At 37.9% G+C, this 144,179-nt stretch overlaps 2 protein-coding genes and 2 long non-coding RNA genes across 13 annotated transcripts; 2 read left to right on the top strand and 2 right to left on the bottom strand.

Annotated features, from left to right (window-relative positions):
- Positions 1 to 3,019: 3,019 nt before the first annotated feature.
- ZBED4 (zinc finger BED-type containing 4) lies at positions 3,020 to 23,511 on the bottom strand. Of its 2 annotated transcripts, XM_064142432.1 has the most exons (3): positions 23,041 to 23,511; positions 21,883 to 21,987; positions 3,020 to 8,832 (listed from the first exon to the last, which is right to left on the bottom strand). In XM_064142432.1, the coding sequence occupies exon 3, from the start codon at positions 8,310 to 8,312 to the stop codon at positions 4,860 to 4,862; it is 3,453 nt and encodes a 1,150-aa protein (XP_063998502.1). In that variant the 5' UTR covers positions 8,313 to 8,832; positions 21,883 to 21,987; positions 23,041 to 23,511; the 3' UTR covers positions 3,020 to 4,859. The 2 variants fall into 2 exon arrangements, with proteins under 2 accessions (XP_063998502.1, XP_063998501.1); XM_064142431.1 differs by lacking the exon at positions 21,883 to 21,987.
- An 829-nt stretch (positions 23,512 to 24,340) lies between these two features.
- Positions 24,341 to 28,806, bottom strand: LOC135174840 (uncharacterized). The gene is made up of 3 exons (XR_010302116.1): positions 28,722 to 28,806; positions 27,606 to 27,748; positions 24,341 to 24,466 (listed from the first exon to the last, which is right to left on the bottom strand). It is a non-coding gene; the product is annotated as an uncharacterized LOC135174840 (long non-coding RNA).
- A 30-nt stretch (positions 28,807 to 28,836) lies between these two features.
- On the top strand, positions 28,837 to 36,986 carry LOC135174839 (uncharacterized). Of its 6 annotated transcripts, none has more exons than XR_010302111.1 (5): positions 28,970 to 29,133; positions 31,785 to 31,888; positions 32,428 to 32,543; positions 33,566 to 33,737; positions 36,066 to 36,986. It is a non-coding gene; the product is annotated as an uncharacterized LOC135174839 (long non-coding RNA). The 6 variants fall into 6 exon arrangements; XR_010302113.1 differs by lacking the exon at positions 36,066 to 36,986 and adding an exon at positions 35,606 to 36,054; XR_010302115.1 differs by lacking the exons at positions 28,970 to 29,133; positions 36,066 to 36,986 and adding an exon at positions 28,837 to 28,958 and having other exon boundaries at positions 33,566 to 34,021.
- A 3,185-nt stretch (positions 36,987 to 40,171) lies between these two features.
- BRD1 (bromodomain containing 1) lies at positions 40,172 to 97,216 on the top strand. Of its 4 annotated transcripts, XM_064142441.1 has the most exons (14): positions 40,172 to 40,517; positions 43,208 to 43,246; positions 44,212 to 45,592; positions 55,854 to 56,010; positions 61,371 to 61,502; positions 64,515 to 64,643; positions 65,801 to 66,113; positions 67,247 to 67,507; positions 70,593 to 71,081; positions 85,614 to 85,749; positions 86,539 to 86,666; positions 89,989 to 90,098; positions 92,327 to 92,481; positions 95,732 to 97,216. In XM_064142441.1, the coding sequence occupies exons 3-14, from the start codon at positions 44,226 to 44,228 to the stop codon at positions 95,913 to 95,915; spliced, it is 3,561 nt and encodes a 1,186-aa protein (XP_063998511.1). In that variant the 5' UTR covers positions 40,172 to 40,517; positions 43,208 to 43,246; positions 44,212 to 44,225; the 3' UTR covers positions 95,916 to 97,216. The 4 variants fall into 4 exon arrangements, with proteins under 4 accessions (XP_063998511.1, XP_063998510.1, XP_063998512.1 ...); XM_064142440.1 differs by lacking the exon at positions 43,208 to 43,246; XM_064142442.1 differs by lacking the exon at positions 43,208 to 43,246 and having other exon boundaries at positions 70,977 to 71,081.
- The last annotated feature ends 46,963 nt before the right edge of the window (positions 97,217 to 144,179 follow it).

A 144,179-nucleotide genomic window follows, 5' to 3' on the forward strand; every position in this document is an offset into this window, starting at 1 on the left:
GACCCATGACTGAGGAAAAACTTTCATTTCTAAGTAACAGAGCATTGAAAGCTGGGAAAATACACCAGACCATATATTTACCTTGTACCTGCACTAAGTTCTTTTTACTGGTCTTTTCTCTCAAGAGCAAACTGGGGGTGAGGGCACCTGCAGAATGATTGTATCTGATTGGACAACATATGAAAAAAGCCATTTGACAACAACTGAGAAAAGCCAGACCATGCCTTGGTCTCATCTCTTTGCCATTCCTTTCACTTCAGCTCTCAGACCACAACCTCAACACAAGGCAACTTCACAACATGTTATGCACTGATCACACTCCCTTTTTCTTGCTTCTTGGTGAGACAAGTTGCACCATCAGGCAAAGACGACTGAGACTGTGATGCCTATCCTACTGCAGTTAAAACTGTTCTAGGACTGTTCCTGTCTTTCTGAATACTTCTAGTTATTTCCATAACACTTTGAAGGTGATAAATATTTAAATATGTTTATCTCCATTTTCACGTAGGTATGCATTTCCCTTGCATTCAAGAGCACTTTTTCATATGTAACAGAACTTTCACAGAAGCATTGCTTTCCTCACTTTACTACCCATGTTCATTACTCTTGCCCTCAAGAGCTTTCTTTGTAACTTCTTAATCAAAGAGTTTCTTGTACAAACTTCTTGTAAATAGAAAGCAAAGAACAAAACCACAAGCTGAATTTATCACCAATGTAAGCAAGACTTTAGCCGCAGCCTTCTCTGTTAGTTGGTTACATAATTAACCTCATCTATGTCTTAAAGGAAATGTGTTGCTATCTGCTTAATGTAGGACACAGAATATCGTTTGCAAAGATCACTTAAGTTAAACGATGAATACTTCCATGAAAGGGTTTTTTTCTATTATTTAAATGTGTCATTTATAAATCCCCTTTGTATGCAACTAGTTATCTTAGATCTGCTCTTTGGATAAACATAAGCAACTACATCCAGTTGTTCATTTCACATCTTTAGGATAGCAAAGACAGACTGTGTTTTTTTTTCCTGAAATTCTACACCTTACTGTCATAAGTAAGGTGTAGAATTCCGCTTCATTTCAGCTGCAATTGCCTCTGGTTCTGCACCAAAGCTTGATTTGTCTCCAGTTAAATGCAACGTTCAAAACGCTGTCCAAAAGACAATCCATCTGCTCCTTTAAAGCAGACAGTTTAAAGCAAGAAACTGGAAGATGTAATGGATCCATACTGGGGGAGAAGTCAGGGATTGCTTGTCATTAATCTAGGTCTTGGAACCCAAGTTGATACGTGAGCTGGAGACACACCACTGTGGCTATTTCTGCTTGACATACTCATTTTATGAAATTAAGCACTTCTGGGTTAGTTCAGCAACAAAATCAAAGAATCACTCTTCCTTCTCACTAAGAATATAAAGCAAAGGATGAATGTATTTGTGGAAAATTAAAATGCTTCATTTCTAAATTCTAAATGAAATGTAATTAAAAAGTCTTATCTGCTATTTATAGGTTTATTTTTCCTGTCTTTGACAACACCGAAATCCAAGTTTGTTAGGGTCAGCTCTATATAATGGCAGAAAAACAAATGATATTTTTAAAAGACAGATCTCTCAAGAAGTGTAAACATTATGTACACTGAGATTTTTCCTCTACATCTGCATTTAATCAATCAAATCCTTAAACTGCTCTGTATTGAGATGTACCTTCCTTGTAAGCTTAGAAGCCAGTGTTGGGGAGCAAGGAGAAACTGAGTATTCTTAGTACTCACGGGCCAAATTCTGCAAATCATTTTCCTTCATTTTTATTCTGTGGGTGAAGAAAAGGCCAAATGGAGAGGGGTAATACAGGGGGGAGCATGATCACAGGCTTCCAGAGTATAATACAGATCTGAATAGATACTCTCCATTATACACCTTTCACAAGACTTAATTTCTTCCTTTTGCTACTTGTAGTACTACAAATTGTTTCTTGCTTTGGTGTGTAGTTAGTTACACCTGCCTATTCTTAAAAGCAAAAGCCATAACATTCTTACAAAAAGACAAGGCACTTTTGTAAAATCTAGGGTTTTTTTAAAGCTAAAAGGGAAAACACAGTTTTTCCAAATTTGTTTCTGAAGTTGCCAATGTACTAAAATTAACTGTTAAATAACTATCACTGCTGGAGGTTCACCATGTCATTATGGATTAGGGAGCTGTCTGCTGCAGCAAGGAATTGATGCAACTCTGCTTGATGAAAACGCCTATTGTTAGCAGCTTGTGTTTTACTCAGTCTGAGGGAACGTAATGTAAAAACAGGAGTTTCCTATACGTTACAAATAAGGGTTGGAAAACCAGAAGTTTTAGCAATTACTAACAATTTACATTTGAAATAACAAAGCAAACACGAACCGCACCTGCTCAAAAACTTACCTCAATACTTCAAGGAAAGGCTCCTGTAACTCCTCTAGGATTAACAGTTTACAACCAAATATAGCAACTTTGTGCTTCAAGTCTCTCCTAACTTTAACTGATAAAATTTTACCTTTAAAAAGTGAGTAGTTCTCATGCTTTCAGGAGTTCTGACAAAACACATGACTTTAAAATTGTCTAGACAAATAAGGGGCAAATTGGGGGATATAAAATGCCATCATTCAGCTTTCCACGAGTTGCATAGGAGTAACAGTAAAGACTGCCTTCAGAGAAGCCATCATGTTTTTTTTTCAGAGAACTGGGATTTTTAGGTAATCATCCACTGCCAGCATTCCGACAGGTATCAGGTGGCTCTACACCTCTCTAAGCCAAAGGCTGTTTATATTCAAGCCTTGAGTGACAATTCTTGTCACTTGTTGTTTCTTCATCCTCTACCTTTCTCTCTGCTGGCTGGACAGATTAAGCATCTCCTTTACAAAGGTGAAGGTTATATTCACCGTTAAAAGGTAAGGGGAAAAAAATTTGGGATAATAATTAACCAGTAACCATTTAAATGTTTCTCAATAAGCTGCTTCAAACTCACCTACTTGCAACTATACATAAAAGTAGAACAAACTGTTTCATTACTACAGAAAATTCATCTGCTGTTCTCATTTAACCCTAGAGCAACAAAGAAATGCTGACTTGATAGAACAAAAAACTATCTTTAAAATACTGACAAAATGCAGTATTACTTTTTTCCTATGTAAACTATATAATAATTTCTGTAAATAATCCAGGTGTAAACATAACTGATGGAATAAAACAATTTAAATACTTGAAACAATAAAATGTTTAGAGGAACATCACATGAAAACCAAAGCCACCTGGGAAAGAAATCAACAAGTTTTCCTGAGGTCAAGTAGCTTGCGCAAAATGAACCAGAATCCAGGTTTAAGTCCAAAAAGCTAAGCGGAAAACCAGTCTTTGCACATAGCATGTTCTGTGGTATGTTCATTACAACTGTATCAATTTAATTTTTATTCAACAGCTGTCTTATATCCATCTGAAAATAAAAGGCAGTGTTGACTACCACTAGAAAATTGCAAATAAAATGTTTAATTTCAGAAACTGAATTCACCATTTATAAATACACTAAAACATAGTAAATGCAAAATTAGATTAGGCATAGGTACAGTATTTTTAACAAAGCTACAACTTTTCTAAAAGGTCATAGGCAAATGATGACTTGTTTCCCAAAAAGTATTCAATGAAAACTGAAATGACAAGATTAATCTTTCCAGAGTTAAAAAAAAAAAAAATCCACAAACAAACATAGAAAATGTTCCTTTCAAATTAAAATGCTATTTTTTTCCTCACTGAAGTTTTAAGGGCTCTATATCCCATTTGCCTGATGGACACCAACAGTTAAGAATCAACCTACTACATAAAATTCTAAGTAGTGCTCCATATCCATAAGGCTATTATTGAAAATCAGAAGATCATTTATTTCTGTACTAGGAGCTTTAAGACAGGCTGTTCTATACAATTGAAACCATGTTCAGAGCAAGGGCTCAATTTTTACAATAAGGAACCTTACAGTTTCGACGCACTGAAGATCAGAAAAGGCTCTAGAATGACTTAATTAAAAGTCTTCATGTTAAATTTCTTGCCTTTTTTGTACCCAGCATTAAATAACAAGCATTAATTCACATACTTTGATAAGACTTCTGAAGAGCTTTTATAAATACCCAGAATATTTCTGTAGTTCAGTTAAAAGTAAAACCTGATCAGAAAAACCCAGAATGGGAAGTTTTACTATTGATTGCTGTAAAACTGACATTCCATATAATCTCAAATTTAAGATTTTCAGAAACTAAATCAATAGCCTCCTGTAAACACATCTTCCTCAATAACTCTTAATCCTTTAAGTACTTCTAGGGCTTGCAGTTAAAAACATCACATGATAAAAAGATGGACTGAACCCCATCTTTCATGTACACCTTGCTTTTGACAACTACAAAAGCTGTTACAATTAAAGCAATGTTCAACTAAAATACAGTACCTGGTTTATGGTTTTTTTTACCTAATAATTGAATAAAAAACTACAGAATAGAACTGTTTACATCTTTTTTTCTTTTTTTTTTCTTTTTTCCATTCTATGAAAACAAATGACTGAGCTTTTTTAAAGTTCATTTACAATTATGGATTAAAATCTAATTTTGTATCATTTGTCAAGACAGACTAGCTCTAGTATGAACTTTTAAAAAACATATATACAATATCTGGCCTGAAGTACTATGAATAAGGCACATGTAGACATATTGAAAGCTGGAAATAAACAATAAGGAAATTAAAATTTGGAATTATAGTCACTGATTAGATGTCATACATGGCCCCCATTGGAGCAATTTAGAAATCTGATAGTTAATATCCAGTGAGCAACAACAGGTTTAGTCTAGCAGTTTGTTCATTAGTTTCAATACTGGAAGTATATTAAAGGAAGATTCACTTTCAAAAAGATAAGCTTTTCAAAGTGTTCAATCATAACCCTTGACTGACTAAAGTTGTTGCTTTCATTGGATGTATTGAACAATCTCTCTGAAGGAACAATGCTTGGTGGACAACCCAAGAACCTGACAGCCAATTTTGACAGTACTGGCCAAGATGACTTCTTAAAGTTCCAGTAAGTTAGAGGATCACAGTTATGCTCAAGCACTTCTTCCTCCAAGTAGGAAAGCACCATTTCCTCTGGTAACTTTACTCTGTCTTTCAGGTCTTTTGTTTTCTTCATGTCACCCATGAGTGACCAAAGATTATCTTCCCCACATGAATTTGTTGATGGTGAACCTATATCACATCCATTGGAAACAGGTTTATCATCATCTGAGGTAGAACTCATGATTTCCAGCTCCCTGATTAAGTCTTGTTTATATTGTTCAGCTTCCTCTTCTGTAAATAAGGATGTCTTATACCGGGGATCCAGAAGTGTAGCAAAAATGTACCTTGGATCGTGAAGCGTAGATGACAATCTACTCACCATGGCTTCTTTCAAAGATTTCAGCATTGTATCTATGCCCATTGTCTCCTCAAATAGCATCTCTATTTTCCTGTTAAGTATATGAATCATTGGAATCACTTGGCTTAGAGTAGACATGTGTGTACTCATTTCCCTGCTTGCAGCTTCAAAAGGTTTGAGAGCATGGCACACTGACTGCATTACTTCCCACTGATCACAACTTATTAACTCCCGGAAGCTGCACTCTATTGACATTTCATCAATTGCTCTTTTCTGTTCAATAAGGCGTTCAAGCATATGAAATGATGTATTCCACTTGGATGGAACATCTTGTATTAGTTGATGTTGAGGCAACTCATACTCTTTTTGCAACTCAGCTAACTTCTCTTTTGCCTTTGATGACCGATGGACACGTTCACAGATCTTTCTTGCAATACTAAGTAAATTTTGGACCATCCTCTGGCTTTTAATAGCCTCATTTACAATGACGTTGACAGTGTGACTAAAGCATTGTACACTTGAATGATCACCTTCATTTAAAGTTTTCTCGATACTCTGATTATCAGTAACAGTAATCCCAATCTGAAGGCCAATGGAAGTAATCCACGTTTCCCACCAGTACTCTAACTGCTTTTGAATGCTGACTCCATTGTAGTCACAATCAATCTGTGATACGTTTAATAGTGCTGAACAATGGTAATCCTCACACTGAGGTCGAAACGAAGATTCAAATGTTACCCAATGAGCTGTCAGAGTTAGATACTCTCGTGTTTGGTTGCTCATCCATATACCTGATGTAAAATGGATGACTCCACTTTCAGCTTCTTTAAGATGTGAAATAATTATTTGTTTTACATTATTGTACATATCTGGAATTGCTGTCCTAGAAAAGTAAGATGGAGAAGGTAAAGAATATTGAGGTTGCAAATATTCAAGAAGCCTGTTAAAGCCAATGTTGTCTACAAAAGAATATGGCTGAAGGTCAAGTGCAATCATTTCAGCTACAAGACTTGTGATTTTTTTGGCAACTGGGTGAGAGTCACAAAACTTATCATTGGTTTCATCAAAATTTGAAGATCCTAGTAATTCTGTGCTCAGGGGCACGTGATTATCCGTAGATGAGGATAATACTGTCTCTGAGACATCAGTCTTCAATACATTGTTATGAAACCGCTGCAAATGTCTTAGAAGGCAACTTGTGCCTAGATTTGTTGGCTTTTTCCCTCTACTTATTGTACGACCACAGTGCATACATATTACTTTTGTTGAATCTGCAGAACAAATTGAAAAGTGATTCCACAGTTTTGAGGTCTTCTTACTATTAACAGGAAATATAATTGGATTATCATGTGTAACCATTGTAGGCAAGTCAGTCAACTTGGAGGATGAACACTCTGCAGAAGCCAAAGTGGCATAAGGAGAATTTGCCAAACTCATATCAAGAAAACTTTTTTGGTTTCCAATTACATCGGGATGGCGTCTATATAGATGTCTCATCAAGCAGCTTGTGCCCACATCACCTTTCTTACCACGACTTATCGTACAACTACAGTATCTACATACTGCTTTCAGACTGTCTGCAGGCGACAGTGAAAAGTGGTGCCAAACTTCTGATTTAAGCCTTTTCATAATCCTTTTATTTTGCTGAAATACAGCAGTAGGTTCAAATATTAGTGGACCTAATCCCTCACACTGTTTCTCTGGAGACGAAACAAAAGAGACTTCACCTATATCATCAGACGATGACAGCACTGAGTCATCTACTAGAGCATCTCCAGAAGAGAGATTAGTATGGATCTCCTCAGAGATTCTCTCTGGAGAAGAAGAAACAGAAGTTGATTCTTTCATTAGTTTTTCAGGAGAGGATGACATGGAATTCAGATCACTATCTGAAGGCAGTAAAGAAGGCAACAGAGTTGGAGGTGCAGTGTAGAGAGGTGGTATGCTAGTACCACCCCCATTCTCTTGTAAGACTATGGAACGATGGGCTCTCCACATGTGTCTTATCAAACAACTCGTTCCCAGATCTTTTCCATTTTTTCCTCTACTGAATTCATTCATGCAGTGGATGCAAACAGCTTTAGAATTATCTAGAGGTGACAAGTAAAAGTGTTTCCAGACAGCAGATCTCCTTCTGGAACCTGATGTGCTCTTTGGAGTTGCAGCAGTTTTTTCTGCTACATTCTCCACAGCATCATCATACTGGTTGTTGGGTAGCTGTGGAGATGACTCAACCATGACTTCTTCTTTGATGCACTTCTCAGAAACTGAAAGATCTGATATTTCTTCAGAAGAAGCAATAGAAACAGATTCCTCAATTATTCGATCTGGAGATGGTATTTTAGAAGCCACTTTCTTGACCAGTTTTATGGGGGATAACATAGAACTCAGATCTCCAACATCTGCTGACTGAGGTGGCAGTAGCAATGTAGGTGAAGAAAAGGAGGATATACCTGGCATACTTAGATTGCTTTGCACTAGTACAGTGGGATGGGATATACCTGGCATACTTCGATTTCTTTGAACTAATACAGTGGGATGGGCTCTCCTCACATGTCTCATTAGACAACTGGTACTCAGGTCCTTTTCATTTTTACCCCTGCTAAATTCTTTCATACAGTACATGCATATTGCTTTAGTGCTATCTCTAGGAGATATAGAGAAATGGTTCCAAGCAGGTGACTTTTTTCTGGAGCTTATGTTTCTGCTAGAAAGGAGGCTTTGTGTCACAGCCTCCATTGCTACATCATACAGAGTACTACTATACTGAGAAAAAAGAGATCCATAATTATCTTCATTTTCAGTAGATAAATATTTGCTAGAGTTGTTGGTAATGAAGTTTTTTTCTTTGTCTTCCTGTTCATCACTGCTCTCTTCATGTTTAAAATCATCTTGTTCTGTTTTTATATCCATTCTTTCTAGAGCACAGTTAATGCAGTCTTCCTTTTGCTCCACTTTTAAATTACTGATTTTACCCAACACAAAATTACCATCCACTCTGGGGAAATCTGTTCTACTCTTGTCCACGGATGGCAAATTCTTCTTGCCAAGTCTTCACTTATTAATAAATATAGATAATTTAAAAGAGCAATTAAAATTTGATTTAAATGATGTATCTTGTATACTGAATGCACAAACTCCAATGTGCGCATGTGTTAAAGTAAGATCTAGTTTATCATTTCTGTATCCATTTGTGCATAACTAATAAGGATTAGTCATAAAAATGCATTTAAAATTATGGACTTAATTAATGGAATCTCATTTTTTCCCCAGGATCAGGACATTTCAGGTCATAGATGAATGTTCTCAAAGACAGCTACTGCTAAATGCTTCATGTTGTAGACATAATCCTAAAAAATGAATGTTCTGTTTTCTTGTTGAAGGAAGCCATTCTGTTCATCTCGCTTGGATGACTGTGGTTCATCTGCACCATCTACAAATAAAAAACAAGTAAGTAAATAAATGAGAAAACAAAGCTGACTAACACACTTTGATCAACTATAGTAAAGGCAAAATTTTTAAAATGCACTCAATGTTTACTATTGGGGGGAAAAAACCCAAACCAATATTTTCCTCAATACATGTCATGTTGTGGTGGAGGGGCAGCAGCCCCAAAACTGAGGCTTTCCTATGCCTCTACATGCCCAGACATGTTCTTCTGCCAGGACCCATGAGGCAGCAAACAAGTTGTGTATCACACACACACCTAGCCCGTGTGCCCCTGGCGTCCGCCCAGGTAATCCCCATTGGGAGGGTCCAGGCATGTCTCTACTGCCTATTGGGGCAAGGTTTGGCTTATGGCCAACCTGATTGGTCATTTTAAATGTCCAACGAGCCACGAATCTCGGCCCCAGAGCCTATAAACGGGGGTGCATAGCAGCACCACGTGTTCAGTCTGTTCAGACAGTCCAGACTGTTTACCAGTTCAGACGCTTAGAGCATTTAGACTCAGCTCTGATCCACAGCAGCACCTTGCTGCACTGACCTGCTTGCATTGGCCTAGACAAAGGATCAGGCCTCACTCACCTGCAAGCATTACCGAGGCCCAGACCTCATGCATTGATCTCAAGGTGCAGTCACGCTACCTGCAAGACCTTTGAGAAGCAGAGCACATTCATGCCTGCACCATACATGTATGGGGAGCCGAGACCCCCTGCCTAAAGCCTAGAGCTATCTTGATTCATCTACGGAGTTAAATCTCCATGCAGCACGGCATAGACCCTGCTTGCCCGGCATAAATACTACTTGCCAGCTATCCTGTAGGTCTGGAAAGACCAAGGCCCAGCAGACCCTCAGACTGTCTGCAAACCTGCAAACGCAGCCTGGTAACTGCGTGACCGTGTCAGAAGCTCTACACGGACCAATCCTTCTCCTGCATTGGGAAATTCCTGCCAGCTGATCATCCCTGGACATTCACAGCATCCAGAAGTCGCAGCTCCAAGGCAGAGATCACCCCAGGAGAGAAGGTTAGAGAAATACTGTTACCCCAGAGACTGGGAGAACCCTTATCAATTCCCCTTGCAAGCCGGGACAGATCTCCAGCTTCAAGACCCCAATACTGGGCACACGCTGAGACAGATTCCTGGGAGGGTGATTAATGATTAATACTCAAGAGCATCACACCTAAGTAAGCTTTAATACTTTTGTAATATAAGTTATCTCTATCTGAAGAGCACACACAGCTTCAGCCTTTGCTGGGCAAACACTAGAGTGGTTAAGAGGCATTAAGCCTAAGAAAATATTTCTCTCTGTCAATAATTGTTAGTAATTTGATATTTCCACTTAATAATCAATCCCTGTAAATATATATATCCCAAGCTATTTTCATAAACTTGCAACAAACCAGATTTCATAGTGGTTAGGGGTGGTGTAAATTTGTAAATATTAATTTTAATAAATAATTTTATAAAAAAATCAAAACCGCCTCAAATTAATTTCTCACCTCCCCCTAACAAGGGAGGAACAGAGAAATCCCCTCTACGACACATGTGAGTGAATGCACATCTACATGTGTAGCTTTGTCGGAATCTGGAGTCCAAGCATCACTTTTGTATCTTCAAGCACTGCATAATGATACATACACACACACATATAAACAAACATATAATACATAGGTGTCTCTATCCAGAGATATATAGGAGTACAAGCCAGCAGTTAATCATGTTAGCACGAGAAACAGATACTCAAAAGCAAATGTTAAGTATCCTCCTATAGATGCAAGCCCTTCATTACTGACAGCAGTGTTTAAAAATTATTTCTTTTTAGTAAGAAAATTCTGTAAGGGTGTCCAGTGTTGTCATACAAATCTCTCTTCCTCTGACCATGTTTTCACCTGGTTCTATTCATGCCATAACACTCTCAGAAAACACCACACCATAGAAATAAATTGGGGTTTTTTTGAGTTCCACAATTAAAACATGAAATGCTTAATTTGGGATAACTGGGTTGTGCAAATGCCACATACACACTTAGGTCTCTCAAAAACATAACATCACTCAGAAATAAAGATATATACAGTTGCATGTGTGGGTGCCTAGTGCAGCACTGCCAGATCAAGCTCCTCATGAACACAAGAGTTATACTAGAAAGCCTGTTTACAAAAGAGATCAGAAACAGGTCTTTTCTGTGCATTTCAGATTTCTGGGAAGCCTATCAAGGTGAGAACTTTCTTTTCCAGTGCAGGGGAAGTGGCAAGGAGGGGCAATCAGCTTATTGCAGCTATTTTAAGAAAATGGAGATGGTGCAGTCAGAGCTGCAAAAAGGGAAGGCAATAACTGTTTTTCTTTCTGTAAGAGTTCTATTATTTCTGTTCTGTTTAATAAGAGACAAAGAAGAAGAGAAAAAAAGTTTCAGACACCAAAAGATAAAAAGGTTGAGAATGAAGAACATCAGTTCTAGAGAATGGGCAGAGAGGAAAAAAAATCTTAAGTTTCTAGAATAAATTTGACACATAGTATTTTCCACAGGTTTGTGAAATCTCACCCAAGAACAGCTCTGACATCAGAGCCTAAGCTTACATCACAGTATAAAAGTCAATGAAATACAAATTAGTGGTCACAAAAATACTGATATGAAAGCATATGCAGATGGGAGAGGAGATTTTAAGAGAGTCAACATTTTTAATAGACACCAATCCAAGCATTTTTTCCCCTCAATCTTTATTTTCATCTGTATTTGTGATTTCAGAGCTTGTACTACAAACAGAAGCAAAAACACTTAATAAGCTGCGGTGACTTAAGATCACAGAATAGAAAGGCTCAGAAGCACTCTATGCTGAGCTTATAAAACATAAATTATGCATGTAAGTGCCAAGTTACAGTAAGCACATTACAGATTCCAACCAAAATACATGCATGCATAATTTATGTTTTTGATGAACCTTTGTCATCGGGTTCTGATCAAGTTGTATGCAATTTTTTTGCCTCAAAACAGGTAATCACACCTCTAGCCTGAAACGCCCATCATTTCTTAATTATGCCAGAACAGTTCCAGATTTCTGGAAGAAGAAAAAAACCCCAAACGAACAAGGAAAACAGACAAACAAACAAACCAGACACACATTCCCATGTAGATGTTTCACTTGTCTCTGTCCAGATAAGCAGTTAGCTTAACTCAGCTAAGTGTAAGGTAGCAGTGAGAGGAAGATTTGGAAACTTGTAAATGAGACCAGTTGCAAACTTCCTAACAATACTCAGCTAAATTGACATTCGTTCACATTGCCAATGGTTAAATTCCTAATCATTACCAGTCATTAGCACTACCTATTCAAACAGTTAGGCCCTAATCGTCTTATCCTAAATTAGCTTTGAGTGCACAATACCACTGAGTTGACCCTACATAGTTAAATACTGATGGCTATAGTCCTTGAAGGTGAGGTAATAGGAAAGAATGCCATTTGGACTCTAAAGGGAATACAGGTGGGAGACTTCTCTTGCCTCTTTCTTCTTTTTGTCGCTGGGTGTTTTAAATGCTTACAATCTCCTCCACCAAAAAGCAGTATGGAAAGCTATCTTACCTGCTTCTGACACTGTTTATCTTCTTTTCTTTAGGACCAGAAACTGTTCTTGTTCCAACAGAAACATTTCCTGCTTATTCTGTAATCTTAGGGTCTTTTTGCTTACAGATTTTACTACTCAAATTGTTGATTCAAGTGTTTTTCTATCTCCTATTTGTGACATTAAATATAGGTCTCCCTTTGAAACTACATATTATTTCTATACTTATGCTTAGCTGATATAAAAAATACTTTCTGTTAGGAGGGACAGGCTACTAGCAGTGTGGCAAAACACTTCACATACTGTGCCCAGTTACAATATTTGATTATATTTATGACTAAGTTTAAGACAAGAAAATACAAATTATAGGTCTCTGAGTACATAGTCCGTATTTTTCTAGGCATTGTTACTGCCTGCTAGGAACGCAGAATAGCGTGGAGGAGACTAGCTAGGGCTGCTAGATCACTTCCTGGGAAATCCCCGAGGTTTAATGTCCCTTAGATTTTCCTCTGCCTTCCTCCACCCCCTCCCATTTTCTTTCAAGCACATAGGAATCATCTTTGTTGTTTAAGTGTTACAGCACACAGTAACATGAAGTCAAAGTTTCTTTAGAACACAATCTCCAAAAGGCTCAAGATTAGAAAGATAGGTATGTTTTTCATCACACTTTCCCACGCCATCAATATGAAAAAAAAAACCATTACAATTTAAAAATTCTACAGCAACCTAGAACAAAGTATGAATTTGGTTATGACCACCTTTACATACTTATTTACCCTTGGACACAAGCTACTTGAAGTTAAGGACTACTGCTAAACAAACAGGATGTTCAAGAAGTAAAACATTTTCATTCTTGAAAAAGACAAGGTACAAAAGGCTACAGGCAGTCATCTCGAGATTAAAATGACATATGCCTTTGAAATCTCCTCAACTAGATGCAGAAGAGCAGCAAAACAAAGCGAATTAAGAGTCACCTTGCAACAAAAATTTTCAAAGAAAATAAATGGAAGTAGAGAACAATTACCTACTGAAATGGACTACCCTAGACTACTAGCTTCTGAGTAGCTGTAGACAGCCGGTGGTTTGCTGCGGTAATAAGCCTGCAGTAACATTTTATAGGATTTTTCCATTCAAAATGAGATTATGAAGCACAGACTAGTTGACAAGAAATGTCAGGAGAATGTCACTGATCCAAAGAGAGCCACAAGAAACTGTCATGACCAGAAGAAATCACAGCTGAAGGAAAGGGATGAAACAAGAGAAACACTGGTGTCTTGGGACTACAGGGCCATAGATTAACATACAGCAAGGTATGACAAGTATGCAAGACCATGTCACTAAAGCATGAGCAAAATGTTTGGAAACATTAAACCGTTTTCAATTTTAAGTTAAGCAGCCAGGTAATAATAATGAACTTGATTATACTACAGATTTTCAGGACTAATAGTTGTATAAACTTGTTTAAAATGAAAAACCTTTAAGCTATTATGTAAGTGCACGATAGGTCAAGCACAAGCAAAGCTGCTCTCACCTACCCTGCAAAATACAGGAGTAGTTGCTGCAACAAAGATGCAAAATGCAGAGACAAAATTAAAGAAAATTATTTACTAGGTATAAAATATTTTCAAAAGTAACAACAGATATTGAGCACGGGAGGTATATAAAAGCACAGTTTAAACAATTTGCACAAACAGATCTTAGTTTTAAAATAAACAGTGGTAATCTTGTGTATTTTTGGACATTTACAGGCATCTGTAAGAACATCAAGTAAAAAGAACATCCTTAAAAAAAAGCAACACTAGCAGTAAGAAGTAGACATTTTAAGAAACTATTACAAAAGTTCCACTTCAATGGCAGGTGCTGTGTTAATTAAGGAATATCTACAGTAGAACAACCAACCAACCTAAAAAACACCCAACGACAACCAAAAATGGAAAAACAAAACAAAAAACACAACACAAACCCCAAACAAATAACAAAACCAAAAAAAGTGACATTTTTTCTGTACTAGTTTCCTATGGCAAAATATTAGTACTAGCTGACCCGTAAAGTACTGCAGTTTGCAAGACACTTAACGATTAAAACGTGGTATTTAGAGGAGATGGCAAGATAAGCATGTTAGTCACACTCTGAAACAAGGCGGGATCCCCCAAAGGTACAAGCACAAGGTAGTGGATCCCAGTGTAACTGGGATCAAAGTCAAGCTTGGGAAAACTAGGCTGAAAAAAGAAATAACCTGTTTTGAACCTCATGGGAGGTATGATTTGCAGTGAGCTTTTACAATAGAACAATAGAGAAAGGTAAAGTCACTCTTACTATTCCATTACTTCACCAGACAGCTTAAAAGTCAGATTTTATGCTGTTCTGGTCTTACAAAAGTAATCTTTCTGACTTGTAAAATCACCTCTCAGGTCCACCAGCTCAAACACTCCATCTGGACACAAAAGAATAAAGCGTGGAAACAGCACCACTAATACTGTACATTGCTCCTTGCTGACAGGAATAATCTTCAGCCTCACCAAATACTGGAACAGGGTATAACATATAAAACAAGTAACATTAGATACTTTTATTAATCTTGTATGAAAGAGCTGAAGTATGTAAGAACTAACTAACTGAAAATGTTTTTGTTTTTTTAATTTTAAAAACACAAAATACATCACAGAAGCATATGTTAGTGGAAGGAAAAAAGTCATAACCAAAATTGCGTTTAAGTCAATTGGAAAAACATAAAACACCCCTCCACCCCCAAAAAATCCCAAACTAACAAAAAAAACAACCCAAAAGGACATAAAAGGAGAATTAAAAAAAGACAGAAAACATTACATTATAAGTTCTTTGTTTTAATGCAGAGAAAATCTCTGATGTTAGAAAGTGGAAGTATTTAAAATTACAACTATTTAATGTACTTTTGTCCTTACTTCCACTTTTTTTTTAAAAAAGATACATGGAAGTAACAAAAATGCAACACTTTTTAATATTGATATAAAACTTGTATATCTTGTTCCACCACAAACTACTGGTCTTGCAGGAGCCTAATTTTCTCCATCCATGATCCCCTGCAAATCAAGAGGGATGTAATCTTTTATCTTTCATCTTCTGCTTTTACACCATCTATTCCATCATGAGTTTACTGGGTCATCTTACTATGTGACTTATCCAAGGTCTCACTCAGGTTCCCTCGCTGCTCCTGAAAACACTTAGAATGGACAGAAAAACTTTACAGTTATTTCTACAGTTTCATTTTGGAGTGAGACAAACATTTACAAAATCTTAGTTTACACATAAGGAACATCAATGAATGGTTTTATATGTTTGTGCCAACAAGAAGAGACTAATTCAGCTCCCAGACTAGGGGTGCTGGTAAGAAGGAAAAACAAACAAAAACTACAATGAGAAGATCACATATCCATAAGAAAGGAAGCAATAAAGTGCTTTGGAAAGTGATGGGACAAAGGCACACGTTCAGAGGTCTGGAAGGTAAGACAGTAAGAACAAGAGCTCTCCAATGAAGGTAAGTTAGCTCCCTAGTGTGGTTGTGTTACTTACTGGGACATGATACAGAGACTCCAATTTATCCAAGTATAAAGATCATACACACCTCTTCATATTGCTGAAAAGCTTTCTCTTCTAAACTGAGGCCTAAATCGGTCATTCCAGACACAAAATCCAAGGTATGGAGACCTGAGTATTATAGCTCATAACTGTCATCATTGGACTCTGGGTACTCAACCACAGTTACAAATGCAAGAATTTAGCTACAGACTGAAAAGTTAAAACCTACCAACTAAATGTAAATATTCTGACATTTCTTGACTCCTGTCCTTCAAAATCATAAAATAATTTTACTGTGAACACAAGCTATTTTACATAAAGCTGGAAAGCAGCCTTGCTACTGCCAGACTACACTTCTTTGGTTTAGTGGTCTCTGGAGTCTTCTGTTTTCCTTTCTCTACCACCACTAAATTAACAATAACACAGGAAGCTCAGAAGTGGTAATTTTAGTCTTGGACTCTTGCTAAAAGACCAGTGTCAAGTTAAAATCCTACCAGTATACAGGAAACATCTAACACTGCACACTCAAAGTGAGCCCCTCAGTGTTTTAAAATCTAGTTTATTTTGTTTATTGGTCTTCTACTGTTGCAAACATTAAAAAAAACAAAACCACAAAACTATGGGACTTCACTTACTGATAATTTTCAGGTGTTCCTTGAAACTCCAGTAAACATTCAAAAACTAAACGCCCTGGCTTTGCAAAAATATCTTCACCTCAAACCCAAAACACCTGCATCATGGTGTATGGAAGAAAGTGTGTGTACTAGCTCCCCCTACACAAGACTACATTGATTGCCTCCTATAGTGATGTGTAAAAGAATTGAAAATTATGACGATGGCAAAACCAAGTGAAATGCTATGGTTTCCAGATGAGCATAATTATAAAAGACCCCCATACCTTAAATAAACATAAAGAAGAAATAAAGAATTATTTCACTTTAACAATTGTGGTATTTAAACTTGTTTCTTTTGTGTGAGTGGTTTTGGTTTGTTGGTTTCTGGTGGGGTTTTTTTCCAGTTCTTGCTTGGTTTTGGTTTGGGGAGTTTATTAGGAGTTTTTTGTTTGTTTGCTTTTTAGATTTGGTTCTTAATTCAGTTCTCACACCAGTATACCCTCAACAATAAAACTTCTTTAAAACTTTGAGATAATGCTTATTAACTATTACATATTCCATATTCATTAATTTTGAAATCTGATATAATGACGTTTGTGTTAGCATGTGTGTTACTCACATCTGGCTAATGTTTAGTTCTGGCATCCCCGTTTAGTGCCCAACCAGATTTGCTAAATGTGCTCAGTACCAAAACATTTCATCAGACCTCAGTGAAAACACGTGGCTCCTACAGGGTAGGGAATCAGAACTGAAACTTATTTCTGCAAAAAGCAGCTGTACTAATTTATTTGACAAATTATTAGGCATGTATCTATTTTAAACATCATACTCCACCACCTAAGCTTAAATCAGCATTGCTGAACATTACAAAGCCCAAAGCAGAGAAATCTCCATTCCACACAACTTCAAGCAGCATTTATCCCAGCAGGAAAACAAAAATGCAAGGGAAAAAACCAACCAAAAAAATCACCTCAGACAAAACAATGTCACTTTGAGTTTTATACAAAATTATTCAGTATCACTGTGTTGCATGTGCCACCATACATAATATTACATATCACCACAAATAGTAACACTACTCATACCTACAACCACCAGATAAACCTTTAATTGTTGCTATTTCTCCCCCCCTTAGTGCACTAAAAATGCCATCAGATCTCCAATGGAGCTATCTTCCTTCACATGTCCTTTGCTAAGTTCCCACAGCAGCACATTAAGAAAGGAGGGGAAAAAAAAAAGGCAGAGTAATCATTCTGCCCCAGCTTTTAGAAAGTGATTGCTCATAAAAAAATGGAACTGTCACAATAAGCAGGTTATCTCAACATCTGTCTAAGGATCCAAACTGTCTCTTAAGTGTTGAAGTGTTTCTTCTCATTATCTGTTATGATATTACTGAAGCAATGCTTCTAGAATGCTATTGTTTACACCTACCAAGTGTCAGATCTGCCTGTCATTTGTTAGCAGGCGAACATTTTAAGTAACAATCTTATTAAAATTTCTAGGCTTTTTCTATGTCTTACACATTAGTTCCAATGTTGCTCCAAATGAAAGCTACAGGAGTTTATACTCTTTTTTTGTATTTGTATCATTCACAATTTTGAACAAATATTGTATGCTAATAAGATGGAGCAAGAGATAAGGAAGTTTTCTTCAGAAAAAAAAAATCCATTTCCTTTTACACAGTTGAAGCATACATTCTTTGACTTAAGTATTTTTGGGGCAGGATATCAAAACTGCTTTTAGTATCTCATGCTGTACAATCTGGGACTGAGGAGAGATGAATGAAGGTTGCAGTAACACAATGCAGAAGATAAAAATAAGAACAGAACAGGGAAGATGCATCAGTACTATCACAGAACAGGAAACAACACACAACAGGTTAAGTTCCAAAATAACCAAAGATAAAACATTAGTTCCATATTGCTAGAGAACAGCAGCATGCTTTCTGATAAGTATCAAAAAACTCAAAGCACGACTCCTCTGACAGTTCTTTTCCCCAAGTAATCAATTCCCAACCCATTACACTTCTCTAAGTGCAGTACCACATCTGCAAAAATAAATGGGATAGGATTAGGGCAGGAGATTCCTTCCCTGAGTAGTCCACCTTCCTAGTTTACAGTGTACTAGAAAACATACAATTTTATTTTTTTACTAAATCACAGAATCAAACAGGTTGTTAACTAAACCGTGGCACTAAGTGCTTCACTCAGCCTCCTCCTAAACACCTCCAAGGATGGCAACTCCACCACCTCCCCAGGCAGCCCATTCCAATGGGCAATCACTCTTTCCGCATAGAACTTCTTCCTAGTGTCCATCTTAAACTTGCCCTGGCGCAGTTTGCGACTGTGTCCTCTTGTTCTGTCACTAGGTGCCTGGCTACAACCCTGACATCTCTGCCTGGCTACAACCTCCTTTCAGGTAGCTGTAGAGAGCAATAAGGTCCCCCCTGAGCCTCCTCCAGGCTAAACAATGCCAGTCCTCTCAGCGGCTCCTCGTACGGCTTGTGCTCCAGGCCCCTCACCAGACTTGTTGCCCTTCTCTGGAACACGTTTAAGCACCTCAACATCTCTCTTAAATTGAGGGGCCCAGAAGTGGACACAGTACTCAACGTGCAGTCTAACCAATGCTGAGTACAGGGGCAGAATATCTTAAAACTCCGCAAGAGTGAAACTTTAAAGGATAGTTTCAAACAGTTAAAAACGAGAAACTTTAAAGAGAAGGCTGTTACTGAATAGCTCAGATAATGAAGAAAGAAGAACTGCAACAAAACCAACCAGGTAACTTCAAAGCCAAGCTTCCATGCCACATGCTGGCATAATCCATTTTGCCCATGACAGGGGTGAACTTCATATGCCCCTTTCAAGTTTTTTTTTTTGTCATTCAGTATTTCCTAAGGAACTTGTACGTTCATCAGTAACATCTGACATTTTTACCTGATGTCTCAGTTTAAAAAACAAGTACTTCATCTCTGCTCCTCTCAGAACAAACATTCCTATTCACAAAAAATAAGGGAAGGAGAAATATGTGTGCAGTTCTCCCTATGTACTTATCAGCCAGCCTGTCCCTAGCTACCATAATGAGGGGTCCTTCCCCTCTCAATCTCTTCTAGGAATATATTTTCTTTGCCTTCAAGGCAAGGTGAGACTTTGCAGCTGAGATCTAGCTATGATGGACAACCAGGCCAGGAAAACCAGCAGTTTCCACTAGCACTATATTGAGCAGTAGCAGGAAATCCAAAGAGACACTCCTGTCCCTGGCAAACAAAAAGGTAAGTCGTCTTCTCCCAGAAGAAATGGTTTATAGGAGAACCATCCTACTGCCAGAGATGCTGACTTTAATTTGAACAAATAAGGTTTTGCTCAAGGATCTAACCAAAAATACAAGAATTTTAATTAGGAATAAAGCTTTCTGAAGTACTTTTTAGAATCAGTGCAGTTCATGAGATGTAACTCATCTAATGAAACCTTTAATTAAATACATTTACAGAATAAGGTTATACAGGTGCTTTATTCAGAGCAAGATGCATGACAGGTAAAGAAAACAATAACCCTTACTGATCTCATTTGCTCGGTTTTCTATTACTTTACAGGAGCCATAATAATTATTTTAATACACCTAATAATTTGTGAAGCATAGTAAGAGAAAATAAAAACATTTACAGAAAGAAGGAGGATCAGGAATCTTCCTATTCCTTATTTCCCATCATAAATAGATTACGGTCTGTTCACAGTGCAGTTGCCAGAGGAGGCAACTTCAAATCACTAGGAAAGAACACGAACCTCAATTCCTTCTACTTCCCAGTGTCAAAAGTGAAGGTGCTGCTGACAGAATGATCTGCACACTGTCTGGCTCCTTGAAAGCTGACCCACACTTTCTACTATTTCAGTGGCTACTAATGCAAGTTGCAACAAGTCAAAACCTCTCATGTAATGATTACTACCCTGTTGTCTTAGTATTTGTTTTTTTCTTTTTACCTCTTCTGTGGACATGCTCCCACAGTTATTAGAATATCATATTCCCACAGTTAATTCAGAAAAAAGGAAAAGCACAGATTAAACCCAGAAAATATTATGTGACTGGTACTATCTAGGCCACATTTTACCAAGGATTTGTAATCCCAAATATTAGATAAGTTCTTGAGCTGGGAGCCTGTAGTTGGGTGGGAGTTATAAACAGGGAGCAGTTTCCACACTGCTCTTTCCCACTTCCTCATGGCATGTATAACACTGTTTTTCCCTTTAATCAGAAACCAGATTTTCTTCCATTATCTAAACTGCACATAAAAGCTACTGCATAGCATATGCACTAGAAGATTTCAGTGGATGTAAGGATGTAGACCTACAACATTTTTGACTTGCTGAGACTTTAGATTTTAACAGAAAAGATATATGGACAGAAGAATATTTGGATATTTGCTCACAGAAGATTTCAGTTCTATATAAGCACACATTTTCAACAAAAATATGTCTTATTAATCATAAATGAAGAAAGCATCATCAACAGAAGGAACATATGCAATATGCTAATTCTCTGGGCCACACTACTCAATTCCATGAGCCAGTATGAAATAATTTGATCATAACAAACTGTACAGTGCCATTTGTACTGGTGAATACATCACATATTGCATACCGATATACTGAAACAGAGAAAAACAAAGTCAGTCTTCAACTACCATGCCATGAAAAAATAATATCCCAGCAGGAAGAAGTAGCATGAGATTACTTAAAAGATTATGTATTTGATACATTCTTCACATATATTGAAATAAATTACCTGAGCTCTATTCCAGAATCTTAATTGCAACAAGGTACATTAACATGAGAAAGAAAACAGGTGATAAAATGTATGCACTTTTCCGATGAAGCTCATATTGACATTTAATTTTCTTATGACTAACCACTTACATTATTATCCATCATAACCAAATTTGCTGCAAGTTATTTATTCTAGGATTATAATTCAAGAAATAGCTTTTGAAGATAGTAAGACCAGATACTCATTTTCACTGAATTTTTAACCACGAGAGTCACATTAGAAATGCACCTTAGACAATTATAAAATGCAACTAGTATACCAGAACTTAAACACATGACAGTGAAATTATTGATCTTATGGCAAAAGCAGTGTTGTCCACCTTACTAGATTTCTTTACAAGTCTAGAACTTACTTAAAAGGCTACTGCACATGACTGCTCTTTGACTGTGCTATGGATTTAGAAAGCACTAGCAGCTTATTGTCACTTAGATTTTGATGAAGAATGACCCAAAAGCTGCTTTAGTATGTAACAAAATCCACTACATCTTCTGTATGTCTCACCTTGGAAAACTTTCCTTCAAGAAATCAATCTGAACCACGTTTTCCTTTCTTTTCCTACAGAGGCCAGAGCCTTACGAGGAAAGGGTGAGAGAGCTGGAGTTAAGCCTAGAGAAAAGAAGGCTCTGATCAGAGTCCAATGTGACCTTTCAATACTTAAAGGGGATTTATAACAAAGACTGGGGCAGACTTTGTAGTAGGGATTGTAGCCTAGAGAGATAGTAGAAGTCCCAACCCTGGAAACATGCAAGATCAGGTTGGACATGACTCTCAGCAACTTCATCTAGTTGGAAGGTGTCCCTGCTCACTGTGGGGAGGTTGGACTTGATAACTTTTAAAAGGTCCCCTCCAACCCAAACTATTCTATGATCACACCACGACTTCCTTGTTTAAAACCCTACCTAAACATTGTGTCCATCTGTTGCTAACATGAATATTAACCAACAATACAAACATCTTAAAAGTTGAACGACACGATTTGGGGCAGGGAAAGTCAGGAAATAAAAACATAAGCAGAAAGCTCTGAAACACTATCCAAGAATGGCATTTTTTTATTATCTACATACACATGCTGGACCACATATGAAGAATTTTTTTTCTACTGCATCTTAGTTAAAAATCTCAGGCTTCTAAAAAAAAATCTGTACTCAACAGCTCAAACTGAATATATATGGAAAGAAACTTTTAGACAAAAACTCTACAAGATATTAAAATTTATCAGTGAGGACATGAAATTCTAAGTTGGATTAGTGCAATCTGAGTATGAGATGAATGTAGTATGTAAATTAGCTTTCCTATTTCAAGAGGTAAACTGCAGGATATAGATCTATATATGCCGGCTGTTACCACAGAGTAAGAGGTGCTTCACAAATCATATACTAATACTGTAACACTGTGAAGATACTCAGGTTTCCAAACTTAGTTCTTAAATCTGATACACTTATACAAACCTCCTGCTAAATGATAAAGCTCCACACAAGTCACCGCACAGGCATACAACTATTCGTTATCTTTATCCATTGGCTCACTCTAAATTAATAATGGTTCAAGAATGATTCAAGACCCAAAATAAACAAGCTGCCCACTACTTTGAGAAAAGCAAACAAAAAACCCCAAACAAAAAGCCCACAAACCAACCAAACCAATCAAAAAACAACTTACACATCTGTTCCAGTGCATGCAGGTGGCTTCATTTGAAGTTAAATATGTGCTATTCAAACTTAACGATGATAACTGTATCTAAGGAAAAGAAGAAAGTAATTCACTTCAATAATTTATACATTTTTAGTCATGAAAACTGTCAGAGTGGTAAGTCATGGGATGTTTCAAGTCTCTCTTTGGGCAATGGCTCCAGGAGTTGTACTTCCTTGACTAGCTCTCGCCTCTTTTCAAGATCCCTATCCTTCATAACTGTGAAGAAAAATTAAGACATTTTCAAGTCTAGAATTTCAATGCACTGAATATTAACAAGATTTAAAACTGAAATTTTTGTACTTGTCTAGATGCTCTTCCATTTTTTTTCATGCTTAGGGGTTGACTGCATGACAAAAGAAATCAAGTCTACACACTACATGCAAGATAGCAAAGGAGCTTGCTGACACCTTTCAGTGCACTACAGAATTCATCTGGCAGTTTGTCACACCTCTTTGCGAGCTAAGCATACTACTGCACCTAGCATACGCATTAATCAACATGTAATAGCATAGGATCAACACAAGATTATCATTCCCTATGTATGAGAAAGGAATGATGACAAGCAGAGCATATTACGTTGGATATTTTGATTTAGCAACAAAACAGACTGAAATAGTGTATCACAGGACATACTCCTGGAGTTTTGCAACTTCAGTTCCACTGACCATTACACAGGCTTAAGTGTCAGTGCGCAGAGACCCCCAGCTGCTTCACTGCCACAGTACACTAAAAAACCCCAACCAAGAAATCTTCTTTTGCTGACACAGAACATCTGGAAAGTAAACACTGACTCAAAATCTAAACGCACAAAACACTGAACTCCACAACTCTTAGTGGCCAGGATGGTGTTCTGTTCTATGATCTAAACTTCTTATAGATTAAGCATCAGCAAGGGGTTAAATCAACAAAGCATTCTCCCTACCACTCAATGCTTACTGCTCTTATTCAGATTGTGAGATGAAAATTGATACATATATATATTTTTTTTTTAATACCTTTTTTTGTTTCTTGAGGAGAACACCACTTTGAGGGTGGAAGTCCTGACTGCTGGCTTACCATGCATTATGGAATTTTATGTAACTTTTACTGACATATCCACTTAAAAATACTTCCATACTCCTTCTTAAGTGAAAACAACTCCAGAGCTGCGCGGCTGATTAATTTGATTGTGAAGATGAGACACCTCATCTGTCCCTACTACCATGAACATTTAAATAATGAATACAGATAGAGGGTGTCAGCCAAGGAGACAGGGACTCACTCAACATAGAGTGCTCCAGCGGCAGCAGCAGCAGTCAGAGAGTTCTCCTGAGACGTGGATTAAGCTCCTCAGGCAAAACAGGGAAGCAAACCTGACTCTTCCACATTCCTTCCAAGTGCCAGAGCCATTCAACTACAGGCAAAAGAGAGTACAAATAACGCATCTTTATCCTCACTGACACCTTTAAAAAAAACACCCAAATCCCACAACCTTTCCATTCCTTTTCCCCAGTCTTTCATGTTAGAGATTATCATTAAATAGTTTCAAATATGTAATTCAATTCAAATTAATGTTTGAGTTTGCTTGATTGTTTGTTTTATTGGTAAAAAAGCAATCTTATCTGAATCTGAGCTTATTTTCTGTTGAGGTAAACACTGATTCAGAAAAATAGCATACAGAATTACAGCAACAGGTAAGCAGTATTATTATTGAAGCACTAATTAAATGAACCAATCTGGGGGAAAATAGTACATACTCTTTGATCATTGTCACATGAGATAAATACATTACTGATTTTAAACACCTTTTTTTCCACATTTTTAAAAAATGAGAGTATTGCTGAAATGTCCTATCTGTTAAACCACACCTATTTTCATCTGTAATTTTCAAGATGGCTTTTGTATCAAATGTACAGAACATTTGAGCACTCTGTGCAAAAATTCACACACCAAGGGCAAATACATATCTATGTGATTCTAGTGCATACAAACTAGCAAATATAATTTTAAAAAAACCCTGAATCCAACAAGCTTTCAGAAAGCTGTAACAGTGAAGTAGTAATCCTCCGAACTATCAGAGATCTTTCAACCTACATAGCACCATGAAGCAAAGAGGGAAAAGAAAGAGTTAAGAGGTGGAAGGAAGGCCAGTGTGCAGTAATAGCTAAACAGACAAGTTGCAAGTTTAAATAAAGACTGTTAATATCGTAATATTTCTTGTGTCAACATCCACTGAAAACCAGACTTAGCTTATGGGAAAGACTGATACTTCACTTTCCAATATGTTGTTCAACATCAAAAATTCACAGTTTGTTCTGAGTTAACATAATTAAAATAAAGGCCTTAAAAATTAAGCTATTTCCTCGATGTTGCTTTCACAGACGATCCTGTCTCATCACAACAAAGCACCCCAAACCCACCAAAACAAAAACAGTACCACCATGGTTAAGCTATGTACCACACTAGATAATCTAGGATAAAAGTTCCTCCACTTTCAGGGAGTGGAAATTCATGAAAAAATGGCAAAAGCTGTAGCTGTTCTCATTTCTTGTTGTGTATGCTTTAAACTCTAGACTTCACCTGAAAACTACCTTTAGGCCAAGAAACTACTTTTTTCCTCACTAACTGGTTGTCAATTGACAGACATTAATGCCAACAGTACACTGAAAATAAACAGCCAAAGTTGTACAGAAAACAATGTACATTTGACACACACCAGAGAACATCTTTAGAAAAGCCTTTTTTGTGCACTACAACAGGTAAAATTACATTAATTTCTGTCAGTACTAGTCAAACACTTAAGACTGTCTCTACTTAAGAAAAAAAGATCAGTTATGATGATGGGTTGCAAGGTATAGTCTACATTGTGTAAAATCCTCAACTAAACTATCGATAGCACCTTTTTCTAACTAAACATAAGCTAATTTACCTGTCTAATCACACCTGTGTGCATAAAGCTGATTAAATTGTACATTACAGTAGTGACTCTACAGTAGTGACATATTCCTTCTGAAGATGAAAACTCTTATAAATTAAGTAAACTTTAAAAGACAGGATTTAAAGAAAATCTCTTTTACTGCCATTCACAGTAAAGGCTCTGTATAATGGAACAAGGTGTTTTGCAATATGACCCCAAATATCTTCATTCTTTAATTCATACTTTCTCAGTTCCACAAGAAAACCTTTAAGAAGCTATTGTATTCAGGGTTATGGAAAATTAGAAGAAAACAAATTCCAAGAAAACGGTGAAGAAAAAGATACAACAGGCTCAAAGGTCAGATCATTTAGCAAGTATTACCCACAAGCTTGCTAGCAACTCCTTTTGTAACACCTAGTTCCTAAGAATCTTTGATAGCACAAACAGGTAATTTTAAATAAATGTGCAAAATTCATTCATTATTCTGTCTTGCCAAAGGACCTGTTATAAACCTTAGTGATGTATTACATGTACTGAAGTAGACCCCCTCCACACTAACCACCCGTGACTGCATGACACTAATTGTTCTGTAAACACAATTCTTGCTCAGGGTGTTTGCAGTCTAGGTTTAAAATGTGCCCGGATAGGAGGAAACACCAGCAAGAGGCCATAGTAAACAAGGTAACAGAAATACAGTAAGCATCACTCTTAACACACCACCTCTCTAGTCTGACATGACTATATACTTTGCTTCTCATGTTATCATTGAGGATATCGTACACAATTTTGCTCTATAGGGAGTACCAGTTACAGCTATTCAAATACACAAATGTTTGGAAAACTTTTCTCTGAGATGCTTAGTGCAGGTATTTCATTTTACTTATTCTCAATTAATTCTTCTATTTGGCTGCTATGAAAAACCTCTATTGCATGAATAAAAACCTGTTGAAGATGAAAGATACTAACAACACTGTAACTACCAAAGTAGGCAGACATCTAGATGTACAAAACCTTTCAGCACCTTGTCTGTCTGTCTTCAACCTAGCAGACGGCAGTCAAATGTCTAAGAGTTCACAAAGGATTTTTTCCTGCTTTTAATGTATAATTAAGAGATGTAAGATAGCTTTTTCCATAATAAATAATAACTATAGTGTCTAACATTTGTACGAATACAGGTTTTCTAGTAGCAGTGTGGTATCCTGGGGATATCTGGTCAAGTCCTCTAGACTTCACTACCTCCCCTGGTATGTACTCCATGAACATTCTCACAAGGGTGCACACTTGTGCTTTAAATGAAATATTTCATTCCTGAAGATAATATTTAGAAGAACTGTGCTTACTTTCTTGAAAAAGCAAGATACTTGAACATAAAGTGAGCCATACAGACAATACATAAGGAAAGTCTTAAAAGTATGTTTATGTTGTGGCACCTTGAAAGACTTTGTTTGGCATGCTAGGAATAGGATGACAGCTCAAATCAAATTAGTAAAATTTCAAAGATACCCTCCAGAAACAAGACTGCTTCTAACATAACCGTAAGTGAGAAGAACTGGGAAAGAAGACTTTTTTTCTACATTGCAAAGCCAACCGCTAGTAGATAATCAGAATCAACGTTAACGCAAAAGAGGCCTTTTACCTTTCTTTGCATTAATGTATGTTTTTACGCTTTCAGTAGACTGCACGTGCAGCAGGCACCTCTATCAGATAGACACCCTGTGAAATCCGGCAAACATAAGAACACCGACAGTTTCTATCATCGGCAGCCGTTTCAGTGCAGACCTAGAAGTTACAGAAGACATTTTTAACCAAAATTGTTGTGTCCCAAGCAGAAAACAAGAAAAGCAGTACATGACAGTTAAATTTTGCAGTTTATCCATATGCATATCTCTTCAGCGACAGGACTGGGAACTTCATCTCACACAGGAAGAGTTGCGTTTACGCCAAAGCCGCTGGCGGGCGCCTGACCCTCTCGTGTCCCGCGTTCCCAGTGGAAAACGCTTGTGAGGATTTCCTAGGCTTTTCGGCCCCAGCACTCCACTATGAAGCTTGTACCCAAGGGAGGTCGCTCGCCTGCCGGTCCCCACGCAGCCTCGGCCCACAGCGTGCGCCCTTCGCGGGTCACAGGTCTCAGTTGCCCGTTACTGGGGGCAGCAAGCTCTCCACCCCCGGAGCTACTAAGGCCATCTTAGCTCAGGATGGCAGCGGCCACGTGGTCACCCACTCCCTCCACAGGCCCGGCTCCCGAAGCCTCCCGGCAGCGCGGCCCCACCAGGTGGGAGCAGGCATGGAGTCCTGACGGGTCCCACCGGCTCGGCCCGGCCCGGCCCGCACACAATGCCAAAGGAGCTCGGGGCGCGGTCAGGCAAGCACCCCTCTCCTGGTGAGGAGCAACAGCCTGCAGGGCGAATCGAGCCAGCGTCGAGCTCCCCTGGAGACCAAAGACCTTCGCTCGCCGGGCTGGCTGGCCCCCCTCCCAGGGCCTCGCAGACAATGGAGCCAGTACCGCGGGCCTAGTCCCCGGCTTCCTGCGCCGCTCCGCCGCCACACGCCCCCTCCCCGGCCTGGCGGCGCTGTCCTGCGGACGCTCCCAAGCGGGACGGGGAGCCGCCGGGCCCAGGACGCGGAGACGCGGCCGAGCAGGTACCGACACTGCTGAGGCAAAAGCTGGCAGGGGAGGGCCGCTAAGTCCCGGGGACTGCGAGCGTGACCGCCTTAACCGACCCCGTCTTGGTGCCCGAACGGTGCCACTCACCTCCTGGAGCGACCGCCGTCGGGAAAGACAGAGGTCGTCGCCGCCGCTCGGCCGAGCCCGAAGGAGTTAAAAGGAAAGGCCGGGCGGGACCGTCCCATTCATTAGCCGGGCGCTTTGTCTTCGGCCGCTGCCGCCGCCGCGGCACTGAGCAAGCTGCCCCGGCTTGGCCGCCACGGGGCGCGGTGCGCAGGCGCCGAGCGCGGGGGGCGGCACTACCGCCGAGCGGTGGCACGCACGGTGCGCATCATGTCATCCAGGCTGCGGCCGCAAAATGGCCGCCACCTGACCTGTGACGCTCAGGGGGTGGTGAGGTAGCTCCGCGCTTGGAACCTGGGCGGCTATAGTCGTGGGTTATTCCGCAGCGTCGTCCCCGAGGTGGGGCTGGGATGAGATGTAAGCGGATTCTGTAAAGGTGCGGCCTCTTGTCTGACCTCTCTCCGTTTCTGAGATGGCAGAACGAGGCAGTGGCCAGGCTCTAAGGGCAGTGGTGCCAGGACGACACCGGCCTGGGGTTTTCAGCAGCGCGGCAGGCTTCGGGGGACTGCTAGGGTCTCTGCCTAGCTGGCACCGCTTTTCACGTAAGGCCAGGAGTGGGAAGCGCGAACTCCCTGTGGGCCGACTCTGTCGGAGTGGCCGTTCCTGTCCTCGCAGCCTGGGGCTGGCGATCGAGCAGCACAGGGCAGCTGGTGCCTGAATGTACGGCACCCTCTCATCGGGCTGACGGACGGAGCAGCGCGCCTGCTTAAAGAAGAGGTCTCTGAGGAGAGGTCTTCGTGGGTATCGCTTCGCTGGAGTGCGGGTACACCGCTACTCTAAACACAGCCCTCGCCTTTTCAGGAGTTCAATCACAAATCTGTTTGTTTGTTTGTTTTTTATTCTTTATAAAGAGCACCTTGATACACATACGTGGTCTCCCACGCGTTAGATTTGATTCCGGGCTGTACCTGCAGCCGCTGTTTGCTTCGGAAGGGCACTTAAACACGTTAGCCTGATCTACGTATGTCATGGGAAAGGCTGTTCAGAGATGAAGGATATGCATTGCGTAGTTTCAAGAAAGCAGTGGCCCACTATATGCTTGAGATCCTGGACTTTTTCTGGATAAAACTTTCCACTTTGGTGTTCTGCTGTGGGTCAGTGGTTGAATTCTTTGAGAAAGATTAGCCAAGACCATCAAATGGCCGAACTGATCTAATTCGTTGGGAGTTTTTTGTTTAGTTGTTTTTAAATGTGTGTCGTTACTACAGAGCCAGCAATATGATCTGGTGCAACTTTGACTTTTCTTGTCAAATTCCCAGTAGCAGTCGTGAATCCCTGCTTCTTTGACTTTAGTGTCACTATTTATAATAACTTGCATTTTGCCTTTGGGAGTGGAAACAGGAAAAAATTACATCGCTGGTTTGGGTTCAATAGTAAGTTTTAGCTTAAGATGCTTTAGAGAGAGAAAGAGTGCTTATGCAAATAGTGGGGTTTTATCTGAGTTATTTTCATCAGTGATTTCTTTTAATTGAGCAAAGTTAGAGAAAGTAACATTTTGGTGGATATATGGCACTATATGAAGAAATCAGTTGATTACTTTTCAATTTGAAATAGTCGAGCTCTTGAACATTCTTGTATAGTATTTGTGTGTTTATACTACTATAATTCTAAATGGGTGGCGCCAGTCAACATAAAGTAAGTAATCCGTTGTAATTAATGCTTCCTTTGGAAGTCTGATATTGAGGTGTTTTTCAGTTCACACACTATTCAGAATCCCAACAAAGTAGCTATTATGCCTGGCAGCTCTTCTTTGTTCCATATTGTAACTTTTTAACTTGCAGTATGTTTTTACTGATACAGTTAAAATGCTGCTATGGATAATTGAGACCAGTAACTGAAGCCAAAGTGATTTTTAAGGTGAAGATACTTGGATTTGCCCAATTCTCACTGTTATGAGTATATTTATATGAATATGACAGCTTAAAAATTAAGTCTAATCTTGGTTAGGTCTGCCAGCTAGAGTTTGAGTTGTGAGAGCTTAGTTAAGAAGCCTTTATCACCAGCTTGTTGACAAGAAAATGTGGTGATTAAATAATGTGCAATAAAAATAATAATAAATGGAAACATATAATCTTCTGAAGCATCTCTTATAGAGCTATAAAATTGTAGCAGTTACATTGAATTTTATTTGGAATTGCGTAGTTACGCTTACCACACCACAGAAAGGCTGCTAGTATTAGAATTGTTGCCTCTAACAACTTATTTTCTTCATCTTTGACAGTTACAACTTTTAAGAGCTTCCCAATTTATAGTTAAAAATTTTACAGTAAATTTCAAAACAACTTACTTTGTACTTCCCACTGCTTGCATATTGCACTTTCTGTATGCAGCTCTATGTACCTCTTCATTTTTTTCGTGCATTCTATTCTGAAAATTTCTTTAAGAGTTAGTGAGCGTTTCAATTAATGAAAGTTGATTGTTTCTTTCAATTATCTTCTAAGTGACTTGAGAAGCAATCCGGATTTGTTATCTAATTTATAGATGCATATCACACATCAGGTGTTATAGCTGAACTTTTTTTCTGGTTTTCAAAATGCAACAGAAACTTAAGAAAGTAGATATTACAAATCCAAGCAAAGCTGAGGTGGGAAAGTCCTCTCACAAGCAATCAAAGAATATGAAGAATAAAACGAAGAAATTGCAGTGGTGTGGTGACAAGCAAAGGAAAGAGTAACTAACCACGGTTCCCAGAGAATGCTCCAGACTGCCAGCTTGTGGCGAATGCAGCAGCACTAGTGTAGCAATAGTCTAAAAATAACAGATTCTCCATGAAGAAATCAAGACCTTCCTTATTTAACTTTGCAAGATTTTTTTTCTTTGCTTTCTCTTGTTTGTCTTTATAAACCTGTTATCTGTTTCAGATATTGAGAATAATCATCTTTTTTTTTTTTTTTTTTTTTTTTTGTGTTTCACTGAACATGGCACGAATTAAAAGTGATCTGATAGTAAATGAATATTAAAAAAAAATTTCTCGCTCCAGTTCCTGGAGCAGACAGCAAGTACCTGGCTCCCTGTTGTGTTTTGTAGAAAATCGGAAACCGCAGAGAGCATGCTTCCAAAGACAGTGTTTAGGTTGTCTGGAGAGTAAATGTTGCAGGTTCAGAGAAGAAGGAAGTAGCCCTGTAGTAACCGTAAGTAACCAGCTCTATGTTATTCTCAATACAGGAGTGCACACTGAACTCAGAAAGCTACCAAGGGGGATATAATAAAGCCTAAAACCATTTGGAAATTAGGTGAAATCTTTATATCCCTTCCTACTGTAACAGAACTTAAAATATGCCTTAAATGTATCTGTTTCTCTGTCAATATTGTGCTGTTAGACAATCCTCGGTGCCAAGTTGCTGCAGACAAAACTTTTGGTTCTATGGCCAGTCTTTCCAGTCACTGAGGAGTTACTTTTAATCTGCTTTTTACCTCCTTCCATCCAGTTCTTTCTCAGTAGTAAAAACAACATTTATACTGCAATGATAAATTGTAGTTCTGTCTTTCTGAATTTGTATACCTATGAAAACATTAAATATTATAGTGGTATATTGGTAATACCAGTGTTGGGAATATTAACCACTTTGCTGCTGCTACCTTCTTTAGCAGAATTTGGCAGATAAATATATTTGTTCTGTTAAGATTATTTTCTTTACTGAATCACTCAAACCTTTGGCTTCACCTCTAGCAACTGCTCCATCAATGGTGCATTTTACATATGAAATAATGAAGATTAAAACTATGTCAAGAAACAGTAGTTCTTAAGTCAAGCACAAAGAATTGCTGCCTTTTGCATCCACTGAGGTAATACATTTAATAAAACAATCTCTTTTCCTATTTATATAGACTCTAGCCTCTTTTGAGAACCCTGTCTTACACAGTGTCAACTTGGTGATCAAAACCTTAAAATAGAGATCAGAAGTACTTCTGTCCAATTGGATGTCCAATTTAGTTTAATAAGGGTACAGTTTCTAAGAACACTTAATATAGGAGAGGACTTGCATATTTAGCATACACAACCCATAAATTTCAGTGGGCACTTGGCTCTGTTCATCAGATCCAAGATGTCAGGTTGGATGCTCAGAAACTGAAAAATGAGCAATTGTGTGGTGATTGTGATTTAAGGACCATTCACTGCCAAAACCATGATAGCTTTGTGTTTTCATATTAGTTACCTTATTTTTTACCAACACAACTGTCTAATCCCTTTATCATACTGAATTTATAGCACATAGGAAGCGTACATCTCGGTGATTTTTGACTTGTACTTGGCGATCTTAAAGACCTTTTCCAACCTACAGGGTCATATATGACAGCATGTTCTCAGGATTTAGTCATACTTGCCTTTGATACAGCATAAGAGAGGAACAGGCATACATCTTTCAGGAGTACTCCATTCGAAGTTCCTGTCCTAGGCATCCTTTTTTGAGTCTACTGGGTTTCTGTCTGTATTATAAAGCTATGTTATTTATCAAAGCTGATTTATATATCTGTAAATCTGGAAGATCTCTTCCTTAGCCAGCATCAGGCACTGGCTGAGGTCATAGACGTACCTAAGACAAAGCAAAGCAAACTTCTGTAGGACTCATTACTTATTTGTTAAATGATACATAACAGTCAGGTTTCTCTCAAGAGAAGAAGCTATGAGCCATGTCTGATTGTCCTATTTGTGTGGTTTTTTTTGTTTGTTTGGGTTTTTTTTGTTAGTTGATTGTTGAGGATTTTTTTGTTTTGTGGTGTTGTTTTGGGTTTTTTTTTGTGTGTGGATATTGTGTATTCGGTCTTGCTTCTGAGTTACATTTTTCACTTCTATTTTTCCTCTTCAGATTTTGATGTCACCATGCTTTGCTTTGTACTCCTTCCATGTGTAAATGAGGAGAAAAGTTTTTAATTATAAATGAGCCCGTTTGTTTTGGGATTTCTTCTGCAGTATAATGGTAGAGATTCTAACAACAAAGCTTCCTCCATTGCATACCATCTAAATCATCTGCAGACCAGGTTTGTCCTCTAGAATAAATGAAGAAGAGGTAGTAAAGTAATTAAAACTGATTCATGTCTCATTGGTGATTGAATTTTAGTTGCACTGAAGCTGAAGTATTAAGTCACTGAAAACGTTGGAGATTGTTTCTCTGAGATCCACATTTGTGGGTGGCCTGATTAAGAAAATAACTTCACTTGGAGTTTATACTTTATTTCATTACACCTGCAAGTTTTGATACTGCCAAAAGGAATTGAGAATAAAGAGGTTCCTCTAAGGAATTTAATAAATCTACATTATGAAACTTTATGGAAGGCAGTGAGTAACTTCGCTTGGATGAAGGCTGTGTAGAGCATCCTTTCCAGTGCAGTGGAAAGAACTGGGGAGTTATCAGAGAAAGTAATCATGTATTTGTGGAGAAATTAGAAATATGGAAACTGATGTTTGAATTGATGTTGTGTCAGAGATTTCTGTGGAGGACACTTCCTTCTTCCTTCACTGTGGCTGCCTTTGACAAAATTCAGTTCAAATGGGTGCTTTTTTTGTTGTTGTTGCATTAGCTTTTCTAGACTCTGTCTTTATCTACTACTGAGGTTTCCTCAGCATGTGTTGGGAAAAAAAAAGGTTAAAATCCAATGTAAATTGTTTAGCCCACAGTGTTTTATATTTTCTTGCTATGCAAGTATGATATTTTTAGAACTTTACACGTAGCTGTTATTGTTTTGCTTTTAGATTCCTACAATTTACCACTGACATTTCATCTTTGCTTAGTTAGTTAAATGAATTGACAATCCAATTCTAAACATGCAGATTCTCTTGTCAGCTAAGGTAATAATGCCACATAACCAGGGCCACTCCCAAACCCTGGATTTACTTTTCTGCTGCCTCTCTTGCACTAGCAGTCATTTTTATCTGGTTGCAGGGAGAAATTCTGGGAGTTGACCAGAAAATTAGTGGCTTGTTCATGAAGGGTTATTCTGATGGCAGTTGTCATATGGCAAGAAGAACTTTGCATAAAGACATTTGTGAGTGGAGTTACTATGAAGAACATAATAAAGGTGCCAAACTAAACACTAGGAGATTAATAATGTCAAAGAGGCAATGATGGGCAGGTTATGATTCTATCTGCTTTTTTTCAGGCATTATATCATTATACATAGCAGTGCAAATAGCTCTGCTTCCAGAGGTTTGTACTTGATAAAATAGTGTTTAGTAGATAGTTTTGCTATTTAGGAGACCTACAGGTGAGTAGATAGGCAAGCTTTGTGGGTTTGCTGCAGCATTTTGTAATTTGGGGATTTTTTTCCCTGTTATTCTTTTGAAGTGTAATTTACATATACTTTCATTCTTACTCTAACAACAAAGATTTTCTTTTAATTTGTTTAAAATCTTTGTAGTGTCCTCAAACCCCACCTTCCATCATGAAATTGTTATGAGCACGTATGGTAGAAAGCATCTTATGACTGCAAAATCCCAAGAGCTCACAATATTAAAGGATTCAAGCTAGACAGAGGATCAGTAACTAAGGCAGGAAGTAGGCATTGCTGCCAATTGCATGTCTCAGTAAGGTGCTTAACATATATCTTTCTGTATGCAAGTGACAGTCTTCTTGCAGTAGCTGGCTTCAAGCAGTAGTTCCCACAAATGGTAATGGGGTGAGGGCCTTTGCATAGCAGCTGTACAGCTTAAAGACACCACTGTCAAATGGTCTTTAAGTATTACCCATAAATAACGTTCTGTAGGATTGCTTAGCAAATGCAACTCACAGGTATCTCTTAGCAAGCACAGTGATTTAGCTTGAGTTCTGCAGGATAAATGACTTTGTGTTTATCAGTACTATAAAAGGCATTGACATAGCTCCCTGTCTGTTTTAAAACTTTTCTTTTAGTGAACACTCATTTGGATGAACATGAACTACTTGAGACCTAAAGGCTTTTCTTGCTGGTTTTATAAATAGATATTCTGATCCTGAGGATGAAAAAGATGGTACGTGCAAAAAGCAAGAGCTAGTGAGGCCATAAGCAAAAGTCTTTGATTGCCTATCAGTTGGTGAATATGGATGAACACCAATATTATTACATCTTTACTCACCCTTTTGTCATAATACAGCTAAAACTTCAGGATCAGAGGAATGAAAATGAAGACAATTCTTCATAACCAGAGAAAAAGGAATATACTCAGTAAACATGTAGGGGTAAAAAGAGACAGTGCTTTCATATTTGAAGCTACAAGGTTGATCCTCCTTCTAGAACTGTTGTCTAGGACTTTGAACCATATATCCCATTCAGTCTAGTGTGCAAACCAAGTTCTTTCTGCCAAAGTGAGTATAAATTTGTCTTTAAATACAGTAGTTTGTGAAGACTGACCAGAAGAGGTAGATGGATACTACATCACTTCACAAAATGAAGATAAACAGTTGTGGTTTTGTTTCTCAGCATACCACCAAACCATGTGTTTTGGTAAGTTTGCAGCATCTTTTCTGTTTCTGGCTTCTTTGAGGTTGTGGAGATACCTTTCTTTTGAGAACAACTGGTGGCACTGCACAGTCAAGCCCACAAGTAGTTTACCAGTGCCGTATACCATGAATGATGAGGTGAGATTAAAAAGCATTAGCCTCAAACTAGCACACCCTTACAGGATGAGAGGACCATGGTAAACAATTAGTTGTGCACAGATGAATCTGAAGTTGTAAATGGTATACTGCAAAAACCAGACTTAAAAACTTTATAGGAATAGGTTTGCTTAGGCATCATATAGAGGCATCATGTGACTTAGCACAGTTAGGCAGATTTGTCATTGCGATAGAAGACCCACGTATGCATGTTATGGTGCTACAAAACCTATTGTGAAATGGAAAGATCATTGCAGTTTCTAAGGAACGTATAGCATGCGTTATGACTCTTGTTCCTTCACCAGCCTGCTGTTCAAGAGAAGGATACTGAATTCTCTCCAGAGAAGTTCAGCTCTGATGTTGACACTTAAATGCTGCAGCAATCCTGAGTTGATCTTATTAATCTTTAAAAACAAATATGATACTATGTAGATGATACACCTTAGCAGGGAAGAAATGTGTCTCCATCCTTCAATGAAAAGGAGATGGATGCCAAAGCAGATAAATAGCTTTTGGGCTTGTTTACATGATCCTTACTTATTGAAGATGATCAGAGGGCTGGAGTGCCTCTCCTATGAGGACAGGCTACAAGATTTGGGGCTCTTAAGCCTGGAAAAGAGAAGGCTTTGAGAAGACCTTGTAGTAACCTTTCAGTATCTGAAGGGGCCCTACAGGAAGGCTGGGTAGAGACTATTTACAAGGTCTCATAATGACAGGCTGAGAGCTTATGGATTTAAACTGTAAGACAAAAGATTTAAACTAGATGTTAGGAAGAAGTTCTTTACAGTGAGGGTGGTGAAACATTGGAACAGGTTGCCCAGGGAGGTTACGCATGCTCCCTCCCTGGAGGTGTTCAAGGTTCGGTTGGATGAGACCTTGAGTGACCTGTTCTAGTGGGAGGTGTTCCTGCCTAGGGATGGGGGTTGGAACTAGATGATCTTTGAGGTTCCTTCCAACCTAAACCATTCTAAGTGTTTACCTTGAGAGTTTGATAACGAGTGCAGGTAAAAGCTGGTTGACAGCTAAGAAGGCATTTCTTCTGTGGAAATCTCCCAAGCAGAATGGATCAGCAATGGCAATTTGAGTAAATACTTGATGCTGCCATGTGGAGATGTGAAGATTTTGACGGACTAAGACTGAAGCACCACATGCATGTTGAACTAGTGACTAAAAAGGTGACAGAGGTCCTGTTTGCTGTCAAACTTGCTTGAAATTGTACAGCATCACAGTAGAATTGTTTCTTCCTTCCAAAACAAGAATACTGATTTGAGGTACCAAATCTCACTTTTGAGATGGAAAAGGCAAAGGAAACAGATCTGTGAGATGACAGAAGTGTATGCTGAAGATTGGTCAAGTGCCCCAGACGATACTACATACCGTTGCATTTTGAAGCAATATGGGCTAACATACTAATATTTAACATGGAAGGGTGGAAGTTCCTGATCTGGTAGCCTGTCACAAGGTCAAAAAGAAATTATTCATAAGTGTAAGGCTCCCAATACTAAACTATGTGTTGAGCCTGCTCTCATCTATGTGCTGTTACTCTGAAGTACCATATTGAGCAATGACATGCATTCTGTGCCACAGCCTGGACAGTCAGTAGTGAAAATTCCTCCTACCTTCTTAATGAGAATTATTGAGAGGATCTAGAGCACTGATGAGCATTGCCTGTATGTTGGTAATTTGAGGTGGAGATACTGTTTTGAGTATGAGAACTAGGACCTGAAACTCAGTGGCTCTCTGAAATCCTGCAGAGAATACAAGGAGTAGGGAAGCCATTCTACATTAGGCAAATGTGGATCAGACACTTTTAATTTCAAATCTGTTAGGAGATCAGGTTCCAGCAACCGTCACACACTGTTGTGATTGATCCAGACTGTGCTGAGTCCTTGGTCAGTAGGTTGTGAGAATCAATGATGTGACCATTGTCTTTTTAATTAAATAGTTTTGGAACTGCCACTCCCTGGTTTTATCAGCATGAAGTTTAGGACCATACTTGTTATGGATGGAGTGTTTTAATAAACATGTCCTATGCACAAGACAGACCTAGAAAATGAATCTCAAAAGTCATGTAAGTAGAGCTTCCTAGAGAAAATAAAGCATGAGTTTGAACTATAAAAGGATGGTTAAAATGATGCAAATGCCAATAAGGTTCACTGCATTATTGGTGTCCAGCTATGGAGTACTGTAGTCCACTCAACAGAATAAAAGAAAACTGGAAAAGTGACAGACTTATGTATCAGATATGTGAGAGTATGGACGCTGGCAAGTTCTCTGGAAATCTTGTGTCCAATTCTAAAGCATTTGCACAGCTGCAGGACAGGTACACATGTGGATTATCACTTAGATAAAACAACATGCTTTTCTGTTACAAGTTGCATTTTGTCATTATTAGCTTCTTGGCATTTATAATTTTTTTTTTAATAGTTTGCACACTGACACATGTAATTTAGTATGCTGTTCCCTCCTTAACATCTCCATCATAATGCAGAATTCCATCAGAGCAATGTTAATTTAAATCAGCATGTTCTGAGACTGACACTGATGGTAGGATCACTTAAGAAATACAGCCAGAAAGTAACTTGTCATAGACAAGTACACCAATGACCAAATGGCCTCTACATTTCATACAATATTTTCTTTTTTTTCCTCCTTTATTATTTTTTTTATTATCAAAATTAAGTTACTGGGCATATCTAAGCCAGGAGATCTATTTCTAGCACTGCATGTGCTGTACAAATGCTACCTGGTTGAATGGCTTCTGTCTTAAGAGATCAGGATGCTGGGTGGTCCCTGGTGGGTGTAAAAGTTGGAAAGTACTTTACCTGTTCTACAGGGTTTCCTTAACAAAGTTCCTTAAGCTCCCTGATAATTTGCTTTCTACAAGTGATGACACATGTATCTATTTATGATTTCTTAGTCATAAATTTATTGCTGTTTGAGGCAAACATAGTTGTACTATAGAAAAAAGGTAAAAGACTAATTGGTAAGTCATTTTGAAGAAAGCTTTACTTAGTAGATGGTTGTTTTAGATGGGTGAAGGGAGTCATACTTCCTCTTGAACATTTACTTTTTACCACACACAAGACTTATTCTGTGTGATAAGCAAAGGCAACTGTGTTCGTGGTCTGGGACAGTTAAAAGTTGATTTTTAAGCCCGAGTGCAGCTGCCTCCTATTCCAGCAAAATCCTCTAGCTCTCCAAAAAGGCTGTAATGGCTGGCTAAAAAAAATGTAACAAAAGGTGTCCTTCGTTGGGAGAGCCAGAAATAACTTTTATTTTGACAAAGCAAACCCAAGGTTATTTCCAGTTAATTTACAAGCAGCAGCCTGACCCGGAAACCAGCAAGAGCTAACTTTCAAGCAAATTTTCTGCGTGTGAAGCTTAAGTTTGGACTTCCCCCAGAGAAATAATAAATACCACTCGCTTGTAGTTCCAAGCCTTGGTTTTGCAACAAGCCGCGGCCCGCCCTGGTTCCCCCTCCTCCCTCGTTTCGTTCACACTGAGCTGGGGCTTTTAAATGTCCTCAAAGGGGGCGCCCCGAAGAGGCTCCGACTTCTGTCTGCTTCTGGGCCGGGCCCGAACGGCCTGGGCTGGAATGCAGCGTCCTGGGCGACTGTTTCCGCGGTGACCCCCGAGGCGCGGCTCGTCCCGGCCCTCTGCGCCTCTGCGTGCCGGGACATCCGATGCCAGGCCGCCTGGGCCCGCGCAGTTGCCTGCCGTCCGGAGGCGGGTAAAGAAGCGGAGAGTAAGCCCCGCCCCGCCGTGGCGGCAGCGGCGGGGCTGGGCGGTGCCTGGCGCCCTCACGTCCCTTCCCTGCCTCTCCTCCCCCCCCACCCCCCCAACCCCCCCGTCGGCGCAGCGCTGTGGTGAAGCCGCATTGTTTGTGCCGAGGGGGGAGGGGAGTTTCTCAGCCCCGGGAGCCGAGCGCCCAGCCCGCAGCCGGACGGAGACCTGCTACGCGCCTCACGAATGCGCCGCGCCCGGCTGCAGCAGCAGCCCCGCACCCAGCGCCGGGTCGCCGACGCAAGCAGCGCGGCCCTCTCAGCGACTGCTAGCCCGCCCGCGACTGTTGGTCGCGGGGCCCGGCGGCAGCACCGGCGGGACCTCCGCCATTAAACCGGCCGCAGCGTCGGCCGCAGAGGCGAAACGGGAGGTCTGTCAGCCGCGCTTCGGCGGCTCCCACAGTGTAAGTGAAGCCGGGCGGGTGGTGTGGGGCGGCGGGTGTGGGCTGCTGGGCCGGGGGCCGGTGGGTTCTGCCGCGCCGAGTTCCGCCGCAGCGAGACGGGAGATCGGTAGGGAGAAGGGCAGGACGGGCTGGACATGGCAACAGCGGAGGGCGCGGGCGAGAGAGGCAGCCGGGGGCGAGGCTGGGCGGGCGGGAATGCTGTGCGGGGGGGAAGCCGAGCGCAGCGGTCTGGGGGAGGGCGCCGCTCGAGCTGTTTTGTCAGCCGCCATATTTGTGGGCCGAGTATTTTCGCGGAGGGGAGGGAGGTGACTGTTGGGAAGGGCTGGAGATGATGGGCCTGGGCAGGAACCATCCTCCCGGGGGCCGGGAGGGGGAATGCTGTGGCCAGGCAGGAACCATCGGCGCGAAGGGGTGTGCAGGCGCTGGAGGCTCCCTGGGCGTGGGCAGGAAGTGTTCGCGCAGAACCGACGAGGGCGGGCCCGTGGGCGTGGGCGGGACCCGCGTGCGGGGCCACGGTGCCGGCGAGGGGGCGGCGGGAAGCACGCCGGTAACCGGGACGACCGCGCAATTCCGGGGGCGTGGGGGAGGGAACGCGCTGCCGACGACGTCGGAGGTTTTCCGCCGTCTCGGAGGGAGCAGCTCTGGCGATCCGATGTAGTGAACCCTGTTTCTTTGCATTCGGCACAGGGGATAGCTCCTGCTCCGTAGCTGAAGTTGTGGGTGGTGTCTGCCCCGTGTCCTTGTAAGCACTGTTGCTTACCGTCCCTCATTGTCCAGGACTAAAAAGCATTCCTGTGCTTCTCTCCCTTTAATGGTCTGCATGAAAATGTCCATTGGGAGTGGAATTCCCTTTTCCATTGAACAGGGGATCCAGGGACTACAGGCAGTTTATTTGGAGAGAAGGAAGGTAACTAGGACAGAAATTGTAAAAGAAATTTATAATAAAAAAATACACGTTCATGAACTTTTCCTGTTGGTTTTAGCTACTTTCCCCCTTGATAAAACGTTTTGCTTCATACCGTGCATTCCACCCAAGCAGTTGCCTTCACGAACTTTTGTTGTGACTTCCCAAGCAGCTTGGTGTAATTCCAAAAGATAAAAGCTGTGGATAGCTGTCCTGTTTTATCTCCTGCAGTCTTTGAGTTGTTGTAGGAGGCAGAAAAGTGCTAGCGGGGTTATATTAAAATAATTCAACTTTGCTGTTGATAGTGAATAGAAACTGTCTTAGTTTATTTTTTTTCAAACTCACATCCACGGTCTTCACACCTGTCGATCTACAGAATGCTGAGGGGTAGGAGGGGAGAGAAAAAAAGATACCTGATAAGTAACTAGAAGAAACAAGCTAATTGTTAGTAATTAATTTGATATGCAGAAATCTGGTCTTCAGATGGAATATTTGTAGGATATTTTCAAAGAAGAGAAAGCTGGAGAAACCAAACAAAATGCTACTTTGTCTTCCAGAGCACTTACATTATTCACATAAAAAAGTTTCTGTGAAATTTGGCTAGAGTACTTCTAGTTCAGCTGGGTGTTTGTTGCATCCTATTAATGTATTTTTCTGTGCTGCTGCATTAAATTACATACTAAAGTGTGGACAAGTAACACTTGTTTGTTTTGTTGTTGTTTTTTTTTTAATTTCTGAAGACCACTTCTGTTTTGTTCAAAACTCTCACTATCCTCACAAACCACTATAAATAGATACACAACCAGCTAAGATACAAGAAGTGACATTAAAAAAAAAAAGTTCAGACTTCCACGTCTAGATGGAAGTAAGTGCAATTATATGAGGTAAGCGTAGTGTAAATGGTCTGTTTTTCTTTGCTGATGACTTAATTAGTGACATATAAAAAGAAAAGTTAAAATTACCACCCTGATCTGTAGTAGGTTGCTGTACAGTGACACATCAGTGCGTTTTACCAGAGGAATCCTACATTATTCATTCACAATAATAAACTGAAGTCAGGGCCATTGTGTTATCTTTGGCCTCTGGATTATAAAAATCTATCAGGAAACTAGGAACTAACTTCTACTTTCAGTTAATTATCAATATGCCTTTGTTTCTGGTTATGGACCTTCTGTAGCAGTGTTAGTGATTTAAACTTTAAATAGTTAAGAAATTGATATGGTTAAATCCTCTTTTTTTTTTGTTTTCAGAATTAAGTTACTACATATTTCTTCCAAGCTTATTTGAAGAGATGACACCTTTTGTATTTATTTGTTATTTATAAAGAGCAGATCAGAGGTCTGTCGCAATTATACACTGACTGTTACCTGATTTTGTGTTTGTGCTATAAAAAGTAAAAACATGTAAGGATTATTTGTGTAAAAGTCAGATCTATGGACAGCACAGTTCTCGCATGAATAATAAAACCAGCTTAGATTGGAAAAACAAGGTCAGTTTGTGAAAGCAGATAGATCAGACCTTCTCATGAACAAGTTTTAACACTAGCTGCATAAATTATTTAGTCTTCCTGTAAAAGGAGTTCCTTTAGTACTTTGAAGGTGCACCTTTAGAAATAGGCATCCTAGACTAAACAAAAGGCATGCTTATGGAGGAGTTTGAGTGATTGTTCCAATCCTTGCTGTTTTCTTCCTGAAATGCATCTATTAAGTCTTTATCATTGTGTTTTGATCTTTGTATTTCTCTGCTGTTCTGGCAGGGCATTCTAACACTAGTTGCATTATTTTAGCTGTTGCACGACACTGACTTGAAGTGCAGAATTGGAGTGGTGAGTCTCTAATAATACTTTAAGGCAGTGATATAAGGAGTTTATTCTGTTGCTGAGGTTAAATTTTGCTGTTTATTAATAACTTGTTAGGAAGAAGGAAGGAGGAGAGCTTTTCAAACTGACCTTAGCGGTTGCTTTTATATTTTTCAACTGTCGTGGGAAAACCAAAACAAGAAAAGAACCCCACAACACTAACATAATTGAAATATTCAAAAACATAAGTATAGAAGCTTTTAGCCAGAAATTTTGTAATCTAAACGCATACCTGTCCTAGATGTGGTTCTTTGGTGTGTGAAAAGAAGGCTTGTTTCTTGTGGAATGATCTTTTCACATTTTTTGTAGTAAAGAGCTTGAAATCAGATTTGAAAATGGGAAGACTTTTGTCTAACCCTGTTGTTCTAAGAAAGACTCTTGAAGGATCAGTTGAGGGAGAAGGGTGTGTGTACATGCACAGAGCATGTTTTTGCTTGAAGTCAAAGGTTTTTTACAAGTGGAATATTTCCTAACTGCAGTTCATACTGTATTGGGAACTTCAGCTGTGTTTTTGTCATTATGTAGAAAATAATAGACTCATTAACAATTGAGAAGGGAAAAGCAGAAAAACAAATAAAGGTCTGTCAAACCACCTATTTGCCAAGTTTGTAAGTAAGTGTGCTTTTCCAGCTTTTAAGTATAGCTGTAGTAATTGAGTTGTTAACATGGCTATTTCAAATTGTACTGGAAGAAGTTGCTGGGAAAACTTGTTTTTCTTTCACATTTATTTAATCAATTCAAGGGGAGATCTGGAGAAAGTGGACCATAGTTGAAATAGTATTGAACTGTGCACAGCCTTAAGATACTAGAAAATGTTGTGTGTCTTGATGGCTATAGAACTGAAGGTTTGGGTTTTTTTCTTGCTATGATAAAATTAATTTTTAAAAATACTTTTTTGGGGTTCATAATATTAACTGTTGCTCTAATTTTAGGTAAACATTACCAAATGAGGAGAAAAGGAAGATGTCATCGAGTATCGGCAACAAGGCATTCTTCTTCCCCATGCAGTATTAAACACTCTCCAACACGAGAAACATTGACGTATGCTCAGGCTCAAAGAATGGTTGAAATAGAAATTGAAGGTCGTCTGCATAGGATCAGTATCTTTGATCCTTTAGAGATTATATTAGAAGATGATCTTACAGCCCAGGAGATGAGTGAATGCAACAGCAATAAGGAGAATAGTGAAAGACCACCGGTTTGTCTAAGAAGTAAACGGCATAAAAATAACAAAGTGAAAAAGAAAAATGAAGCTCTTCCGAGCTCACATGGTATACCTGCTACAACAACTCCTCTTCCAGAACCAAAAGTACGGATTGTTGAGTACAGTCCCCCTTCAGCTCCTCGGAGACCCCCAGTTTATTACAAGTTCATTGAGAAGTCAGCAGAAGAACTTGACAATGAAGTTGAATATGACATGGATGAAGAAGATTATGCATGGTTAGAAATAATAAATGAGAAGCGGAAAAGTGATGGAGTGTCAGTTGTTTCTCAAAATATGTTTGAATTCCTTATGGATAGGTTTGAAAAAGAGTCTTATTGTGAGAACCAAAAACAGGGTGATCATCAGTCTTTAATTGATGAAGATGCAGTGTGTTGTATATGCATGGATGGTGAATGTCAGAACAGCAATGTAATTCTATTTTGTGATATGTGTAATTTAGCAGTACATCAGGAATGCTATGGGGTGCCATATATACCTGAGGGCCAGTGGCTCTGCAGACACTGTCTGCAGTCTCGTTCTCGGCCTGTAGACTGTGTGCTGTGCCCAAACAAGGGAGGTGCCTTTAAAAAGACTGATGATGATCGTTGGGGACACGTTGTGTGTGCTTTGTGGATTCCAGAAGTTGGATTTGCCAATACAGTTTTTATTGAGCCAATTGATGGTGTCAGGAACATTCCCCCAGCCAGATGGAAGTTAACATGCTACCTCTGTAAACAGAAAGGTGTTGGTGCCTGCATCCAGTGCCACAAAGCAAACTGCTATACTGCATTCCATGTGACGTGTGCTCAAAAAGCTGGACTATATATGAAAATGGAACCTGTGAAAGAGCTAACTGGCAGTGGGACGACATTCTCTGTAAAAAAGACTGCCTATTGCGATGTACATACTCCACCAGGTTGCACACGGAGACCTCTAAATATTTATGGAGAAACTGAAATCAAAAACGGTGTTTGTAGAAAAGAGGGATCAGTCAGAACTGCTAGGTCAACATCAAAAGTCAGAAAAAAGACAAAAAAAGCCAAGAAAACAGTGGTTGAACCCTGTACAGTTATGCCAACAATATCTGCTCCTTATATACCCCCTCAGAGGTAAGCAAACTGTCCAAGTGAAAGAAGCTTTTATTTAAATTATCTGTTCATTTTCAACTAATACTTTTAGACACTGGTTGGAAGTTTTTGTGCATTTCATACATAGGGCCGTACCTGGAGGATTAAGGGCAATTATGTGTACTGTAACTCTGTGAAGTTGCATTAGAAATGCAGCGACTTTTCCAGAGAAATTACAAGTTGTCAAGTGGTCTATCTTGTTCTCAGAATTTTTTTTTGTCAGACCAAATCATGTTGTGTTTCAGTTGTTGTCATTCACTGTGCTTTTGAGAATTAACTACTGAATTCAGGGTAACATTGTTTGGGAATCTGAACTTCTTTTTCTAATATTAAGAGCCCAAAAATTTAAATTACATTTGCATACATAAATTAAGTATAAACTTGTACTGTAAGATCAACATAAATAGTTTAAAAAACTCTCCAGGAAGTATTTTCCTTGTGGGGCAGAGTAACTTTTCAGTAAGTTTTTCCTAAATTGGACTATTGGGACTAAAAACATGTTCGCCTTTGTGTGGTGGGTCAGGAACTTGCCCCCTCAAGTTCCAGACCAGCTCAGATGGCTCGGAAATAAGATAAAGCTGTATTTTACTGCAAAGCTAAATTTACAAGCATGTATACAAAGTATTTTTACATGTATTTACAGTTATATACAATTTAGAAATTATATAAAAATCCAGTCTTCCCCCCCTGGACAAAGAAGGTCCTAGAAGGGGCCAATGCCACCATCTCTCTCCACAGATGGATAGAAAAAAAAATGGCAAAGCTCATGTCCCCAAAAGACGAGAAGAAAAAAATGTTTTATATATTGGCTTTTTCATAATTCTTAGCAAATGAATGAACAGTATAGACTTTGTCATTATTATTCTTTCACAACAAATGATCTAATTTATTAAATTCTGCATTGATATTTTCAGGAAAGTACCAGTTTCTCTTATTAGAATATTCCAATCAGCCTTAAACTACCACAGCCTTTATTGAGGTGTTTTTTTGCTCCCTAACGCGTGCAGCATCACTCTTTGTTTACTCCCTGAATTGAGTTCTTGCTGATTTAATAAGAGGGGTTTAGAAAGTTTCTCAAAAGAGGCACTACTTCCATTTGCAGATTCATTATTTGTACTTGACAAGATTCTGAATACTCACAGAGTGCTGGCTCTTAAAAATAAGACAGAAAAGCCTTGTGTTTTTGAAAGTATCAGATGGTGGACAGTAAAAGCTGGCTAAGTTAATCTAAATAAATACATGTTTTGAGATGGTAGTGCTTTCCCATAGTAAGTTTTGGTAATATAAATAACTGCTTTGACAAAAAGCCTATGGCTCCTGCATGGTGTTGACAAATATCAGATAGATTGCAGAGTTCTCTGTTTATGATTTGCTTGGCAAAATGGTGCTTTAGTGAGGCACTGCAGAGAAGCTTAAGTTGACTGTAAACAGCTATTACTTAAACTGGTACTGTTGTCAGGAATGGGGGAGTTTGTATGAAGGAATCTGACTTTGTCTTAATTAGGACAATCCTGGTTGGTAGTGTAGTGTTTTTTTATTTTGTTTTGTTAAAGAGTAATGAAGAACATGAGCTGAGCAAGAGTTGAGGATTAGGATGTATGTTCTCAGTTGTACCCCTGGCTATTCTTTCTGTTGGTAACACTCATAGAAGCCAGGCCCTAAAAGGACATTATAATCAAGTTTAGGGTTTTTTCAAGTGTCATTAAAAGCAGGAACAGAAATATAAAGACATATGTCAGAAATGTAAAAAATGGACACAATTTAAAGCTATTTTAAAGTTGAAATTTATTATCAGTGGCTTCTCTTCATCTGAGATTCTTGCTTAAGTATTCTTTCTTATGTCAATGTGCTTAGTTCTAGAAAGATAGTCATGAGTTAAAAGCGAAACATAAATGGACATACTGAAAGGAAGAGTGGTTATACTGCAGACTCAAATATCAGTTGCCTAATTGGTATTTTTTATTTTCCTTTAGAAAAACTCTCATGTGTGTGAGTTAAGTACATACTGATAAACTAATAATGATGTGGATCATTTCACAGCCGTTTTAATTTAAATGATCCCTTTTCTCTCTTGTTTTTTAATGCACTTCTTTTCCTTCGGAGCTGAAACATGATTACCTTTCCAGAGATCTTGAGGAAGAGTAACTAAGCTGTATTTAAGTTATCAGAGAAGAAACATACGTGCTCACTGTTTAAACTGTTTAAATGCTATTTCCCTACCTGGATAGTGAGTCTATATTAGAAAAATGGACATTTTAAAAACGCATAATTTGTGATAATTTTTTTTTTTTTGAAACATCTAAATTAACTTTCAGGATATACGAAAAAGTCTGGTGTAGAGCAATATGCTTCATCATTTCGGTACAGCTTCTGTAGCTCATGAATGCATCAGCTTATCTGTATGTCAGGTTTCTATACTGCTGCCTTGAATGATTTTGAGCGCTGTACATTTTCAGTTACCAGAATTTCTTACACAGGTGTCATACTGCAAGCTTTTTACTGTTAAATTACATAGATAGTGTAATTCTGTAAGTCACTTATAATCTAATTGTATGGCAATAGTCTGTGAACTACTGTTTAAAGGGTGTAGGATCAGAAGTGTTTAACCATTGATAATAGGAGGTGACCAGTTGAATTCTCTGTCTCTTCCCTTTTGGCTTTGCATTTTAGAATGTCGGTAACTAAGAGTTTGGTTTCAAAGGTGCTGTAGGCCATATCAGAACCTTATGACTTCAGTGCTGTCTGTGCTGATTTCTCAGCTTGCTTAGCAATTGGCATAATCTATGAGTCTCTCACTCATATATGATTTGCATCAGGCTTTCTGGCTGCAGAGCGGTGTTACCTCTTTAATAGGAAATTCCATTCATTTTTTCTTGAAACAGGAAACTACTGAAGATTTTAGCTGACTTTTTTTATTTTCTCATTTGAAAAGATAAAAATGAGTTTAGTCTAAAAGCCATATGTTTCAGGAAAGCACCAGAGCAGCTATGTTATGAGAGTGTGAGGGGAAAAGGTCACTCAAAATGTACCTCTACATGGGGAGAGAAACAGACAGTGCCAGCACCTGTTAGGCAAATGATCATCAGAAAAATGGCTTTCTGCTGTCACTAGCTAGTTTGTCTGAAAAGACAGTGACAGATTTCCTCTTGGGGTATCCATACTCCACTGATGGTGTGTGGTTGTTGAATTTTGCGTAATAGATAAATTATTTTTGTTTTCCTGCTAAAATAATTTATATATTATCTTTTATTTATTATATTGCAACTCCATAATTTCCAGGTTAGGAACCCACAACTTTCAGGGCTAACCTGACAAATCTAAATCAAACTTCTTGTCCATGTTAATTACATAGTACTGGCTCTGTGCTCCATTTCTTGTGGATACTTTTTTTTCCCCCTTGTTGCTGCTTGTTCTTGTCCCTTATAACAGCTGCCTTATCCAGTGAATACGATGGATACACAAAAAAGAAGTGTTACAGTGTGAGCTGTGGGAACTGTCTTGATTTCAGATATTTTTGAGTACTGAATTCCTTAGTACCCATTTTTTTAATGTAGTCTCTTGAATATTGTGTGCTTAAAGAGGCATTTAAAATTTATTTGTTTGATGGAAGCAAAGCCAGTGTCCGTATTCACATTCTCTAAAAATTTTGTGAAACTAGTCTGTAAATGTGAGGGGAAATTGCATGGGTTATAAAATATATAATCTTTAAGATTTTCAACATTACAGATATTATATCCCTTTAGCAAAAGGGATATAAATATATGCTGTACGTGTAATTATTTTCCCCTGGCTTTGGTTATTTTTCATGTACAGAGCAAAGAAGCTTAAACCAGTAATGTAATCACATTAGATATATCTATAAGGTACATAATTAGTGTTCTTTGGATCCTCTAAAGATTCAGTCCACAATGATTATATATGATAATGCAGTTATGAAAATCAAAACTAATGCTTTTATTTTTCAGTATTTCTGGGTCTCACCAGTTACATGAACTTCCTTTTTATTTTTTTTCTTTTTGGTGGAACAAACCCCCATGTTTTTCAGAACGTATTGTCTGAAGAACTGTCTCCTGACAATTGTTTTACTCAACGGCCAAATTACAGAGTGGACAAAAATTAGTGGATAAATAGTGAGATTTCTTTTATTGCAGATAAGGCAATTTTAGATTAATACTTTATATTCTGCTCATGTTAATTTGGCCTTTTGAGATTAGATTTCAAAATTGTATATGGCATTGTTATAAGTACTACAGAGAAGCACAGAAAAATAGTTTTAATAACTTCAAGGGAAAATTGTGGCTCAGTATTATGTATATGAAGTTTCATAAATAATTCTATGTATGTGGATTTTCTGAGAAGACTAAGGAGATTTTCCAATGTGACTGAATGTTTGGGGGGGGTTGGGGTTTTTTTGGGGGTGTTTTTTTTTTGTTTGGTTTGGTTTGGTTGTGTGTGTGGTTTCTGAGTGTTTGTTTTATTGTTTTTGTTTCTTCCTTATCCATAGATTTGGAAGATCACCAGCTTACTTTGTTCCTAGTCTAAGAATTTACCCATTAAAACATAGAAATTCCTTAACTTCAAAGTCCTGCTTTCTTGACCAAGACAAAATTTACAAGTCATTTGCTTTAGGAGAAAAATGGTTTCACCGTCATATGAAATTAGAAAAAGTATCTTCTACATGTTCTGTATAGTTAAAATTTTAAAACATACAGACAAAAAGAAATAACGCTGAAGGTGATTGAAACACTGATTTAGACCAGGGATGGAAGTTATTTGGCAACAGGGTATTCCCATTTGTTCAGATCTTAGATACAAAATCTGGAAAGGCGTCATAATTAGGGAAGAATGCGTTCATTGCATGGGCATTCTGCAGACCTGTGTTGTACAGAAGTTTGTTGTCAGTGTCCAGGATTTGGTATGTACACTCTCTGACACATATCTGGCTTCTGCTAGTTACCTTATCCTTTTCAAAAGGAAGTGAAATCCTGCAAATAGACTCCACATTTTTATACAGTTATTCCTGTGTTATTTTTGAAGTGGATAAATGGAATTCTGTTTATTTAAGAAATCATAGACTAAGTTGAATTTTTTTTTACCGAGGAAGAGGGTAACAAATACAGACACAGCAACAAAACTATCTCCACTAGTTTTGTTTGTTTTTAGAAGTGTATTCGAAGGTGACTTTTCAAACAGTGTTTGATAAGTAACTGTTGCCAAAGGTTCTTTGTGGGAAGAGTAGGATTTCATCTATCCAGACAGGCTTTCTCATCTTCAAAAGCTGAAGCTTTTGGATAAGGAGCTAGGAGGAGTAGCTGGCAAGGCTCCAGAGTCAATTCCAGTTGCTAAACTAGGCACTTCCAAAAGTTTTCATTCTGTTTTTCTGCCAGTTCTCCTCCAGTAAGTCACTGGAGTTACTGTAATTGTTGGAAATTTTTGTGTGCTTCCTTCTTCTTTTGACTCCTGGTATGTTTTGTGCAAATTCACTGGGCAAGGCTTGAAGATTCGAATGCTCTTACTTTGTTACAATTCATTGTATTTAGATTTTTTGTTTTCTTTCGACAGGAAAGTAGAATATCATTTGACTGTTATGGACATGGGTCAAGAGAAACTGGTATTTTAGTTATACTAAATAAAACTTTAGAGAATGTAATTACATTTTCTTAGTCTTTTGCATGTACCTTTAATACAGCTATGCTGGATAAAGGAAGATGCAAAATAACAAATTGATGACATGGGAAGATCAGGACAAGCTCATGAATTTAGTTCATGGTTTTTTTTTCTTGCTGTTATGTGATCTTAATCTTACAGATTTTCATATTTAAATTCCTTCTGTGCCTAAGTTACTATATTAATACTAGTAAAATCACATATGTGTTTAAGGGAGTTTTCTGTACATATTTTGAAAACTTGAGAATGGAGAAATGCCACAGAAGTCTTCATATATTGCAACACCAAAATGGTATCAGTAGGGTTAAAAAGCATGTGTTGTCTGTGAAGCAGTTAGTGATGATTAATGGAAAAGTGACTGATTATCTCTCATCGGCTTCTTACTTTTACGTTAAACTGCTAGTTATACTGTTGTGCATTTATCTAAAAGATCAGGAAACACAGAAATTAGTAACCCTTGACTTCCTCTGAATGCTTTGACCAGTGTTTTATGAGTATCAGTCTTTGCAGGATAGATTATCCATTATGTGTCTCTGTTTGGGGAGAGTGTTAGCGTAGAGCAAATGATAAATTAGTTTCTCATCAAAGCTGTTGTATAATAAATTTAATTTTAAGTTATGTCTCTTACCCTTTCAAGACAAACCAGTTTTCTCATCCTTCTATTGCTTTTTTAAATGCAGTATTTTTTTAATATCTTAATTTACACTTCATCCTGAGCAGTCGTTTAGGTTTGGGGGCTGCAGGTGCTGTTTGAAAGGTTCAGTTGAAAAGGGAGAAAAGGGACTTTTCCCGTGAGAGAAGTAGGGCAATAATACCTCTGTATCACGTTTGTAATGTGTGTCACAATGTTTTACAGATGGATACAAGTAGGGCTGGGAAGTTGTAGTGACTTTCTCAGTTACATGTGGCACAAATAAAACAGTTTTGAAAAAAAAAAATTACATTATGTAGCATTGGAATGTAGGGAAGGAAAAAAAAAAAAAAAAAGGAAAACCAAGATGGAGTATGACTGATAGTGCCAAAACATCAAAAAGCTGCAGTGATCATCACACTGAAACCTAATGCTTGTTTTATGAGACCTGTTACATAACAGCAGCTACTGAATTTCATGGGAACATCTACTCTTCAGTGATTTTTCAAAATCTTCTATGTACTTTATTTTAAATAACTGATAAGTTGAAGGGAGAAACAGCATACTGTCAGCCACACAGCTGTTCATAAGGCCTCAAAACAGTGGTTTCAACTGCAGCAAGTTACAGTATAAGAACTCTTCTGCTCTGCATTTAGTTGAGCTGTGTCTACTGTTAAATGTTTTGAGAAAAAAGTGGTTAGCATTTAACATGGTCCATTTCAGGATACTCTTCATGAACTTTGTCTTAACAAATTCTGTTCCATGTGAAACCTGGACAGCAAGAACATTCCCTATTTCCCAGCTTTGTTTTCTGTAGTCGCTATAGTTACGTCAGTTTTTTACTTTCACATGTCTAAAGTCAGTTGTGATAGGGGAGACTGTGTGGTCGTTTGTGCAGTTCAAAAAAATTAGATAATTTCTGTAAGCCTTATTATCTTTTTTTAATTTTTTTTGGGTGGGTTTTTTTTTTTTTTTTTTTGGTGGTGGTGGTGGTGGTTTTGGGTTGGTTTTTTTTTTATTGCATCTGTGTTGGAGAAAAAAAAAAGGAAATGCATTCTCCAGCATCTTGTTTAAGACCCCACAGAATTTCAGAATTCTAGTTTGAAAATGGAGTTTCAACCTGTGTAAATTAGTTCAAACTAAGGTAGCAGACAGAAATGCTGTCCTCTCAGCCTTTCCTCTTATGGCAGGCTTCTCAGCCCTTTGCTTGTCTTAGTCATTTTCTGCACCCTGTCCAGCTTGTCCACATGTTTTTTTTATTTCAGTGACCAATACTGAACACAGTATTCCAGCTGTGGCCTGACAAGCACAGAGTTGACTAATGACTTCATCTCTGCTGGTGACCTTGATGCAACCCAGTATCCAGTTAGCTTTCTTTACTGCAGCAGCAAAATGCTAGTTCATGTAGAGCTTGCTGTCAGTCAGGACCTGCAGGTCTCTTTCCACAGAGCTGCTCCCCAGCCTGTTCTGTATTCTTTCGTTTTCCCAGATACAACACATTAACAGTTGTACTTGTTGAACTTTATAATAAAATTTTGTTAGCCCACTCTTCCAGCCTATCTAGGTCTGCAGCATGGTTCTTCCAAAGGGTCCACTTCCCCACTCAGTTTGCTATTGATAAACTTCATCAGGGTACACTTGATCCCGTCATCCAGACTGGTTATGAAGATAAACAGCCTGGGTTGTTTTGGAGGAAAGGCAGAAAGGAGTAAATACCTACCCCTTGTTAGGTACCTTCTGTACTCCAGTTATCTTCTGTTTACTTACATTTTGAAAGTTGGAGAGTATCTTCTGTGAACATCTTTCCTAAGCTTAGTCTAGCACTTTATTATTATAATTATCTATGAATAGAACAGTTTGTTTTGTGAATGGGCAAATGTACTTAATTAAAAGTTCTTGCTGAGTCTTGCCACATCTGATGGGCCTGAAGCCTAGACACCTTTTTTCATAAGTTACGATTCTCTGATCTTTCCAAGTAGATATATATATTTGGCTGTGCTTTTTTTTACTTGATTCAGTATGTTTTGTTGTTTCCAAGGTATGTTAAATAAATTTGTTTTGATTGTGGTTTATAATTGTAATTCTGTTGTGTTTGAAGTTTAATATGGTCACATCAAGGTCTGTTCTGCACTAAGTAGTGGAAGACTTGCAAGGCAATCCTAAGTCCATCGGCAGACTTTGTCAGCTTTTAGTTAAGCTAAAATTTTCCAAGTATGTCTAGGTGGCTTAGTTATTAATTGAAAAACAATGTCACTGAAGAATTGAAGGGCACAATGGCACTATGTATGGAAGAAAAGCCATGGTGACTGAAAGCTGTCAGTTAGAGCTAGCTACAGCTACAGTTAGCATAGCACTGAGTAAACTTTTTGCACCTTACCTTATATGCAGTCCAGAGAAAACAAGAAGGAATAAGTGATGTTTGGTGAACTTGGGGTAGACTTTTATATCTGGCTGAAAAATACCATTGAATTTTCCCAGCTGTTCTTAAAAATCATTCAAGCCAAGATTTACTTAATGGCTTTATATTTTGTTTGGGTATTTCACTACTTTTCTTCTGTTACTTACTAGAGAAATCATTTTATTCATGAAATTAAAAGACAAGCAGGAAACTACTATATGTGTGTATGCTTGGGATTTATAATTAAATGGGTTGTAGTGTACTGCTTTATGAATCAGACACTTACTGAATTTTAATTTTGCCTAGTTTGGTATTACATTTTATTACAGCATGTCTGATAAGGTTACTAATATCCACTGTAGAACTTTGCAGTGGATAGTAATACACCAAGTAAAGAATTAATGTGTTTCTGTTCACTGATATTATCCTTTCTCTAACTATTTTACATCTATCTCAGGGAAATAATTTTCTCTCTCTGCAGCTCACCCATGCGTCCAAAAAATGAACAATCACCCCAAATACACAAGTAGTTCATGCTTTAGGATTCATGCTTTGTGTTGATTTTGCAAGGGCTGCAAGAAGTGACAGATATCATACAGAATAAAACATTTTCATTGCACAAACATTAATTAGTAATTTTTTCCCCGTGATTATGAGATAGTGTAGCCACACATTTGAAGATCAGTTTCAGATAAACTTTGTTTTGAATTTAAGGTTTGAGAGGTTAGTGCTGTGTGTGAGGCCTGGGCATTTTAATGTCATGTAAAAGATAGGAGTCAAGTTTGTTGCATGTGATGTTCAGGTAGCAATTTCCTAGAGAATTTGTAAGTAGAGTTTATGTAAACAATATTTGTATCTGCATTTGAAAAAAACGTTTGGAGATAATACTGTTCATAGAATCAAGATATTTTGCTTAACTGTTTGTATCACCTTCTCTTCAATCTTTCTGTGGTGACATTTCCATTGTGTATGTGCGGTAAAATCATATGTACTTTTGTTTTATGTTTTTTGTTTGCTTTATTTGCCAGAAATTTAATATTGGTCGATGAATAATACAGGCTTTTTTTCAGTCTATTAAGTATAAAGTTTGAATATACATTGTCTTTAAACTGATAACTCCTTGTGAAGATGGCCACAAATTATCTGAAAAAATTTGCAGGAATTTAGAACTTTATTTCTGATTTTGCTTTCAGTAGGGAAGTTATTCTGAAATGCTTATAAAACTTTATTCTCTGTTTAGTTCTGGGGTTGCTCTTGAGATAATTTTAATGCAAAAAATTATTACTTTCAGCTTTATAAAGTACTTTAATATATTTGGGAGAAACTGCAGTGTCAAGCAGATGTACTCCATTGTAATCTACTGCTCAGTAATCATTCCACTGAAAGGGTTGTCATTGAAAGAAATTAGTAATATGGTTATCACTGCTGTTATTAGATTATATATTCATATATATATACACACACACATATTTATGTTTAACTTCCATAGACAAATATGTTTTATGCTTTGATATGAAAAATACAATATCAGTTTTTCCATATTTTAGATTAAATAAGATTATGAATCAGGTGGCCATTCAGCGGAAGAAGCAGTTTGTTGAACGAGTGCACAGTTACTGGTTGCTTAAAAGACTGTCTAGGAATGGTGTTCCTCTGTTGAGAAGGCTGCAGTCCAGTTTACAGTCACAAAGAAATACACAACAGGTATGTGACACACTTTTTACTTATAAGAAAAAATAAGAAAACCTTCATTTTATAGAGTAAAAAATTAACTAGGTGAAATAGCATAAAGTAAAAACTTTCCTATTCAGGACTGAATAAATTATTTACCTTATTCTTAGGTAATATGACCAATATTGGAAATGGAGCATTATCTAATCCTCATACTTTCTGAATACAAGAAAAAAAATTGCAGGTTTTTATTTTGTTCTGCTTAACTGTTTCGTAAAAATACTGTCACCAAAACTATACTAATACCACTTCTCATTGAGGAGCACTGTGGTTTTCTGGAACTCATTCCTCAGTTTGCTAGTGAGTTAGATAAACTTTGGTGGGTTTATTTATTTATTTAGTTAGTTTACTCAAGTTGCAAGGCACATGCCATCTTTGGCAATTAAAACTGAGAAAAATGGGGATTTTTACAGCTTTCAAATTCAAATCCTTACTGTTGCCCCTTGTTTGGTAATAAAGAAAATTATTGGTGAAGTTCAGAGAGCTGTTTAAACTTCTGTTTTTACTTTTGCCAGTACTTTTGTAGGCAAGCAGATATTTATGCTGACATTGAGTTCAAATAAAACTCATCCTAGCTAAGATGCATCTAGAGTGGTTAAAGCTGTCTGCACTTACAAGTCAGAATTACTGAAAAACAATTCACATGTGTATCAGAATCAGAAAGTAGTACTGTTCTGCTTCCCATTTTTATTAACAAACAGCTAATCAGTGACATTGGAAGCTTTGGCAGTCTTTTGCTGTTTTGATTTCAAGTCACTGGGTAGCTTCATATAATTAAAATTTCTTTTCTCAAGTCTATCTATAGGTCCCTACCCTGTTTGTTTTTTTGTTGTTTTTCTGACTGTGCCTTACACAACTTCCAGTATAGTTATGATAGGCTCTTTGCCTTTCCTCATAGCTCAGATGTTAATATCCCTTTCAGATGGAATTTAGGTGAATTCCTTGTAAGTGAAATGTACTTCAAACATAAATTGGTAACTTCTTTGTTTTTCAGTGCTTCTCTAGTTCTCAATTTTAATAGTGGGATTTGTGTTGTAATTTCTCCTAAAATGGTTTTGTGTTCTGCTTTCAACCTTTGATTATATTTTAATTCTGTATGAGAAATTTCAATTCCAATGCGTGATGCCGGGCAGTTACCTAATGACAGCTGACAATACATTATTTAGATAGTGAACTTCTGGTATTTTTTATGTCTGATTCCTTAATATCTGGCAGTATAGACACACACTAAAATTAATGTCTGAAAAATATACTTGGTAGTTGGAAAGTACTTTTCCTATTCAGATGATGTGGTCAGACTGCAACATTTCTAAATATTTAAATAGTAGCTCCAAAAATAGCAATATTTTTACAAATTATATTTGATGATCATAGAGTGAGCCTTAAGTTTTGTTTAAAATCCCTTTGCCTGTTTGCACCCCTGTACAAAACCTATTTCTTTATTTTTGTTATTTCAGAACTGTGCGCTATTCCTAAGTAAGAAAATAATGCAAATACCTTCTAAAGTAATTGAGAACTGGTTTATTAAAAAATGGGACACTTCTGAGATTTTATCCTTAAATACTTGTAATTGAAATTATCTTTTAAAAAGAAAAAACAAGTTTCAAGTAAAGCTGAGTATTAGTGATTCTGTTGATAAAAAATTTGTAGGTAGTGCTTTTCAATGAGTAGTAAGTGTCCTATGTATGACTATGTGTCTTCTCCATAGCATCTTCAATATGTGTTTAAGATATCTATTGAAATAGTCATAACTGCAAAGCATTCAATATGTTAGTCATCTATGTTTCTCCCACGTATAAGACAAACCATAATGAAGAATAATAAACAGCTGTGACATAGCTGTTGTGAGAATGCTTAAACATTTGTGAAGTATAGGTTGTTATTTTGCTCATTGCAGTGTAGATGAGAAAATTATTTTTGCCTTATTTATGTGAGAAGTCAAAATGTCAAGAAACCTAAATAGAATTTCAGTCAAAGGGACGTTGACACTGACGTAGTGCAGATTCAGAGATTTTTGTTACTATTATGAAAACTGAAAGGAAATGTTAAGATGAGGAACCAAAACCTTGAAAATGGTTTCAAGATGCCTCATGGAAGGTGGGTTTAATCCCTCTCTAATGTTTGTTTACTAGAACAAATTTGACAGGAAGTGAAGCATTAGTGATGTAGAATTACTTTCTAGCTAATGTGTTTCAGAGCTCAGTTTTGATGTGCTTTTCCTCAGCATCTGCAGGAACAAGGAATCCTCTGACAGAATGGTTTATACTGTCACTTCTCTTTCCACCTAGAAATTCAGGAAGGGCATTGGAATAGTCAAATAAATTTGCTTATTTGTGGTTTTTAGATTTTTTTTCTGTGCTTAAAAAAATGTCTGAATAAAAATGTGTGAAATTTGTTTGCTGCTCTAGCAAGGAGAAACAAAGTAGAGGGTGCTGGTGACTGAGGTTGTATCTGCAACTGAAGATTTCATAAGAACACAAGTTACAACCACTAAACAGTATTGACTGCCACACAAGTACCAGCAGAGGTTCTTCATAAAACCAATTGTAGGGATCAAGATCCAGTCTCACTACTGTAATTATGTTTTTGTTTGCCTCATACTAAGTTACAGCTTTTGTAGGGAACTATAACACTTAGACTGTCCCTGTATATTTACATCTAGTATTGTGAGTGATCTGTTGGTATGCTGACTGTATTCCTACTAGTATACAGACTGATAGCATACATGTGATGGGAATTGGAGCTGAAGGCCAGTTCTCAGTTGATGCATGTTTTGTGTATAGATTTAGAAGTGTTTTCCTCCTCCTTCAGTATTAATAACTGAGTCAGTTTGGGCTTTTGTAAGTCATATTTGGTGTTCAGCAAGAATAAGTCCATCAGAAAATATCACAGAGTTTCATTTTGAATTTTTCTTCTGTTACCATCCAGAAAAAGAACTCTAGTAGAAACTTAACAGAAACTTCTCTTGTCAGAAAGCATTTGAAAACTAAAAACGAACTCTTATTTTTTTTAATCCAAATTTGTACTAGTTAGATGGAAACTAGTGCATCATGTTCTTTTTCACTTGCCTGCATATTTTAATCTAATTAAAATATACATTGTATGCCAGATAATAAAAATATTGGAGTATAGGGGCCACTATTGCTTTGATAGAAGGGTCAAAAAATTGGAAGCTTGCCATTAATCCTCAAGCTAGAGTGGCATTCAAGAAGGGGAAGTATATGTACACACAGAAACAAAAAACAAGCAAATGAGATGCTCTTGATACTTTGGGTCACATCTGCAAATTTTACACCCAGATATTTTATGAAATGCGTTAAGTCAAACAACTGACCAAACTAAAATAATAACATTAAAAAAACCCGCAGACAAACTACTGCACCTTTGGATTTAGCCAAATATGTTGGTCTGTAATAAACCACTCCAAGATTTGCTGTATTTCAGTTTCCTGACCCACCCTAAAGCTAGTACAGTTTCGAGGACAGCTTTCAGCAGGATCAGTTCCCCAATTTCATGAACTATGCAGTTACACAGAGCAAAAGGGCAGACTCTGAATTGCTGCAAGTGAATGGAGGACAAACCTTCCATGTTTTGCAATAGCCACATCTTAGTTTTGGCCCTGAAAAGCAGTAAAACCATGAAAAAATCTGTATAACTATGTCAATTGATAGTACATTTTTTGTTTCACATATGGGAACAGTACTTGAAGATGGAAATTTTACAGAACAATTAATGTCAGTGTAGGATTTCTGATTCAGTGAGTCTGCGAATTTTAAGAAATTAGAAATGTGTATACTAATATTTATTTAGTCAAAATTTGCTTGGACTATTCTGACTCAGCAATTAAATAATGTGTCTAATGCAAGATTTCTTTAAAAAATAACGGTAAGTTACAGTCATTTGAAAGGGGAACTAGAAGCTTCTATTTAGAATTTTTGGGGGTTTGCTTTGATTTGGGAGTTGAAGGAAGTTGTTTGTTCTTTGGGTTCTTTTGTTTCTTTGTGCTTGTGTTTTGGTTGGATTTTTTCTGTTTGGTTTTTTTTTTCTCGTTTGTGTGTTTTTTCCTGTTTGTTTTTTGTGTGTAGTATTTTGGTGTTTTTTTAAGGAGAAGCAAACTGTTATTTCCAGATTCCTATATTCTAGCTCAGATACAGTTGATAGATAAGGATTTGCACCTATAATGAAGTCAGAGATTTTAGTAAAACTAGCTACCACAGATACTTGCTTTACTTTTACAAAGTGCATAAAGCAGTAAGATACAGATCATAGAATTAGCACTCATGAATCTATTCAATTTTCTAACTGTCAGCGTTTGCAATTGTAATTTTAGAACTTTCTGTCTGAAAAATTGCACAAGCTTCCTTTTAGAGGACCTATGATTTCTATATTATCCTTCTGTTAAGGAGTTTTTTACTTTGAATGTGACAATTTGTAATGTTGGTTATTGTTCATATGCTTAGACAATTTTCATTATCCCTCTGTCTTATTTTTCATAATTTATGGAATTTATTGTTTCCTAAAAAAAAAAAAAAACAAACCACCAAAACAACAAAAAACTCCACATGACAGTAATTCAAGTGTATACAGCGTTATGGTAGTTACAGGGAAGCATGCAAAGCTTTGGATTGCTGTTCTTCCCAATATTGACAAACAGGAAACACTACATTCTGCGTGTACAAATCAAGCTAAATAGTGTGAGTGTTTAAACACTACTTCTTCCTAAATATGTGTGAATACCATTCTTTCATCCATTAACTGAGAGGTTGTACTTTTGCAGTACCCATTTGCAATACCATTTGAAGTTACTATAGTATTTAATAACTGCTTTTCATTTCCTGTCCTCAGAAGTCATGATGATTTTGTTCTGTTACAAGTGTGTCTTAATTCTGCTGGGTGTTGTGAGGGAGGTAGGCAGTGTTGAGCACAACCAGACTCTGTTCCTACTAGGCTTGAGCTTCCAAAGAAGCTGATGATCTTTGCTTGGTTTGGATTTTGATGTGAAAATACTGAATCTTATTTTACAGTTTGCTGTACTGTTGACTTGTTGTTTGCTATCTTGCTTTTTCTGCTGTAAATAGGCTTCACCATAGGATTGCTTTATGGTTCATATATTTTGTTTTCAGCTAGATGATTGAGAAACTGTGGATGATGTCCTGACCAGATACTTTCTTCTGCCGCAATATGAAGCTTATGACTAAGTGCTGTAACTGTAAGACAGTAGAAGACGGTAGTTTCTTCTTTCCTGTGAATATGTTTTGTAAATACATAAAAGTAGCTTATAGAAAGAGGATAGCATATTTCATTTAATGAAAACTTTTCAATTATTTTCTTAGAGAGAAGATGATGAAGAAATGCAAGCCTTGAAAGAAAAGTTGAAGTACTGGCAAAGGCTGCGTCATGATCTTGAAAGAGCGCGTTTGTTGATTGAACTTATACGTAAGCGTGAAAAATTAAAAAGGGAACAGGTAAATGGAATATTTGTGGAAACTTCTGAAGACAGGCACTAGAAAGACCACAGTGTTTCTTTTAATCTTCATGCAGGATCAGGAAACATGCATGCATGCACATATGCAAACTGTTTAAAGTACACAAATTTTGTACAAAATCATAGAATGACTTAAGTTGGAAGAACTTCTAGCAGTCATCTAGTACAACACCACTGCAATAAGCAGAAGCATCTTCAACTAGATCAGGTTGCCCAGTGCCTCATTAAAGCTGATCTTGACTGTTTCCAGGGATGAGGCTTTTTCTGTGTCTCTTGTCAACCTGTTCCTGTATCTCACTACCCTCATCATAAAAAAAATTTCTTCCTTGTACGTAGTCTAAATCTAGGTCCCGTGTCCTGTTGCAGCAATCCTTGCTAAAGTCTGTCCCCATCTTTGCTATAAGCCTGTCTTACACAAAAAGGTCCCAGTAAGGTCTCCTTGGAGTCTTGTCTTCTTCAGGCTGAAAATCCCCAGCTCTCAACCTTTCCTCATAGGAGGGGTACTCCAGCTCTTATTGTGGCCCTCCTCTGGACCCATTCCAGCAGGTTCTTGCCTTTCCTGCACTGAGGACTCTCCAGAACAAGACAGAGTACTCCAGATGGATTTTCACCAGAGTGGAGTAGAGGGACAGAATTGCTTCCCTTGACCTGACTGTGCTTCTTTTAATGCAGCTCAGGATATGGTTGGCTTTGTGAGCTGCAAGCATGCATTATTGGCTCATATCGAGCTTTTCATCCACCAGTACCACTAAGTCCTTCTCTGCCAGGCTGCTCTCATTCAATCTCTTCATCTCCCAGCCTGTTTTGACACTGGCATTGCCGTGATCCAAGTGCAGGACCTTGTACTTCGTCTTGTTGAACCTCATGAAGTTCACATGGCTTTACTTCTCCAGCTTGTCCAGGTCTTTCAGGTGTGTCACCCCCACTGCTCAGCTTGATGCCATCTGCAGATTTGCTGAATGTGCACTCAATCACACCATCCTGTGTCATTGATGAAGATACTGAATAGCAGTGGTCCCAGTACAGAACGCTGAGGACTCAGCACTTGTCACTAATTTCTATCCGGGTACTGACCTATTGACCACTACCCTCTGATGTGACCAGCCAGCCAATTCCTTATCCACCAAACAATACACCTTCTAATACATATCTCTCAATTTTAGAGAGGTGTGTGCTGTTGGAAACTGTGTCAAAGTCCTTATAGAAGTACAGGTAGATGACATTCATTGCCCTTCTCTTATCCACTGATGTAGTCACTCCATTGGGTCAGGCAGAACTTGCCCTTAGTAAAGGCACGCTGCCTGTCTTGATTACCTTCTGGTTCACCACATGCCTTATAAGATCTTCTAGGTGGACAGGAATTCATCTGTCAGCCTTACCTCTGTGCATGGGAAGATCATGGATCCTGAGGTCCTCCTTTCTATCCTTTTTTAAAATGGGTGTAAAGGTTCCCTTCCAGTCACCAGGGATTTCACCTGATTAACATGACTTTTCAACTGTCATGGACAGTGGTTTGGCAACTGCATCAGCCAATTCACTCCAGACTCTGGGAAGTCTTATAGACTTAGTATGTTCAGGTTCCTCAGGTGGTTACAAACCTTGTCTTCTCTTACTTTGGGAAGGAATTCGCTCCTCCAGTCCCAAGACAAGCCTTAAGATCCACACTTGAGAGGTGTGAATCATAGAATGTCAGGGGCTGGAAGGGATCTCAAAAAATCATCTGGTACAGCCCCGCTGCCAGAGCAGAAGTGTGAGGAGAGAGGTTACTAGCGAAGACTGAGGCAAAGAACTTGTTATGTATCTTCAACCTTCTGCTCATGAGTTTTTACCACTTTGCCTTTTTTTTCTGTCTTCGCCTGATTCATATCCCTCAGGACTCTGAATTCCACCAATGTGTGATCCCTGCAGCCCAGGCTGTCTTCAGTCTTGGCATAAGCAATTGGCAATTGAGCAATTGGCAAATGACCAATTGTCACTTGCACTGGTGACCTGCATTGGCTAGCAGCCTATTCTTTTTCGCCCAAAAAAAAAAAAAAAACAAAAAAAAAAAAAACAAAAAAAACAAAAACAAACCCAAAAAGCTGCATCTATGTCCTATGATATTCTAGAATTAATACTACTGGGAGAAGAGACTTGAGGAAGTGATAATACAGAATTTTTCATGTGAAAAGTAAAGCAAAATGTTTGCAGTTAGGATTCTTTAATTGCCATAATTTATAAAAACACTATTCTGTTTTTACTTTTTGCAACTGTGAACATAGATTGCAAGCTAATACAGTTTGTAATTCTTGAGTGCTTTCTGGATTTCCATACATCATTTCTGTAGGTTTACATGTCACTTTATACACATTTTATGTGTTGTGTGTTTGTATACTTGTTTATATATATATATATGTACACTCCATTTCTGTGTTATTAAGAGTTTAGATTTGTCATAACAAGACTGCTTCAATGTTTATAACTCTTTAAATGGCCTGAAAATAAAACTATAGAGGAGTATGTAACATTTTCAACTATAATGAAAAATCTGATGAATGGTCAAGTATTTAAAGATGATGATAATTCTGGGTTTTTTAATTATTTTCTTGGAATATACCCAGAATATTTAATTTAATGTAGCCTGTGAATGCACATGACTTTTTTTTTTTTTTACACTTTGGACATGGTGCTACAACTGATATTAAATTTAAATGGTGCCTTTAAGTTTATATTCCTATTTTCACTTTGTTGGCAATATATGAAGCTGTTCTTATATAATATCCTTTCAAATAAAATAAATACAGCTTAAAAATGGAACATAATGTACTTCTAGATAAAATAGAAACATGAGTTTTTAAAAGGTGCATGTTAGACAAATGCCAACCGATTATACAAAACTAGCTTTGAACATGTTAAACATATTTCTGTTGTGTCTCATATCTAAAGTACTACTGCTACAATGCCACTTAAAATTCATAATTAAAAATGCTCAATTAGATAATTATTTCTTTAGGTCAAGATTGAGCAGGTTGCTATGGAACTTCAGCTTACTCCATTCACTGTGCTTCTGCGATCAGTTCTGGATCAACTGCAGGAAAAGGATTCTGCTCGTATATTTGCTCAGCCAGTGAACCTTAAAGAGGTATGTTTTAAGCTTTATTGCCTTAGATTTAGATATGACTTGGTGGCACTTAAAATAGAAATTATTACATGCAGCTTTGGGAGTAATATTACCTTTTAGTTTCTCTCTGATAATGTATATTGTGGCTTACTGCTATGAAAATCTATTTGTGCTTAAATACCAAAATAATAGGGGGAAAATTCTGGGAAGTACTTGTATGGAATAGTGTGAGTACATGTTTATCTTTTGCAACATTATTTGACAAAGCAAACTCAAAAGAGGTGTTAAATTTCCATCTGAATACTATGTTCTTACTTGCAGATGTGATTCCTTTTCACTGGGAGTCTAGGTAGAATATATGTATGTGTATATATACATATGTACGTATATAACACATCTATACATGGGTATAAAGAACATGTAGACACGTATACATGCCGTAGATTATACATATATGTGTGTACATATACACCTATATACTCTAAATATCAGAGAAAACCAAATTGGAGGGTTCTCAAGAATCATCTAGTCTAGACAAGGTGATCCACCATCCTGTCCAGCTCAATTTTACAAGCATTCAGTGTTGGGAATCTGTCAGTTCCTGGGGGGGTGGGGGGTTATTGCAGTGGCTGATGGCTCTCATGAAAAAATTTCCTTGTGTATTCAATCAGAACCTCCCCAGGTGTAACTTGCACCCATGACCGTTCATCTTTCTCATGTGACTGCTTGTGAAAAGAGAGTATCCATCCTCTTTGTAGCCACCTTTTAAATACTGGAATGTGGTGATAAGGTCTCCCCATAGCCTTCTTTTACTGTGTTGGATAAACCAAATTCTATCAGCTTTTCCTTATATGGTAGGCTTATCAATGCATACATTTATTAGATGGCATGTGCATAAATACACATGTTATATGTACATAAAGCCACAGAATTAGAAAAATGTATAGCTTCCACATTGTTTGGTAGAGATCGAGACTGTTACCTAAGATGCATAATTTTGTGATGTGTAAACTTCTGTTAGCATGCTAATGTTTGCAACATCGAGGTGTTCAATTCTAGTCTGCATTTTGAAGTTCTTTATTTAAGGTGTTAAAAAAAATGAATGAAGTAATAGCTAATGTTTCTTTCTCTGTAATAAGACAATTTTACTTATTCATGTTTTAAATATTTATTCAAAGGTTCCAGACTATTTGGATCATATTAAACATCCTATGGATTTCTCTACCATGAGAAAACGGTTAGATGCTCAAGGCTATAAAAACCTCAGTGAGTTTGAAGAAGACTTCAATCTTATCATAGATAACTGTATGAAATACAATGCAAAAGATACAATATTCTATAGAGCTGCAGTGCGGTTGAGAGATCAAGGAGGTGTAGTTCTCAGGCAAGCCAGGAGAGATGCTGAAGGAATCGGTTACAATAATGAAACTGGAATGCACTTAGCTGAACGGCCGAAACTTGAATCACCCCAGCCTTTCTCTTGGGAAGATGGTAAGATACTTTTTGATTACTTTTTAAAAGTTGCATTTTTTATTATGCACACCATGAATATTCCATAAAGATGGCTGCTGTTCAGTTTATGACTAGATTGCCCCACTCTAATGCCATAAAAACTGTTGCTTGAAAGATTTAACTGGATCTGTTATTAGAAAATAGTGTTATTCAAATTCTGATTTTGACAGTGCTGGAGCCTAATATAACGTGATAGATGAAAGACATTTTTAAGTTGAACTTTCTTTCACACAATAGCATATGCTTGTAAGTCACGAGAAAATGACTGCCAGTACACATAAACATGAACACATTCTTAAACAACCTGCTGGCCTATATCAGGAACAGTGTGGCCAGCAGGACGAGGGAGGTTATTCTTCCTCTGTACTCAGCACTGTTCAGGCCACATTTTGAGTACTGTGTCAGTTCCGGGCTTCTCAATTCAAGAGAGGTATTGAGATACTGGAAGGTGTCCAGAGAAGGGCAACAAAGCTGGTGAGAGACCTGGAACACAGCCCTGTGAGGAGAGGCTGAGGGAGCTGGGGGTGTTTAGCCTGGAACAGAGGAGGCTCAGAGATGACCTCATTGCTGTGTACAACTACCTGAAGGGAGGTTGTAGCCAGGTGGGGGTCAGTCTCTTCTCCCAGGCAGGCAGCAAGAGAACAAGGGGACACAGTCTCAAGTTGTGCCGGGGGAGGTATAGGCTGGATGTTATGAAGAAGTTCTTCCCAGAGAGAGTGATTTGCCATTGGAATGGGCTGCCCAGGGAGGTGGTGGAGTTGCCTTCCCTGAAGGTGTACAAAAAAAGACTGGATGAGGCACTTAGTGCCATATTCTAGTTGATTGGACAGAGTTAGGTGATAGATTGGAATGGATGATCTTGGAGATCTCTTCCAACCTGGTTGATTCTATGATTCTATGTAATACTATGAATTAAAATCTATTCTTTTGAAATGCTCATAATTTTTCTGAGGTTTTGGCAGTAAATGAGAATAGTGAATGCATTTTTGAGTAGCTTTTTGATGACATTTTTTCATTCTGGCAAGAGTTTTTTTCCCTCCTATTGGTAATATTCATCCAGGAAATATTCTGGGAAACACTAATGTTTTCAATTACATGTATTTTGACTTTAGTGGATAGGTTACTGAATCCTGCAAACAGAGCACATATGTCCTTGGAAGAACAGCTGAGAGAGTTGCTAGAGAAACTTGATCTCACCTGTGCAATGAAATCCAGTGGGTCGAGGAGCAAAAGAGCAAAGCTGTTAAAGAAAGAAATCAGCGTTATTCGCAACAAGCTAAGTCAGCAACACAACCAAGCTCCTCAAATAGAATCAGGTATTGGAAGTTTTGAAGAAGAAAATACAACATTAGAACAAGATGGAGAAGAAGAAGGTAAGATTTCAAACCATATTTGAACCTCTTCAGTCAGGTACTTTAATTGTGAATTAGAAAGTGTAAGAAATGTATATTTTTTTTTAAATGGCTAAGTAGCTGCCTAATCACAACAAATATTTTAAAAATACGAGAGTGATCTTTTTAAACAAAACCCTTCCATTATTTTTGACAACACAAGATTTTTAAAAAGTTTAGGTGTTAAAAAATGAAAGTACAAACAATCTCATATAAGAAGGAATCTGAAATGCTTGAGTGGAAAACATCTTTGTATTTTGGGAAATCTAAATGATGTAGAGATCATGTAAGCCTAGATCAAGGGTGCTGAAAACTGCCCATTGTATTGTCTTGTATCTTTTTTTATTCTTTACTCCAGACAGGGGGGTTGGTGGAGGGTATGTTTGAGTTTAATTTTTGGTTTGTTTTGCATTTTTAAATAAAGCTAAATATTGGTAGGACTTAACAAACTGTCTTAACCAGCCCTTCCCCTTGTGCTTCTCTTCCTCCTCAAAACGTTGGTCACAGAACTGTATCTACTCTTGGCTAACTCGTATTGATTACAGTGAGGCAATATAGTAGAAAGACCCAACTTTATATTTCAGTTGACGGTTGTACCTGTTTTTAGCTTGTAAATCAGTTGCTGAAATCATTATTTCTACTTTTTAAATAATGCAAGGAAAATCTAATCTCACAAAAAAAAACCCCAATTCTGTTGAGTTTGTATCACAATCGACTCTTTCAAAAGCTAACTTTTTTAGAGAGAGTTGGAAATGTGTTTCATTTAGAGTAAATTCACTGAGATGGAGGAGGATAAAGCTCAAGGGAAAGTGGAAGTATAGTAATAAATAAAGCTGTCTATCTGGTGCAGCTTGATTTTATCAAATATTTTGGAAGGTGGAAGTCAATAAAAAAGACTGTCCTAAACTGCCATTCAAATTACAACTCGATGTTTAATTCATAGTGTGACTAGGAGAATGCTTTTCAAGCGTACATCTTGCTTGAGATTTAAGTAACAGTAGGAAAAGTGTACATGAATCAACGTGGTTACCTTCCTGTGAGGCCATTAAGTATTTTAAAAATATTTGGTGCTTTTTTTTTTTATAATCTTCAACTGGTGATGCTACTGAGTTGTTCTTCAGGAACATAGTTTCTGGCCAGTAATGAATACACTAACTTTTTTTTGTAACTAAACATGTCTATGACACAGCCATTCACTGCAGCTGTTGTGTAAAAAATACAGTCCAAAAGTGAGCAGTAGCTATTTTCTTATATTTACAGTACACCTTCTTTAAAAAAAAATCATAACGAGGGACATGATCTAGATTTAATTGGCATTGGTCTTACAATTCTAGTGAAGAGTAATGGTCATTTGTTCAAATTTTGATTTGGAAATGGGAGGTAGTTAAAGGAGTAAAGAAAACAAATTATGAAAAAGAAAGATGAGGAAGATAGTAGAACACTGTGCCTAAGAGATGAATTTTGAAGAGCTGTGAATTGCCTCCTGCAGTTCTGTTTTCAGTTTTGATCATGTGGAATATACCAGAACAACCCTATGACATTTAGATATTAGTGTCTAAATAGTTACCAAGTGGTTTTCTGTGCTTAAATATTTTTGTGAACATTTTCTATCTTTATTATAAGAAAATAAGAATTTGTTCACAAAGAACAGTCCCATTGGACATTCTAAACTACAGGCTTTTTTAATTGGTGGTACATTAAGCATGCTTCTCTGACTGTAAATTTACCCGTTGTGATATTTGCCTGCCTTCAAAGAATGTGAGCGTAGTCACACTTTATTCAAACAATATATTTTTAATATGAACTACGCTCTTGTTTGGTCGAACCTTTAACAATGGGGCAGAAATTTGTCTGCCCTTAGAACTAATTGATTTCCAAGTAAGCATTGCTGAGACAAAACCAAAACATAGAGATAATATTTAATCCACTACTGATACAGAGCTTAAATCTTTGGGGTTTATACCTTTTGTTCAGGTGAGATAGAAGAATTAGCTAAATACAAAATTTCAGATGTTAGCGTATGTATTCTGTTGACCCATATAGTTACTCTAGAATAAGCATCTTCTTTCTTATTAATTTATATTTTGAAAGATTCCTTTGCTAGCTAGAAAGAAGGTTTTGACATTTTTGAGTTAGTAATTTTGAGTAAGATCAGGATATTGGTATTGGCAGTGCTGCAACAGCAGAATATTTATAATTAAATTTATTTACTTTGCATCACTTGGGATGGAAAACGGAAACTAGGTTTATACTCACACATGTATTTCCATTGAAATCGTGAAATTAGTGGAATTAACAAAGACATATTCATGGGAGGTGTTTTATTTTTTTAAAGGGGGAAGGAAGAAGAAATGGTAGAGGGTGGTTTTTCTGATCTCTCCTATCAAGTCCGCATTGTCAAATATGTATTTGCCAAGTAGTAGCTAATCAAGCCACAAGGCTTTGGAGGAGGATGGAGGGTCGATTACTTTTCTTTTTTTTTTCCTTTTTTATTTCTTTTTGGTAGACAAAACTTGAAGCTGCAACTGTAAAGCAACTTTACATGTTGTGCCTTTCTGTAAATTTTATAGCACATTTTAGTAGATCAGTCTACAAATACTTTTTTTTAATGCTTCTCTGATAAAAATTGTCTTAGGCAGTTACGTTCAATAGTGATAAGGTGAAACAAATGAAAATGTGTATTATCAGAAATTTTACTTGAATGGCAGTGTAATTGCTTTTTATGGAAAATCATCCACCAGCCCAGCTTTTTATTTTTAAAAATACATTTCTTAGCTTATAGTTAATGAAACTAACATAATTGCATGAGAAGAAAACAGTATTTATCCAGGTGAAAATTAACACCAACTATAAACGCCTACTTTTATATCCCTGTTACATTCCCAGTATAAAAGCAGAAACTACTAACTAGGACAGTTTGTTGCTAGAACAAGGTTTGTTTTTTAAATGTTATGCTTTGTTTCCAAACAACAATTTATTTGGTGGGCTGCACATTTATAGTGAGTTTTATAATAGACTTTATAACTACAGGTTTTCAAAAATCACACTTTATTTATAATTTTTTCAGGAGATAAATCTCCCCCTAAACTTGAACCATCAGATGCATTACCTCTTCCTTCAAACTTGGAGACTAATTCAGAACCACCAACCCTCAAACCAGTAGAACTCAATCCAGAGCAGAGTAAGCTTTACAAAAGAGTAAAATTTGATAATGAATTATATAGCACTTCCATTCAGAAAGAAATAAATGGACACACTCCAGAACACTTACTTGACAGTAATCTCAATGAGTCGACTGTTTCTGCTGTAGCTGAGTCATCAACTGATGTAAACAGACGTACATCCATTCTCTTCTGCAAATCGAAAAGTATAAGCCCCCAAAAGTCTGCAAAGAACACTGAAACCCAGCCAACTTCTCCACAGCTAGGGACCAAAACCTTTTTGTCTGTAGTCCTTCCAAGGTTGGAGACACTTCTGCACCCAAGGAAAAGATCAAGGAGTGCATGTGGAGATTCTGAGGTTGATGATGAGTCCCCTGTAAAGCGCTTGGACACAGGTAAATGTTACAAAACTTATTTGAATGGCTGCATCTTGAAAGTTAACATAACTGTTAAATGTTTTACATACATATAACTGTTCATCATCAGATTTAGCATTTGGACAGTCTTTACTCATAGTTAAATAGTTGCAGTTCAGAGGACAACTTACTCATTTTTGTGTTGGCCCCATACCATTAGACTCAGTGAAACAATTTCTTATTTTTCCCAGTTCTTACTTAAGTGATGGAACCTTCAAGTTTTCATGTATAGGTGTTTGGGGTTTTTTTTAAGTTGTTTCTATTTCCTTTTGTTGTAACTGATAGGAAGGGTGAATCAGCTGCTTTTTTGAAGTTCCTTCATATGTAGTGTCAAAACCAGAACTCTTATAAGAAATACGGAAAATAACATTTTCTGTGTATGACTTCATTTTGCTGCAGTGTTACTCCAAGCATATTTTCACATTGTGAATATGATGACTGTGTATGAAGTTTTGTATACCCCATATGTTTTTTATAGTGTTGAAATCCCACAGACATTTCCTGTGTTGTTTTTCTTTTGAGTCTGTGCACTTCATTTATTTAAAAGTTGAAGAATCAAACTGTAAGATTACACTGTTAGTGACACTTCTAATGAGTACAGTTAAATACATAATTATACCTTAGCAAATTATAGCTCTGTTTATTTGAGAAATTTGAATAAAACATTTTTTTTGAGAAAGATCAGCATGAGGAAATTTAAGTATATTTCTTTAACATTATTCATTGCCATTGCTTTGACTTTTATATTACCTTTGAAATAAGTGCTCTGTTTCGTTGTCATCTTGATAACCCATATGCAGGTTTGAAAACAGCATGCATTTTTTTATGTCTTTGAATGAAATACGTGGGAATTTAATTTGAATGATTATTGTGAAGATGTGCCCAAATGTCTTTGTTTTTTTGTGGGTTGGGAAGTTTTTTGTTCCTTACGGTTTTCTTGAGGATTTTGTTGGGTTTCTATCATTTGAGCAACCAAGCGAGGAGGTGCATTATTCTAATGCTGGAATTGTAGCACAAGAAAATGGTAGGTAATATTTGGTATGAGGAGCGGAGCTGGTTTTTTGTTTGGTTGGCTTGTTTGTTTTTTTTCTTTCCTCTTTGGAAAGTCCCGGTTGCCATTTCTTTTCATAATAGCTTGGAAATAGCACATAGGTTAGATCTGGTACTTCAGTTCTAAAGTTAAGAATCATATGAAGGTACTGTAATGACAGAAATGAGTTAATCTCAACTGATAATATAAAAATCTTTTGTTTTCAAATATTCCAATTATCAGTCTTTAGCTTATTTCATTGTGTACCCTTACATAGATTACATTTTATCACATGAGCAGTGAATCATTTTGTGCTAGATCACACCGAGGATTATGACTAATTCCTTGAAATTTTTATCATGAATATTGTGAATTATTTCTTAAAGGAAGAGAATGCAAAAAATCTTTTGATTATCTGATAAAAACAAAACAAAGCCACAACCCAAACAATTGGGAAAAGTTTCTTCTAATTTTAGTACTCTTCCCATTTTGAGACTATCTACTTTGGTGGAGTTTAATGTGATATATGTGTTGACTAGTAACAGGAAAAAACATCCAAACAATTGTGGGTGGGTTTGTTGTTGTTTGTTTAGTTTTGGGATTTTGGGTTTCTTTTTATTTTATTTTTTTTTAATAAAACTCAGTAGCTTCTTCATGAAGCTAATGAAAATATGCATGGAATTAAATTCATGTCAAACAGCTAAGGGACATTTGTATGTAAACTTTGTTCAAGAAGAAATTGTGTATGTGAACTGGAATGTTTTAGCCAAGTTACATTCACCTGAAGGTGTTCTAGTTCTTTAATTGTATGTGTTTTTTGTGCATATATTGTTCATACAAATGTGCAAGCTTACTGCATCTTATTCCTATGATTCTTCTTTCATTAGCAGCCACATGTTTTACCTTCATGTTGGAGATTTTACTCCTTGTGTTATTTTCAGACTTTTGTAGTTTGCAGCCATTTTGAGCTAAACCTGCACAAACCTCAGGTGCTTTCCAAGATTTAAAGGCACTTGAATTGTTTTATTTTTCCATATGCAGACAGGTGTCACTTCATGCAGATCTCTGTGTTCTGATAATAATAAATAAGCTTATGTACACATTTTTTTTTTCTACTTGGTTATTAGTTTATGAACTACTAATTCCATGCTGATAGTAAAATAATTTTTATTCTAAATATTTCATCAGACTTCAACTCTTCCCTTCAGAGCCATACCCTGTTTCAAGCCTATTAAATGCATTCTTCTGAGTTAGAAACTTCATGAGAATTTACTGCTCTTGAAAATGTGTTACTATTTTATAGTTTTCTTTGCTGTGGATATAGGAACTAAGTCATTAAAAAGGACTTTGCTCGCTATACAAATCACTGATGGTTTTAGTGGTTGGAAACTGCACTGTCACGACTGTTTGCATCGTAATGAATATGGGCTTTTTTGATGTAACTTAAGGATGTTTTGTTTTCTTCCTCACCATACTCAGTCTCTTCGGTGTTTCCCCCCTTTAATGTCAGTTCTGTATATGAAGAAGTTCAACCAAAGACTCTAAAGCTTCCCTAATTCAGTAAAACCACACATATTTTCATAGACAGCCTTTTATTATGCTCTCTTGAATTACATTTGAAGTTGGTATACACTTAGTTTCAGGAAAGATACGTACGGGATGCATTGGCACCTGTATTATGTAAGTATGGTGTCCCGTATGTTGTAGGTTTTCATACAGAAATCACATGTGAAAGAATTACTGCCATACTGGTGCTTTTTTTGTTTCCCCTATTCCCATAGGTGGGGAACTATTGCACAACATTATGACTTAACCTTCAAAGAGACCTGAAAGCAATTAGTTTTAATACTCAGACCTCCCTTTATATTTGAATCTTTGCAAAGATATGAATAGTATAATGTAACCTTAAATTTTAATTTCATAGTGTTCTATTACAGCATTATCACTCTCTCCATAGTTGCTGTGTGGTAACTGGAAACTACATAGTGGAGAGATTTGTTTAAAAATGTCATTTATGGACTTGATGTGTCTTGGGTTTTCTTCTTATGCTATCTAGCAATTTCAAAGAGAAGTTATTTTTGTTTAGGAACTATTTGTCCCATCAAAGTTTGGTTCTTGAAGTTCAGGAATGTTGAGTTTTAACTGCAGTAAGTTCAGTGACCTTTTCAAAATACCCACTGTGTATTTACCTTATCTTTTATAAGGAAATTAATTCAGTTATTACACTTGAGAAACTAAAGCTGGTTAATAGACAGAAGATAGATTATACCAGCCATTCAAGAACTTGTCTCTATCAGTTACGTGTAGGTAATATAAACTCCTGTAACAAATGACTCTTTTAAGATACTTTTAATCAATGTAAAATGCTAGATTAGATCCAGATTAAATTTTCATTTTCTTGATTTTAATCAGTCACCTCTAAACTTTCCTAAATGTGAGGCAGTAATTCACAGTCACTATGTTGGTACCCTATGTTTTAACTGTAAACTAAGTATTTGGAACATACAGTCCTAAATGTATCATTGAATTAGAATTGCAAGTAGTGGTCAGCATACTGCAGTATTTCAGTTTTCTATTCTTGGCTACATAGCAGTAATAGAATTTTGTTTTTCAGTGAAACATCATTTACTTGATATCATTCCTACTTCCAGATACAGTGTTTCTTCAGACCCTGAAACAGATGCAAACAAATATTTTAACAGGGATTACTGAGTTAGAGTATGTAACATAATAAAAACCACAGGATTTTTTTGCAGGACCAGGACTTTTTTGTTATCTTAATATATATATTTCATGCAGCTCTCAGTATACAACAAAGACAATTATACCTTATTAAATCTGTCAGTAAATGTTGGGCTGACTTTATTTCTACCCAATGGCTACAGAATATTTGACATTTAAGAGCTTTTGGCAAGTAACTGCCAAGCAGACTCCACTTGCATTTGCTATAATTTAATAGCACTGACCTCTTTAATTTTATTTCATGTGTTAGGAGTAAGATAAAATGGAACACAGAGAGGTGTTTTAATACTTCAGTACTTGATTTCTAATAAATCTTCTTGCTCTCTGGAGCACAATCAGATTTGATTAAAAGTCAGGCTTCATATGCATCATTCAGTGACCGTTCTCTAAATGGAGGAAATGAAAGTAGAACATGCATTTCTAAGAACCTAGCTTATTTCATCTAAGTAAATAACAAACTAAACTGGAAGTTGCTCAAAACAAATTAACATAATTACAAATCTGATTAACATAGAATGGAATGATACTATATATGTATATTAGTGAGTATAATGCAGTAATTTGACTAAATCTGCTGAGATATTCAGATTCTTTGTACTTGGAATTGAAATGATTATTGGTTTTGGTTTTGTGTTTTTTTTTTTCATTAGATACATAGTGATTGTTTGCTATAAAATCAGATGTAAAATTTTTGTCTAAGCATTTAGTGATGTCCAAAAACTTCACATGAGTGCCTTCAGGAAGTTTCAAAACATAAAATGCTTCAGTGTGTATATGTACAAAAAGCACCTGAGATTGTCAAGACCTAAAAAGAATATCTCTCTGGCTTGTTAAATTTGTCAGCGTAGAGATACATGGACTATGGAAGTTCATTTACCAAGTTGTCAGGATAAACCCAGGCTGCACAACAGCCCGTAAGTACCTAAGAGGCTGAGATAGTGAAGTTTGACCAGAATATTACCAAAATTATTGGGGAGGATGTTAGTGTGTATTTCCTTGATTTTGACAAGTTTTTTTGTAACTTTAGTTGGGATTTTGAATATAGCATGTTGTGTGGGGCTTTGGTGGTTTTGATTTGGTTTGTTTTTTTTAGTGTCATGATAAAACCACTGAGAAACCAATTGTTTGCCAGAAAAATCAGAGAAATTAAGAAAAGAAATTTGGAAAAACACCACAAATTCTGTTTCTTTATTTGTGTCTGGACATCTCAAGCTTTAGATAGGAATTCTGACAGCTGTGCTACGTTTCCTGCTAATATAAGTTCTGGAAACAAATTAAGAAACAAAAGAGGAGTTGTTTAATAATACATGTAGAAAAGAGTAAGTGCATAAAGAAGAAAGAGGGGGATGAAACATGTCAATTTCAGTAGCAATTAAGAGAATGAGTGTTCCTTTTGGATTTTTGGTTGTTTTTTTTCATTTAAAGAATTATTGTATTTCTCAAATTTGATGTTCATTTGAGTGTTTCTTGATTTATGTTGTTGAAATTTTGAACAACATAGTCAAGAACAGTAGTGCTTGAACAACAAGGGAAATGGGGAGGATTCTCCTTTTCCAAGGCTTGTGAAGTGTTTGCATGCATGAGTTACAATATGAATTAATATTTCAGAATTTTTTAATTGAGTCTTACACTCATTAATTTCTTTGACAGTCCTGTCTTTTGGGTTATGTTTAATACATTTATTACCAGTGTCCAAGTTACAATTGCTGTGTTTTCCAAGATGAGTATAATTGAATCTTCTGTAACAAAAAAAACCCCAAAACAACTAGATGCTCTTCTTTATAAAAACTGTGAAGCCTTTTACTCTCTTCTGACATTCTATTTTCTTTTGAATGCTTAGTTCATTGCTTGGCACAGCTTTGGTATTTAAAAAAAAACCCAAAATGTCATCATGCCCTATGTGCTTCTTCTGTGATATTTAACACCAATTTTTCTGTGTGGTGCAGATGGTAAACAGAGAAGTGTGGTATTTATTGAAGGTATTTTAAAACACAGTGAATTTGGAGACCTACACTATACCTATAAAGTAAGAACACACTTGCCATGGTGTTTGAGATTCAGTATACGTGGCCTAGCTTCAAATTTACAGATCTGAATATCTTAAAGTCCCTTATATCAGGCACATAAGGTTCCAGAGTTGATCAGATCACCATTGTTTGACCTGTTTGGAATATCATAGAAAAGTTTGGTTTGGAAGGGACTTCTAAAGGTCATCTAGTCCAATTCCCACGTACTTATCTACAGGTCTGATTTAACAGATGAATGATCATAAAAATGAACCTGCTGTCTCCAACACTAGCTTTGGGCACTGAACCTGGCAGTTAAAAGTACAGGTGAGTTAGGCTCATACCACTATGAATGGAGAGTGAATGAGACAGTTCCTACATTAGGGCTGACTGCAAGATGAATGTCTTTTGGAAAGAGTTGTGTGTGAGTTTAAGCTTTCTTCCCTTCCTCCCCCCTCCATTTAAAAATAGGTTATATTGGTACATGAATTGAAGGACATCATTTACTCCATAAGGAGTAAATCTGGTAGTATATGTACCCTTTTACTGTATCATACATGCAGTTCAAGATTTTGGGATATTTTTAATTGATAATTCTCTTCTGTTTACCGTGGTAGTACCCAGACATAGTTTCTGTGGGTGGAGGAAGTGTACACATTAAAAGAGTTTCCCACACAATGAAATGTATATTACTCAAGAATAGACAAAATACTTGAAACAAAGGTGCTTTTATTTTGTTGGTAACAAAAAATAATGTTCATTATTCATGCTGTCACTTGGACTTTTTCAGGCCATACAATCCTAACATAGTAACACTCCTGCTTTCACTTTCTTTTCTCCTTCCTCTTTTTTTTCTTGCTGTACTTCTTACCTCTTACAAAGCTGTAACAATACAACTGTCACTCAGAAATTACTTTCTACCAACATGTCAGTGGAAGAAAATAGAAATGAAAGCAGATGTTGCCAACTAACCTTTAGCTGGTAAGAATGGCTATGTTTGTATAGTACTGAGGTCTATAAAGATACTTTTTTTTGAAGATAAAAAATTTAGACTTGAGAGCCTGGGAGTGAAACCTATACTATAGATTCATCTGATCAGGTACAACATGAATTTGCATGTCAGCCTTATTATAGCACTGGGTTCACTGCTGCCTAAAAATAGCAAAGCTGGGTTGATGCTTAAATAGCCCTTGATTATCTTCATGACACTTCAAGCATTATTAGATTGACTGTGCTGAGCAGTGAAACATCTTGTTTTCTCTTTGCGATTCCTTTTACTGAAGCCTGAGGCAGTTTTAGAACTGCAAGCACTGTTAACTTCTACAAGGCTGGAATGAATTTTTATTGTGATATTACAGTCTCTGCAAGGATTCAGATCATACACTTTCTCTAGTACAGTGCAAGCTATCATAGAAAGGGGGTTGTTCACTGCCTATAGTAAGCAGTGGATTTTTCATGCTGAATCACTTGAAGTTTTCATCTTCCTGTGTGAAATACCTCTCAAGGTACAAAAGGCCTGGAAATGTGGCTGCAAAAATGCAGCTGTGTGACTTAAAATAACTGGCTAATTCAGAAACTTGAAGTTTACAGTGTTGTCCTGTGTGTCATCTTGGGAGTGGGAGATACCTGGTAAATATTTATCTGCCTTTATCTTTCTTTCAGGTGGCAACTTCAGTTTCCCTGTCCTAGACTGAGGCACCTTTTCTTTCTTTTTTTTTTTTTTTCCCCAAATGGATCTAGAGGGCAAATAAATGCTAAATTATTTGTTTCACTTTTAGCAGAGCAGGACTGATGGATGTGCTTATATAAGAGAGTTCACCTGCTAGTTTTCTTTTCTTTGGATACCCTGCCCAGCAATTGTATTCTCACAATTACAGGGAAACATTTACTTTCAGAGCAGAAGTCTTAGTAAAAGCTCTGTATAAAAGCTTGAATATAATAATTTAAGAGAGCTAGTTCTGTTTAGGAAACTGAATAGTCCTGCTGTGCTGCTCTGAAAGACTGCTAGGCACTGGGGCTTTGATGCAATATATTTATAGGTAATTGCCATGCTTTTTCATTATATAAATTGAGAATTAAAACAATCATTAATTTATAGCAAGATTTGGTATGTGAGAAAATAGAACTCTTCAAATGGAAAATGTGTAAGAAAGATATTTTTCCTAAAGAATCTTTACTGTTTGCATTCCTACATAATGCAGAAAAAGTATTTGGAAAAAAGGTTCTGATCTTAAATCCTCCTAAGTAGTCTTTGCCAAGATTATTAGAAGTAAACAGTCCGAAAAATTGCTGACTTTTTATGCTCATGTATTTCTTGGATCCTAGATGACATGATCGATGTGTGATTCAGGCACTTAAATCTTGTAGTGTCTGTGTATGATTTTCTTGTCATCAATTCTATAAACTAGACTGAGTAAAAATGCAGTTTGTGAAGTTAGTTTTTAGATTCTTCAAGTTCTGTACTTACACTTAAAATGGCATTTTTCCCAATACTACTACTGTCATCAGTCTTTCGTATAGCACTGGAACAGATATGCCCTCTAGAAGTGGTAAAATGGTTTGTTTGGGGTTTTTTTGTTTGTTTTGTTTAGTTTTGTTTTTTTAAGAAGCATTCTTGCTTGTGTGCTCTTTTATTCCTTTCAAATCTTTCTGGAATGTTTTCAAACTCCTCTATTAGAGTTGCCTTCCACTTGTATGTATTAAAACGTCTTAGTTGTCCTATGGTACTGTGATTCTATTGTAGTACACAGATCAAGGGACAATCTTCATCTTGTGGAAGCTGAAATTACTAAATGTTGATTAATTTTCCTTTCTGTTGGGCAATTCAGATCCAGCTGTTTTAGCAGTCTCTCATCTGGTTAGCCAGAAACACTTCTTATTCTCAGACTTAAAAGCTAATAGTTACAGGATGAATTCTTAAGCATAGAAACATAGAAAGCTTTGACTATTGGGTGAGCCACCAAACTGTTACCTGTTGTTTAAAATTACAAAGATTATATTTTCTCTTTAGGATTTTGAAAGTTTCTGCTGTTTAGTGTATAGATGCCATTTGGTGGACTAACACTGATCTTGCTTTGCTATCTTTGGCCACGACCAAATCTTAAGCCAGTCTTTAAAGCATTATCTCCAGGGGACTCTTCAGAACGAATTTTTATCATCTTTGTGAGTAACTGGCTCCCACTTTTTCTGCATATGGGAGACTATTTTAAGACTTGTAAACACTGATATATTCAGATACTCATCTCTGTATTCTGAAAAGGTTTGTGTCTAATATATCTTACTGGACTCTAGAATTTACTGTTAGAAGTAGCCGTTTAGCAGTTGTATGGATTCACTTTATTAAAACTTTGTGGATGCCATCCTATTGCTGCAGTATGCCCATTTTCAAGGTTTCAATATTTTAAAATTTATTCTAGTGTTATTTTATCCCTTCTCTGCATACCTGTATATGTAAATTCTCTTAAATTAGTATCATCCCCTTTCTTAATCTTACTGAAGGGATTTTTAGATATGTTTTAAGGCCATGTTCTTCATGCATATCATGCATGAGAAGATTGTACTCTATGCTTTCAGTTGCTTGCATATTTTTTCTTTTTTGAGAGAGGACTGAATCAAAATGGAACTTTTCATCTAGTTTTGCCCCTTTTGAGCCATTAGCTGAGTATTAGTGTTAGAATACATTGAACACTTGTATTATTCTCACTGTCTCTGAACACTGCTGTAAGGATGGCTTATTTATTTGAAAGCTCTATTTCTTTTCAGAGAGACTTAATGGCTTTTTCACTGTCTTCCAGGTTCTCATATTAACTAATATCATGCTGGGTATTTATCTCTTTGGATCCTAATTATTTTCTGTTATCCTCAACATGGAATGGAATTCAATTAAATGATCATTTTGGAACACAGAAAGACAATTGCATTTGAAGTAATTATTTTGGATCATGTTGGAGACACCAGCCATCCTTAAAACAAACAAACAAAAAAATAAAGAACACTGTTGGAGGAAGTCTTTGACATATATGAAACTATGCTCTTCATTCACTATATTGCCCCATTTCCGTAAGTTATAAAGTTGTACATGTTGTAGTATATGTGACACAAATTTGTCGCAGATTTTTACCAGTCCCAGCATTCTTATTCCCAGAACATGCTCTGTCAGAGCAGATCAGTTAAGAATGTTCAGTATCCATCCTCTCCCCTTCCCCTCCAAACCAGTCTAATCTTCCTTGGGAGAAGTAAAGCATACAAAAAATACTTTGGTGATTTTTGTGCATTTATGTAGTTTTAATAAATTACACATTTTTCTTTACATTAATAAAGGCTTAACGTCGCTATTGCGGTAAGTGCACAAGTCAGGACTTGATTAGTCCTTGCTTGGTAAAATGAACCTAAATAGTCTCATAGAAGTGCTGGTGCTCTGTGTGCAGTAATTTTTTTTTTTAATGCTCCCACTTTCTTAGTGGTTGAAATTATTTAATGTTTTTCATGGTTTCTCAGCTTTTCACCTGTAGTTTTAGTGCTTTTGAATAATTTTATATCAGTTCTGCTTCTTTATTTTTGTTTCAGCAGAACTGCAAGCTGCATTTACAGTCTGAGATGCAAAATTCTGTGTTCTGTGGCAGTGTTTTATGCCTTCAGGGCTGCTGCTGCTTCTTGGACTATCCTGAGTTTGTTTCTGTATCATTGCTCTGAACTTCTACTGTCTTGTATTCAAGAGTTACCTTTCCCTGCTTTCTTTTCCTGCTTTCAGTGACATGGTGTGGGCAACAAGATTTTAACTTGCTTAATGTATGGAGTCAGTGAAAGTTAATTGTGGATTGAGAAAAAGTTGAATAATTCCCTGCTAAATATAATTTCCAGGGTAGCAAGAAATCTGTGAAAAATATATCAAGCTGATAATCTTTGGCTTACTAGTTTTTTTTTCTAGTTTACAGTTATTCAGTAGTGTTTCTTTATTTTTAAATTTATGTGTTATGTCATATTAACATGGCCATAAGCCTTCTATATAAACTGGAGTCTAGAGCTCAAGATTTGAAATGGCAGTCACCCTACATTTCAGATTGATAGTAGACTTTTTGTGAGTTCTTTTTTTTAGTGTGTTCTGCCTCAGAGCATGGACTACTTTTTTGTTGCAACTGAAGAGCAGAAAAGAGGTGGGGTGAAGGGAAGAAATATCCATTATTAAGAAGTTTTTCTTTGATGTTTGGTATTTTTCTTCAAGGGGGATTATTCTCAATCAAGGATGTTGGTGAGTGGGTTATGTATAAGAAGTTTAGTACCTGACCTAATGAAATTTCTCTTTATGACTGTAGAGAAAGCTTGCTTAACAGAAATCATTCCATTTTGGAAAATGTAAGTGGCTCATAGAGGTTTGTTGCAAGATTAGTCAGGCTACTAATCTGCAAGAGTGGAATGGATTACTCCTGCCATGGATGTTCTTTATTTCACCTTCTTAGTAATAACTTTTGAGCCAGTAAATTGCAAATGAGGATCTTCTCACTTACTCTGGTAGCTACAGGAGAGTGGATGTTTCTTGATTCATGGGAGAAAGAGTTTTGTAAAGTTTAAAAACACAAATTCCCATTTATAGCATATAAATGTAGTGTATCTGGGTTTTTTTCTGCACATCAGTGGTACCATAAACTATTTGGGTTTTGTTGCATTGATTTTTCTTGCAAGTTGCAGCATCACTTGTGAACTGCTGCATCTGTGATGGGATAGGAGTGTATTTTGCTTATAATAAGTGTGGAGGTCTTCCTTTCTTAAAGTAATGCCTATTCCTTAAAATTTTTGAAAAGTGGACTGTATAAACTTAAGTCTTATGGATTGCATAAGCTCATGTCATTCAGGGCTTCATATTCAGGAAGATTACTGCTGTTTATAGCCTGCCTGTTCTTTGTTTTTCATACTTCCACAAGCAAGAGAAGTATGTCCGACATGCTCTAAATTCTTTTGAGTTTAATATTCCTTGTTTATCAGAAAAGTTGGGGTGGGAGGTGTTTCCCACTGTTATTTTCCATTCTTACAGATTGCAACATCTTTGCTTACTGACATCCTGACATGTATGTTAGTGAACTTGTAATGAAGGGTATGTTCAGTATTGAAGACTGAACTAACACAGCAAAGAACTGTCTTCATTGCTGTAGCTGCTAGTTTCTGGTTTATCCCTTGTTTCTCAACGTCAGCATTCAGGCAGTCACATGGTTGCTTTGTCCAGTGCATCACTGAAAACAAGTTCACCACTGAGGCCGTCTATTGTTTGGTACTGACATGACAGTGAGAGGAAACCATTGAAAGGTACTGAGAGCCAAAATATCCATTGCAACAGCAGCACAATCGTAAACTGATGTAAGCAATCAAAATGTGAAGCTACTTCCTATTTTTTTTTTCCTTGCCCATGCAACTGGCATGCATAGGGAAACAACAGCCAAGTCATGTTTGACATATGTATTCTTAAACATTTTGATGCATACTTTTATAAGAATAAACAGATACTTGCTTCCACTTTCTCAGTGCTCTGGTTCTAGTAGCAATAATTGTTTGGCTCTGTCTTTAAATTTAAAATTAAATCTATGATCTAGCATGTTTCTGCTGACAGCTGATCTATATTAGCTAGATGCCTGAATGGTAAGTTGAGAAATGTGTTTCTGGCTTGTGGCAGGATGAAAACAAAGCCATTTTTACAGCTCACTTGAAAAATAGGTCTGACAGGGTATCTAACTATGAAAAATTGTTATTTGCAGAGACCTAAAAGACCTCCTTTTATCTTTGTAGACTTTTAAGCTTCTCATTTCAGAATGAAGTGTGCTGTGATATTTTATAGGGGTATGTATGCTTTCTCACAAAGCATACTCTCTTTTGACAGCTAGTCCAGGTCTGAACTCCTTACTCTTCAGCTATTTGTACTGAATTACTGAGAATAAGATTAATCAATAGCCTGGAGTTTGGTACTTGAATGCTTAAGACAATGCTCCCTTTCTCTTTTTTTCTCTTTTTTTTTTTCTTATACAGGAAATCAATGGTAAATACAGGCATTAAAAAAAGACAAATTAATATTTGAGTGTCAACTGCATGAAAATAAAAGATAATTCTTAAATGTAACTCAGGCCATTGAATAAGGTCACCTTTGTATCTTTTAAATTGTCTTGATAATCCAAATTAAAGGTGTCCCCTAGAGAAGAAAGAGGAAATCCATTAAATCATAGAATGGCTTGGGTTGGAAGGGATCTCCAAAGGTCGTCTGGCCCAACCCCCCTACAGTAAGCAGGGTCATCCTTCATTAGATAGGTTTTCCAGAGCCCTGCTGAACCTGACCTGGAATATCTTCAAGGGTGGGGCCTCAGCTACCTCCCTGGGCAACCTGTTACAGTGTGCCACTACAGTCATGGTAGAGAACTTCCTCCTAACATCCGATCTAAATCTAGTCTTCTCTAAAACTGTTGCCCCCATCACTACAGATCTTTGTAAACAATACCTTTCCACCCTTCTTGTAGCCCCCCTTCAGGTGCAACTGGATCATACAAAGTAACTTGATAAATTCAGATTCCTTAGTTTTCACTCTTTGAGGGGGTCTTTGTATCAAAAAGATTGGAAGAGTTAGAACTTAGCAAAACGAGTTCCACTGTAATTGCCTTCTAGCACAATGCTATGTGGGGAGGCACCTGAAGTTACATAAGCTGATCTGTGTCTGAATGAATGAAGATCATGGTAATGACCTGTCATGATCTGATAGTAGGATGGTGGAAATGGATAGTTCCTTCTTGCATTATGAGAAGTATGCTGGTCATATATCTTAATTAAAAACTTCATTGTAACGAAGTAAGTGTGTTCAGAATTGAATTTGTATTAAAATGTTGTTCTCTTTGCAGTCTACAGTTTTCAGGAACTGATTGCAGGCTGTTGGGAAGGCTTCAGAATGCTATCTTAAACATTTTCATTCATCTCTTGAATCTAGTTTTGAAGTAGTTTGATAAGAACTATATTGTTTGTGAATTAGCTGAGGGCAGAATTGCTGGCAGCCCATCAAAACAGTAGCTTGTGATATAAAAGCTTTTTCCACATTTTCATCACAATTATGAAACTAAAGGAATCTTGACATATATAAACTTGTGCCAGGAGAAGATATTTAAAACTAGTAATGTGAATATTACTGATTGTTGATCACAGAGAACAGACATGACAATGTCAGACTGAATTAACCAAAATGGAAGGATGTTCAAGAATTGTTAGGTAGCATCAGGAAGGAATTGTTACCACTCTTTACATCAGTGTTTGAAGAGGATTTTCACTATTGCATGACTTATGATTGTATTCGAATTGTATTAAAATGAGCCTTGTATTGACTTGACAATTTTGCCTGGTGTGTAACATTTGGAGTTCTTTCCTTGGATTTCCTGCATGGCTTTTGTAGCCTGACTGACTTAATAGCTGAAAACATTACATACAGTGACCAATTTGACACATTCCGTTAGGCATTTCCCATATTATAATCTTTGCTTTCTTTTGTATATTACCTAAATTTCCATTCTATCTGTAATATCCAGGCTACAGGAGCCTCTGATTCTGTGTTTTAAAATGAAATATTTTCTTAATCTTCCACATTCCTTCTTTTTCATTATATCAGAATGCTCGAAGTACAGAGCAGTAATGACAGAGTGTGTGAATACAAAAAATTATTAATGAAAATGATGTTGTTTCCAGTTTGATGCAGTATACTTTTGTGTTACGCTGTAGGTCTGACAAATGGTTTTGGAGATGGAAGTAAAGAGAGAGCATTAGATGATACTCCAGGAAGAAAAGTTGAACCTCGTCGCCGCTGTGCATCAGAATCTAGTATTTCATCTAGTAACAGTCTCTTGTGCAACTCAAGGTAAAACTGTAAATGTGAAATAGAAAATTGAGACTAAATATGTCAGTTTTCTGTACTCCTTGTGACCTACATTGGAGGATTGCATAAATTTTACAATTTTTTTCAGTTGTGTGTCAAATCTTAGACACCTTTCAGGCATAAAGGAGTATAGGGTAAATCTTTTGGAGAAAAGAAGATTTTGTTCATGTGTTCAAGATTGCTATTAAGCTGTTTAAGGAAATGGTAGTAATGCACCCAGGTCAAACAAAGAGAATTTATTATTTTTATCTCTTGTAAATGTCATTTACTGAGAATTCAATCTAGAATAATTGCTGTTCAGATTCTGTGGTCTCTTAAACAAAACTCAAGTGTGCAGAGAACACATTTCCCATTTTATGTTTAAATGTTCCAGAGCCAAAGGATGTGAATTTCAAGTGAAAAATGCAAGGGAACACAATTGTTTCCCATGTAGTGGAACTATTGGAGCAGAGTGAGCTTGTTTTCCAGTACCCACTGTAATACTGGAGACAAAGCAGCTCCTCTTGTTTGTACACGTATAACTTGTACTGCAGTTGAGGTGCAGTTACTTACTGATTGTCTTTTGCTGATAACGAGGCAATTCTGTGCATGTAAATAACCTGGGCTTTTGGCTTTTCTGGTGTTAGTAGTATTTGTTATATAAAATCTGTGAGAGATTTCTGCTCCGGTTTTACTACCTGCTGATGAATTTTAAATTCCCTTTCAAAGTCTTCATCTGTAATGAACAATGATAATTACCAAGTAATGGTTTTAATATTAATACTTTTGTAGTTTCAACCTGCCAAAGTGTGGTAAGGGTAAACCTGCACTTATACGAAGACACACACTGGAAGACCGAAGTGAATTGATATCATGCATTGAGAATGGAAACTATGCCAAAGCAGCAAGAATTGCAGCCGGTGAGAATAAATAATTGTGTCGCTGATAGTAGTGTATAACTATGATTTTGTCCATTTATTTGACATATTCTAGCATTTGTATTTGCTGGTGAAATACATTAAGCATTCTGAAAGTGGTTTCTGGTTTTTGGTCTCTAAGAATTTGAAGAGACAATAATAATAATATGTGATTTGGTTGGAGGTTTTTTAATTAGTTAGCAATATTTAAAGTGATTAATCTTCTCTAATAATAAAAGGAGAATGAAGTGCTACTTGTGGTTCTGTCAGTAATTTTCTTTGTGCTTTCTGGTTTAGAGTTTTCTCCTCATAATACTGGTCTTCATAAATGTGTTGCAACACGGATGAGACACAGAGTGCTGTAATTAAGGAAAAAATTGAAATTAGAAAGAAGTGGCAATTTCGAGGGATGTAGAAGATAGTATTACCCAGTGTTAGGGGAAAACTATGTTCTCTTGATATGTTTTCCACCTGTTTCAGTCTTTTAATTGTATTAGAAGATTTAGGTAGGTTATCTCTTCTGTAAGTTGATCTGTGGTTATGTAATGAAGTGCTTCCATGCTGAAGTTAGACACCAGCTTCTCAGTATCTAGCTGTCTTAGTTTCTGGCCTTACAACCCCTCATCCTGGTTGTTGCTTGTCCAGGTTTTTTTCATGTCTTTTTAGTAGTTTTATTTGACTTGGTCGTCTTAGTCTATTCTTTCCACCCCATATGATCAGTCTCGTTTTTCATTGTTGTAGTTAATCCATTTTCAGATACTGCTTTGTTACTCTCAGGCTTAGTATCTTTATTATCTGGATGGTAACCTCTTATACAGAACGTAACCTTTTCCATTTGCTTTTCTTACTCTGTCCTGAGTGTTTCTTACTGGTATTTTCTTTCTTTGTCCTTATATTTTACACATCACTTTGAATCCCTGTGTCTGCTTTTTCAGGACTCTCATTATCTCCCTTAATTCCGTCTCTGTCTTCAGATACCTTCTGTAGCTGTCTAAAAGGAGAAATAACCTTTAAAAGTGTTATTTTTTATATTACTGCATAGTCTATCCAATTTGAGCTCCTTTGGCTACCTTCCACACCACGTTACCTCTGCAGATCAAGAAGAGGAAATAACTAGGAGTAAAGTGAAAACTCCTGCTAAGAATTTGTGCACTTCTAGAATTTTAACATGATTTACTTTTATTAGTAAGATCCCAGATTTTACAAAGAAACTTAAAGGGTTGTTCATTCTTGGCAAAATGCCTCAAACAGTTCTCTTTGATGTAGACTGTATGCTTTAGAAACAAGCACGGTGCTTACAATTATGCCATCTTTAGGTCCAAGGAATATCTTATTCCTGTTGCAAGGTGCTCTCTCAGAGTGTAATAGCACACTTAGGATGGGACACGGTTTTGTATTGCTTAATGCATGTCATCATTGTAATAAAGGCACGCTGAAATCATGTTAGTCCAAACACAAATAATGTTACAAGAGTGCTTTTGCAATCACAAAGCCAGGTGTGCAAGCACGCTGTCTTCTGTGGTACTGCTGACATGCTTAGCACTTTTGACTTGTGAGACAGGTGTGCTTTAGAACCAAGTCCATTCAGTCTGCTGGACAAGTTAAGACAATTATGGGAAAAGTATGTTCTGTATTAAAATATGAAGATTACATTGAGATTTAGATACAAAGGATAAATTTCAATTTCAAAAATTGTTCAGTCTTGATTTTGGGGCCTTAAATTTGAATGCTTGATATGGTTTTCTTGGCATTCTGATAGAATTATCTGTATGTAAGAGCTTGTCCTTTGTGTGCAAGATCACTAGACACGCGCTATGAGAGGTTTTCATAGCTGTATACATAGATTTAATATACATAAATAGATTTAATAACTGTTTTTTCAAGCTTATGTAGTTCAGTAAGAAATAGTGTAAGGTGCCTGTTTCTTGTAGGAGACTTATTCAAGATCTTAAAGACACTGGACATTTTCTAGCTTCAAGAACATCTAATGTCTTTACTGCGCTGTGGTGGCAAGTTATGACAAACTGTTGTGTTTTGCTAACTGATATTACATAGTTGTGAATCTCTAAAGTTAGGCTGTCAAATGATGTATTTTATTGAAATGTTGATGCCATTATAGATGGAAAATAAATTATAATTGAATTAATTAGGCTGAAATTTGACCTAGACTGTTTCGTGGAGAATGAGCTCCTTTTTTGAGTGGTTACCTTAAACACTTTTTCCTTGTTCTTTCTGCTCTTACAAGGCCTGAAAACATGTTTTTTTCCAGTACTTTTTTGTGATATTGAGCTAAAATATATATCCATGTCCACATTTTGTTATAAATAAGCATTATTCATTTAAAGTGGGAGCGTATTTGGAAGAATTAAGGGATAAGTTATTTTTTGGCAAGTAGAGAGCTACTTCTATCAAATAATGGATTTAAGAAGGGCAGGTCCTATCACCAACCTGATCTCCTTTTATGATCAGGTTACCTGCCTGGTAAATGTGGGAAAGGCTGTGGTTGTAGTCTACCTGGACTTCAGCAAAACCTCTAACACCATCTGCCACAACAAGCTCCTGGCAAAGCTGGCAGCTAGTGGCTTGGATAGATTCACTCTGATATGGGTTAAGAACTGGCTGGATGGCCAGGCCCAGAGAGTGGTGGTGAATGGTGCCACATCCAGTTGGCAGCCAGTCACTAGTGGTGTTCCCCAAGGATCAGTGCTGGGCCCAGTCCTGCTCAGTATCTTTATTGATGATCTGGACGAGGGGATTGTGAACTTTCATTATCTTCTTCTTACTTTTTCATGCCCCTAGTTCCATCTTGAGGGTATAACTCAGGTCTTCTGCCTGGTCTGTTGGCCCCCTTAGACACATATAGGCAGTTGTGAATCTGACTGAAAGTCTTAAACTCGTCTCACGCTTCAATCCAGTGGTGAGCAGGAGAAGAAAACTGAAGACTCTGGTAGAAGTGAGCAGTAGAAAACTCAGTTTTCCATTATTGTGCCTCCTGAGAAGGAAGAAGTTACCACTGCAGCTACTTTCTTGAACCCTGTTGGTGCAGGAAATAGTTGGACAAAGACAGAGAGGGCTGCTTATAAATAAAAGTAAAATGTGCATTAGGACTTAATGCATAAGAATAGAAGAGTGTACCAGACAGTCCCTCTACGACGTCAGGTGCTAATCTTGGTGTAGATATCCGATACTTTGGAAACATCATGCAACTTGCAGTACCATTACTTGGATTCTAATGATCATGAGATACTGATGAGGATATAAAGATTTGCAGATCTGTGTGAAGTTTTATCTAACATTTTAATTTTACATTACTGTTTGTTCTTAGAAGTTGGGCATAGCAGTATGTGGATTTCAACTGATGCTGCAACATCTGTCCTTGAGCCTCTAAAAGTAGTATGGGCCAAATGCAGTGGATATCCCTCATACCCAGCTCTAGTAAGTATGCTGCTTCCCACTAGTACACTGTTTCTTGTCTGAAAATACCAGTGTGTGAACTTAAGGTAATAGATAAATTCCCAGTCAGACTGAATAAAGATGGGTTATTCTGTGCTCTTTACCATGCATCCAGTTTGTAAAACAATTATAGTATCACATGTTGAGTCAGTAACCCTTTACTACCCTACCCATCTTTTGGGATGTGCAATATCTGTTGTGGTATAACCCCAGCTGGCAGCTGAGCCACACACAGCTACTCACTCCCAGCCAGTGGGAAGTGGAAGAGAATGAAAAATTTAGTAAAAGTGAGAAAACTCATGATTGGGTTAAAGACAGTTTAATAAGTAAAGCAAAAGCAAAGCAACACAAGGAATTTATTCACTGATTCATACTGTTGGGCAGGTGTTCAGCCATCTTCAGGAAAACAGGGCTCCATCTTGCATAATGGTTACTTGGGAAGACAAACACAATCAGTCCAAATGTGCTCCCTCTTCCTTCTCCTTTGCCCAGCTTTATGTTGCTCAGCATGACATTGGTGTGATTTATCACTGGGATTGGTTTGGGTCAGCTGTGTCTACTTCCAACTTCACGTGAACATCCACCCCATTCACTAGTGGGGTGGGATGAGAAGCAGAAGTGTCCTTGACTCTATGTGAGCACTGCTCAGCAATAATGTAAACATCTCTGTGTTGTCAACACTGTTTTCAGTACAAATCCAAAACATAGCCTCATACTAGGTTCTGTGAAGAAAATTAACTGTGTCCCAGCCAGGAACAACATACCCATCTCAGTAGTATTTGCTTCTACTATATATACTATTGTCTGAAGAATCAGCTGAATGAGAATTTAACAGGCATTTTGTTAGTGTTGGAACAGCATTTCCTGCTGCAAAGTGAGTATAAAAGTACTCTAATTCATTAAAGACACAAAAAACTGGTAGAGTCAGAATAAACTGAATTACTGTAGCCAGTTGTGGATAATGTACTGGAAACTTAAAAGCTGTTTTGCCCACGTTATTTTAGGAGAAATACACTTCTACTTAAAGCTTGCAGATAAAATGTTATTGATAAAATGCTTGGCTTCAGGCATTTTGGGTTATAGAAGCAGTTCATGGTCTAGGGCTTGATTTATTCAATAGACTGGATAATCATGACATCTAATACATGTATGCTGAGGACATTAGGAGACATATAGAGTCAAGTTAAAACCCGTGGAGATGAGATTCACAGCACTTGCGTGCCCTCAGTAGCTGACTCAAACACTCTTGGATAATAATAGAATAACATTCTTTTGGTTTGTACAAACTCCCCACAGTGTTGGGTTGCTTTTGATTTAGTTCCTGTAATTAGTTTACTGTGGTTTAAGATTAGTGCCAGTGTGCATGCTAGAAAAGCAGCAGGAATGTCTGTAGGGTAGGAGGCAGGTGCCACAGACATGAAGTAACATGAACCCTCTTTGGTCGAAGCTGAGCATTTGATAATGCTATAATCTGCCTGCAAAGAGTTTTTACCATTAGCTTGAGTAGTTAAAGTTAGCAGCATCTTTCCCCCTCACCTAAATTTTGTTTAGGGAGAATTCATGAGTGCTAACTGCATGTTTTGCTGAAAACTGAGTCATTGAATTAGACATGCAAGATACTTGAAAATTACTTCTGATTTCTGTTTTGTGGAGGCTTTTCCATTTGTGGTTTGGTTTGGTTTTCTGTTCTTGTAGTGTTTTTTTTTGAAGTTCTGTTGTTCCAGATACTGTGTGTAAGGCTTGTGTTTTGCAGAAACAAATATTAATGCATTAGAATTATAGAATGTCAGGGGCTGGAAAGGACGTTGAAAGATCATCTTGGGGGCTGGATCAGCCATTAACCTTGGTTGTTTCTTTAAAGTATCTGTTTGTTTGAGGCCAGTTACGACTTTGAGAAATTCTGTTTCAGCTTTCTCATTGTGAAGCCTGCTTGTAGGTCTGCAAAGGTGTACAAAGTGAAATTCAGTTGAAACTTTAAGAAGTAGTAATGATGAAAGCTCTTGAAATTTATTGTTCGCTTAAATCTGCCATCTTGCCTCCACTATGCCTGTTCAGCTCATGTCAAGAAGTTACATAAGTGTGTAACACAAAGCCAGTTTATAGGCAGTGGCTGTTTAGTTTGTCACTTCTTTCCATTAACTTTATTTGTAATACCATCTTAAATAATGTAGTTTTAAAAATTACTAATTGTCCTTTCTTCTCTTTTATAGATTATTGACCCTAAGATGCCTCGTGTTGCTGGCCATCACAACGGTGTTACTATACCAGTACCACCTCTGGATGTACTGAAAATTGGAGAACAAATGCAGACCAAATCAGATGAGAAGCTATTCTTAGTACTGTTTTTTGACAACAAAAGAAGTTGGTATGTTATTGAAATCACAGAATCACAAAATGTTAGGAGTTGGAAGGGACCTCAAAAGATCATCTAATTCAACCCACCCCTGCCAGAGCAGGTTCATCTAGAGCAGATCACACAGGAATGCATCTAGGCGGGTTTTGAATATCTCCAAAGAGGGAGATTCCACAACCCCCTTGGGCAGCCTGTTTCAGTATTATATCGCCCTCGCAGTGAAAAAAAATTCCTCATGTTTACATGGAGCTTCCTATGCCTCAACTTCCACCCATTGCCCCTTGCCCAGTTGTTGAGCATAACTGGGAAGAGCCTGACTCCATCCTCTTGGTGCTCATCCTTTACATATTTATAAACGTTAACAAGGTCACCCCTTACTCTCCTCCTCTCCAAGCTAAAGAGCCCCAGCTCCCTCAGTCTCTCCTCATAAGGAAGATGTTCCACTCCCTTAATCATTTTTGTGGCTGGTCTTTCAAGCAGTTCTATGTCATTCTTGAACTGAGGGGCATAGAAGCGGACACTATATTCCAGATGTGTCCTTGCCAGGACAGAGTAGAGGGGGAGGAGAACCTCTCTTGACCTGCTAACCACAACCCTTCTAATACACCTGAGAATGGCATTGGCCTTCAAGAGTATATTGCTGGCTTATGGTCATGCTTCCATCCACTAGGACCCCCAGGTCCTTTTCCCCTTCACTGCTCTCCAACAGGTCAATCCCCAGCCTATTCTGATCCACGGAGTTATTCTTTTCCAGGTGCAAGACTCTACACTTGCCCTTAAATTTTCACCCAGCCTGAGTTTCACAGAATGGCAGCACAACCCCCCAGTGTGTCAGCCACTGCACCCAGTTTTGTGTTGGTGGCAAACTTGCTGACAGTCCACTCTGTGCCCTCATCCAGGTTGTTCATGAATATATTAAATAATCATGCCTTCCTCCGAGGCCTCAGGGATCTGGGGCTCCTGAGGACAGTCTCCAGCAGTATAGATAGAGACAAGGAAGGCATTTAGTAACTCTTACCTTATTTGCATTCTCTGTGACCAAGGCACCCACCTCATTCAGCAGTGGCCCTACATTGCCTCTAGTGTTAGCTTTTCCTGCAATGTATTTGAAGAAGCCCTTTCTGTAGTTCTTGACCTCCCTTGCAAGGTTGAATTCAAGGAAGCCTTAACTTCCTAGCTGTCTCCCTACATCTTCTGACAACAGTCTTATACTCCTTCCAAGTGGCCAGCCCCTCCTTCTATGATCTGTAGACTCTCTCCTTACACTTGAGTTTGCTCAGCAGTTCCCTCCTTTACCATGTGGGTCTGCTGGCTCCCCTTCTCTATTTCCTACATGTTGGAAAACTCTGATCTTGAGCTTGGAAGAGCTGGTCCTTGAATCTTAACCAACTGTCTTGGATCCCTTTGCCTTCTAGTACCCTGTCCCATGACATTTCCCCTAGCAATTGCTTCAAAAGACCAAAGTTGGCCCTGCTGAAGTCCAGGGTTGTGATCCTGCTTGGTATTCTGTTCCTACCATACAAGATCCTGAACTCCACCATCTCATGATTACTACAGCCAAGGCTGCCCTCAACCTTCGTTGCATCAATCAGACCTTCCATGCCAGTGAGTATCAGGTCCAGCATCACTCCTCTCCTAGTTGGTTCATCCACCATTTGCATCAAGGAGTTACCATCAGTGCACTGGAGGAATGTCCTGGACTGTGGGTGGCTGAGTAGGCCTCCCAGCAAACATCTGCCTAGTTAAAATCCTACATAAGAACCACAGCCTTTGATGGCGACGCTGCTGTCAGCTGCTCATCAGCTTCCTCATTCTGATCAGGTGGCCTGCAATATAAACACCCACAACAGTATCACCCATGCTCTCCTGACTCTTTATTCACTCCCACAAACTCCAGGCTTGCCCCTTATCCACCCCTGGACAAAACTCAATACACTGTATTTGCTCCTTCGCATAAGAGCAACTCTACCACCTTGCTTTGTTGACCTGTCTTTCCTAGAAAGGACATAGCCATCCATGACCACATTCCCATCACATGAACTGCCCCATCATGTCTTGGTAATTGCCACCAGATCATAACCCCTTGATGGCACATGGATTTCTAGCTCCTCCTGTTTATTCCTCGTGCTGCATGTGTTAGTGTACAGGCATTTCAGGGAGGATTCTATCCTGGGGTGGTGGGAGGCCTTCTGGTCTTCATTAGTACTGGAACACTGCCCCACTGGTGCAAACCCAGCAATAACCCCATCCCCCTTCAATTCTAGTTCTATGAATGAGCCTGGCTAGTTTTTGTCCTAGAAGCCTTTCTGCAAGATAAGCCTTTCCCATGTACTATCATTGGTCCTGGTGACCTATAAAACCAACCATTATCAAAAAAATGAAAACCCTGCCTGTATCACTGGTTTCAGAAATGTAGTGCTTGATGCAGTGACTTAAAAATTTTAAAGCCTGTACCTTTAGTCTAAAGCATTATTGAAAAGTTATCTGTCCATGGTTATTTTTCCTATGGAAAAGATGTGCCATCAACCTGCTGGCAAACCGTTCTGATTTGATGCTGTATGCAGATGGTCTTGAATCCTGCAAATACTGTGCAAAGCCCTCTTTGATGGATACTGTACACAGGAAAAGCTAAATGCTTTTCCATCCCACCTCTCCCTCCTCTCCTCTCCTCTCCTCTCCTCTCCCTCACACAACTTCTTTGTAATAGTTCTTTTATCCTGATTATTGTGTTTGTTTTGCACTCATCAATCCTAACTCACTTTTAGTCCTAAACTCATGTGTGTAATTTTCATTTGTTTGCAGTCTGTGATACCAGCTTGTATCACCTATGGATTCGCTTTTCAAATAGTCATATTTGTTTCTTCTCTGTCACCACTTGCATCTGGAGGATCAACAAGCTTGCTGTTAAAAATATTTTCTTAAAACTTCCTTTTGATCTGTATAAAAACTGATAAAGTTTAGCCTGCTGCTTATTGAGCACTAAACTGCAGCAGTATTTCTTGCTATCTTCTCTTTGGTTGATGCTTAATATCAGTCATTAAATAATTATCACTAAATATAATATATTCTTTGTTGCATGGAAGAAGCTTTCTTAATGTTGCTCATTCTTAAAGTATTTAAGGCAAGTAAGTACCACCTTGAAAGGAATATTATCACTTCATTTCAGATGGTAAAGCTCACCTGCCATATAAGAAAAAAAAATGGCAACCCTGACCTTTCTTTTATTCTATATTTAACATATTTGTTTTACCTTTTCTTACAGGCAGTGGCTTCCCAAATCAAAAATGGTTCCCCTTGGGATAGATGAAACCATAGACAAGTTAAAAATGATGGAAGGTCGTAACTCAAGCATACGAAAAGCAGTAAGAATTGCTTTTGATCGTGCTATGAATCATCTGAGTCGAGTACATGGAGAACCAGTCAGTGACTTCAGTGATATTGACTAGCAGAGATTCTACCAAGGCACGAAAAATAAATACCACACAAACTCAAACTTTACTAATGAACCTCTTTATCTAAAAGAATGTATTGAAGATACAACCCTTTAATTGCTGATTCAGTGGCTGAGTTCTGCAAACTTGAAATAGTTGAGCAATTCTTCTAAATCACCATTGCCATACCGGTTATTGATTTTATTGTGTTGTAGCTTGGAGGATTTTCCACTAAACCTGTTAAAATGTCTTGTTCATAGTGTTCATAATTGTACATAACTGTATATTCAATACTTAACTTATTCTGATTTTAGAGGTAGCTCTTTAATTCCTTTTATAATTTTACCAGGAGGGAGTTGGGTTTTATTTCCATGCTTTTTACTTCTTTTTTTGGTTTGTTTTTTCTTTCTTTTATTCTGAGGTGTTAACCTAAGCACCATGTTCCAGCTTAAGGTGTTTAGTGGCTATTTACAGGTTAATATCAAAATGGCATCAAATATATGTTCGCCTAAAGCATATACAATATGGTGCTGCTTGTATCATTTCTTCCTTGGTCTGTAGCTTCTGAAGAAGACTTCTGAATGTTTGTGTAAATCATTGCTCTTTGCACAAAGTACCACATATTTAAGATTGATGTAAATTTACAATTACAAATATGTATTTTAAGAAAGGAAGTTGAACTATTTTGGAGGGTACTTTGTGAGAAAGACATCAAGAAAAAATATACTATGTACATCACTTGGAAATCACCAAAAACACTCCGTTGTTGCCCAAAATAAGATTTTTTTTGTTTGTTTTAAACCTGGCTTAAAGCCTGCAAGCACATTATTTCTTTCAAAACCATATCCCATTTATCTCCCATTGATTTAATTTCGTTGATATGTGTGCCTCCCTGTGTTTTATTTATTGTAGAAAATGTATTAATTTGCTTTATAATGAAAAATAAATTTGACAAATATATTGATATACATTTTTATACAGGCACATGAGAAGACAACTTGCTTTGGGAGAAAAATGTATTGGAAATTGTATAAAAATAACTTGATGGTTTGTGTGTAATTTGGGTTTTTTGTAACTTGTAATCTTTCGTTTCCAATGGAGGGGATTTATGTAACTTTTAATTTAGAACACTTTGGTAGCAATAGAAACTTTGGATACCTTTTTGTATGGTACATGTGATGTATATAGAATTAGTACTTTATTTTTATTTTTAAGAAGTAAAGCATTATGTTTGAGCAGGGGCAAGAAGGAGGGTGGGTTTCCAGAACTGCATTTTTATATTAAAAGGAAAAAAAAAATAAAGTCAAGATATTGATTGTCGTAGCTACTTTATTCCTACCTTCACTGAGATACCGAATTTGTAACAATGAAAATGGCAAGGTATGTTTGCAATATGATTTATAATGACTCCATTATTTATAAATGCACTGTTTGAACTCTTTTGCAGTGATATCTTAAATACTGTACCAAGGTATATAATATGAAACACCAAATAATGCATATGAATGCACGAAGTATTTATGCCCAGCTTTTTTTTTTTATAAAAGGTTAGCAAGTACAGCAAAACCAATACTTTTTAAGTCTTTTTTTTAAACTTCATTGAATAGCATACTTCATTGTTAAACCTGCTTGAATCTTTATTTTAAAGGGACAATTACTTTTTAAATAGTTTTTAATGTTTTTATTCTCTATTGTTTGTAATACCCCCTTAGAAGCTTGAAATAAAATTTCTTTCTCAACTGTTAATTTTGTCCTGAATTTAGCCCCTGAGATCTTGCTGTTAGTGCCAGTTTTCTTACTCCACAACTGAGCTGTTACAGAGGTGTTAGTTCAAGAATCTGACTTTTCTTGCTCTGGCATGCAGCATCATTCTTAATGAGGCCTCTGCATAGTTAGTTACGCTAGCTGAGATCAGTTTGCTGATCATGGACACTAATAATTAGATGAATTAGGTATATTTTACAACTGATAAAGCAAGTAGTTTTCTCATTCTTGACAGTGAACACAGCTTTAAGGGGAGTAATGATGGCAACTGTCCTGTCATTGAGGTGTGCTTCTGTGATAGAAATAGGAGCCAAATCAGTTAGAAAAACAAAATGAAAACTTCACTGTCTTAGAACTCTGTGTAATGACTTCACAAATCTGCCATATAGCCATGCTCATCTTTGAGTGGGATGGAGCTTAATTTGTGCAGTATTGAGACAGTAGCACCACTTGTCATGTTAGGGCTGCCTATTAATCTTCAAAAAAAAATTCTGCATCAAATTTTATTTCAGACCTGTTCCATCAAACATACTCAAATTTGGGGTGTGTGGAAGTGGATAATTATTTGTGGCCTCATTCTAGCAATCAAAGAAAATGTGGGGTTTTTTGATCTGTCAGACCCTGGAAAGCTGAAATTGCAGTTACAATAGGAATTTGAAGATTGTGATTTGGTAATTCTGTGATAAGAGTTTTGATAAATCTCAGTTGAAGTGTACACACAGTTGCAAAATGATTAATTAGAAAGCTTCCAAAGTTCTCAACCGCTTCTTACAGTAGGGAAAAAGGAATGGGAGGAAAAGATCATTTTTTTGAATACAAAAGCAGGGCATTATAGTAATTTTAACAAATTGTTTAATCACACCTTCAGTGAAAGCCTTAGTTTGATTTTTGCTCATACTTCCAAGTTTCATTTTCTGGCCTTTAGACATGGCTCCATCAGTTCTTGATGAAGTAAATTTGCTGCTTTGATCTTGCAGGTGTCTGTATGTACCCAAGAGAATTCCAGGCTGGATAACTTTACTGATGACACGAAGCTTGTTAAGCATCCTAACAAACCACACTGCATGTTCTTATGCTGAAACTGGCAGGAAAGACTATGCTATTTTCCTTTTGTGTACATGATGGAAACTGTTCCAGGAATTCCTCACAGATAGTGCCTCAGAAGAGGTTGCAGCAATGGCTACAGTTTTTACCATGCTCTCTTATGCTGAAGTCGTGGATCATCCAGTGGATCTTCAGATTGGGTTAAAGTCTAAAATAATTTCAGTGTGACTTGTGTATTTTCACATACAGATTTCACGCCAATTTAGGAAAGAAGTCTGAGCTCCAAAGCTACTTTATTTCCAAGTTTTAGGGCCTAATTAGGTAGTCAGATGAATGTGTCTATATCGGAATATGCATCACTACCTAAACTGGTAATGGAGAAGGAAGAAAGGAACACTGTGTTGTATCTTAACAATTTCTTAGGAGCTTTACAGCAGTAAATAGAGAGTGTAGATTTTCATACTCCTCAATTCTGACAAGATCATTTCCTGCTACTGAAGTGTGGGTGACCTGGATCAGAAGCTGAAACTGAGTCGAAATTTGACTTCTCTTATATTAAAGTGTGAGAAATCGTGTTCTAAATACTTAGGGGAAAAAATGTGGATAGCAAATCCTTTTTAAAAGCATCTGTATTTGTTCCCAAACTGACTTCTTTTGAATGGTTATTGATTGTGATGTTGCCTGTTTTACGCTAGAGGGAGCAATACACACAATCAACCTTCGTACAATAAATTCTTAGTACTTTTCCTTTCAAAGTGTTGCTATTAAAACGTTTTGCTGATAAACAGTCTTTTCTGATTCTAAAATATGTAGTCCATCAAAAGTAGCTTCCTCTGATGTTCTTACTGTAAGTAGGCAATTTTGGGAATGCATGTTTTTAACCAGAGCAAGTAAATACGACGGCTGGATTTTCTGTCTGTATCTTATTGCTGGTGACAGGTGGGGTTTATTTTTACATGTTTTTTTTAGCCAGTTACTTTCTTTTCACAGATGAACTGTTACAGATTTATTCTCTTTTCTCAGAAAGGAGCTTGGAGCTGCTTGCTTTTAGTAACTTGGTATAAGTCAGACACATCAATCAACAAGAAAAGTATTCAAGTTTGGAGGTGATGATGTGGGAATTGCTCTGTCCTACAGGCTGGTACAGGAAGATCTTAAAAATCTGCACAGGAAGGTCTTGAAAATATGCACAGGGGCTAAATAGATGTAGTTCTGATGTGTGATGGTGTGGGGCAAAGTTGTTACCTGTTTTCAGGAAAACCCCGTTTTTAGTGTTGTTTTGTTTGGTTGGCAGGTGGGGTGTTTTGGGGTCTTTTTTGAGCAAGGGTGTCCTGTAAGTCTGTAACACAAATACATAGGTGAAAAGTAAATGGTACGTTCACTATCCACATTTTACTTAACAGTTAGTTGGTTAGGTTTTTTGCGTTTTTGTATAATACTCAATTGTTATGACCTACCTATTTTGTCAGTTCTTTAGAAGATTTATTTCTTGTAAAAATTCCCATATGAAGTAGAGAAAAAAGAATTTTCAGTTAGTGAAAGTTAAAAGGAATAGCATGAAACTGATAAGTTTTTGAAAAGTTTTGGGAAATGGCATTTGATGGGAGTGGGCTGTAAATTTGTTTTTGTCTATCTGTTTATTCAACTTTCACTGCTTGTGCACAGAAATAGATATCAAGTCTCTGCTGATCAGAGAGGAAAAGTCAACATCTCAGCAGCTGTACTTCAAAGTTACTCAAGACCCCTTTATCTTTGACTGTCTCCCTGGTGTTAAAAATCTAGCACTGCAATCACTCTGTTCTTCTGCTAATACTGCATGGAGAGAGGAGACAGCATAAGGAATGGTTTTGTGTGTTGTTTGTTTTAATGTAGTTAGTTGTTTTTTTTTTTAAATCAGTCCCACTGATATATCTTGACAAAGAGTCCTGTGGTCAAATTGCTGCAGTGCTGTCTTAGTTTGTTTCAAGTTCCTTCAAACTCAACTTGGTTTTCGCTTGTTTTGATGTCTTCCCTGCAACAAGTCAGCACTACTCCTGTCTCTCCCATTAATTCATGTTAGCTGTGTGGAGCCATTGTCCACTGTGAAGGGATTTGTTTAGTGAATCATAGGCAGATATAACTATTATCTGTTCAAATTCCCTGACAACAGCCCCAAGTACCAAGGATTCCTGTTAGCCTTATGCTAGGAGATTTCACACATCTTCCTCATCTGTGTTCAGTTATTGTGTCCTTCACTCCTCCATACATGGCTTTATGAGCATGAAAATTTTCATGTAACATAAACCAGGAAAAGCTTACCTAAATACATGGAAAATGCAGAGGACAAAGAAAAATCTATGGTTGTCATTTTAAGGGGAAAACAGTTGCCAATAGATGATACAAAGATGATGACAAATTGGTTTTGTTTTGATGGATTTCTTTGCTTAATTCTTCACAAAGAATTATTTTGAGATTACGGGAGTTCATTTTTTCATATTCTTAGGTTTGATAAAAATAAGTTGATAATATTTTCTTTATCTAATTATTCTTCAGGGCTGCAGGAGCTTCATTCCCATGCTGAAACAGGTGGAGGACTACATGTGGAGGACATTCCTATGCTCAAGCATTTATTTACATTTTTTTCTTTTACAGTATTTATGATTTTTAATGCTGCCATCAAACAATATTTTTCTTCAGCTATTTCTCTTTCACAAAAAGTTAATATTATAACACCAAACCAATACATGTTAGGAAGCATGAAAATGGAAAACAAAAATTATAAGATGTCAGACAGAAGTGAGTACATATCCTGGGGTTTGGACATTACGGATCAAGGTGATCTGTGCAGCATGTTTCCTCTCTATGATTCATGCAGTGCATTAACCTGTGGGCAAAGAAAGAAAAAATCCTTCTACAATGGACTGGGGTAGAGGCAAATAGGCATTAAAATGTAACTGGGCAAATCAACAAGGTAGCTTAATGGCTTTGTGTCAGGAACTATGTCACTCCATTGTTTGAAATCACAGGTCATTGTCCTGTATGGCCCATAAGGTCTCTTCAACAATAGGTTGCTATTAATTATTAAGCTGCCCCATGACAGGTAAATATGAGTTGGGTTTGGGTATTTAGCTAGTTTTCATAGATATAATTCTACTCTAAATTAGTCTCCCTTCCCCTCCAATTTCTATGTTAAAGTAAAACCAGAATAAATTATCAGAACTAATGCTTCCCAATATGAGAAAAGCAAACATGCTGGAGAATTTTAATTCCTTTCTATTTATTTACACTAACATTCTGTTCATTAGTTATTTAATAATATTTTACATTCTTTCAAAGGTAATTGTATTTATACAAGGCATATCCTTAAGAACTGTAAAACCTTTAATGATATTTTTAATGAATAGAATATTGATTTACATGTTGTGCTTTTTTTTTTTCTGTTTTTCAGAAGTTCTTCTGTAATTAAGTGAAAAACTTTTCTCATCAAAACAACTACTGTTAGAGATGTTACTGGATTATTTGATTTATCAGATATTATCTGTCAACCTGAAACTACAAAAAAAGTAAGTAAAACTGAATTTGGCAAACAACAGTAAAACAGTTGTTATGTTAAAAACTCCTAAGTTCTAGGCAAGGAAGAAGAGGCTGCATAGAAAATGAGAGCAGAATTGCTGGAGTCAGAATTGGAAAATATACAGTCAAAGACAGTAGCAGCACCGAACAGTTGCATGACACCTCCAGAGCCTTGCATGCCAGAGACTCTGCTCATGCTGCTGTCTCATTACTGCAATTGCCCAACGTGTCTATCAAATCTCCCATGTTTCATATAAGCTACTTGCATAAAAATAACCTGCAAGTATTTTAACAACTCAGCAATAAAAAAGTTTTGCCTTTCAAAACTCTGGTCTTTTTTTCATATTTAACTTCTAGTATTTTCATTAATCTTAGTTAGTGTGACACTGTCTTCTGTGTCCAAGGTTACTAGAGTTGACAGTGATGTATTCAATCAGACCTAGGGTTAGGTGTAGTTAATGAACTACACAAGTCTGTTTTATTACCTGCCTTTCTAAAAAATTATTTTGGGGACAGTCTGAAGTCCGTATTACCTCTTGTATCCACCTGTGTCTTTAATGTTATCCATATGTGTACATCTACTATCTAAAGAACTTGGAAAATAAAAAAAACCAGTTCCAAAGCTGTAGATGAGCCTGCTCAGCTGTCATGTTTACAGCAAAAGAATGTGTGAAAACTCTGCAGTAGATGTTAGTCCACTCAAGTGTACGTAATTGAATTACCACTATCTTTTTTGATCTTCATGGGATCTGTTATAAAATGAAGCTGTACGTTTAGATGAGCACATTTTTCACATTTTCCTAATGCAGAGTAGACCTTTGCTTGGTAACAAAAAGAATTATAATACACAGAGAGGCTGCTTTTGGGTAAACAGATTGGCTGCTGGGCTACTGACACTTCTCCCAGGCCCAAAGATGAAGGTTAGTCTGGACACTGGTTGCCTACAACAGAGATGAAGAAGACTTGACTGTGCCTTCCATTTTTTCTACCTTACTTCATCTTCCATATCTCTTATGTCTGTTTTTAACAGACATTTACATATTTCCTGTGGATGGTTTTCTTTCTCCTCTTTCCCTTTAAAAGAATAAATGAAAATTAAAACCAACCAAATCTTTACCATGGGACTCTTACCATTGCACAATGCAGGATTAAGAAGTTACACAAGAGTTTAACTATGTACAGCCCAACAAGTCTGCTGAAGAGAATAAGCATTAAGTTCTTTCATGCAGTAGGCTCACTTAGCCAACATGATATTGTGCCTGTCTGCACATCTGCAAGACATCATGCCATGACTGCACATCTGTAAGTCTTCTGCTGAGACTGGGAGCCCTGGAAAGGACACAGATTCATCCAAGAGGAACCAGGATCAGGTCAGAGGTCATCTCCCTCTCTCCCAGCACCGTGTTAGAGCCTGGGAAGCTCCAGAAGTCTTAATGGCTATTAAGACACTAACAGAATTCCCTTCAACTGTTTGGGACTATCTGAAACTATAATTCAGCCTCAGGAATCCGGAGATAATATTTTTGTGAGTAAATATTCAAAAGCCTCTCTGTAGGAAATTCTTGGTGACTGAATCTAGGTGCCTCCTGCCTTAAGCAGAAAGGAGCCTCTCGAGTCCCTCTAGTGGCCAGCAGTATAATTGACCACAAGGGCCACTTTCCATTCCTAATGGTTTAATGTTTGCATTATCGCTAGTTAATTTCTTAAGTGTTCAAGATTCCCTTTTTTTTCCTTTGTGTAATATTTTTCATGACTGTGCAAAGACCCTGATTAAAAATAAGTTATGCTGTGAGATTAAATCTATTAATATAAAAAATACTAAATGTGAAGGATTATGCAAAATTAATGATTTTCTTTTGAGAAAGGACAATTCATTACAAAGCAAGTCAGAGGAAACCTCTTGCTTATTACAGTTTACAGTAAGTATTTTGTGAAGGATTATGCAAAATTAATAATCTGTGTTAATTTCGGTATCCAGGCGATGATTGTTAATAACTATGAAAACTGTTTATTAACATTGAAACTCACCAGAAACTTATTCACAGGTTCAAAAAACAACACACAGGTTGGAAATTTATACAGGCAGGGCACAGGCAAAACTCGATCACTTATTTTTTAAAGTGACAAATGCAAATACTATACTGGAAGAGGCTTTTAAGTATTTGCTCACAAAATTATAAGTCAGACAGTACCCAAAGCAGGCGGAAGTCTGTCCGATTGGCCACTGAGACTTGATTTCTCCCAGGCTTCTGGAAAGGAGGCAGACAATCCCTGACCTTGTGCCCAGCTCCTCTGGACGATCTGTGTGTCTCCAGGACCTTCAGTCTTAGCAAGAAGACTTTCAGGGGCAGGCAGGATGTCTTGAGGTGTGCATGGTCTCAGCTCAGTGTCATGCTGGGGGCTATGCAAGGTGACCGTGTGCAGGCATTTGGAGCCTGTTCCTGGTAAGCTCTCCAGGCAAATTCAGGATGCAAAATGCGGCAGCAGCAGCAGCCTCTTGCTACCTGCTCATCCCTTTTATCAATATCCAGCCTGTGACTAGTGGGGCACTGGACATCGATTAGCCTATTGGAATGGCACTTTGCCAGGCCTCACCATGTTAGGCAAAGCCAGGGCTTTTGCCCTCCCCTCCCAAGGTTGCTTCCCCAGCACAGAAGGAGCGGGGAGCAGGCAGACATGTCTGGGCATGGATAAGCCCATGTTTGCCCCATCAGGCCTATCACCACTAAATGATAGTAATTTTGAACTAAAACCTGCCCATAGTGTTACAGGTGTCTGGATTAAGATTCCTTGCCTGATAGGTATTTAATTGCTTATTTAAAGTGAGATCACTTCAGCAGTGATGAGAAAGGCCTTTCTCACAATAGGTAAAATTATTAACCATAATGCTTTAAGCTTATATGTGTAACTGCTTTGCAACCTGGTGGCAATATTGAGCTGGGCTGAATTCTGTTCTGATAGCAAAGGCTGTTTGTTTCTGTCCTTATTTTATCTGATACTGAGAATGGAAAGACATTGTAAGGGTTTCCAGCGTGAAGTTGGTCTCATCTAAGCAATTAACTGTACAGGTGTTACAGGACTTCAGTTGAAGAGCTTGGGTTTAAAGAAGATATGTAATGCAGGTATTTTCATTCTTTTCCTTTCTCTTAAATTTTCTAGAGTAAATAACTAAAAGGCAAATTTAGTCTCAGATTAAAGACTTTAATATTCTGAAACAGCAGATTTTATTTAATGTTGAATTGCCTTCTAAACTGTCATTTTCTCTGCAGCAGGTGTTCCATCCAGGTATCTATACAAGTATTAGAGTCTAATACTCATCTGTTACACCTTAAATGTGGAGCCAGTTATGCAAGAGCTATGAAGTATTTTTATTTCTGCTGTATCTCTCCTGTTGAAGAATTAGCATAGTTTGGGAATGCCATTGAGTAACTTTTTTTTTTCTATTTGTCAAGCTTCTTTTTTTTTAAACCACTTTCAGAGTGCTACTTTCCTCACTGCCCTTGATCTCACTAGCTTGTACTAGCTTCTCACCTTTTCTAATTCCTGATCATTAAGCTGCTGTCTCTCTGTGCTGATTCCTCACTACCTGTCCAATATATCAAAATACATTACCTAGAGTTTCTTACAAAATTTACTGAAATTATTGAATGACTTTCCATTAAATCAGTGTTTGCTGGGCTGAATGGCTGTAGTTCCATCAGTCTGCAGTACATATGACCAACACAGCATAATTTGGATACTTTAAGACAATTGTTCTTCAAGTGTTAATGAAAGCTTTAAAGTGACAACAAACCTCAAAAGCTGAGCAATCAGGTTCAAAAATGAGCTTTTTTCATGTTTGAATAATCAACAGGAGTCACAGGGCTACAGGAATATGTATTGTAAAAATGATTCCTTCTTCAAAGAGCACAGAACAAACAAGTTTCAAATCTCTTGGGAGTATACTCCAAATCTACAAAATTTAGTTCTTTGCAATTATTTGTTGCTTTCTTGCAGATGTGAGTCTGAAGTGAAGACTTGAAACAGTTGGTTGAGGTCTAGGAATAAGAAGCACTATCTAATTAATTGCAGGAAATGTTCTGTTGCATCCACCTACACAATTAAGCTTCTACATGTCTGTATGTGTGCAGGTAATTCAGTTCACATAGGGATTGTTCAGTCATTCTGAATGTTGTCTTCTTTATGTTGCACGGGCATCTGAACTGTACCAAAGCCAACAATTGGTTCAGGTAAACTCTAGTTTTGTCATAAGACTTAAGTAAGGCCAAAGCATCACTGCTTTCCCCCATCCTCCTTGAACATTGCAGGAGCATAGTAAGACATAAAACTGCAGAGAAAAGCTATCAAGAAACACTTTTGTCATTATATGCTCTACTGAAAGTTTTGAATACACCTGACAACTTTTGCTAGTTTTTGACACTGCTGCTCTGGGTCGAGGTCATGGTCCTGCTTTTGCAGTGCAATTACATGACAACTTGCACTGCAATATCCAGGCTCATGTAAATAAGATTTACAGGTAGAAAATGGTGTATGTTTAGCACATACATTTTTTATTAACAGCTGGATGAGAAAAATTTGGATCCAGAAGAGTCTAGCTATTTTAACAGTTTTCTTCTTATCTATCCTTTACTGTCCATTTTCTACTCTTAGTTCTCCTAACAGCAGTAACAGGAAAAGAGAGAGCAGCATAAACTCTGTCATCTTTGTTGCTGGGAAGATTTCGTGTGGTGTGAAACTGATTCTATTTTCAGACAACAGGAAAGATCTCATTTTCAACAAAAAGAGAAACGTCTAGTAGTACCTGCTGCTAGTGGTGTTCAATGCTGAGAAGGGAAAAGTGAGACTGTAGCATGTAAAAAGTAGCTGAAAAAAGGATTATTATTTTTTCTGCAACAACCTGAACTAGTGATTTCATGACTTGAGTTTAGATGGCTGATGGATTTTGTAGAAGTCTTTGCAATTTTCTCTCTTAACAAAGAATTAAATTATTTCAGGATGGAATTTTCTTTCTATTTTTTTTTCCTAGTAATATTAAGTTTCTCTTTCTCTGCAGTCTTTTACATCTGATGCAAGCAATTTTTGCTGTTTCTGACTTGCAGTGAGTTAAAAAGAAACCTATGCAATTTCTGAAGTAAAACATTCCCAAGTGGAAAACTGCAATGACACACATTAAAAATGATTCCAAGCTTTTTAAATTAGGTGTAAATCTCTATGAGTTCACAGATATTTTTTATTGTTTTTAAAAAAAAAGGAATAATAAATTTAGGAGGTGAAATCATAACCATCATTTCATTAACCAATGGAGAGTTACACAAGTAATTTTATTTTTAGTATTTTTTGTTTATGTTTGAAGAATGTAAACAGCAAAGCTAAATTAGTCTGTTGAAACTGCTCAAAATATTTCACATGAGCTATTAAACTAAAATGCATTTTAATTTGAACAGGTTTTGCCTGTGCATGGTGCTATCCATATTTATTATACTGATATAAATATTCATAATGGGTTTCTTCACATTTTATAGTCTTTTAATTGTGAAATAGTTAACAGTACTAACATGTGAAATAACATTATCTGTATCAGAATTAACAATACTGAAATTGAGTCACTGAAACTTTAAGAACACCTTTGTTCTGCAATGACATTGTGTAATGCTCTTTATTATGATTTTAATAGAAAAATTTCATCATTATGGGTTTGTTATCATCTGAACTCTCATAAAAAGTTCTCCAAACAGGAAAACTGTGTGTCATTGAGGTGTGAATCTTTTCATCCTAACTTGATACTGTAATTCTTATTATTGATCTGATAAAAAATGTGCCTGAACATATTTTGGAGGCCTATGAAACGAGACACAAAATGTCCTACAAATCTAATTTAGATGTCACCAAAAACTTATCAAACCTCTTTCTTCATAGGGATTTTCTTACATAGAATCATATATCTTAAAACCAGGAAGTTGATCTGTCTGGAACCAGAAACAAGACTAACACAATAATTTGTGGTTTTCTTCCTATGCCTTGATTCAACTTCACATCTAAATCTGTTTCAGTTCTCTTAATGAACAAGCCCATTCTAATTGCACTCAACTTTTTTCCCAGAGAAAATTCCAACTGTTATTTCAATAAAACCTCAAGAATATTGATAACTTTGAGAAGAATTGTATGTTTACCCTCATGAAGGCCTGCTCCTTATACTACAGATACTGTCTTTGATTGATGATGCCACAGGAACAGTTTTGTTTAACAGAACATATTGCTTATTAAAATAAATCTAAAAGAACACAGAGGTCATACTGAGCTGGTCCCAGGTGTCCCTATAGACACATGTACAGACAGGTGGTTAACACAGCCTCCTGACCAAAACAAGATCTGGAGGGATTTCTCCTTATTCCTGACAGGTGGTCAGCTCTTCTCAGAGATCTGTGAATATGGTTAAAATATTTACATGATTTTAGGATGGAACTATGGGGTTTTGAATGCAAAACCACTACTCGCCTTTCAAAGATGGTTTTCTTGGGACTTCAAAATTAATTTCCATTTCATTTAAAAAAAACACCAAAACAAACAAAACAAACCAACAATCTCAAGTGCTGATGACAGAACTTGGGCTATTTAGGGCAAAGGAAGCAGTGTTACTGTATTGCATTATGCTGTGTTTGTAGCTCTTTTCTTGAGACATTTAGGGCACTGATCCTTGTACAATGGGTTAATTGCTTGAAAGTTCCTGCAAAGTTGATGCTATCTGAGAACAGTGTATGATGTCTCTATCTAACCAGACTGAACAGAACACAAACAACACCTCTCTTCTGCAGCATCATGGACCCAGGGACAGTGACTCCCTCTGTCTTATATTACTCTGGGAACAGTACATGAGCCTTGATATAATTGCACTTTGCTGTTTCATCTAGTCTTTCATGGACACTGCAGCAGTTTCTCACACTTCAGCTGCTCCCTTCGTCAGAAATGGGATCTATGGGTGCAGATCAAGGCCTCCTGTGCTGGATAATTCTGTGGGAAGGCAGCTGATACCATGGCTATGACAGAAATCACTTGCCTTAAGGCTCCAGTCAGCTCAGCTATATTAGTGGACCCAAAAGGATGATGGAAAATGACACCCATAGCTTCAGCTTCTTTTCTTTGTGAGGCAACTTGTATCAGTTGAGTGGAGCCCAGAGTAGTCCTCCAGAACAGCTCAGCAAATGCATCATAAAACATGTCCAGCAACAAAATGCAAAGAATATATATTGTCATGAAGGATTAATATCTCTTCATCTTCTGGTTACAGAGAATTTCCATGTTGTGGTAGACAGATAGATAATGATGATGGAGTTCATTGTGTGGCATTGCTCAAAAATATCATTGTATTTCTACTGAAATTATCTACTTGCATGTGTGGAGAATGTAGGTACAAAAATGTCTAGGCTTAATTGTCAACAAACCACAAGAGACTGAAAATATGTTCCTTCTTAGACAAGTGTGAATACATCTAAGCTTTTATGTCTTCATGTCATGTATTCAAGGCTTATAAATGTGGGGTTTTTTTGAAGCCTGTTCTAAAGCCATTAGAAGCTAAAGCTGGTTTGTGAAGATATTTTGCTCTGTTGCCTTCTGCACAGTGATGGTTCAGTGCCCTTGTAAATACAGAGACTGTTTAACTTTCCAGAAAAGAAGAATTCTGAGAAATGGCTGTGACTTATTTTAATCAATGGAAATTTTAAGTGGATTTCAGCACACTGCTGCAGCAGATATATGGACCAGCAGATTATTAATATGTACATACAGAAATTTCCAAGAAATCCTTATTGCTTTCGTAGATGAAAATGACACCCAGTAAGCATTAGGGTCTATTCTGTGAAGAAAGATTTTATTATTTTATTCAAATCAGTTATTCTTTATTCAAATCAATTTGCACAAATAGAATGTATTAGCCCTAGAAAGCTGTAACTTTAGATGTTCACAGCCTTAGCGTCTACCTTATTATCTCAGCCTGGAGAAGTTTTGCCCTTGCTTGAAAGGTAAAATAGCACAGGTGTATGCTGCTGATGACTAAGATACACTTGTCTAAATTGATTCTGGTCATGTTTATTTTTTTTCAAAGAAGTAAACCCCACCTAAATGGTTTTCTAGTAATAGTTTACATTTCTGGCATTTGCAAATTACTTTTCACATATACAACCAGGAATTCTGCCTTCATTTTTCTATTAATTTCATTAAGGAATGATCAGGTGTGGTCCACAGCAGGATGCCTTACATATTTCTCTTTGCAGCAGCAGGTAGAAGGGCCACCATTTTCATTTAGTGTGAATTTTTCTGTGTTCCTGTGTCTCTCTAGGTCATAACATAAAATACAACCTATAAGTTAGTTGCTGTATCTCAGAAGCTCATTGTATATATTTCTTTATGTTGTTTTCACACTGACCTATATATTGCATTAAAAAGTTCTTTAGAACAGATTTTACTTAATGGTTCAGGTTGGAAGAAATATTGTGATAGTATAGTAATTAGCACTGGAGCAGATTAAAAGCTTGCATCTTTAGTGTTAGAAGTAGTTTTTAACATTTTGTATTTTGTCACCTTGTATACCTTGGCATGTTGAAGAGCAGATGGATGGACTCTTTAGCTACCCATATTCAGTTCTTCTCTATAGGTACAATTTTATTTTCCTTCTTACAATGTCTGGTATAACATCTGGTGTTTTCTTCAAAACTAGTTTAACAAAACAGTGAAAATGTAACCATATCAAAATACATCACATGAGGAGATAAATATTATTATTGTGACTCAAAATACCTGTTCCTACTCACTTCATATGAGGTATTTGATAGTAGTGAAAAGTTGAAAAGTTGCAGAATTTGAAAAAAAGATAAAGTAATAAAACTGACAAGCTTACTACAACAGCAAACATCAAAAAGAGACGGCTGTCAGCTCTGTCTTGTCTCTGCTTATGACATGTCTGCTTTGTGTTTACAACCTCAATAACAGCTGAGTGGAGATCTGTGACTTTTATTCTTCTGGGACTTTATTGTCAGTGTGGGAGTGCCTATTGTTAGCCAAACTCATACCTTAGTGTCTGGTGGAGAGGAGCTGGCCTGTTTCCTTGTCCTTCTTGTTTTAATGGACTGAAATATTCTACTTTGTTCTTTGCTCTAGAGAATGCCATGTTCACATTATTATAGACATGCACTGATGGTCATTGAGGCACTGTAAGTTTTCAAATACAAGGATCTTACTATTGGGGAGGGGAAATTAATTGGTGCGAGATGAGATTTTTCCAAAATTAATAATGTTTATTAATTTTGCTATTCAGAACTCTCGCCACCCCCAACCACTAATTTTAATAATATTTTGGTTCTTACATTGTCATGGGAACGTTCTATGGATAATATCTAGATCTAGTAATAACCAGCAAAATATACAAACATTTAACTAAACTGGAAGAGAAGATTCCCGCAGTCAAATGCCACATGCGGTCAATATGCCACTTGCCCAGTAGATGGGCTCAAGGAGCTCTTTCTGCTCTACGGCAGAAGGCAGTAGAGAATTACAAAGAGGCATTTAAGCATTTACTCACAGATTGTTATTATTACCTTTGCGGGGGCTAGCCACAGCCAGACAGTGCCCAAATGCTTTCAGAAGACTCTGTCTTGTTGGTCACTGAGACTTGAATCTTGCTGGCTTCTGGGGAAAGGATGCAGACAATCTCTGACCTTGTTCTCCTGGCTTCTTCTGGATGATCTGTGTATATGTCCAGGAATTCTAAGCAGGATTTCAGGTGCAGAAGGCAGATGTCGTGCAGTCTCAGCACGATGTCACGCTGGCCACACAGGCCAATCGTGTGCAGGCATCCAGGGTCTGCTCCTGGTAACTTGCAGCAGTGGAGTTTACCAGGCAAGCAATAAGGCAGTGTGCAACAGCAGCATGTCTGGGCACAGCAGAGAGAGCATGGCAAAGGGCAGGGAAGCAAAGCAGCGAAGCAAAAGCAAGTTGTTCACCTGTGTATCTCTTTTTATCAATGTGGGCCGAGATTAATTGCCCTTTGGACACAGAATAGCCAATCAGGACGGCAGTTAGCCAAACTATACCATGTTAGGCAAAGCCATAGGCTCACTTTTCCCTAATTTGGGAAAAGCACAGGCCTTGCACTAGGCAGGCACAAGCTAAGTGTGTGCACCTTACACCACAGGGCCCTGGGTAGGCCAGAATCAGTGGCTACAGGTTCTGTTGTGTCCATTTTCCCTGCTTGCCTCTCTGGTGGAGCAGAAAAGCATGCCTAGGCAAGGCAGGACATGTATAAGCCTATTTTAGGCCTATCAGGCCTACCACAACACATACCCCATTCAAGATACTCACAATTCTTTTTCAGAAGCAGAGCAAAATTCCTGTTCATTTAATTTAGACAAGAGGAAGTAAAGAGCTTCTCAAAATCATGTATGAATAATTTCAACTTAGAAAGTGAAAAATTGGGTTCACAGTTAAAATCAATTTGATTATGTTGAATGCAAATGGAGTACACTTGCATTTTTTCAGCTTCTGTGATTGAAGGTGTGTTAACTCAGAATCTCCTCTGTGTATTACTACCACAAATAAACAGTAAATAGAGACAGTTAACTGAGAATGAGTGATTATTATATAAAATATTACAGAAAATTGTGTCATAATTCTATATATAACTTACAGTTTAAAATTAATACAATAGAGTACAAAATATTAAAGGAAACTTTCCATTTAAGAAAAGTCCCCTGTAAAAGAAACATGAATTGGGCTGACAGTAATTGATTATTTCTGGATTGCTACTACGGTGATCAGTTTTCAAACTTGTTATTTTTTGTCACTTGTATTTCTAACTAAAATACCAAATGCAAAATGTTTAAGGAAATACAGTATGTCATACTATACTATACTGTATACTATACAGATGACATACTATACAGTATGTCATCCATACTATAGCATGCCATACCCTAGTTTCATACTCTCTTATATCATGTATCTCCAGAATTTTGTTGATATTGTTTAAGGGTCTCTTTCAGCACATGCTCATTGGGTTCTCAAGTGAATTTGGCATTTTGAGGTCTCATTGCAAGCTTCGTATTAACAGCACAAAGAAGGATCTGCACATACTGCAGGGCCTTGGAAAACATTGTTCTTTGTTTTTATCTTTGGGTGAAATAGTCTCTTTGATAGCAGATGACAGAACAGAGAGCAGAGCTCATCGCTCCCCATAATGAATCTGCATTCTCCAGAGGTGCCCTGCTGTTGGGAGCATCTGATTGCCTGAAATGTCCAAACCCAACAATCAGACTCTGGGAGGACAGACTGCTTACAAAGCAGGCTGTCTGAAAAGTTGTGACAATGATAACACACAGGCACATTGCTGCATCACAGATGTGTACTGGATATATGCTGTGTGAGCCAGATAATGGTGCTTATTTTTTTTTTTTCTTTAACCAGGTTGGAAGAGACCTCCAAGATCGTCCAGTCCAACCTATCACCCAGCCCTAAACAATCAACTAGAACATGGCACTAAGTGCCTCATCCACTCTTTTCTTGAACATCTCCAGGGACCTCCCTGGGCAGCCCATTCCAATGGCAAATCTCTCTCTCTGTCAAGAACTTCCTCCTAACATCCAGCCTATACTTTCCCTGGCACAACTTGAGACTGTGTCCCCTTGCTCTGTTGCTGGTTGCCTGGGAGAAGAGACCAACCCCCACCTGGCTACAGCCTTCCTTCAGGTAGTTGTAGACAGCAATGAGATAACCTCTGAGTGTCCTTTTCTCCAGGCTAAACACCCCCAGCTCCCTCAGCCTCTCCTCACAGGGCTGTCTTCTAGGCCTCTCACCAGCTTTGTTGACCTTCTCTGTACACATTCCAGTACCTCAATATCTCTCTTGAATTGAGGGGTCCAGAACCACCAGGTGTGGCCTGACCAGTGCTGAGTCCAGGGGCAGAATAATCTCCCTTTGTCCTACTGGCCACACTGTTCCTGATACAGACCAGGATGCCACTGGCTCTCTTGGCCACCTGGGCACACTGATGGCTCATGTTCAGTCTACTATCTAACAGTATCCCCAGGTCCTTTTCTTCCTGGCTGCTCTCCAGCCACTCATCCCTAGCCTGTAGCTTGGGGCTTTTGTGATCAAAGCATAGAACCCTGGACTTGGCCTTGTTAAATCTCATCCCATTGGCCTCTGCCCACCCATCCAGCCTGGCCAGGTCCCTCTGCAGGGCTCTCCTACCTTCCAACAGATCAACACCTGCTCCTAGCTTGGTGTCATCTGCAAACTGACTGATGCTGGACTCAATCCCCTGGTCCAGATCATCAATAAAGATCTTGAACGGGACTGGGCCCAGCACTGATCCCTGGGGAACACCACTAATGACAGCTGCCAACTGGATGTGGCACCATTCACCACTGCTCTCTGGGCCTGGCCCTTCAGCCAGTTCTTGACTCGTATCAGAGTGAATCTGCCCAATCCACAGGCTGCCAGCTTGGCCAGGATCTTGTGGCAGACGGTGTTAAAGGCCTTGCTGAAGTCCAAACTGTGTCCACAGCCTTCTCCACATTCGCCAGGTGGGTAACCTGATCGTAAAAGGAGATCAGGTTGGTGATCCTGCACTGGATGATGATGATCTTTCTTTTCTTTTCTTTTCTTTTCTTTTCTTTTCTTTTCTTTTCTTTTCTTTTCTTTTCTTTTCTTTTCTTTTCTTTTCTTTTCTTTTCTTTTCTTTTCTTTTCTTTTCTTTTCTTTTCTTTTCTTTTCTTTTCTTTTCTTTTCTTTTCTTTTCTTTTCTTTTCTTTCTTTCTTTCTTTCTTTCTTTCTTTCTTTCTTTCTTTCTTTCTTTCTTTCTTTCTTTCTTTCTTTCTTTCTTTCTTTCTTTCTTTCTTTCTTTCTTTCTTTCTTTCTTTCTTTCTTTCTTTCTTTTCCCTAAAATATTTAGCATGCAGACATTGAAAAATAATCTAGATTAAAATATTGAGTAAATAAAATACTTTATTCCCACTAGCTACTTCAGACCAACCACAGTTAGCCAGATAACACAATATGAGACCCGCTCTCCTTTATTAAAGCTGCTTTCCTAGGTAGTGTCTGTTACAAGAGTGGATTTCTTTACCAAACCACTCTCCCTCTAAAAGATTTAATTAAATTTTCATGCCTGAATTTATAAACCATTAAATTATATTGAAGATTCTTGCACATAAAACTGTTCCCTGTAATTGTAAAACATTGCAGCTGTAAAATACTTATTATTGGATATCATTAATTTTTTTTGTATACTGCAATTTCTGTAATTGTTTCAGGAGTATTTAACATTTTTGCTCTGCTCTTAAAGATTCATCAAAGAGCCTTTTTTTTTTTTTTTTTTTGAGGTGCAAGAAAAAGAGAAAAATTGTCTTCAGCACTAATCAACAGGAGGCAAGTGCAGATGTACCAAATTTTCTTCTTCAGCGGAGAGTCCACAAGATGGCAATCTTGGACTGAGGGTGCCTCCACACATTATTCTGTTACTAGTCTTGCTGCCCTTTCCGTCTTGGGGAGCAGGTTTGAAGCCTGGTGTGCTGTGCTGATGGCTGGGGGTGCACTGCAAGCGACCCCGAGGCACTTCCAAATGGGCCCCAGTATCTTAAAACTGGCAGCTTAAGTAATGTAAAAAACATTCTCTGTTGCTTTAGCCACATTCCTGTGAGACTCACTGTAATTCAAGCAGGCAGTTTTGACATAAACTGTTTGGAAGTATAGAGGCTGTTTAGTAGTCTTAATTCCTCTTAATGGCTTATACTTTTAATACAAACAAAAGCCTCAAACAAAACCATAGACTGTACATTAACAACCAGATGTAAACTTTACCCTGCCCCTGCCACGCAATTAAAGCCTCTGATAATCATTTGTGAGATCCCAGTGACTCCATTGTCTCAAAACAATATGTGGCATCCCTGCTCTGAATAGACAGAGTGGTGGCTTCGATGGCCCTTAATAGTTCTCTAGAAGAGCTGCTGGCCTGGCAGGTTGTTTTAACAACGAAGAGAGATCATTTATGAGGAGGTGGGAATTCTTTAGTTCCTTATTTCAAAGCCACTGCAACAGTGCCACAGAAAAACCTGTGATAGGCATTGCATTGTAGGGGCCTACTGCCCATCTCTCTTTGTGGTTTAGAGAGACCACTCCCCCCACATCCATCCCATTCCTTCCCCTACCTCCCCCCAAAAGGTTATAAATGTCGTGGTGATATCTTTCTTTCTCTCTTAATTTTTACCACACTAATTTTTCCTCTCCTTTTTTATTCCCATTTTCCCTCCTCTCTGTTCCAACCAAGCATCTTTAAGGCACAAGGTTCCTGGGGACTGACAGAAGAGCAATGTCACTCCTATCTTCAAAAAGAGTAGGAAGGAGAACCCAGGTAACTATAGACTGATGAGTCTCACTTCTGTCCTCAGAAAGGTAATGGAACAACTTATCCTTGGTGTCGTCCTTAAGCACACCAAGGATAAGAGGGTCATTAAGAATAGTCAACATGTTTTTACCAAGGGGAAATCATGTTTGACCAACCAGATATCCTTTTAGGAGAACATATCCAGGTGGATAGATGGTGGTAGAGCAGTGTATGTGGTTTATCCTGATTTCAGCAAAGCATTTGACACTGTCTCCCACAGCATACTTGTGGCTAAACTGAGGGAGTGAGGTGGATTTGGAACTGGCTTAAGGGAAGAAGTCAGAGAGTTCTGGTCAGTGGGATGGAGTCTGGTTGGAGGCCTGTCTTTAGTGGGGTCCCCCAGAGGTGGGTACAGGGTCCAGTACTACTCGCTATATTCACCAACAACCTGAGGGCACAGGGTGCACTGTAAACAAGTTTGCTGATGACACAAAACTGGGTGGAGTGGCTGACACACTGAGAACTTGTGCTGCCTTTCAGCAAGACTCAGGCTGCAGAGTTGGACAGGGAGAAATCTAATGAAATTCAACAAGGGCAAGGACAACCCCATCTATCAGTATAGGCTGGGGACTGACCTGTTGGAGAGCAGTAAAGGGGAAAAGCACCTGGGGATCCTAGTGGATGGAAGGATGACCATGATCCAGCAATATGCTCTTTTGGCCAAGGCCAATGTCATCCTGGGGTGTATTAGAAAGGCTGTGGTTCGTAGTTTAAGAGAGGTTCTCCTCCCCCTCTACTCTGCCCTGATGAGGCTGCATCTGGAATACTGTGTCCACTTCTGTGCCCCTCAGTTCAAGAAAGACAGGAAGCTGCTTGAGAAAGTCTATCACAGAGCCATGAAAATGGTTAAGGGAGTGGAACATTTTCCTTAGGAGGACAGAGTGAGGGAACTGGGGCTCTTTACTTTGAAGAAGAAGAGACTAAGGGGTGACCTCACTAATGTTTATAAATATGTAAAGGGTGAGTGCCAAGAGGAGGGAGTCAGGCTGTTCCTGGTGATGCCTAGTGACAGGACAAGGGCCAGTGGACAGAAGTTGAGGCATAGAAGTTCCATGTAAAAATGAGGAATTTTTTTTTTCACTGTGAGGGTGACAGAACACTGGAACAGGCTGCCATGGGGGGTTGTGCAGTCTCCCTCTCTGGAGATATTCAAAACCCACCTGGATGCATTCCTGTGTGACCTGCTCTTTGTGATCATACTCTGGATGAGGGCTGGATTAGATGATCTCTCAAGGTCCCTTCCAGCCCCTAACATTGTGTGACTCCTTGAGAGCTTTCACTAGATCTTATAAACCTAACTCATCAGCCATTTGCTGTTAGTTCATGTTAATTAACTTCAAAGGAAATTTCTGCCCCTGATGCCAAGGGTTGGCTCTGGACACTGGATCTTGGTATCTTTTTAAAACCATACATCCTTTCAGGAAGTTATGAAGTTGGCAGTTGCTCTTTTTTGAAGTTGTCTTTCTTTCTCAGGAATGTTTCTTGCAGTGTTTCAGCTTGTCCAGATCCACTTGTCCAGCCATTCTTCTTCAAGGATGTGAGGGATCTGATACATCACCGTTCAGGTGGCAGGCAGCCTTTGCTTCAGTCTTCTCTGCCTTCTACAGAGTAGGCAGAAGCACCACTGCAGCTGCATAACAGCCTTCACAAACAAGAAATTTGGTGATTTTTATCCTGCAGAGTGCTGTATCACTCAAATGGCTCTGCATTGACTGCAGCTCTGGAGCGTAAACAGCAGTATGGTTGCCTGCAGTTGTTAGGTAATTAACAATTTAAAGAATGAGAACATATGGATTGAAGTGTCTGAATACCATAGAAGTTTCACTTAGGATGAGCTTTTGGTCTAAACAGAGTCATAAGAGTCTACAATAAGCTAACTTAATTTGAGGCATCGGTATTAGCAAGTCATCACAGTTGTAGCTTCTCAGTTTTAAGAACTAGAGTGGCTCCATTGAATTCAGCATAACCATTGATGTGTACACCCTGGAATGAGTTGATTGTCGATCTCATGGGGCATTCAAAGATTTAAAGGCATTATGCCAAGTTTATAGTTGATAGGGTATTCCTAGGAGTAGTCCAGCATTCCTGCAAACGATTTCACAGATGGGCAGTCAAAAGCCCTGAGAAGGTGTTTGGAAGAGGCCATGCAGAGCATGAATGTCAGAACAAAGTATCAGCCCTAGAACTCTGGTTGTCTAATTGTTTTCCCCAGTTTAAACCATGATTTAAAAACCTGGACTATGCAAACCCTCATTTGCTAGCTTCAGTGAAAGAAAATTAAAAAATCATTCTTGTAATTTATTTGCGTTCACCCAATGAACAATCTGCACCTCCTCATTACTGTTTGGGGTATCTCAACTTGCCAAAGCTTGAATTTGGAATATGGAAATGACAAAATCCCAGAATTAAATATGAAAAGGAAAATATCTGAGGGAAAACCAACAAAAATACCATGAACAATTTTCTCTTGCGTTGGATTGTATTTATGATTTATGACACACTGGAGGCTTCTGAGGGTTGAAATGAGGTGCTACTACCTTTCTTTAAAGCATAAAGTACACCAAGACCATTGTGACTTCTTTCTCATCAGGCTTAATTAAAAAAAAAAAAAATAAATTAAAGACTGGTGGGCACCAAAGTGAAGAAATCCGACTTGCTCTTCCATGTCTTTCAGAAAAGGCTGCAAAAGCTAAGGTAGCCATTGAGAACTATATGAGCTAAGGCCTTCCTCTGAATGTACTTTCATCCTCTGTGCAAATGGGCAAGAGCTCACCTGGGCAGCTTTGTTCAGAAAACATTAGTACAGGCAGCCTGTCAGGAGATGATGCTATCACATAGCTACAGGCAATTGCCCTCAGCCTGATCCTTTCTGATGTAACTGCTTTCCTAGTTTCTCCTTCTTTCAAGTTTTATAGAATCATAGAATCAACCAGGTTGGAAGAGACCTCCAAGATCATCCAGTCCAACCTAGCACCCAGCCCTATCCAATCATCTAGACCATGGCACTAAGTGCCTCATCCACTCTTTTCTTGAACACCTCCAGGGATGGTGACTCCACCACCTCCCTGGGCAGCCCATTCCAATGGCAAATCACTCTCTCTGTGAAGAACTTCCTCCTAACATCCAGCCTATACTTCCCCTGGCATGACTTGGGACCGTGTCCCCTTGCTCTGTTGCTGGTTGCCTGGGAGAAGAGACCCATCCCCGTCTGGCTACAACCTCCCTTCAGGTACTTGTGGACAGCAATGAGGTCATCCCTGAGCCTCCTCTTCTTCAGACTAAACAAACCCAGCTCCCTCGACCTCTCCTCATAGGGTTTTTGTTCCAGGCCTTTCACCAGCTTTGTTGCCCTTCTCTGGACACATTCCAGCACATCAGCATCTCTCTTGAATTGAGGGGCCCAGAACTGGACACAGTACTCAAGGTGTGGCCTGACCAGTGCTGAGTCCAGGGGCAGAATAATCTCCCTTGTCCTACTGGTCACACTGTTCCTGATACAGACCAGGATGCCACTGGCTCTCTTGTCCACCTGGGCACACTGCTGGTTCATGTTCAACTACTATCTACCAGCACCCCCATATCCTTTTCTTCCTGGTTGCTCTCAGCCACTCTGTCCCCAGCCTCTAGTGGTGCTTGGGGTTGTTGTACATTAGTCTTGCTCTGACCTATGAAACTATTTTCTTAAGCTGTACCACTTTTTGATATTGTATTTCTGATTTGCCCAGACAACATTGTTTTATTTCTCATACTCTGCCTGTTAGTATCATGTTTAACTCCTGCTTTCCAGATCTAACAGGGAAATTTTACACAAAATTCTGCCACAAATTGAAACTTTGATATTTATCGCTGATGTGGATTTATGACTATTCAGATAGTTTCCACTTTGTTTGACTGTAATTGTTGCTATTGCAATTGAAGTTAATTTGGAGATACTAAGGCTTTAGGAAACATTACAAAGAAATTTAGTTCACCTCTATTCATCACCTGAATATTTTTTTTTATTATACTTGTAGAACAAAAATTGTATTCTGCACATTTGAGCTAATATTTCTGGGAAAACCCCCTGGAACTTACCAGAATGCAATGTTACTGAATTATATTTGGTTTCACTGACAGAGTTGATTGTGAAATGAATTTATAATAGTCTGCAATAATTCTGCCCTAATATCTCATGCTTATTAAAGAGAGGTCTGACTTAGAAATACTACTAGGAAGGCTGGACTCGATCTTCACAGCTGCAAATAAAGCTCATAAAAAGGATAATCTAAGCACTAAGAAAGCCTATCCATGTATTTTATAACTGCGTCTCTACTGCCATGAAAAAACAAACCAAATGAAACACACATCTAACAGTGTGGAAAGCTGACAGAAAAAATAAGTTTCATCTAAGTCTTGTTACTGATTTGGGAGTTTTTCTATTGCTTTTAATAAGATAGAGATCAGATTTTGATATCTGATAACAACAGTTATTTGTATTAATTGCTTTTATTCTTAAAGTACCCTAGCAGGAGTGCTTTCTCAGGCCATACTGCCTGGAGAAACATTACAGTGCAGATATACAAGCTGAGTTTCTTCTCTTTCTACTATTTCTGATAACCTTGTGTACATCGCTGGCCTGCATTTCTACATGTAAACCTGCTTCGTTTGCAGAATAATTAAAGGGAGAATATTTCTCTGCAGTAAACACATGCATGATAAATATTATCTTTTTATTCATTGCATACACTAAAAAACATACACATGTTGTAAACATAAGCATAAGTTATCCTTAAAATAAAAGCACATTAAAAGAGAAATCACTTCAGAGAACATGAACTTCCTAAGTGACTGTTCAGATTGTAGGTTATCCCCTGAAACCTACTATATAAATCATTATAAAATTTCAAAAGCTCCAAGACCCAACTGTTCTAACATTAATTACTGTACAAATTCTTGCAAGTCAAGATTTGTATAAGAATAGCATGGAAACCATTTATTCTTATAAACTTAAACTGTAATATCAATTTGTTTTATTTTGAGGGATGCAGAGATGGATGTAGTTGCATGTTCATACTGCAGTGCAGTTCCAAAACATCTCTTGGCAGTTCTTTGACCTCCATTCCCACTGTTAAGAGGTAGAGTTTCAATGAGCAAGGAGGAAGGGGAAAAGAAAAGAATATTTAATAATCTATTTTCCAAACCCCCTCTCCAAACATTTTGCCTTTGTTTCCACAAAAGAAAATACATTTAAACTTGTGATAAGTGATAATCGTTCTTGTAGGCTGTGTCCAAGAGCATCAGTGGTGTATGGGTTTTTGTGTTTGCTGGGTGGGTGTGATACAGTTGCCAAAATTGTGTGCTTGGTAAGGAGGGCACATGCTGTTTGTTTGTGTGCCCCTACTGATGGGGTCTGTGCTGAGCTCACAGAGAACCTGTGCTTATGGTGTCCTAGGAGCAACTTTCACAAGGGAGATGCCAGCCCCTGATGATGCCAGCCATTGCAGCACTATTGTGGAGGCAGGGAATTAATGTGGCCGAGACAGGAATTCATATAAAAATAGTTATTTTATTTTCCCAAAAACCCACCCCCAAAACTATATACAGAAACTAATTTAGTTTTAATTACCAGATTCCTCTCCTTTGAGAAAATCTACAGGATGCCATAGATCATTCGACTATTTTGGAAGTTGGAAGTTGGAATAAAGCTGAGCCAAATAACTCACCGGCTGGCTGAAAAGGGTAGTCCAGCTGCTTGTCCGCTGAGGTTCTCTTTCAGAATCCGTAGGAGAGTCGTTAAGACCTTAATAGGCAATAATGGGTGAAGCTGTCCTTTGGAGCAGAGCGCCAGGCTCCTTCTGCAGACTCTATCTAGGCAGGGCGGGGAGAAGTCTCAGGCAGGCTCAATCTCTAAGACGGGAACCCCAAGAGCGGGAAGTCCCCCAATATTTATACCCTTCCTAGACAAAGAGCAGAGTTACCACTTCCTAGGCACGAAGACCACAGCCAATCCCAGCCCAGTTCTCAGGAGGGCACTGCATGGGCACCCCTTGTGCTGGAAGGGCCCCATGCTCTCCCCCCTTCACAACTGCAGGGCGGGCTGGGGGGGGAACAGGTCTTTTCGCGCCCTTTCCTCTCCCATTCAAGCCACAGAGGGAGAGGAATTTAGGGGTATACAGGACTCCAGGACAAGCACACGGACTCTGACGGACCATGGTACTTCTAGTTCCAAACCTCTCCTACAATTCACTTCATCCTGCAAATCTGAGCTGCCTCTGCAGAAGTGCTTGCCTTACTCAAGTTTAATATGCTTTACATCTAATAACCTGCAAATGCCAAAGAGTGTAACTGTTGGTATCACCTGTTCACTGTATGGGAAGGGTGGAGCAGTTTCATTTCAGGACCATGGCTGGGTCAGAATCTCATCAAACAAGGAAGGTAAAAGCTGTCACTCCTTTACTCCCCAGCAGTGTGGGATCTGCTCCTGGGCTATGAACTCTTGGTACATCAGAGACCCTCTGATGGAAGGTGTTAGCTTATGCCAATGCATGAGTTTACCCCAGAGGGTAGGTGCTCCTCTGTCTTGAGAAGTGACTATGGTTGGTCAGTCATGCAGGCCCTCTTCCATCCCGGACATCAGAGTTTTATCGACCACCTGTCACTGGCACTGCTATTTCTTCAAAATAGGTTCAGGCTCATTAGTGGGGCAGCTTGTTCAGTTCCTGCCACAGCTGTGGAAGAAGTTAGGGAATATTGACGTGAACATTTATTCCTTGTTAAAAATAGAAGCCATTAATATACTTTCCAATTAAAAGGCTTTTTTTTCCCCTCCTGTCAGAAATGTTTCTTGCCAGCTGCCAGTATCATGCCTAGTCAGAGGATCCTGTGAGGATTTGTTACATTATTTACACTGGAATAAATTTCATTACTTTCATATGAATTTGGCTGATCAGCTGTTGTTATGATACTGGTCTGTGTTACATAGTCTGGAGAACTGCATGCCAGTTTGGAGCTGGAGTCGCTGGCTTTCCAAAACGGAGCCTCTTGCAACGATCACTGTGAAAGGATAAGGATTGATTAGTTTTCTCTAAGGCACCAGCTCATTACTTGATGATACAGTCTAACAGGTAGATGAATGCAGTCTGAGTTTTTACCTGGGGCTTTTGGGAACCTTAGTGCTCCCTCCTGCCTTTGAACCCTAACATTGGCTAATTTTCAAAACTAGCTCATCCCAATTCATCCAAATCCCTACTTCAGTTTTGTCATTTGTGAAATGGGATTAACAGCTGCAGTGTCAGTTTCAAAAGCTGAAATATGAACAGCATTCCAGAACATTACCAGCTTGTCTTCAATATTTAGATCTTGTGGAAGTTTTTGTGGGCATTTTTGGGGTTTGATTTTGTTTTTAATTTGCTGCATAGATTTTATTTATACCATTAAAATATTAGAGATTTATTTTTGTGGTTTTTGTTTTTGCTGTAGCTCTAGCAGCTTGAACTCTCTTTGCAAATTAGGAATCAAGACTGAATATTTTCATATAGTCACAATATTGTACTAGTAAGGTGATAATGTGAAAATCTATCTGAGAAATAGCCTGCAATAGTGAAATGTATTATTACTTATAGTTAATTATCAAGGTGCCAGTCATGATAATTTTAGTTTGGCTCCCAGAGAATCAAATTATACCATTTACATATAATATGGATATACTTGCATTAATATTTTTAATATTTCAGACAACTTGGAATCAACTGGAAAAAAAAATCTCTTGAGGGCTGCAATGTCTGCTGTGGCAAAAGATATTCAGCTGGTTTCAATGGCAATTCTGTTGGCTTCAGAAGGGTCTTTAAATTGATTCTGGCTTGGGTTCTGGCCCAAAATGAAGAGGACTTATCCCAAATTAATCTGCTCTTTCAAATATTCTGAGATCTTCACTTTCCTCAGTGAAGGTCAGGGGAGTAGAAGGTAAAACACTGACATGATTAATATTCTCTGCATCTGTTTGGAGCTGAATGTCTACTGCAGAAAGCCAGCAGACCAGAGGGCATTGTTAAAGAAGGTGATGAATTTGTATAGCTGAAAGCCCCAAAACACTGTTGAACAAACCTTTCCATTGTAAAAAATAAGGTCCAGATCTTAGTCTGGCATTTCAAGTTGTTTTAGTTGCATCTTATTTAAGAATAGAGGTGAATGGGTCTGAAGTAGGATTTCTTTAGTCACAATGAAATGTTGCTTTGTTTCAACAACAAAAAGAAAAATAAGTGCAAAATGGACTGTTAGAATTTCTGATTTATTTTTGCCTTTAGAAAATCTTTACAATGGGAAGGTTTTTATCACTGAGAGGCAATACTGTTAGTTCTGTAACAAAGTTATAGAAATAATCTATAAGAATTATGTTCAGAATCTAAATTTATATGGCTTATGGGGGGAATAAAAAGAAAAAAAAGGTTGCATGGGACAGAGAATGAGTTTGCACACCATTCCTGTGATTCAGTAGCATTGAAAATATTCTTCAGTGGCCTTGGAAAGCCAAGACATTACAGTGCAGAAAGTTTCATTCTGCTTTTTTTTTCTGGTGAAGGCTGCCTTTATTTCAGTCTGTGCACATGCTAAGTACTCCACTACCTCCAAACAATTAATTATCTGTTGAAAGACAACCAGTCATCTCTATTAGATGCTTCAAATGAACTTCCATCTATCAGGGTACCAGGGAATTTTTTTATGAGAAATAAGAGAAGAATCATCCTCAGTTTTTCATTTAATGAAGAAAGTATTAAATATTTTAAGTAGACTATAATATGCAATAAGTGGATACAAAATTTGGAGATGAACTTTATTACAGATTACATTATTTTATTTTTAACCCTATTCCTATTTCATAGGCTAATCATTTTATCATATTGATCAAAATGACAGGATTCCTGCAGAACAGAGATTTTCCAGTTCTTCTGAGTGGCACTTACTTTGCAATTAAAAATCTCAAGTAAAGGGAAATTTGACCTGAAAAGTCCAGAGATTACTGGACTTGATGTCAGCTTCTCTTCTTTCTTGTCTGATTTGGGAAAGGTTTAATTCAGCTACATAGAATGAGTCATTTTTTATAGGAAAGAGTATTTACTAAAGTAATATTTTCTTAGCTGAAGTCACTGCTGTTAAGGTCAGTGCATAAAGCACATTAATATTTTTTTGATTTGTTCCTCTCCCAGAATCTCAAAGCAGAAGTCATATTTTGAGAATGGGAATAGAGATAGTCTCTGGTGTAAGACAATGTTTTTGCACACTAGAGGTTGGTGACAGCAGACTGTTATGGGTTTCCTAAAGAATAATGACTTGTGTTGCTATTAGACTGAGAAAGGGTAGAACCAGGGCTGATGGCATTCCATCACTGACAAACCTTATGTCTCAAATGTCATCAGTGACAGCCCTCAATCCTCCATATGTTCCTGCATTACCAGACTAAGTTAAAAGAAAGAGCCTTAATCATGAAGAAGGGCAGGAGCTTGATCACCTCCCTGAAATCTTTGGACACAAAGTAGTATATAATAAAAGTTACAGAAACACTTGAGGAACCAATAAACATCAGTTGTGGTTACGGCCAGTGAATAGTCTTTAAATATCTAGAAAACCAAAATGTGTATTGAATATTGTTCTGAGATTCTGTTTCTTCACATTCCAGTTTAAGAAATATTTTCCTGCTGCTGGACTGGATACTGTTAAATAATACATCACTGGAATTGGGTAAATGGTTGTTTAGAGGTTGGCTGAAGCAGTAAGAAAATAGCTTTTTTTTTTTGTTTTGGTGGTTAGGCACCTATTAATGACCTTGGTCATGTTATGAGTCATTTTGAAATGTAAAGCACCAAAGCTAATTTAAAGAAATACATGGTGTAGTAATTTTATACCCTCTTTATAATGATGTTGTTAACCTGAGCTTTCAGACCCAAAGCTTATCAGACCTATTTATATGTTTACTTACCCCAAGGTACTAGCCCTGAAAATCCTTGAAAAAACACCATCATTAGCACCTAATTAAAGAGAAAACTTATGCTAATAAATCCAGTAGTTGCTTTTTAATGCTAGGGAAAAGGAAAAGAATATTTAATGACTATATTTCTGGAAATCTTTTGATCTTCATGATAATTAGTTCAGTCCAGCTACTAAATTAAGGACAGCTTAAGTGTTATACAGACATTTGAAGGTTGCTGTGTTAAAAAAAGACCTTATTTCAATCCTGTGGTAGTGAATGGCATCTTATACAACATTCAGATTTAGTCAGAGAACCTCAGCAGTGGAAAACCCACTCAAGAATTCTATTTGGTTTTATGGATGATTTTGTAAGTCTTAGATGAAGAAAACAAAGTAAAATATTTGAAAAGGCAGTTGCATAGCTGCAGAAAGTTATAGGTCTCACATTCAAGACCATTGTTATCAGCAGTGCAGTCCATTGAAAAATCTCTATAGTAAATCACTCTTGAGAGAGTGATTTGCCATTGAATGGGCTGCCCAGGGAGGTGGTGGAGGCACCGTCCCTGGAGGTGTTCAAGAAAAGACTGGATGAGGCACTTAGTGCCATGGTCTAGTTGATTGGACAGGGCTAGGTGCTAGGTTGGACTGGATGACCTTGGAGGTCTCTTCCAACCTGGTTGATTCTATGGTTCTATGAATGTGTTCAGTCACAAGGAGTTTCTGACTCGTTTCAACCACAATACATTTCTGAACTATTCTAGTACTGTGCAAACAACTCTGTGCTAAATGACTTCATGTACCTGATGCTGGTTTCAGAGGGCAAGCTAATATACATTCCTGATTAGTCTAGATTAGTTTGAGATCTTTTATCAGAATAACTCAAAAGGGAAAAATGCTCAGTTATGTAAACACCTAGGAGTTTCCTGAGGCAAAAATGATCTCGTGGAGTACAAAGAAACTGTATGGAGAGGGTACTGTATTTTCTAGTCACTGGCTGGTCCTATAATCCAGAGGTGGTGCAAATTAGGGATACAATTGCTTTGGATAGTATTAAATTCTGTGTCCCTGTGGTGGCTTAGTCACGGAAGCTTGTGGAGGTTCTTGTTCCACCTTTTTACAGTGAAGGCTAGGGACAACTTTGATGAGCCATTGCACACTTAACTCATCTTTCCACCTGATATATCTATGTGCAATAGATGAAAATGTTAAAAAAGGGGGGAAAAAAGCAGGAACACATTGTTTTTGTTATAAGTGAGGATTTCTTTTCTGCTTAAGTGGGCACTTCAGTTGCTCTTCCTTTTCTGATGAATTCCCTACACAGCAAATCTTTTGTATTATGTCTCCTCTCTTCTTCAACTCATCTAAATGTATTTCTGTTTTTATTTTCTTGTTATCTTTGATGTTATGTTAATAAGGAACACCTGATGCAAAGCATTTACTAAAGTAGATGCATTCTTGAAGACTGCATTAATATGCATGGACCCACTACAGATATCTCTTAACCCCTATGGATCAAATTCCTTCAGAATGTATATAATACAGCTCCTGAAACATGGTTAAAAGAATTTAAAGCTATGTGGCCTATATTAAAATATAAAATCATGCAAATGCACAAATGCAAAATATTTGGATATTACAGTAAGGACAGATGCAAGAATTTTGGTCAGAATATTTGTCTGAATATGCTATAGTGTATTTTTGATCTAAAATCCAGGTCTGAGCTAAAGCATCTGAGCTTGTAGTAAGCTAAACAAACAAACAAACCAAACAAACAACCAAACAAAAAAACCCTAACAAGTACATATCCCAGGTCATGGAAAAAATGACAAAAATATCTAAACATGCTAAAATAAATATCTAGAAAATTCTACTCAGCTGTGTTTGTGCATAGCCCTGAACTAATGCTGCTCACAGTGTGCAGCTGTAGCTGGTGCAAATCCCAACAGCTGAGAGACCCCACAGAAATGTCTCACTGACCACAAGCTATAATCAACTGCTGAAACTCCTCTGTCATACTCTAATGTTAAAACCTGGGCAACTTATTTTACCTGTCAGCAGCTTTGTTTTCAAATCTAGACATTAGCAAACATTCCTGGACATTCCTCCACCACAGAGCTTGTGTAATGAAATAAAAATTGTGCCAAGTGTCAGTGCCCAGGTTCTGGGAGCGGGAACTGTGGCACAGTCTCTGTAAGGAGAGGCTGAGGTTGCCCCATTCTGCACAAAGCCAGTTCCAGCTGGCTTCAGCTGACCCACTGCAGGGCACAACTGAGTCCCTTGGCCATGATGGAGACACTTCTAGCAAAACGTCCTTAAGGAAGGGCAAAATGCTGCGTGGTTGTGAAGAGTGAAGCACAAAATGTGCAAAACAGTCCTATGAGAATCAAGGTCAGAGAAGAAAGTGGGGAAGAGGCACTCCAGTGGCAGGGGGCAGAGATTCCGCTTCAGTCCCTGAAGAGACCATACCAGAGCAGGTTATCCTCCAGGACTGCAGCTCTTGGAAGGATCCACAATGGAACAAGAGAAAAGTGTAAGAAGGATAGGCATAGAAGATTCTGGACTGATCACAACACCCACTCCCCAAGCCCTCTGTCCTCCCCAGAGGCTGTGGGTGAGTGGAGGAATTAAGAATGAAGAAGTGATAATGAGCCTGGGAAAAAGTGTTTGAGGGTAGGGTTGCTTTAAGTTGTTTCTGGTTTTATTTTTCCAAGTTTATTTTTATTTGCAATAATTTAAATTGGTTCTCTCCAATGTGTGGTTGTTTGAGATAGATCATACAAGATGTGTGTTTTGCCATCACTTAGAAAATGATGGCTCTGTCCTTATTGTAACCCATAAGCTTTCTCATCTTGTTTTCTCCCCTTGTACCATTAATGAGAGGAAGTGACAAAGCATCTGGGTGAGCCATCCAAGGTCAACCCACCTCAAAATCGTGGTAGAGGCTGGAAAGTGCTGCAGTTACCAGAACAATGTTTTCACACATATACCCTTGTACCAGGGATGCATGTTGTCTGCTACACAGAGGAATATTTCTGTGTCTGTGCGTCTTTTATGCGAATGAGACAACTATTAAGTGAGTTAATAGTGAATTAAGGATATTCTCCTGTCCTTTGGGGTGGTGCTGTGTTGACATTGCATATATATCATACTTGGGTAGTCACTACATGATAGTCAGCACTGTGATGGGGCACAAGCCAAGAAGGTAGTCCTGTGTTTCCTGGCATAGAAGGATGCTGCAAATTATACTGCCTTCCTTGTGTGGTCTTAGTGAGTCTTGATGCTGAGTTGTAGAAGTTTAAATATTATCCAGAAAGAAATCAGTCTTCTACATCAAGTTTTTTAAACTAAACTTCGTGGGCAGGTAATCATATTGACTGAACATAAATGTAAATTTGATGCCAAAATATGAGACTTATGTTTCTCTTTTATGGTAACACAATACTTACATAAGCAGCAGTACAGTGCTGTGCTTCACAGTAATTAATTCTGCATACTTGATTTTGAAGAAAAAGGTTTCCTGTTCATTTATGTAGCATTTGCTGCAATCTTGCACATGCACCTCAGAGGTGATACAGCCTAGGCTGTCAAACTGGTTAGCTGGTTTTGCTGCCAAAAAATCTTGTTAGCATTAATGTGATATGCTGTGTGTCTGTGGATAACCTTTTATAGGCAGATAAAGCTTGTTAGGTATTTATCAGGAGAGCTTTGGAATTTTCTGCAGATACAAACTCTTTAAAGTATGATTAACACAGTTTTGATATGTTCCTCATTACCCTGATCTTATTTTAGGGTTCATGTGTTTCTCAGAGTTCCTGGAAATTAATGGTACAGAGTAACAGTAAACCATCAAAAAAAAGCTACATATACACTTAACATCTAAATAAATGCAAAATAACTATTGAAAAAACATGACCACATCACCAAGGAAATGCACAAGAATAGTTGTCCTTTGCCATTTCAGGAGCCCAATTGTGTTGTGAGTACAGACAGACTTGGCTTGGATGAGTCTTTCAGCAGTTATGAGAGGCTGAAGCTGGAGCAGATCATGGGACCCAGAAGGACTGAAGCATATCTGTGTTATTCTGTGTCTCAATCATGGGAGACTGAGCTCATTTAGTCAGATGCAGCACTGCCCAGAAGTCATTTTACTGCCTCCAGACCTGAGCAGTTTTGCCTGCATTTCACCTCACTGAAATGTGGCAGTCACTGCAAAAACAGGGAACTATGTGTTAGTCTCTGATACACAGTGTAGACCTGCATCTTTCAGTCATCAAGGTCATGTATGTGCAAATCCAGAACAGATGGAAATAGAAGAGGTAGCACATATGTGTAAGTAAAAAAATATAATATTATTCTAAACTGCTGATATTTAATATAGTAAAGTCAACATCCTCCCCTCAGTTGCTCAATCATAGAATCATAAGCTGAAAACATTCATATTAATCATAGTAAATTTTGCCTTCCTTATCTGAGAATGTTTTTGCTGTTGTTGGGGTTTTGTTTTAGGAAGTGTTTTTCATGCCAATGCATTTGTGGTACATTGCTAATGCCTATCAGAGTTAAAAAATAGGAAGTAGAACAGTGTAGCATAACCATAGGCAAATGTAATTCAGTTTAAAAAAAAAGTGAAAAATAAATACTTGAAGTGCATGTTCAGAATACAAAATTGGGTAGAAAATTTAAACAGGAGATTGCAGAAGCCAAATTAATCACTATATAGATAGTGATTCATAACCTTCATAAAGATTCCTACCTTCATAAAGAAGATAGGAAATCCTTTAAACTGGAATTGCAAAGGGAAAAAGAAAAGGGTTTGAGATATTATGAAAAGAGAGCAAATAAGTAAAAAGGACAAAACATGAAAATAGAAAAGAGATAAAATAAAACAGAATGGAACTTGGCAAAATGAGCAGGAATGGTGAGAGAGAAAATGGTTGGTGACAATAACAAGAAAATTATGTGAGTAATAAATTGATTTTATTTGTTGGTAAGTCTTAATTTCTGTCTCCTTTTGGTAGTGTTATGGACTAGGTTTTATTGAAATAGTTTAGCTGATTGATTATTCATACTCAGCATAATCATGCACTGAGATTATTCATCCTAATGGCTAATATATCCATAAAAAGAAAAGCAAAGCTGCTGTATTAATCTCTTCTGCAATGTTCTCTTGTGCTTACAGAGACAATTGAAACAAACAGATCGAGAACAAACTTTCAAAATTCCATTTATTGTTTGCCTTATACATGCTACTCCTTGTAGCTGATCCCATTCCATGATTTGGTGGTGTATGCATGTCTTTAAAACATGGTCAGTTAATCAGCACATTGTACTATTGGTATCTAATGAGGTTGAGAATGCAGGATTGTTTCCCAGAGCACAGAGTGTTGTGTGCTTTATGGACTTTCAGAAGTTGTCATTTTTTTTCTAATTTTTTTTTTTTCAAAGAGATATATTCATTAAGAACTAACTACTGGAAATATTTCACTTGTGGTTACTCCTTTAAAACACAACTGCTGGTTTGGTTTTTGTTCTTCCTTTTTTTTTTTTTTTTTTTTTTTTTTTTTTTTTTTTGGTATATTTTAGTAAAAAAATTATATCAGCAGAAAGCAGGAAGAGCAGAATATGAGGCCTTTCCTATTTCACCCATCTTTCCTAGTGGACCTAGGCAGTAACTAGCTGTCACTTTCATATGAAAGCTGTTTGGTTTGCTATACCAGGCAAGATGCAGAGTTTCAGACAAGAGTGCAGGAGGAAGGTTTATGAAATGACATAAATGGGATTCAGCCCACTTAAAAACCTCTGCATTTCAGTTTCAAAGTAGCATCTGAACATAATAGTAAAGAATAATTTTCCTTTTCCTATTTTGACATTAGTACATTAGCAAGCATATTTTACAAAGAATAAAATAAATGAGGTTTCTTGATATTCATGAATTATTCTGTGCAAGACTGCAAAAATCCAGATGCCCTAGATGCTGTGAGCAAGGTTTGAAGGGAAAACTGTGCTACACATCTCTGCATCAAATAGCTATTTTCCTATTCCTTTAGAAAGAGCTATCACATGTTGTGAATTCACTCTCAGTCCTCAGAAAAGAGCGAGTCTCTGTCATTACAGTTTTGTAAGAGAAGGAACCTGAAATTTCAGTACCCGAGAAGGCTAACCAGAGGGATGATGTGACATGTACACACATGAATGCCTTCCCCTGATCTCAAAAGAAATCTGTCACCTGGATGTTTCTTTGTGTAGATCAGCTCTCAAAACTGGAGATAAGATTTCTGGCTGTACAGAAACATTCTCTGTAATGACCTCTTGTTATTTTTGTGTTTCTCATTGTTGAGTTGGTTCATTCTGGAGGCTTCAAAGCCTTCAGATCTTATATTTGAGTTGTGGAGATGTTCTGAACACTTATTTCAGTACTTCTACGTCTGCAGACCTTCTTCTATAAGGGTAGAAAGCTTGTCATTTTGTCCTTAATGATTCCTCTTCTCATAACTCAAATATATTTTTGATCTGTAAGACTATTGCACAAGTGCTCTGTAAATACAGACTTTACACACAATGAAAACAATAACTGAGAAATAAAAAGCCAAGCTAAAAAATGTAAACTCTCAAATTACAAAGGTTTACCTTAGAAAAATGGAACTGGGTACCTGCCTGCCTACCCTTCTATTCGACACAACATTCTTTAGATGATTCTGTAGTCAAGGGACCATATCCAGAAAAGTATTAATTATTTCACCTTCTATCGCCCTGGAGTAGAAATTCCTGGGGACCCAGCACACAAAATTTGTCCATGTGGACAAGGTTTTGCCAGATTGAGGAGTGTCTAAGGAGACAGTAGAAATGAGTCCTGAGACTTTATTTGCTTTTGGATGTACTAAGCTCTAGCAGAGAAAAGTAACTTGATTTTCCTAGAGGACTGAGAAGTGAGTTAACCTTAAATGGGATTTGAAACCTTGCTTGTAAATCAGCTTTCTCTCCAGTTTCAATAGACTGTTTGCAATGGCTAAGAAAAGTCCATGAAAATAGGGAGATGAAAAATCATCAGTCCCCTGGTTCATATGTTTTTTATGACATAGTGCCCTGTAATTTGTGAAAGTGTACACACCTGTAAAATTGGTATGATAGTTTATCTACATTATTCTTGTAATGTCAGTTTAATGACTGGGACCACAAGATTGTCAGGGAGATAAGGAATGCAGCAGAGAGGAGGAATTTTCCCGGCACACAAGGCAGAGTGTGTTGCAGCAAAGGTGACTAGTCTATGAAGGTTTGGACAGATTTGCTGGAGCAGGCAGCAGGGCTCAGACAGCATTAATGAGATTGTTTATTAGTACCGGATGAACAATTCTGCAACTCACTTGACAAATACCAAGCAGAAAGAACCACAGGGGAGCATCCCACTGCCTTTAGCAACTCCGTGATCTGCGGAATAAAACAATCACTGAAGAAAAACAATCTATTTTCCATCTATTGAGTTTTCTCTAGCATATGAAACTGCTTTTATCAGAATTTAAAATCTAGGCTAACCCTGCATGAGACTGAGAGCTTTGTTTAAAAATCAGAAGTCTGTGGTTAAAATATTAGCATAAAACAGAAATGTTGTGACTGACTTAATAAGCTATGTATGCTCTACTGCATCTTCCTGTCTTTTTAAAGTTCTTTGTTTTTATTCTTAAATCCAGAAATGTTACCTTAGCTACTGCACAGCATCAGATATTCTTACTACTGCAAAAGGATCTGTTACCCACAAAATGGTCTGTTTTCTACCATTCCTACATGCTGCAGTGTCTGAATCTGTTTGAAATGGATGTTTGTCAGATAACTTCAGGGTGTTCCAAAGTTTTCTCATTGGAGCACTGTGATGCTTTGGGTGTTCTCCGCCCCCCCCCCCCCCCCCCCCCCCCAAACTTTAGAAATCACCCACACTAGACTCATCCTGCTCTGGAAATATGAATGAAACTTATATTTACAACTAGCACAATATACTAGCAGATATTTACAGTATATACAGTTATAGACAGAAATAGACAAGGTAAAAGGTAATACAGAAACACAACTCCCCTCCCAGAAACCTGAGTCCCCAGGAGGGGCTCTCAGCCACCCCTTCACCTTCCCCCTACCCCTCTCAACCTTACTCCCGTCCCAAGGAAGAACAGAGATTCGGCCGCCAGGGGGTTAAGAAGCAAAGTGGGCTAGTCCAAAATGGAGGGTGAGGTTAGAGAGATGCAGCTCAGACAGCAGCCCAAGCTAGAGTGGTGCCGAGTGTATCAGCAAGCCTATGAGCGAAGTAGACATCACCATTGTTTTGATTTCACAGCCTATGATCTAGTCCTTCTCACCAAAACATTCTAGCTGGCTTCAAACTATCACAAGCACTTATTTTTTTTTCCCTTTTCCTTTTTGAATGCACTCCCCAGAGGTCTGTCTGAACTCAGCTTTGTCTGGAATGCTTTTTGATGTATATGTGCACACACATAGTTCTACATGCATGAAAGCTCTGTGTGTACATCTACTTATGCCCACATACATTATCTTCCTTTATCCATCCATCCATCCAGTCACCTAGTTTAAGAGCAGCTCCTTATAGTTTGAGAAAAAACAATAAACAACACAGTTTCCAGCTTGTACTTTTTCATGTCAGTGATTCAAGACCTTGTCTTTTTGGTAGCTGTTTGTTTGTTTGTTTAACAAGGTCTGTGAAAAGTGATCCGAACTGAAAGGATTTGGCCAACCACTATGCTACTTACATTTTTAATCAGTATTGAGAGATTTTTCTTCAACTGACTGCAAAGGTGAGCCTCAAGTGTCAAAACTGAACACTGCTTTTAGGGAGATGCTTCTTTAGCGCATTACTTATTTTCTCTTATACTTGCTTTCTTGTGATGACTAGGTGCTCTCTTGTTTATCTTGGTTCCATATTCATCATGATCAGCTGGCATTGCAATGTTGATATGGTTAATATGGACTGGATTCCTCCCTTTCCTTAGATTTACCTGGCTGCTGACTTCTTTCATTGTGCTAGGGAACCAGGCTGAAAAGTTACAGCACACACCTGTACTCGTACACTTTTGTCCTTCTACAACCTTCAAAGACTCATTAGTCATTTTCATTTTCTCATTTGATTGCTGAAGGGACACATCAGTACATACTGGATAGTCTTGAATTTTATGGCTTTGAATTTAGAGTGCTCAGTGCGCCACAACTTTCATTGCTCTCCAAGTTTTGTATTCCCTGACTCACGTGTATTGCAGAAATGAGACGTCTTTTTCTTCAGCAGAAGAGCTGTTGCGATTGCTGACAAACAGACTGTATCTAGAAGGAGTTTCTTCCCTACAGCCACATCTTTCGATGAACTGGAATGGATTTGTGATGGCACCTGTGCTGGTACATGTATGCCATCTGTTTGGAAAGTTTTTGCTCATCTGATTGAACATAAAGCAAAGCCGTGCATTAACTGCAGAAAGCTAGAACATCTGTTTAAATAACCAGTGAAGTTTTGGGCTTGGAATAGGCTACCAGTCATGGGTGAGCTGTGTCCTACCCCTGAAGACTGCCTCTTATGTATTTAAATTTTCTTTTAATTCTGGCCCAAGATTCCTAAACATAAAACATTCAGCACAGATTTGTCAGAGTTGTGCACCAGTCACCTGTATCAAGAGGAATATTAATTTCAGTGGGTTGTTTGTAAGAAGTTTTCAATGGGAGATTACATGTCAGAGGTAGGAAGGGAAGAAAGCTTACGTCAGTTTCTGGCATGCCTGCAGCTGGGCAGCTGTAGCCATTGTGGCCAGCAGGACAAGGGAGGTTATTCTTCCCCTGTACTCAACATTGGTCAGACCACACCTTGAGTACTGTGTCCAGTTCTGGGCCCCTCAATTCAAGAGAGATGTTGAGGTACTGGAAGGTGTCCAGAGAAGGGCGACGAAGCTGGTGAGGGGCCTGAAAGACAGCCCTGTGAGGAGAGGCTGAGGGAGCTGGGGTTGTTTAGCCTGGAGGCTCAGGGGTGACCTCAGTGCTGTCTACAAGTACCTGAAGGGAGGCTGTAGCCAGGTGGGAGTTGGTCTCTTCTCCCAGACAACCAGCAACAGAAGAAGGGGACACAATCTCAAGTTGTGCTGGGGGAGGTATAGGCTGGATGTGAGGAGGAAGTTCTTGCCAGAGAGAGTGATTTGCCATTGGAATGGGCTGCCCAGGGAGGTGGTGGAGTTGCCGTCCCTGGAGGTGTTCAAGAAAAGACTGAATGAGGCACTCAGTGCCATGGTCTAGTTGACTGTATAGAGCTGGGTGCTAGGTTGGACTGGATGATCTTGGAGGTCTCTTCCAACCTGGCTGATTCTTTTCTTTTCTTTTCTTTTCTTTTCTTTTCTTTTCTTTCTTTTTCTTTTCTTTTCTTTTCTTTTCTTTTTCTTTTCTTTTCTTTTCTTTTCTTTCTTTTCTTTTTCTTTTCTTTTCTTTTCTTTTCTTTTCTTTTCTTTTCTTTTCTTTTCTTTTTCTTTTCTTTTTTCTTTTCTTTTCTTTTCTTTCTTTTCTTTTCTTTTCTTTTCTTTTCTTTTCTTTTCTTTTCTTTTCTTTCTTTCTTTTCTTTTCTTTTCTTTTCTTTTCTTTTCTTTTCTTTTCTTTTTCTTTTCTTTTCTTTTCTTTTCTTTTCTTTTCTTTTCTTCCAAGATCAGAGATTTACAGATTTTAAAAGCCAGAAGGAACCATTGTGATAATTTACTGTGACCTCCTACATAACACATTCCATTGGACAATTTGGAATTAATTTCCACGTGAACTACAGGGCTTCATTTAGAAAAATAACCAATCTTGTTGAAAGTGTGTTAAGAGATAAGTCTGCCATAACCAGTAGCAAATTATTTTAATGTTATATTATTCTTTAACTTTAGTGCTCTGTAGTTGATCTGAATTTGGCTTACTTCATCTAGATCATTTGATCTCTACAGAATTACCTACTGGATGGATTAATCTTCTATTAGGAAGTGCCTATTTGTCATGTAGCTACAGACACTTTGGGCATGCAATCCCCTAACCTTCCCTTTATTAAAGCAGACCAAATGAGCTAGTTACTCAAGGGCATGTATTGTGAGAAGTATTTTGTGATCAATATATATTCTATAAATATTTTCTCCAATAATACCCTTCTAATATCAGAGACGTTGATGTTGGACAGGAGAACATCCCATACAGAGATCTCCTCTCTTCTGAATAAATACTCTGCTTATTCAAACAGGATTTGTGTGACTGATCCTCACTACACTGTTGTTGTGTTCAGCTGATTAGGTCTCTTAAAGTACATGTTCTTATATAAACAATACTAAACAGATTGTTCTGTTCTGTAAGTATGGCTGCATTTAACCTTACTAAATGTGTTAAAAAATACCATTTCTTCCCTAGGGATTACAACTTTAGTTACCTTAATTAGTAGCCTTCCAAAATTCCTTACAGAACTGTGGTAGTAGACTATTTCCAAGGCTACTTCTGAGCATGCAAGTTACATTTTTATCCTTTGCAGAAATTTTTCTTTATCTCTGGAGCTTGTAAAAAGAGACAAGGGAACCAAAGAAGTAGTAGGTGAGGTAGATTCTTGAAGGTGGGAGCTGCTTATACCAGTTTATGAGGTTATCAGGCAGTTTTAATCCTTTCATAGGTTTTATACTGGCTTTGTGTTGCTCTAATTTTGTAAGCAAAATGTGTGAAGTCAAGAGTCTTCCAGTAGTCTAAGAACATTACATGAAGAACACTAACCAGCTGAAATTACTAACAGGACTTTAATAAGACTTGGAAAGTGGCCGTGACGATATTAAGTTGGATCTTTGCTAACATATACAACAGGAAGGAGCCCTTTCTCTTAATCTCATTAACTCTGAAACTGAATTGAGCTGTTATTGCTACATACTGTGGTTAGTGCAGATTAATGGGATGTCAGCCTTCTTTCCCATTTCTGTGACATGCTAATGGATAATGTTTCCAGTGCAGTGTTTGAGAGCTAAAGAAATTCCTATCCTGAACATCAATTTCAGTGCAAGTCATGTTTGTCTTTCACTCAGGTCGTCTTTCTCCTGGGGAATGTTATTGCACAGGAACATTCTGGCTTTTTTTTTTACCTTTTTGACCAATTCTCCTTCAGTGAATGCACCACTTTCTGAGCCTAACAGAAAGTTTAGCAAAAGAGTTAAAATTGTGTTGCTACATGGAATGGGCCTAATGGTGCCAGTAGGTAATACTGAGTGCTTGCCACAGCTCTTGCACTCCCTCTCGTGAAGCCCAGTTTTCAGGGCTGAGCAGGCAGCACAAACAGTGACTGATCAGATTTTATAACATTGCTGTGCTTTTGCACCTCAGTCCTGAGCTAGAGGCAGGTCCCTTATTGCCTGCATTTGGAAAGATGCATTATTGATCTGTTCACACACGTTATCCAGCTATAAATGTAACATCTAAGCAGATAAGATGGCTAATGGCTCCAAAAAATGCATTCTCGTCTAGTGCCACCATTATAAAGTGCATCTGGTTCTACAAAACTTGTGATGGCTTAGTTGTCGCAGACATACACCTCCCTGTTCTTTAGTCTCTGCTGAAGTTGTATTTACCACAGGCAACACGAGGTGACTACAACCTTTCATCATTCCCCACTGCACAGTACAGAGCACTCTGGATCTTTGCAACAGTGATTTCTTTCGAGAACTAACTCAGACCTACAGGACTGTGGCACCTTTCTTCTGTGTTTCCAGTTATGTAATTGAGAATATTTATTTTACTCTATTTAATGATCACTAAATTTTCTAGATGTTTTTAAACCACAGGCCTCTTGCCAGGGTGATTTTCTTTTTCTTTTTCTTTTTTTTGTGGAGTCAGCATCTTTGGCTATTCCAGTGCCTTTTGTGTGTACAATGACAGAAACATTGGCCTGTGAAGGATCGTTCATAACTTTCACACAGTGGGAAAGCAATCCACTTAAACTATAAACAGCAATTCATTCTTCACATTAAAAAAATCAGTAAAAGTTCGAAGTGACCATGACTAGAACATAGTTTAAATTTGCCACAAGGCACAATAGTTTTCAACTGCACAATGTAGTTAGAGTACTGTTGCAGGTACCCAGGCAAAGCAATTAACTGAACAACATGTTTCTATGAAGTAAATTTTAAAAGTGGTGTGAAAGGACTAGCAAAAGCTCATTTCTGATTTTGCCAACACAAGCAATTCTTCACGAACAGCGAAGCAATCAGTGAATAGAAATTTCACTACGTAGCTCCTTTGAATGACCTTAAGAAAAAGTATAGTTTAAATTATGAATATTCAACAGTTCATAAAGTACCACAGTTAAGGACTCTTCTAATATGTCTAAATTATGAATAGTTCCAGGAAAGGTGGTTCACAATGTAGAAGAGGAATCTAAATTTGTCAATTCATTCTCTCTGAATTATATGCTAATATTATTAAATGTAATTTGAATATTACATCCTCTACTTCCTTAGCTCTTTTATTCCTATGATCTAAAAGCATTTAAGAAATTTCTTTAAAATATATTTAATAAAGTAAAAACAATTGGCTGGGAAGGAAATCTACAGCAGAAGTTACAAACTTAATTTAATCCACATAAAATAAATCTCTAGGTTGCCATTGCCACTGCCATATAGTGCCATATTTGAATAACATGAAAACATACTCCAAAGGATACAATGAATGGATAGCTACAATCAGATAAAAGTGCTAAAGTACAGTACAGTAATCATCTGTGGAGAGGCAATGCCTGCCAAAAGAGGCACTTTTATGGTCCAGGGAGTGAACTACTGCATCTAGAATAGATCAGATCCATTTTGACTTTGGTTTTTTATTTTTTTGGGTGGGAGGCAGCATTAAAGAGCTAATTTATCAAACCCAGAAGCCTTTCTCAGAAACAGTTTAGGTTGAAGTTGAGTAGTAGGGTTTCCAAGGAGGCTACAAAAATAATGGAAACACAAACTCCATTTTCCATATTATGAAGTGCTCTCACGTTACTCCATTTTCCATATTGTGATGTGTTCTTACCTTTTCCCTCTGTACTTCCCTTTAGGTAGGAGAATGGCTCTTGGCCACTGCTGGATGCAGAAGCCTGGACCCTTTTGGTCTTTCCCAAATGACCCTCCAGTCTTATATGCCAATGGTCTGTCCAGCTTTCCTTTCCCTTTCCTCTCAGCCAACCAGCTAGATGCTAGGGAACTGGCCCAAGGAACTGCAAACAGTGTCACCCCCTGCAGTTGTTAATTGTGCTGTCTACTAACTGTAGGAATTCTTAGTGCTTTTGTGCAGTTATTAATCTTCAAAGAGTGTCGCTAATATTAACTAATTAGTTTTCTAGTTTTCTTCTAAGGCACAGAATTGCAAGCTGTGATCATGCAGACCGCCTAGGTAATTATAATTTTCATTGCATTGAAGATTATTCTGAGGTCTGTTTTTGTTACTTTTAGGTGTAGTCTTGCAAATGCTAATTTGATCAGATAAGAGTTAAAGCTAAAGTGATTAAATGATAGAATTTCTGCTTCTTAGAGTGGCATACTAGTAATCCTTATTGAAAAAGGACTTCTGTCATCTAAAACTTGACTACGAAGTGCTGAAAATAGTGCTAAAGGAGTGGTTTTGAAAGAGTCCAGGCACAGAGAGAGTATGACTGAATCTAACTTTGATGCTCTCAGAAAATGATTAAATTAAATATTCAGTGTTGTACCAGGATTTTTTTTTTTGTTTATTTGTTTTCAGTTCACAATAGTCCTTTGAGAAGATTTTCCACAATGATTTTCAGTAGGGCAGTAAGCAGGAACTGGGCCTTTTTTCCTAAAAGAAGTACAAAAACTGAATTTGCAACAAAAAAATTGGTCAAAATGCATAATGTATGAGCCACCGTTCCACTGACCAATCCTTTATTATTGACTGCTTCTGTTACTCTGGTGATCATTGCTCCTAATTTAAAGGATAGCAAGTGGTTAAATAAAATACCTACCCTAATAAGAATTAAATAGTGCAAGGTATTAAAAACGAGCAATAGAGTGGGTTCCTTAAATGTCTTCTGTCTCCTCTCTCCAGAGACAAGCACGATGAGCTGAATCTCATCATTATTTCTCTTTTCAAGGGCAAAGCTGTGATAGACAAGGCTTAATGTGTATCTTGGTAGAATTGGATTTGATCCTTAGGGCTGGGCCAGAGGGTTGCTTTGTTAGATTTGTTAGATTTACTCTCTCCCTCGCTCTCTACACCACAAACAAAATTGCTTCTTGAAGGCCAGCATCAGCCCCTGCATCCTGAGACTATCTCCTTTTCTTGATTTCAGTCACATCTAAATCTGTTTAAAGTGTCGACATGATGATTTGTGGAGAGACAGGGATTAAGCAGAAGGGAGATTAACACAGTTGTCTGTCTTCTTCAAAATAATATACCTGCTGACAGTGAGGGCATTCTTCAATTTACATAAGCTTGCAGAAGGGCTTTACGATTGTTATTGGGTTGCTTTTGTGCTATCAGCCGTACAAACTCACCTGCTCCCTCCCTCTACATTTAAAACCTTGACAGTCCATCTCTTTAGTTTCTGTATGATTGAGAGACATGCCCTCCTGTTTTTCCAGATGGAATGAGCTTTTTTAGTATTTGAGTAGCATACATTCACATAGATTATTTAAGAAATGTGTATTAAATTCTGCTGGATATGAGATGAACTTCCAATACCCCAAAGAAAATATCTGCACTAGAGTGGAGTGAGAACTCTGTGAACAATTCTTCTGAAATAGAACCATGATTACTGTGCTTTTCCTTCATTTGTTGGAAGAAGTTAGCAGACTGTTTATTCTCCTGGTTGTTTTGGGAAACAACAAATGATGCAATACTCTGAATGCTTAACAAGGTAATTATTAACAACACTAAAAAGAATTGCTTGAGTCGTGTTTTGTGCTTGAAGAATGTCGTGGAGAATGAAGGACTGAAGAACAAAAAAAAACCCAAAAAACCACATTTAAAAACAGGGATAAGAATGCTTATTTTTCTTAAAATTTTTATATATTATCCTTCTTCACTTACAAAGGCTAAGGCATTGTGGTGGAGGGGCCGTAGACCTGAAAACAGAGGCCTCCTTATGCCTCTACATGCCTGGACATGTTTTTCTGCCAGGACCCCTGGTAGTGAATAGGGTCACGTAACACACACACACACAACTCATGTATCCCTGGGGTCCGCCCATGTGATCCCCATATTTGGGAGAGTCCAGGCAAACTTCTCCTGCCCATTAAGGTAAAGTTTGGCTTACTGCCAACCTGATTGGTCACTTTGGATGGCCAAAGGGCCATGAATCTCAGTCCACAGTCTATAAAGAGGGGTGCAAATGTACACCACGTGTTCAGAGTGTTCAGACTCAGCTATTCAGACTCAACTCTCTGACCCTGCCTGCAGTTCAGCTCAGCTCTCTGATCCGCACTGCAGCGTCCTGCTGCCTGACTTGCTTGCAAGGCCTAGACACAGAGTCTGGCCCTCACCTACATGCTCACTGAGGCTTAGAACTCATGCATTGATTTTAACTCGCAGTTAACCTGCCTGCGTCCCTTAGAAGCAGAGCACATTCCAGCCTGCACCTGATACATATATGGGGAGCCCATAGCCCCTAAGCCTAGAGCCAGCTGTGCATACCAGCCAGCTACCTTGCTTTATCTACGGAGCTCAGACTCCCAGCTTTGTCTGGCAAGAGAGCCAGGACAGCAGACCCCTGAATTGTCTGCACCCACAAACACAGCCTGCTAGCTGTGAAAGGATAGTGCCAGAAGCTGCAGAGACAACATCCTTCTCCTGTTCCTGGAATCCTGCCAGCTGATCATCCCTGGACCCGCCGCCACCAGAAGAAGCAGCAGAGCTGAGGCAGAGATCACTTCACCAGAACAAAAGGTTAGAGAAACCTGTTTACCCCAGAGACTGGGAAGATTTATCATCCCCCCTCAAGCTGGGAGGATTCACCTAGTTTCCCTCTCAAGCTGGGAAGATTCCAGCCCCACAGAGTCCAGACACTGGGCTTAGGCTGTGATGCAACCCCGGGAGGGTGATTCATAATTAAGAGCAACACTTATAAGTAAAGCTTGATTCCTCTGTAATATAAGTTGCCTCTGCCTCAGAGCAGACAGTTTTCAGCCCCTGCTGGGCAAACAGCATAGCTCCTAAGTGGCATTAAGACAAAAGGAAATCTCTCTCTCTCTGTCTATAGTTGATATTTCCAGTTATTGACCAAATCCATATATATATATATAATATTCCTAACTGTTTTCATAACTTTGCACTAGAACTACATATTATTACACAGTGGTTGGGGGTGGCAAGAATTTGTAAATATTAATTTTAATAAATGTATTTTTATAAAAATTTAATACCACCTCAAATTAATTTCTCACCTCCCCCAAATAAGGGAGGCATAGAGAAACCCCCTCCATAACAGGCATAGAGCCATTTCTTCTGTATTCACAAGGCTTTGCAGGGAAATGCAGGGAAAAGAAGAAATAATTACACTGAAAAAAAAAAAAAAGACAGTAACTTCCTAG

The sequence above is a fragment of the Pogoniulus pusillus genome, chromosome 4 (genome assembly GCF_015220805.1).
Source record: "Pogoniulus pusillus isolate bPogPus1 chromosome 4, bPogPus1.pri, whole genome shotgun sequence".
NCBI classification, from domain to species: domain Eukaryota; kingdom Metazoa; phylum Chordata; class Aves; order Piciformes; family Lybiidae; genus Pogoniulus; species Pogoniulus pusillus.

What these genes read in the sequence shown, in the direction of transcription:
- BRD1 (XM_064142441.1), top strand. Translation starts at nt 44,226, where the DNA reads ATGAGGAGAAAAGGAAGATGTCATCGAGTATCGGCAACAAGGCATTCT. An exon ending in AAAAATTAAAAAGGGAACAG is followed by an intron (nt 61,503 to 64,514) that starts GTAAATGGAATA and finishes TTATTTCTTTAG; the next exon opens with GTCAAGATTGAGCAGGTTGC. An exon ending in TGTAAAGCGCTTGGACACAG is followed by an intron (nt 71,082 to 85,613) that starts GTAAATGTTACA and finishes GTTACGCTGTAG; the next exon opens with GTCTGACAAATGGTTTTGGA.
- ZBED4 (XM_064142431.1), bottom strand. Translation starts at nt 8,312, where the DNA reads ATGGATATAAAAACAGAACAAGATGATTTTAAACATGAAGAGAGCAGT.